The following is a 144,179-nucleotide window of genomic DNA, read 5'->3' on the forward strand; positions in this document are numbered from 1 at the left end:
ACACCTTCATCTGGTCACCAAATGTGTGGAGTTTTTTCCCGACACCAAGCAATTCTCTTGAATTAAGTTGGGTGTCTACAATTCAATTCAGTTCTTACACTATCTACCTGGAGATAACATCCACAAGTTAAGGGTTCAGTCCCACAAGACTGTCCAGTCACAAGTAGTAGGTCCCCAGGTTACCCACAACTTCTGTCCAACTTGGCTATGAACTGGGGGTTCCCACAACCCACTCCTCATGGTTTGATTAATTTGCTAGAGTGGCTCACAGAATTCGGTAATACTTCCTTATGTATACCAGATTATTAAAGGATAGGATAAAGGGCACAGATGAACAGCCAGATGAAGAGATGTTCACAGATGAACACCCAGACTGGGTGAGGTCTGGGAGGGTCCCGAATGCAGGGGCTTCTGTCCCCATGGAGTTGGGGTGTGTCACCCTTCCTTTTTGGATGTGTTCATCCATCTGGAAGCTCTCCAAACCCCATAGTATTGGAATTTTATGGAGGCTTCCTCACATAGGCATGATCAATTATTAACTCCCATTTCCAGCCCTTTTCCTGTCTTAGGATGAGGGCTGGGACTGAAAATTCCAAGTTTCTGATCATGACTTGGTCTTTGTGGTGACCAGCCTCTAACCAGGAGCCCACACCAGAGTCACCTCAATAGATGCTCCTTAGTACTCTTATCACTTAGAAACGGGTTTTAGGAGCCCTGTGTCAGGCAGGGATGGGGTCAAAGACAAATATCAGAGTGAGAGATGCTCCTAGTGTTTTTATCACTTAGGAAATTACTACAAGGGTTTCAGGAGCTCTGTGCCAGGAACTGGAGGCAAGAGACCAATATGTTCTATTATCTCAGAGTGATTATATTTTTTTTAGAGTCTTCACTTTTTGAAAAAGAGATACATGCTGAAATACATAAAATGATGCGATGTCTAGGATTTACTTGAAAATAAGATGAAGTGGGTGGGTGGGGGGTGCTTATAAAATAAAATAAGAATGGCCTAAGTTGGTAAATGTTGAAGCTGGGGTTTTATTAGTCTATGGTTCTACTTCTGAATATATTCAAAACTGTAATAAAAAGTTTTTTAGAAGTCGGTAGAAGAGCTCAAGAAGTAAATTCTAGACTGGGCTCAGGGAATGACTTCCAGAACACTGCAGAATTAACCTCCTGCCACCTCTGCCTTAATTAAAAGGCCACCATGGTACCATTGCCATGCCTGCTCTCAGTGTGCCCAGTACTGGTGACCAGACACCAGAAATCTGTTGCTGAAAACCCTGACGTCTCCATAACTTGACGTTTTATCGGAATGAGACATAGCAGTAGATGGAGGGCCTTCAACTTACTTCTGCCTCCCACATTTCATAAGAGTATATCTAATTGGTGGACGCTATTGCATATCCAGATTTTTACCTGCCAGTGGGGTCTTGGAAATTAGTTCTAAACTTCTCAGTCTCTATAGTACAGAAAGGCTCAGAAGAAAGGAGCAGAGGATGAATTATCAAATGTCCATATTTACAATACTGATGGTCCTTGTCAAATCAGACACTAGAAATGGGTTGATACAGTTATCACAAAAGCTTGTTATGTCAACTGGGGTATGTAGATGTATGCCAGGGGCTGCCATGAGTCTAGGATAAACATAGCAGATCTTTGAGGTGCATTAATTTCACTCAGTGGCAAATAATGGGCATTATTATTTAATGTACCTTATTTGTATATTAAAACAAAAATGGACAAATTGTGGGGAAGAATAGACAATTTTGCCTTCATTTTTAAGGTAAAACAGTAAGGTTCAGAGAGATTAATCTTTGGACTATTTACCTGGACTCCCTTTCCCCAGGACAATGGTTTTCAAACTTTAGTGGACACAAGAATCATCCACAAAAAGCTCAGTTAAAATCCAGATTTCTGCCCTCCTTTAGACTTCCTGAATCAATCTCAGAAGGTAGGGCCCCAAATTTTAAATAAATACCCCAATGATTCTAATGCAGGTGGGGCCACACCTTAAGAAATGCTACCCTAATGGGATAGCCCATCACAAGGACTTAATTCTTTTTTTGGATACTCAAGGTAATGTTCCTTGGCTTCTATCCCAATTCTGGTTTTGCAGGTCCTCAACCATAATCAATTCTGCCATGGGACACAGAAAGAAACCCTGCTTGCTTGCTTTTTCTTTTTCTTTCTTTCTTTCTTTCTTTCTTTCTTTCTTTCTTTCTTTCTTTCTTTCTTTCTTTCTTTCTTTCTTTCTTCCTTCCTTCCTTCCTTCCTTCCTTCCTTCCTTCCTTCCTTCCTTCCTTCCTTCCTTCCTTCCTTCCTTCCTTCCTTCCTTCCTTCGTTTCTTTCTTCTCTCTCTCTTTCTCTTTCTTTCTTTCTTTCTTTCTTTCTTTCTTTCTTTCTTTCTTTCTTTCTTTCTTTTTCTTTCTTCTTTCTTTCTTTTTCTTTCTTCTTTCTTTCTTTTTCTTTTAGTTTACATGCAGCAACTTACTTAATCCTCATGAAAATCCATTGAGGGAAATTGAGGCATAAAGAGGTTAAGCAACTTGCCTAATATTACATAGATAAGAGATGATGGAGCCGATTCAAGTCAAGGCAATCAGGCTCCAAAGCCTGTGTACTTACCCATGATGCATATTACCTCTCAGCAATGGTGAGACTTAAAATTTATGGAGGAGAAAAGCAAGATACATTTTTACTTGGTCTGTCATAGTAAATCCATTACCTTCCTGCCACCCTCACTGGCAGTCTCTTCAAGGCCCTTTAAGTCTTCAGTAATTCTCTCATCAAAGTTCTTCCAGCTTCTGTCCACTGCCAAGTTACAAAGCTACTCTTGCATTTTAAAGTTTTTGTTATAGCAGAACCCCCATTTGGTACCAAAATCTGTATTAGTTATCTATTGCTGTGTAAAAAAATCATTTTAAAACTTAGTGGCTTAAAACAATAAAAGTTATTCTTAGTTTCCCAGAACTCTTGGAGTGGCCTAGCTGGGATCATTTTGGGTTGGAGTCTTCCCATGAGGTTGCAGCCAAGATGTGGCTTGGTGCATCTGTCCATTGAAGGCTTGACTGAGGCTGAGAAATTCACTTCCATGGTGATGGCTCATTCGCATGGCTTATAAATTGATGCTGGTTGTTGGTGGTAATCATTAATTTCTCCCTGTGTGGGCTTCTCCATAGGCTGCTTAAGTGTCCTTACAACATGGCAGCTTTCTCCAGAGTGGGCAACCGAGGGGAGTAAAACAAGCTCCATTGCCTTTTAGGACCTAGTGTTGGAAATTTCACACCATTATTTTTCTCAAATTCTATTTGTTAGAACCCAGTCACTAGGTACAGTCCACATTCAAGGGTAGGGGAATTAGCTCTACTTTTTGAAGGAAAGAATGTTAAAGAATTTGTGGACATCTTTAAAAACCATCCTGTCTACCATGTGCCAGGCATCCCTAGGTACTTTGCAAATGTATCCAGTATAATCTTATAGCCATCTTGTGGAGCAGGTATTATTGCCCAAATGGCAGAGGTTGTTGGCCTACACAATAGATATTCTTATTATCACAGCCTTTTTTGTTTAGGTATCTGGTGGCAATGTGCTTAGGAAAGCTCGACCACTCTCAGGCCCCAGAAAGTGAATTAAGATTGGTTGAAAAGGCAATCATGGTAATCCCATTTCCTTTTGCCAGTGACTGGCTAAAGGGTGGATATTTGGGGCACCTGGGTGACCCAGTCATTAAGCGTCTGCCTTCGGCTCAGGTCATGATCCCAGGGTCCTGGGATTGAGCCCCACATCGGGCTCCCTGCTCGGTGGGAAGCCTGCTTCTCCTTCTCCCATTCCCCCTGCTTGTGTTCCCTCTCTCGCTGTGTCTCTGTCGAACAAATAAATAAGTAAATAAATAAATAAAATAATAAAAAATAAAATAAAGGGTGGATATTTGACCAAGCCAAAGGGACCTAAGGAGAATTCTAGGAAGATTCTAGGAAAGGTTTCCTTCACTAATACAGGGAGACACATGGGAGGAAGCGCACTCTTCTGCAAGACTTGGTGTCTGTATGTGATGCCTGGTACTGCAGTCACCGACGTAGTGACGTAAAGAGATACACCTTAGGCCCAAGTCAATGTGCTGAGGATGGTGGAGCATAAAGAGGAAGAATCTTTGTTCTTCATAACATCACAGAGCCACTGAATTAACCCTGGAACTGATTTTTAACCACTTTATTATGGGAGACAATAAGCTCCTTTTGCCTGGATTTTCTGTTACAGCTGCAAGTATCCTAATGGATAATACCCCATTTTTCGGGTAAGGAAACAGATGTTCAGGGAGATTATGTTGCTTGCCCAACTTTACCAGCTAATAAATAGCAGAACCAGGTTTTGGATTGAGAGCTGTATATCCTCAACACCTGGTACTTGCTTATTGTATCAATTAAGTGATTTTTCTCCCAATTTGTAGAAGGGAGGAGAAACAGACATCAGTTGAGTTAAAAAAGGTTAGTGGTTGTCAAGCAGATTCTAGAGGGGGCTGGTGGAGTGGGGAAATGGAGGTGAGCAGTGAAGGTGTTGTGGAGGTAAAGAACAGGTTCAGAAAGTGTCGAGGAGAGGGAAGGTAGAAGGAGGTTGTAGGAAGGGAGAGAATATCGGAGTTCAAGATATCAGGGCTGTGGATATTTGTTCCCAACATAGTTTGATTTGTGGCTGAGCATAGAGATGATGGTTATCAGAGTGGAGAAGGTCACAGAAGTGGTATCAAACTTCTGGATCATCCATTTTAGGTACATATTGTACAGGAAGGTGACAGGCAATGAAGTGGAGGGGAAGATTGAAAGCCATCTGCCCAAAGTATGGTTGGATGAAAACATGTTTTCTTTATTTGTATGGTCCTCATCCTTCACACTGATAGGATCTGACTCAACACAGCTCCACTTTGAGGAAAGATTTATAAGGATTATTCTGCTTTGATCTCCTGTTTTGCACATACTGGAGGGGTGAGATGGATGGGGTCATAGGGAGGAGCTCAGAGGATTGTGGGAAATGAAAAATTTCCCAGGTCTTTCTGAAACAGTTCTTTGCAGTAGGACTTCATTGTTTTGTTTGCACACTTCTTTGCTGATCATTTATCCATCTGGATGTATAAAAACCAATAAAATATACTTAAAAAATTACCCACTAGTTTGGTTTATCTTGGTTTCTTTGCTTATATAAACAACTGAGAATTGATGGCATTCTCCTGATTCTCTTTGCTAAGATTCTGACGTGGATGGAGCTGCATCGTAAGAAGCTCTCACTGTCTTGTTAAGCTCTGGGCTAAGTTTTTCTTTTCATTGTTTGGTCTTTCCTTAGGTAAAATTAATTTCTTCCCTTCAAAAATAATGTTTGGCATTTGGTTCCTTAGGAATCTGTTTTTAAAGTACCTTATTAATTTGTTATTACATTCATGAAATGAAACTATTAGCTAGAATTTTTGAATGTAGTTTCTCCCTTGGCCCTTTTACTTTTTGGTTCTTGTCCTTGGAGTCATGTTAAAAATTTGCCTATGATGTTATTGTAAACTAACTCAAATCTTTTTAGGAAATAGGCAGGATAGAAATCAATCAATCTATATATTTAAGGGGAAAAGAAGCAAGGTGCAAAAGTGTATTTACACTTTTGTGTTTTTTAAGAAAGGATATATGTAGGGGCGCCTGGCTGGCTCAGTCAGTGGAGCATGTGACTCTTGATCTCGAAGTTGTGAGTTCAAGGCCCACGTTGGGTGTAGAGCTTACTTAAGAAATCATAATAAAAATTTTAAAAAAGGATACACATAGATAAATCTACTTCTATATTGTACATCTTTTTCTAAACACACACAGACATACATATACACATATATACATGAATCCAAACCCACACATAAAATGAGCAGAATAGATCTTGGGCCTCAGAGGGTCTTGGGCTTACAAGATAGTGAAAGTAATTCTAATCTTTGTTTGCATTCCTCAGAAAAATTTATATGAAACACTTGTATTTTTCACAACACAAGTTATATAAAACATAACTTGCATGAACACCTCTTTAAGTCTGCATATCCACATAGTCTTTCTGTCTCTCACTCATATCCAATACACACCCCAAAGCCTCTGTCTCCCCACTTTTGTCAAAATCCTCCCTGATATCTCTGCCAGTACTAATCGTCGTATATCACCCCTCTACCTTTCTTTCCATTTCTTTTTTTTTTTTTTTTCTTCTCCCTGTAGTGAGTAGGCCTGGGCTTTTTGGATATAAATCTCGTATCTCAACTTCTTCGCTTCTTTATTTATAAGTCCCCCACTCTTGTTTGTCCCATCTGCATGATAAGGCAGTGGGAGGTAGGGATGTAGGAGGTGGGAAGGGATGAGGGTGCAAATGTCAAAACATTCTGTTAGTAGGTAGGAGGATGGAAAGAAGCTATGGATCCTTCTATAGTAATAATTTTTGTCCCTGTTACACGTGAAGAATTTCTGAAAGGTTTTGTAAGAAACTATGAAGAGCAGGTTACCTTAGGGGTGGGCCTGGGGAGTCAGGTAGGAGAGGGAGATTTTACTTTCATTATCGGAACAGATTTTTAAAAAAGACTGTGTGTATATTGCTTTAAAAATATTTTAAAAAAAATAGACATAATTAAATTAATAGATGCATATTTTAAAGTATAGTGAAAAAAGCCAACCTTGATAGTGAGTTATCTAGTATGCAAATGAGATGCATATTATTATATTTCACTTTAGGCAACAGTGTAGTACCAAATGATATAGTCAGATAATTTAGCTGATGTTGGTGATGATCCAGTATTATCAGGAAAAGCAGTAATATACTTTTTCAAATCCTAAATGGATACTTTAACTGCTGGAAGAAAGGACAAATCCAGAGAGCTAATGTGTGGGTAATAGGAGTTCCAGAGTGAATTACAAGGGAAAAACCAAATGTAATAGATGCAAATTTTCCTGAGCTGAATGAAAACTTGTATTTGCAGTTGAAAGTGCCCTAAGTCTTAGGCAGAGTTGATTAGAAAAGGCACACACTTTAAACATATTCTGACAGCACTCCTGAATCCCAAGGTTGAAGAGAAAAACCTTGTAAGTTTTTAGACAGAAAGAAGAAATAATTTACAAAGGGAAAAGAACCAGACTGGCGTCAGACAGTGGAATAATGTCTATCCCTATTAAGAGAAAAGGAATGTAACCCAAGAGGTAGGTCTCTTTCTAGCCTAGCACCAGTCACCTGCCAGGGGGAAAGGAATGCAGAAATGTTAGGATTCCAAGAATATATTGCTCATACCCCATCCAAGAAAACTATGAAAAGAGGGCTGTAACTAAACAAATTAATGAGAATAGAGATCTCAAGAAAGGAGAAGGTGAAGTAGAAGGGAAAGAGTGGTGAGTGAATAGTGAGCTTTGTAATTTATGTGGGTAATAATGGAATGACTGGGAATATGTACTATATGTGTTAAATAAAGACTCTTAAGATAGATGTGACTACTAATGAGAGCCTAGAAGTAAAAGTTGCAAAATTGCTCAGCAAAACCCAAAAGGTGGGGTTGGGAGAAGAGGAGTGGAAAGTAAAAGCATTCTAGAAGTGTCATCTTACTGAGGTGGAGGAAAAGTATCAGGAAATAGACTAATATGGTAGGGAAATCACATCTTTTCAGAAAATAAAAAGGAAGATAACCACTAATGGAATGGGAAAGTATATGATTTTGAAATTAATAAGGGGAAAAGGAATAAATTATAACTTAATCATATTAGTAAATATAAATTAAAGGAAATAGGGAAATAAAGTATGTTCAATGGTAAGCAAAAATAAGAGGGAAGGAATAAAATCAAGAATATCAGAGATTATATTAAAGGTAAATGAACTCAGTTTTCCTGTCCAAAGACAGAGATGTCACATTAGATTAAAAACAAGCCCAGCTATACGTTGTCCATAGGAAACACTTAACATAATAAAGAAATATTCTAAAATATAGAGATTGGAAAAGCAATACCAAACAAATGCAAGCAAACAAAACTAGAAGAGGCAGTATTAACATCAGCCAGGAAGAACTCTTCATGAACACGAAGAAGAAGATTTCCTATGAAGGGCATAACATAATGAATATATGCATCAAACAACATAATAGCTAAATATACCAAAATATCATTAGTAATGTAAAGATAATTTCATAAACATGAAATTAGAGTGGATTTGTACTACACTGTTTTTAGAAATAGATGGACCTAGTAGAAAAAAAAAGGAACATCATACCAAGGCATATAATCAACCTGTATACTTTAATAAATACATATGGAATCTTACATTCTTTATTTTTTTCAGAATCTTACATTCTTTAAATAAAGATTACATATATAATTTCCAAATGGTCATTGACTACTTACAAAACTGATCATAAACTTTTCCACAAAAAAAAATAAGAAATTTAAAAGTAGAGACTTTTACAGGTCACATTATCTGATGAAATTAGAAGAAAATTAATGAAATTAGAAATAAATCTTAAAAAGATAGCTTAACCAATTATTTGAAATTTAAGATAGCCTCCTAAATAATTTCTTGGATCAAATTAGAAACTAAAATTGAAATTATAAACTCTTTAAGATAAAAAAGGAAAACCCAGCATAACCAAACCTACAAGACCCAAAGATAGGTATTTGCAGGGGCGCCTGGGTGGCTTAGTCGGTTAAGCGTCTGACTCTTGATCTCAGCTCAGTTCTTGAGCTCAGGGTCATGACTTCAAGCCCTGTGTTGGGCCCCATGCTATGCTAGGTGTGGAGCCTACTTAAAAAAAAAAAAAAGTTGCATGCAGACAAAGATTAAAAATATAAGAACTCAGTATTCATCTTAATAAATTAGAAAAAGAACCATAAAAGATATTAGAAAAGAAAGATAAATCAAAAGCGCCCCCCCCAATAAAATCCTTATGAACCAGAAGGTAAGAAAAGAACTAGTAAAAATCAAAATACACAGCAATAGCAATTCTACTCTACAATTCTCATGGAAATAAAAACATAAATCTCAAGATATATATTCAAGGATATTTATTGCAGTAATGTTTGTAGTGACAAAAACTGGAAACAAAGTGAATACCCTTACAAATGTAATTATCAAACCAGCCGTATTATAGCAAAAGCTGTAAAACACGATACAGCCACTAGAATGGACAAGTCAGTTCTCTTCCAGGAATCTATTGTAACAAAGTTCCCCAAAACTTACTGACTTAAAACAACAATTTTATTATGCTTATGGCTTCTGTGGGTCGGGGATTTGGAAGAGGCATAGTAGAGACTCCAAGCACAATGGAGATGGTTTGTCTGTTCTCCATGGTGTCTGAGGCCTTACGTGGAAAGCAGAGGGGGACTTCATGGAAGGGATCTGGAATTATCCGGAGGCTCATTCACTTCCATATCTGGCTGTCTGGCTTGTTGGCTGAAACCTTAACTAGAGCTGTCTCCTAGAAGTTCGACACATGGGCTCCCAGAGGAAGCTGCATTTCTGCACAACATGGTAGCTGAGGGAGGGAGGGAGGTAGCAGAGGAGGGAGGGGTCACGAAGGAGGAGGAGGAAAAGAGAAAGGGTAAGAAGAAAGGGGAGGGGGAGAGGGAGGAGAAGAAGAAAGAGACAGAAACAGGTTGAAGCTCACTCATCTTTTCTAACCCCAGTATCACTCTGCCACATTCTATTTGTCAAGACAGTCAGACCGCCCGAGGTTCAAGAGGAGGGAAATAGACTCCACATTTTTATTTTATTTCTATTTTTTATTTTTTTGCCTCCACATTTTTTCTAGGAGAGCGGCCAGTTTCTGGAACAGCGTGTGGGACAGGATATATTGTGGCTGTTTTTGGAAAATACAGTTTGCCGCAGATGTATACCAGTTAACTTTGAGGGCGTTCCATGGTGTATTATTGTTAAACAGACAATAAGATCAATATGTATATAAAATTCTGTTTTTGTAACAGTGAATGGTAACTCCGATATATGTGTATATTACGATTATATGAATGGAGAGGAGACCAGGTAGAGATAAACAGCAGGTAGTTAACTTTGGTCGAGGGCCCAGATGGAGGGCGGAGGTAAACCGGAAGATGAAAGTACACATATACCTACCTACCTACATACAAATACAAGAAAGTGCTAGTGGTAGGGATAAAAAAAATGGGGAGTGTGTGTGTGTGGCAATGTTTCATGTGTATGTAGATTCTCAGGGACAAAATTCGGAACAATGGGAAGGGCTGTGATTTGGAGCCCATGTAGAAACCCGCAGCATCTCTTTAGAGAGCTTCTTGTAACTTCCAATTTCAACACCTATATTAGCAGAAACAGACTTTAGTCAAATGATGACCCTATTATCATCAGGAAAAGTAGTTTCGTTTTTCTTGAAAAAGATGTTTTCCATCCAAGTTTGATATTTTTCTGCTATTATTTCAAAAAGAATATCATATTGGCAATCTTTCTCTTTAGTGGTGTAATGTCTGGTTTAAGTCTTACCAGTTATAAATGATAGTGGAAGGATTGCTTTCTAACGTCTGAATTTATATTCCTCTTGGTATATCAGTATTACTTTTTGTTTCTGAAAACACTTTATTATATATGACTAAGTCCTGTGTCTGCACTTATTAGCACTCATATGGGTGCCAATTATCCACACCTTTCTTTTCTCTCCGTGCTTGCTTTCTGGGGCTTTTCCCTAAGCACTAGGACTCTGAAGAGGTTGGGGAGAGGAACAGAAAAGAGTCTGAACACAAGCTGAAGAACTGTTGCTTGTCTGGTGTTCTTGGATAGGCTTGCTTGAAACCAGCATTTAAATGGAAGTCGGCCAAGAGTTCACTAATACCCTAGAACCACCTAGGGTCAGAGAGATCATTGCCCTCTGAAAGTGTGGTTGACTGTCTTCCTTTTAATCCTTTATAGATGGATTCTCTCTCAAATGGTAGCAGTAATTCAGGATGGAGAATAAATTTGAGGACTTTATTACAACTTTACCACTAGAGGTCAGAAATTAGCCCGTGAATCCTTTACAACTTCATCAAGAGAGTGCTGGTAGTTAATGCTTAATGTATTTTTCATTTGGTTCATACTTCTGATGAGGTTCAGGATACTAACCAGATACCTTTGAGGTTTAAAGGGAACTCCTGCATCTTTTTTTATACCAAATTTTAATAACTGGATTACTTGGAGTCTTTAATCCACCCTAACCTTAATTTTTAAATTTTTAAATTTTTTTTATTTTTTACCTACTTACTCACTGAACGCACACACCACACCGACATAAGTGTTCATTGTGGTAATATATTTAAAAAGGTTACAAATGAAACAGAAAATGAACTCGGTAGACTTCTGGTAAGGATACATGCATGAGCTCAGCAGACCTCATCCGTTTTTGTGTTCTATTGGAAATTGTTGATTCTATATATTTTTTTCAGCTGTATCTTTTTGGCCCAGATGCTGCCAAATGAGATAATTTCCTGTTCAATAGCTGTATCAAGTAATGCATTAACTTTAATGATTGAGTTAATGTGTCATGAGCCATTGAAGACAGTGCAACTATATTTAAAGTATCCTCATTTTGTTTAATGATGTCTTTTCTACTTTAGTTCCTCTTTGGTGTATTAGAAAGTGATTGAAACTAGGAAATAAGTGATATAAAATTTGTTTTTTACATGTGTACAATTGAGAAATTTAAATATTTTTTGGAATTTGAGAATTCAGCTTTAGTATTTCAATAAAGCAGATTGACATATTTTATTTAGTGGTGTCCAGCTTAATGACTTTATCAGTTAGGCTGAGGTTTGGGAGAGAGATTTAGATATGTTTAGCCTATCTTTCTGGGTTGCATATTTAAAGGACTGGGCTTCAACTTCTCTCAGCCCATCTTCTGCCCTTTGCGAAGCCCTCCAAAGCGAAGTGCCAGGACAGGCTATCATGAACATTGTTTGCTCTGGGCCTATCCCTGCTGCCAGGAATGAGACAGGAAAATAGGAGCCAAGCTCCAGGAGAAGGCTGCTAACCCCCCTTGGGAGGATGACAGTGCCATCTTGTACCTTACTTATTGCTGCTGTGATTGATGTCTCTGCTACCTTTGCCCCAGGGATAATGCTGGGGGATAGTCCCCATGCCACAGTGGCCAGAGAAGCAGTTGAAGGCTGTCTGATGACATTTAGGTTTAGCTTTGGATTATCTGTTAGATGTGGGTGGGTATTATGGGTTGAGTTGTATCCCCTCAAAATTCATGTGTTGCAGACCTAATCCCCAGTACCTCAGAATGTGATCTTATTTGGAGATACAGTCTTTACAGGGGTAATTAGGTTAAAATGGGGCCATAGGGGTGGGCTCTGACCCAGTACACTGCTGTCCTTACAAAAAAGGGAAATTTGGGCACAGCGATATGCACAGAAGACAATATGAAGAGACGCGGGATGAGGATGGCCATCTGCAAGCCAAGAAGAGAGGGGCCTAGAACTTTCCATTAATTCCATTCAAAACAAAAATCTGCTAGCATTTTGGGGACTTTCCCGTCTTAACCTTTTTGCCACGTATATATATGAAACATTTAAATAGTTGAGATCGTATTTTATATATATCTTTGTATCCTGCATTTTGCAATGAAAGTTAAACCACGCAACTTTTCTCATGTTATTAAAAGTATTAGTTGTAATAGTTATAAATATATTCCATAATGTGAATTACTGTAATGTAATTTATTTCCCTATTGTTGGACATTCATGCTGATCAGTTTTCATCACTAATAATGTGATAAACATCTGTCCTCATTTCTAATTATTTCCAAACTGGATTCCTAGATTCCTTTTCATCTTTTGTTGTCTCTTCTCTTCTTCTTTGATTAGATCATTGTTTATGATTCTAGGAGCAGAGAGTGTATAATTTGAACAAAAAAACTCCCAAGATGATTCCGATAGACATACCCCTGTCCCTCCCAACTTCGGTTAAGAACTGCAGGATTAAGGCGATGAAGTCACTCTGGTGACTGGAAGAAAATATGAGAAGGACAGGAACCATAATAAAGGCCCAAACAATTGTGACGTATCTTTTTTCACTGAGTTAAATTTTAATTATTTAAGCTCCCAGTGCTTGCATCTAAAACTCACAGTCAAAGCAGGTGTCACCAACAGCCAGCCTTATTCTTCTGCCTTCCAGAATTTTCCTCCAGTTTCCAATCTGGGGGAGAGGAGAAGGCCTGGGGCAGTGCCTGGCTGAAGCTCAACTTTGAAAACAGCATTTCCACAGTATTTTGGACATGGGTTGATTATGAAAGGAAAGAGTTAACTAGGTTCTTTGTGGGATAAAAGGTGATCTGGTGTCATGCAGAAGGAAGGAAGGGAGGGAAAGAGGTTGCTTTGCTTTGATTTTTTAAGACTTTTTGCTCAAGGAGAGCACAGACTTAGCATGAGGGTATCCAACTTCAAAAAATATATATTTTATTTATTTATTTGACAGAGAGACACGGCCAGAGAGGGAACACAAGCAGGGGGAGTGGGAGAGGGAGAAGCAGGCTTCCCACTGAGCCAGGAGCCCCATGCGGGGCTTGATCCCAGGACCCTGGGATCATGACCTGAGCCGAAGGCAGACGCTTAACGACTGAGCCACCCAGGCGCCCCGATATCCACCTTTTTAGTATTAGACAAATTATCCCATTGCCGGTGATCAGAAACCCCATTTGTAGGGCATAGGACTTTAGCTCTTCTGGAGGCTGCTCCCAGGTCTAACGTTCTACCATTTTCTCTGCCCTCAACTGGCGCACAGGTCTTTTTTGAGAGAACAACTCTACTTTTATAAATCATTTGTAGCCTAGCTAGATGTCTGTTGGGGTCACTCTGTCCTTCGAAATTCAAATAAAATTGCCACAACGAAATGCTTTTATTAGGAAATGAGGGTGACTGAAAAGAAAGAGACCAAACATTTCACTTGAGAAACCAGAAAAGAAACAACAGAATAAATCAAAGAAAGTAACAGGGAGATGAATTACTTGCTCAGAAATGAGTACAATTCAAAAGCAGTCTTGGGGCGCCTGGATGGCTCAGTCAGTTAAGCGACGGACTCTTGATTTGGGTTCAGGTCATGATCTAAGGGTTGTGAGATGGATCCCCATGCAGGGCTCTGTGCTGGGCATGGAGCCTGCTTGCGATTCTCTCTCTCACTCTCTCTCTGCCCCTCCCCACTGCCCTCAACCTGTGCATGCACATGCTCTCTCCCCCTCTCTCCCTCTACAAAAGAAAAACCAGTCTTTACCTTTCTGATGCCTGTCTGTGTCAGTACAAATGAAACAGATAAAATCAGAAAAAAATAAATTAGAAAATAAAAATATAACAAGAGTTGGTAAGTAAAACCAGAGCTGTTCCTCATGATATATAAATGTTATAGAGAAGATTCTTGCTGACTCATTAAGAAAAATAAAAGAAAAAAACCGTTCAGCTTTGGGCACAAAAAAGGTACCCACAGAGATGGAAGAGATTCAAGAATTAAAAGATGAACTAGCAGTATGTGGGCAACATGTGCCTTTCTGGAGATTCCAGTGATTATTAACAAAAACATGGGCACAGTTTCTCATGGTAAAAACAATGAACCACCTTGGTCTTCCAGCCACAATGCTAACAAGGATAATGATCAGACTGTCTAAATAACAACACAAAGTTGCCCGGGGCTAAACAAAGCTTGGGAAAGGTTTGAACTCGAAGTAGTCCCTGAGATTTCCTAAATGTATAGATTAAATGTGTAGGAAATGAGCTTCCCTTGAATGTGAAGGGCGCATTTGCCGCAGATAAGATGAGACAGGTTTGTGTAACTGCTGTTGGAGAAACCCGTCAGGGCAAGACTCACAGTCAAAACATAATTCCTACCTTACGTCCTTCTATTTCCTTAGAGCTGGTTGAGTTTTCTTGCTGGTGCTTCTGTTTGATTTGTTGTGTGGCGCCTTGCCCTTCTTATTTGCTGTCTTCAGTTTTCTGTCTGTCTGCAGTTGCTGAGTTTCATTTTTCTAATAAAGGCAGGTGGCAGAAAGGTTAAAGACCATTATAAGGATTGGCGGCATTTCTGCAGTGTTTATTTGTGGGCTATTTCAGATATTAAAATACTTTGGGAAACTTCTGTCATCAAGGAATGGCAAAATAATTGTAGCTAATGTTTACTGAAACTTTCCGTATTGCAAAGAGTGTTCTGAGCCCCTAGTAGGTAGGTACTGACTCATTTAATCCTCACAAGTGTCTTATGAGGAAACCAAGGCACTTAGAAGTTAAATTATTTTCCCAAGGTTATACAACATCATTAAGATTTGAACTCGGGCAGTTTGGGGCTAGAGTCTGTACTCTTCATTATTACGTTATTGTCATGTCATTTTGGTAGAATCATAAATCATAAAATAAAGGAAAATCTTGTTTACATTTTGGAGTGGCAAAATCTTTCTAAATCATTTCCAAAATTAAGATCTTGGGCGTGGCAAAAGACACCATAGACAAAATTAAAAGACAAATGACTGACCAAGAGATATTTTTGTTAAATATATATAGACCAATTATTGATATCTTTAACATATAAACATTTTTTCCTAAATCAGTATGAAAAAAGAAACCATTTATTTATTTTTCATTTATTCATTTATTTATTTGTCAGAGAGAGAGTAAGAGAGAGAGAGGCAGAGGGAGAAGCAGGCTCCTTGCTGAGCAGGGAGCCCGAGGCAGGACTTGATCCCAGGACCCGGGGATCATGACCTGAGCCGAAGGCAGACACCTAACCGACTGAGCCACCCAGGCGTCCCCAAAAGAGAAACAATTTAATAGAAAAAATCAGGCACAAGATATAAATATGCATTTCAGAGAAAAAATGTAAATGACCCATAAATATGTGAAAAGATGTTAAGTCGCACTAATTATTTAGCTTGAGACCACTTTAAAGCTGACAAAAAGTAAAAAGATTTATAGCATCTAGTGTGGGGAGAGTACAGGCCAACAGGCCCTCTCGTACAGCAGTGGTAGTCTTCTCTGGAACGGAGTTTTGTAATAGCTTCTACAATAAAGAATATATCTACTCTGAAACCTTGGAAAGTCTCTTACTGTCATTTATTCCAGGAATATTTAATTGTTAATGCACAATTGCACTCAGGTGTTAACAGTATTTTGCACTAGTACTGTTTGTAATAGCAAAAAAGTGAGTTTACATCAATATGGACTAGTTAAATTAATTATGCTGTTTCCATATGATGGAATACTATGCTGTTCTTATCGAATGAGGTTAATTTATTTGGAAAGATGTCCTGGGCATATTGATTCGTTAAAACAAAACAAAAGTAAGTTGCAAAAGAATTATGTCTAACATGACTCTATTTCTGGTATAAAGAAAAATGATATGCAAAACATATATATAAATAGCATTAAAACATGCTAATATATGTACAATATTGGTTCTAAAAATCGTTGCATTTTGGAAATACAGCATTTCCACCCACTTTTCTGGGGACTTGGGGAAGCATTTGCTTGTTATAAGCTCTGTTTTCAGCTTCCCCTGAATGTACAGCCTTTTGGTGTTTCACGTATGCTGTGGTTTTACTCTGCCTTGACCCTTTCTCCTTAGTTTTCCCAAAAACCTGCTCATGCCAGGCTATCGTTTATATTAGATTTTTACCAAGAATTTGCTAACATCAGGAAATTACATTGTAGCCGAGTGCAATAGGTGACTTAATATTTCATACTAGTCCTCTTTATTCTTAAAACTTCTTTGGTCAAATCTTAAGCCCCCATCTCCTCCCTAAATAGCCATTGGTGGCCCTGGCTTCTCACCACATTGCTAGCCCTTTCTCTTCTTCAGCCTTTCTGTTTTCCTTTGCATGCCAGCCCCACACTGCCAACTTTCTGTTCATTTCTTCTGGATAGCAATTCACTGATACTGTGGTCATTCGCCTTCTAAAAGCCATTTTTGTTACTAGCTTAGCTCATAAATTAATACATCAGTTAGCATTCGGTTTAATTGTGTATGACAGGGCCACCTGGGTGGCTCAGTTGGTTGGGTGACTGCCTTTGGCTCTGGTCATGATCCTGGAGTCCCAGGATCGAGTCCCGCATCGGGCGCCCGGCTCCTTGGGGAGTCTGCTTCTCCCTCTGACCTTCTCCCCCTCATGCTCTCTCTCACTCTGTCTCTCAAATAAATAAATGAAATCTTTAAAAAAATTGTTTATGACAGAAAACCCTAAAATGATAGTGGGATGGGCAAGAGAGTTATCCATCTCTCTGTTCTGCGCAGACCAAACCCAGAGATAGATGCTCCAGGGCTGGTGTGGCAGCAACGCAAGCATCAGGGACCCAGCCTCCTTCTAGCTTGTTCCTCCAAGCTCAACTCACGGCTTTCATCTCATGGTCCAAGTTGACTGTTCAAACTTGAGCATCTAAGAAGGAAAGGACAAAGAAGAAAGTACCTGTTCCTAACTAGGGACAATCTGGGAAGTTGCCTGAAGGTTGCCCACACCGCAGTAGCCAGAACAAAGCCATATGACTACATCCAGCCGAAAGGAAGGCTGGGCTATATTGCTGTTATCCTGGGCTGCAGTGTGCTTGGTTGAAAATTATTTTCTATTACTGAGGAAAGGGATTTTGGAGAACAACCATCAGTCTTGGCACAACTAGCAATGCTTATCTTGCACACAAGGAAAGGTCAGGCAGAGGCAGGAACACACACAGAGGACACAGGAATGTTCGCTGTGGCTGGAACGGGACATGTGGTGCGAGGTGGGGCTAGAAGGGTAGGCAGGAGCCATGTTAGGAAGGGCTTTGACAATCAAAGTGGGAAGTTTGAGTCAGCCAGTAGGGAGCCAACTATAGTCTTACATCTGATATTAATTCTTCCAGGGATTTATATTGCCCATCTACATGAGTTACTTTATTTAATATTTTCTAATGTAAAAATTATAACCTGCGAAGTCCAATATTTAGAAAATAGAGGGATGGATAAAAACAATTTATTGTCAATCCTATCCCCCCTAAGACAGTTCTGTTAATGGTTTGGGTTTGTCTCCTCACAGTCTTTGAAAACATTGTTGTAATCATAGTGCATTTATAATCCCAAGTTGTTTTTCTTTTTCCTTTTATTTTCACATAATATTACACTATGAGCATCTCCTCATGTGGCCACACTGTCCTCCTAAATATTATTTTAAAATGACCGTGTAATATCCCAGTAAAGTAATCTAACCATTTCTTTTTATTTTCCAGCTTTATTGAGATATATTTGACATAAAATATTTTATATACCTAACCCTTTCTGTATGACACCCCACACTGGTGGCCATTTAGATTGGATATTGGCTAAATTTTTTTTTTACATTTTGTAAGATGTTGATAGCTTTAACTTCAAATTCTTGTTATGTGTTACTATATCGTTACAGGACATTCAGTTGCAAGTATTAGAATAACAAACTGTGGCTTAGATAATGCAGGCAGATAATTTTCTCACATAATAAAAATTAAGAGGTGGTGAGTGAGTCAATAATGTTCTGGTTCTGTGTCTCTGTAGTTTTCTTGGCTTTCTCACTTGTCCTAATATGGCTGCTGTAGGGCCTGGGTGGCTCAGCTGGTTAAGCAACTGCCTTCTGCACAGGTCATGATCCTGGAGTCCTGGGATTGAGCCCCGCACCGGGGGCCCTGACCCTTCTGACCCTCCCCTGTCTCATCCTCTCTCTCTCAAATAAATAAATAAAATCTTAAAAAAAAAAAAAAAAAAAGAAGGCTGCTGTAGCTCCCAGAGCAAAGCATTCTCCTATGGCAACACCCAAAGCAGAAAAGGAAGGTGCTTTCTGACCATGTCTCCCTGATCTAACTGGTGAGGAACATCTTTCCCAGGAACCCTCAAGAAGACTTTTCCAAATATTTGATTGAGTAGAACTGGGTCACATGGCTACCCGGAGCCACGTGGAAGCTGGGAAGCCAGGAACCAGAAGATTCTCTTTCACTGTCTTGGACTAGACATCATGGTTCATCCCCTGATTTGGGACTGTCTGGCCATCCTGAAATACAGGTTCTGTTAGCAAGGAAGAGGAAATGGCTATGGGGCAGGCAGTCATCCAAATTAACAGTTAACATTGGCACTCATTGTAGAGACAAAACCACAGAAACGTTTTTTTGGTCATAGTCTCAAAAACTAGTCCTGTATTGCTAAACGGGCTACGATAGAGAGCAAGTCCTCAAAATACAGTGCTGTGATTTCTCATTACTTTTTTCTTTTTTTTTTTTACATTGAAACCACATCTGCCTTTTTTTTAAATAAAACATTTGCAGCAAACCAAGAAGATGAAGTGAAACCAATTACATTATAGTACCATTAAAGAGAATAAACTATGTTTATAGTACTTTTTTTATAAAGATTTTTTATTTTTATTATTTGACAGAGAACACAAGCAGGGGGAGTGGCAGGGGGAGAAGGAGAAGCGAGCTCCCTGCAGCCACCCAGGTGTCCTTTTATACTACTTTATTAACAGCAGCTTGTAATGTTTATTTTTCTGATTATAGAATTCATCCTGTTAAAAATTTACAGAGTACAAAAGATTAAAGAAAAATAAGTGAAAAACTTATCTTTAATTTCACCATTCAGAGATCTAGTTTTTTTATAAATTTTTTATTATGTTAATCACCATACATTCCATCATTAGTTTTTGATGTACTGTTCCATGATTCATTGTTTGTGCATAACACCCAGTGCTCCACACAGAACATGCCCTCTTTACTACCCATCACCAGGCTAACCCATCCCCCCACCCCCCTCCCCTCTAGAACCCTCAGTTTGTTTTTGATCTTGTTATTTTTGATCCTTTTAGACATATAAATATATTTTTTCATATATAGGATTTTATTGTACAGATACTTTAGTTTTGTATTTTTCTATATTAATAAATCTATGATCCTTTTAAAAAATAGCAGATTTTCTTGATTTTTTGCACGTTTCTCTCCAATGTGTACCTTATACTGTGTTTATGAATCAGTTGGGAAATGTAATTTGTTTTCTTGTAAGGAAATGCTGTAGAATTTAATTGATCTAGAGAGTTCTCTCACTCACTGGCTGCATGGCCTTATGTAAATTACTTAATCTTTCTGAACTTCAGTTTTCTTATTTATATAATGAGGTTGCTGAGAATAATAATAATACTGGTTTTTGCTATTTTACAGTGATATTGTGAGATCAAATATAATATACATAAAAGTATTTTGTAAATTGTAAATTAATCTGAAGGACAAAAATTCAAAATTAAAAGAGAACTTAGTAACTTAATGTTTTCCTTCCAAAGCATTAAAAAACCTCATTATTTTATATTTAGAAGATTAATTTAAAAGAAAGGAATTACAGAGAACAAAACAATCTTATTTTATACTTCAAATAATAAACACCATAGGAAAAAATATACCAAAAGATAGGTTTGCTCACAATTATAAAAACAGTTTTTAGTCTTTTTTAAAAAGACTTTATTTATTTATATGAGAGAGAGAGAGAGAAAGAAAGTGTGTGCGTGAGCAGTGGGAAGGGCAGAGGGAGAGGGAGAAGCAGACTCCCCACTGAGTGCAGAGCCCCACGTGAAACTCCATCCGAGGACCCTGAGATCACGACTTGAGCTGAAGTCAGACACTCAACTGATTGAGCCACCCAGGTGCCCTGTTTTTTTCACTTTTATAATAATATTTATTTGATTCTTCTTATAATAAAATCAGTAAATATTCTTATGGTAAAACCTTAAAAAAACATGTAGATAGGTAAGTAAAAAAGGAGAAAAAAAAATCCCTTATAATCCAATCATCCAGAAGAAATTATGTTAACATTTTAGTGTAAACCATTTTGTTTTGGGGGCACCTGGGTGGCTCAGTCGGTTGGGCAACCGACTCTTGATTTTGGCTCAGGTCGTGATCTCAGGGTCTTGAGAATGAGCCCAGAGTTGGGCGCCTGGTTTGGCGGGGAGTCTGCTTCTCTCCCTCTCACTCTGCCCACCCCCCCTCCCAACAACCCCCCCCCCCGCACACTCTCTCTAAAATAAATACATCTTTTTAAAAAACCATTTTGTTTTTGATAAACATATGAAAACTCAACATTTTTACTTTGAAAATGTTTTAATAGAAGTTTTGCTTTTTAAAATGTTTATGTGGTTAAAAAAGTAAAAAGAATAGATATTTATGACTAATCTTGAAATTTTATGTATAATTTTCAATATCATTTAACAGAAAGTGCTCATTAAAGAGAATGTTTACAAAAATACTTCCTTTTCTCCTAAGTGCATAAAGAACTGCACAGCTATAATAATTTAGGAAATAGTACTACTAAGAAAGCAACAGGTTTAGTTTGAAACCAAATGTTGCAATCGTTGACTGCACTCGTCACAAACATGTTTTCCTCTAATAAAGCATCAAGCATTTCCCACTACCTCTTTCTTTTTGAGCTCAGACACTGCACAAGTTTCCCGGAAACCCCACTCTTTTATTTCTGAGTAGTCCTTTATCTTTCCCATGAGAAAGATAAAGCTCCTAGATAGCTTAGGATAGCTTTCCCAGCCACGATTTGCATTTTAAAGGAAGTTTAAGACAGGACTTCTAAGAGGTTTAGCACAGAAACCTCTGGAATCCCTTGTTTTTGGAGGCTGCAAGGGAGTGGAATTTGCATCTGGTTGGAATCATCTAAATAAGACCCTGGTAGAGTCTGAGTGATGAGGAAGATGACTTTGCAAGGTTCAGCTGTGGTTCAGTAGTTGTCCTGAGAATCAACTGCTATAAAATCACTGGCTATTATGCAAAACATATTGAGGCTGAGGCAGTGACAAGGGTTTATGGAAAAAACTTAGGTAGACTTGCTCAATGTAGGTGAAAACAACGATTTTTCTATTTGGTTTACATTAATGATAAATGCTTATTATAGAAAATTTGGGATATACAGAAAAGGAAAAAGGAAAACATAAAAAATCACTTGTGTCTTATCACCCAAAGGTTACCTCTAATTAACACTTGCATATGTGCATATCATATGTTGAATTCAAATTCAAGTTTTATATTGTGCTTTTTCTCATTGAACCGCATATTGTGAGCACCTTCCCCTGTCATTAAATATTTTTTGATTTATAATGACCTGAAATTGCCTGCTTCTTCAGACTGAGCTACTAGTAGCAAAGAAATGAAATCAGTACCTTCCGGAAGAAAGTTATTGCCTCTACTACCCACACCTGTCTCTCTTTTATTGTGCCCATGACTATTTTTCCTGACAAGCAATGCCAAATGGTGTCAAGTCTCAGCTCGATGACATGATTTTTTTTTTTTTAAATCTATGGACCTAATTGCACTTTATAAATAAGTACAAACTTTCACACAGATGTTTCAATCTGGTTCTCTCCATGAATGTTGCATCAGTAATAAAGTGAATGGAATTCACATTTTTGCTTAGTTGACTCAACATTTATCATTTGAGCCGTGGCTATTTCTAAGACAAGAAGTTACTTGGTAAGGAAGGAGGACTATGTTAATCTGAATCTGGCTTCCCAAAGCTCTGGCCACATTACTCCAGATTTGCTAACAGATCAAATATAAAATTTTTGACTGAAGTAAATGCCAGCTTAAGGAAGATGCTGCTTTCTGATGAGGTTAAAGAGGTCCCCAAGTGATTTTTTTCAACCATTTTTTTTTTTTTTTAAGATTCTTTATTCATTTGAGGGCGAGAGAGCGCACAAGCAGGGGGAGGTTCAGAGGGAGAGGGAGAAGCAGACTCCCCGCTGAGCAGGGAACCCCCCCCACCCGCCACGTGGGCCTCGATCCCAGGACTCTTGGGATCGTGATCTGAGCCCAAGGCAGACACTTAACCGACTGAGCCACCCAGGTACCCCTCAACCATTCTTAATGAGAAAATGGAATCTTAAAACAAAAAGAAAAACATGAAACTACATTCATCCAAAGTGAGAAATCTACATACAAACTGGGCATTTGTGCAAAAAAATTTTTAAGCTGCTATATGTAATTAAAACCCCATTGGCCATTTTATTTTCAACCCATAACATATCCCGAATTCCTTGTGTTCGTTATTTGTTCCTATAAGATGCATTTTATTCATTTAAGAGAATGACCTTTTCAAATTATGAACTGACAAGCCATATCAATTCTAGTATGTGTGATTTTCAGAAGAAAGTCCCATGCCTCTTCTATAGATCAGTGTGTGTCTGTAACAGCTTCCAGAACTTTATTCAGGAGTGCATGTGAAGCCATTTTTACACTTGTCCTTCACATTGTCAGCACCACAATTCAGTAGTGGCTGAAATTCCTCTGGCCTATTTGTGTAGTGGCAATAGCTAATAAAAATAGTATCTAAAAATAACGTGTCTAAAATTCATGCCTATCCACAGAAGCAGGAAATGAGAGGCATCTTAGAAAAAGACAAAAGAAGCAAAGAACCATTCTTTAAAAGCACAAGGAATAGGGAGAGGGCAAAGGAAAAATTTCTGGTTTTTCGGATGAGAATAATGACAGCTCTTGAAAATCAATCTTCTTTAACAAACCATGTGAAATTCAGGCAAACAGGCTGGGTACCAGCCCGGCCCCCCACCCGATGTGAGAGACCCTCCTAATAACTAACATTGAAGTGATAGAGCTGTACCGTCTAGTGAAGGGTACTGAAGTTTGGCAAAATTCCACAGGCTACCATCACAAAAAATGGTTTATGGAATCAGGTCATGCCATTTATTGCCTGGGCAATATTGAACCAGATACTTAAGTTTTCTGTGCTTCAGTCTCTTCCTTTGCAAATGGAGGTAACAATGGTACTTACCTCATACTGGTTAGGATGATTAAGTTAAAAATGCATATAAAGTGTTTAACTGGAACAAGTTAAATGCTCAATGAATGGTAGGCCAGTGTGACTGATATCATTAAGTTATTATCATGAGCTGGTTAAAAAGAGGATGGGAGCAGAGAATAGCAAGCTGAAGGACAAGGCAAATTTGTGGCACTGTCTTGACAAGCTCCTACCACCCTGGAATTTTCCGCTAGGTATTTAGCTTTGGTCATAGTTCTCTCTAGAGGTCAGCAGTCCATCACGAAATGACTTACAAGGTTTCAGAGAAGAGACTCAGAAAGCGCAGAGAGGTGGAGAAGGAAGCATAGTGGAGGACTGGGGCCGAGAGAGGAGCACCCACAAGACCCCCCCACCTTCTAGTCGGGGAGGGCCGCCTCCCAGAGATGGCAGTCAGCTCCCCTGTCGCACGGAGGGCACACGAGGAAGCAGGGCTTTCAGCACGGAGCAGAAGGCAAATGCTCAGTAAATCTAGGGATGCTGATGTGAAGGACCACTGAACATTAAAATCACTATTGGGTGTTTTATTTTTTATTTTTTTTAAAGATTTTATTTATTTATTTGACACTGAGAGAGAGAGAGAGAGAGAGAGAGAGAGAACATGAGAGGGGGGAGGGTCAGAGGGAGAAGCAGACTCCCTGCCGAGCAGGGGGCCTGATGCGGGACTCGATCCAGGGACTCCAGGATCATGACCTGAGCTGAAGGCAGTTGCTTAACCAACTGAGCCACCCAGGCACCCCGGGTTGTTTTAACAGACTTTAACTCCCTCTTCTTCTCAGTGAGGACTTTCCTGAGTTTCATATGTGCATATGCACCTTGCCCAAGCTTTCTATCCCTCTTTTCTGCTTTATTTTTCTTCTTAGCAATTAGCACACTGTAACATACTCTATTACTAGATTATCATGTTCATTGCATATCTCTCCAGGAGACGCAAACTCACGAGAGAGAGCAGGCTGTTTTATTTTTGTGGTTGTTATTGTTCACTGCTGTCTCTCCAGGGCCTAGCGCGGTGCTTAACAAATATTATAGCAAGTGTTCAATAAATATTTGTGGGATGAGAAGAGAAAGGACAAATTTCACTTATCTTAAGGTGTTTGTAGCGTATGAACAGATGACCTCAGGAGGCATGTCTGAAGATTCTGTGATTGTCTGATTATGCATAAGAAATAAAGTGCCATTAAGAACTTGATTCTAATGAAACAAGACGAAACCAGAGAGGGAGACAAACCATAAGAGACTCTTAATCTCAGGAAACAAACTGAGGGTTGCTGGAGTGGAGGGGGGTGGGAGGGATGGGGTGGCTGGGTGATAGACACTGGGGAGGGTATGTGCTATGGTGAGCGCTGTGAATTGTATAAGACTGATGAATCACAGACCTGTACCCCTGAAACAAATAATACATTATATGTTAATAAAAAAAAGAACTTGATTTTAGGGACACCCGGGTGGCTCAGTCGGTTAAGCATCTGCCTTCAGCTCAGGTCATGTTCCCAGGGTCCTGGGATCAAGTCCTGCATCAGTCCCCACGCTCAGTGGGGAGTCTGCTTCTCACTCTGCCTTCTGCTCCCCCTGCTCATGCTCTCTCTCTGACAAATAAATAAATAAAATCTTTAAAAAAAAAAAAGAGGAACTTGATTTTAAAATTTCTAGATCTTTGGGATGCCTGGCTGGCTCAGTTGGTAGAACATGTGGCTCTTGATCTCGGGGTTGTGGGTTCAAGTAGGGAACTCAAGGGAGTAGACATTACTTTTAAAAAGTTCTAGATCCTTTTCAACTGTTGAGACAATGAACACATGACATTAGAATCCTATGCATGATATGCATATCATGCTTGTATGACTTCATCCAGCCAGAAGTGGGCACTGGCAAAGCTTCTCAAATTATGAAATTTAACACTTGTTAGTCAAAGATAGGATAGTGGTGGAGGAAAAAACTCCAGAAGGCAAAAGTTCAAAACAGGAGTGGCTAGTATTAGCCACCGCGTAATGAGCATCTACTATATTTCAAGGACTTTACAGCTTTTTTATAAAATCCTTCCAAGATAGATAGTATTACACCTATCTTCCAGATGGAAAGATCAGGGCCGCATCCTTGCAATTAAATAGGGATGGGCTTTGAATCTTTCTTTGTCTTAATTCAAATTTACACTTTCTCCAAAATTTCAGATTGCCTTTGGGTACAGGCTTCAACCTGTTCCCTCCAGAACTGTGCCAGAGATCTGTTATTTTGAAGAGATGGCAAGTTAACACTCACCGGTCTCTGCCTTATAACTGAAACGTTTGCAACCCCCGCTCTGAGCAGGTGTGCTGAGTTGCAGTTACCCTGTGATGTTTGCGCCCAAACTGAAGATCCCTATCAATGAGTAAAATATGAATGTGAGAAGAAGCAGTGATGGCCTTCTTCTTCTTCCTTTTTTTAAAACAAACCAGCATTTCTGCATCAGAGTGAATGTTGTGCCCTTTGCAGGGGTCCCCTGGGAGTTTAACACACTTGGCCCAAAGACACTGCTCTGACATCATGTCTCAAGCTCCTCTTCTGGATTTGCTCTGAGCCCGAAGCACGTTCTTTTACATTTCTTCAAATGATAGCAAATCTTTGTCCTTTCCAGGTGGATGTGATTTTGGGAGACAGCCCTTTGGAGCTTCATCCAGTGAATAAGGTGGGTCAACAAGCCAGGTTATATATGGAGTTCAGAACATGTTGTGAACAGAGTGTAGTGATTCTGGTTTTCTTCGGTGGTTTATTAAACCGGCTCAGAAGGATATTGTAAGAAGGCTCTCGAAGTGCTTTGACAAATGCCTGCAGCATAGGAGAAGTGCCCCAGCTCCTGAGCAACCGCTTTGGAGGGTGATGGTCATCTGACCACGTGAGCTCTGTTCCGACAGTAGAAGAAAGAAAAGCACCATTAACTTTAGGGCCAGATCTTGCCTGAGCTTTGGGTGCTGTCACCCTCTGCAAGGGGAGCCTGCATTGTTATGAATGATGGCTCTATAGTAAAAAGAACCTGGGTGTCAATGTCTGCTAGAGTCACACATTTATACTGAGCAAACAAACACGAGTAAAAAGGGCAGGTGAGAATTCGGAGAACCTCATGCTCACTAAAACAAAAGGCAGTGTGCTACCTTAAAACAGTCGGAGGGAAGACAGGATGAGAAGGGCAGCAGGGGAAATGACGGTTCTGGCAATAAGAGGGAAGCGAGGAGATGTCTGAAATGATATTCTTATCTGCGGAGGGTGGCTGTTGTCATAAGGACTTAAAACGCGTCAGGAAGAAATTGTGCACTTGATGTCTAAGCCTGGGGCATTTCTAAGGTATCTTCATATTTAGAATTTTAAAGGGCGTTTTACACGAATGTATTTTGCACTGATGTGTTGTACATCAGAATTCAGCTCTTTCTCTTACAAAGGGCTAACATTTTACATGAAATTTCATTGTCATGAAATCTCTCAATCAGAAGGAATGTGTGTTTTGGCTTAATACAGTTATCACGCAGTGGGGAGCTGGGTAAGAATAATTACAGTATGACTAATGTCCTGGGTTTCGAAGCATTTAGACAAGGTATTAGTACATACTTTCCATCTTCAGAACCCACTGCAGTATTTTATCTTATTAAGTGGCATATCACAGACGAGGGTCTGTGTAAACATTAAAAGCTACCCACTAAATCAAAATCATTTCAGTTACTAAGTTACTAGTAAGAAGAAGGGGGCGGCATCTTACAGACCCAGGGGAGAAATAATTTAGTAAATGACTGATATCGCAAGGTTCCCAAGATTTTACTGTTCATTATGAATACCATTGTCTTAATTAAGAGTTCTCTTTGGAAGAAATGGCACAGCGCCTTTGCAGTGGGCAAGAATACCACTTATGCATGAGTCCAGGGTGCACAGATGGTTGTCTTGTTATTTACATAAAAATCTTCAGTAAAAGAGGTCCTTGTTAAGACTGTAAAAGAGAAAATAAACCGTGCTTCTGCCCTAGCAGAGGGCATTTCAAACAAAGGTATTTTGAGAAAGCAAATCTTGGCCTTGCATTTGGATTGCGTTTGCCTGGGAATCTCAGAGGAGGGGCACCAGGAAGAGAGAAAATGGACTTGTGGCCGTGGGGGGGGGCGGGGCGCTCTGGCTGCCCCTCCCCCTCCACAGTGGCCCAGCTCTCCCTGCTGGGAGATATGACCTGAAGAACCAGGACAGCCGGATGGGGTAAATCTTTGTTCTGCTTTTCATAGGCCATAGAGTTTCATTCAACCAGCTGAGGTCTCCTTGGCTTGTAAACCATATTTTAAAATGTTTACCACATTGAGCTATTGCAAGGCTTAGATGAGAGAACCAATCTATCCTTCAGCAAATGGTTCTTGCGTGACAGACTAGTCAACGCCTGAGAGACGCCAGTGAGCAAGGCCAGGCCGTGGGCCTCGAGGGCCTTGGAACTGGGCTTCACAAGGCTGTTTGGTGGGGGCTCTGGCAGTGTCAACATGCTGGTGTGGGAGCTCATGGGAGGCCGGTTCCCAGAATGTGGCTTATAACAAGGGTCAGTTCCCTTTTAGGTACCCCATAACCATAGCTTCCTTCCCGCCAGCCACTTTGAATTCCCCAGGATTTACCCCCATCTCGGTCCCAAGGCCGGACTCTGTGGCTTCAGAACGACAGCACACTCCCACCCCGTCCCTGAGAGGTGTGTGTGTGTGTGTGTGTGTGTGTGTGTGTGTGTGTGTGTGTGTGGTGTGTACGTGTATTTTAAGTCATTTGCTTCCGCCCCTCAACACGACCCCTGTCTATTAACAGAGTGAGGGGGCAAAAGCGAGACAGAGACAGAGACAGAGACAGAGAGATTGGGAGAGAATCAAAAAGAGAGATTTCCAGAAAAGGAAGAAACTTAGATCGCTGTCCCCAACCCGCTCCCGCCCCCGCCCCGGATTAAACTGTATGTGGAGGTTAGAGGTGTGGAAGAGGCGATAGGAGCAGGAGGAAGCCCAGAGTCCACACGAGAACACCAGAAACGACAATCACGCACACACAGCGGGCCAGTCCACCAGAAGAGGAGGGATCAGCGAGAGCGCCACGAGGCAAAGGGGAGTCTGCAGCTGGACACCACAATGCCCTTCCCAGCACCATCCAGGATGTGCTGGGAATGCTTGGACCTCTGGACACACCCCACCTGGCCTGACCCGGGGAGTATGTGTGCCCTTTTGTGGAGAGAAGGCACAAGGCCTGAGGCCTCCTGCTTGTGGCACCTCTTAACGTTGTGTCTCAAAGGGCAGAGTCTTGTTTCACCTTCTATGGCAGGTGGAGGGGGCTGTCCACGCAGGCCGCTGTCCCTGCCCGGCTCCCCCCGCTGTCTCAAGGGACGCTGGGACACAGAAAACCCCTGGGTCTCTTGCTGGAAGTATGACTGATTTTGAACCCTTTGCTGCCCCCAATTTTTTAGAAGCTTGGATGAGAAAACTCTTCTAGCCCCCATTTTCTGAAGAAAATCTGAAATTGATCTTCATCTCTGCATTAAATTGGCGCCTCACAGCAGCATGAGGGATAGTGCACCCCTTATTAACTACCACCTTCCGGCACACCCTCCCCTCCTCGCGCCCCCGATTGCTTTCAGTCCGCTCTTTTGGGAGATGAAATCAGCCTACCCTGAGAAACAAAGCAAGGAACCACCGCACAAAACTTTTCACTGGTTGGGTTTGGTCTAAGGACAGTGTTTCATTTCAGCCGTGATGTCCTCTCTATGAGAATCCAGGGGCCAAGTTCCTCTCTAGTCTCAGCATCCTGAGCAATAATACAGTTTTTTACTGAGGAAGGCATTCAGTTTTTGATGCGGCAGAATTTGTCATTTCATATGGTGGCTTAAAAGCTTAGAACCACATGGCGCATCTTTTCTGTATCAACCTCACCTCTGGTTTTAGAATTTCTGTCTTCATTTCTCTCAGTGTCATCTTTTCATTTCACATTTTTAATTGGTTTCATCTTGCTAAGGTGTGTGTATCTTTACAAGCTGCCCTAAATCTTTCGATGAACAAAACCAGAGGTAAATAACTAAAGGATCCACAAGCCCTGTGTTTGGCTTACCTAATAATATCATGATGGTAAACTGACAGAGAATTTTCTAGAAGGAGATAACGTACTCATCAGAGAGCTCAAGGATCTCACCTGGCAGATTTGAGTTCTTCCTGCACGTTAACAAATTGACACTTGGCTTCCTGTAAGAGTCTGTTACGGGCTTTGAGAGTGTGTGTCTGTCCCTGAGAACGCTCATCTTGTACCTTTTATGCCAACCGCTGCTGCACTCTAGACAATAGCAATCCTCCTCTACTCCCTTGAGCATGGCAAACACTTTCCTACCTCAGGGACTTTGCACATACAGGTGCCTCTGCTTGGACGGTCCTTCCCCCTGCCCTCTCCAGGCCTCTCTTTCTCATTATTAGAGCAATAGCCGTAGCAGCACATTAGAATGATCGGGATGGAGGGGGAGAGGATATATTAATCCCCGGGCTCCCACGCAGACAAATTAAAATAGAATCTCTAGGGGTGGAGCCTAGCTACTGGCATTTTTTTTTTTTTAAGCTTCCCAGATGCTTGTAATTTTCAGCCAGGGCTGAGAATCACGGCTGCAGTCTCAGCTTAAATATTAGCTTCTTAAAGAGGCCCTCCTGGACCACCTCTAGGACATAGATACTGTCTTGTTGCCTAGCTCAGCTTCTTCTGTGTTTCCTTTGTAATAATTGCTACAATTTGTAATTAGTGTATTTATTTGAATGGTTTTGTTTGCCCTCCCCACCCCCCACCCAACTAGGACATAGGTACTGTGAGGACAGGAAATCTATCTGTCTTGGTCTTTGTGCTTTTCTTCAGTACACAGTGTCAGGCGCATAACAGGATTCTGAGTCTACAGTGATGACGATGGCCCTCAAATGATGCTACTGGCCTGTGGGGCCTTCTGGAAGCCAGTGAGTCTCCCTGGAACATTATGAGAGAATCCATGTCAAGGCTCAGTGGCTATTTTCACTGGTAAAATGGTTGCACACACTTTCCTTTCACCTGACTCCTGTGTCCCAGGATTTTTCAAGGGAAATCTGTAAATAAGTCCTGATTCGGAGCATTTCCTTTATGTGCTGGTCCTTCTCCTTCACTTGATTTTAACCATTCTGAGTGCGAGATTCCATCTTGTTCCTCTTTGTGTTCCCAACCTGCTCCAGCATCCCGCACTGAATCTTACACATAGTAGGGGCTCTATAGATGTTTGTTGACTTGAATGGAGTTTACTTTATCTCTATGGCACATAGATATTTTGACAAAGATTTCACCCTGGGCAGTAGCAGTTGTGATTATTCAGGGACTGGAGGCGTGGGGGATTGTGAGCGTGTCATGAAAGTTAAACTTGTTGGTCTAGGCATCTTCACCATAACTTAGATGCAGATGGTCTCTACACCTGGATTGCACAGAAGAAAAAAAAAAGTAAATTTGTGTTTGGAGGCAAATAATGAAACTGTGAGGAGTCTGAAAACAACTCAGTCACCTACCTCCATAACACAGGTGCTGGTCCAAAAAAGGGTGATTTTATGGTGGGGCAGCTTGAGCTCTCACTCCGGCTGAGTCAGTTCTTTCTAAATTATTATTTGATAGTTATTAATAAATCAAAGGAAAACAAACCGCCCACCTACTGTTTTCCCTCCATGGTTAGTATGTTCACCAAGCTGACCTGTATGTTCTAAGGTGCTTTTTTTCCCCCAAGCTTAAATTAACTAAGACCAGTTAGAGGAGTGGACCTTTCTTTCTTTCTTTCTTTTCTTTCTTTCTTTCTTTCTTTCTTTCTTTCTTTCTTTCTTTCTTTCTTTCTTTCTTTCTTTCTTTCTTTCTTTCTTTCTTTCTTTCTTTCTTTTTCTTTCTTCCTTCCTTCCTTCCTTCCTTCCTTCGTTGGTGGGAAATGGAGAAGCTTCTTATCTGGGGAAGTTTTCATATTGTCATGGAGAGAAATGCACGTGCACACACACACACAGGGGTAAACCCACACAAATGAAATCCCCTCTTCAGAGAAGCCAGCTACAGGAAATTGACTTATGCACAGGAACTTGCTAATCTCTATCGTCACATTCCGATTGTTCCTGCCACCTCAGTCACTACGCACACTACACCCAACCATCTTGGGTTGGATTCTCTACCAGCTCGCCTCTTATATTTTTGGTTCTTCCAATGTGAATCAGTTATATTCTTGGGGAGAAAGGAATCGTTGATCCCAGAAGGAAATCCTAAGAGTGAAAGGGCTCGGGTAGCTTTTGCTTTTACTTACCTGCACTGAACAGATTAACTTCCAGAGTCAGTCATTTTGGTGTCAAGAAATTTCTTCAGCATTCTACAACAGGTAAGACTTTTACTTCTTTAAAAATATTTCCTCAGTGTCAAAAGAAATCTCTCCAGTTTATGTAGCTTTTACTCTAGGCTAAACACAGTAATGATCTTCCTCTACCTGTTGTAAAGTATGAAACCATTTTATGGGGGAAAGGGGAGTTGCTCTGGTATCCAACTCCCCCCGCCATCCTGACAAGATGCATATAGCTTTTGAAACGTTACAGGTTATAATAGTTGGCTTTTGTTTTTTCAGATATTCTCCTAGAGAATTCAAATGCTTGTGACTGACTATGACCGAGTTCAAATATTTGGGTAGTTTAAGTATCACCCTGTGTTTGACAAGTAAATATAAAGATCCTCTCAGTTGTACAAATGAATTTTTTTTTAAAGATTTATTTATTTATTTATTTGTCAGAGAGAGAGAGAGAGGGAGAGAACATGAATAGGAGGAGCGGCAGGCAGAGGGAGAAGCAGACTCCCTGTTGAGCAGGGAGCCTGACGTGAGGCTCAATCCCAGGACCCTGAGATCATGACCTGAGCCGAAGGCAGACGCTTAATGACTGAGCCACCCAGGCGTTCCTGTACAAATAAGAGTTTTAAAATTTTCTAAATCATAAAAGAAACCAACCAAAATTCTGATGATAAGGATTTGGATCTGGAATTCCTAGCTTGTTTGTTGCGCCTATTGCCAGTGCTCAAGTCCTCTTTCCACAAGTGGCATGTGATGCATAAGTATCTATTTTTAAATTGAATTAAATTAAATTTAGTTTTTGAGGTGGTTTGGTTTGGAGACATGCTGTGAAGTACCATCAATAGCTTGGGTTGTACCTAAATAAAGCCAGGGAAATCACTAGTTTTAAGTGCTTCCCTAAATTAAAGCTGCCATTGAAATATTCAGGCAAGCAATAAATAGTCAATAATCACTTAATGATTCCAAGCTGGTGCTGTGGAGGATATAAGAGAAATGTAAGGAATCCTCTACCCAAAGGAATTTATGATCTAGTAGTCATGGTGAGAAGTAAAATTCAGAAAGCAGTGCAAGATGGGAATTGTGTGAATACTGGGGTGATGTGGGCTGTAAGTTACAGGAGTTCCAAGAAGGGGGTTTGAGGGTAAGCTAAAGTGGGTCTGGAAGTCATGGCCTTGGAAAGACGTGAGATTTGAGTAGGTGGAGAAAGGGGAGGTTAATTCGCACTGTGTAGGCAAAGACACAAAGCTGAGACTGATGAGATGAGCGGTCCAGTGGAGGAGACTGGCCCCCCAAAAGAAGAAAGTTTGTTTTATACATTGTCAGGAAACAAGCTTGGAAAATTTGGGTTATAGACAGGTTACAGAGGACCCTGAGAGGCTGCTGAGCAGAACAGATGCCTTTCAGTAGTGTTCTGGTTTTCTTAGGCAATCAGGCTCCTCTTCTCAGCTCTCCCAGAATTCCAAGTGACAGGGAGCCAGAGGTCCCAGCCTCTTCGTGTTGGTGCTACTTTATGCATCTGTGCCTGAGGGTTCCTGTAAGACTCCATTTCTAGTTCTTACATGTTCATCATCCAGTATTAAAGTGGTCTTCCTCTTGGGAAGATGAGCCGGTTGACCGAGTGAGCCTCTAGTCTTCAAAAACCAGTCCGAACATTCCATGAAATCTGTATTGCTTCCTTTGCATATCTGAATGAGATGTTATGTATTAGGTGGTACTTTTCCCCCAGTGATTCAGAGCATTTATTTTTTCTGAACTGTGAAAAATTTGCATCCATCTAATAACAAAAATACAGTATGGTGAACAAGAATCCAGACTTTGGAGCCAGATTACCTTGTGTTGAATCTGGTGCTTTTGCTTCCGAGCTGTGGGAACCTCGGACACACATTCTTCAATCCTCAGATTAAAAACAAGTATCTGTAAAGTAGCTCTAATAACTGAAAATACCTATGTCAGAGAGTTAGGTATAATTCTCTGTAAGGATAAAAATGAGATAAAAATATGTAAAGCATTTAGCCTAGTGCCTGGCACAAAATCAACTGTCAAGAAATGTAGCTATTATGGTTGTTATTAAGAACTTGGTGGGGACATGAGAGTGAAGATGATATGGTCCCCGGCTGGGAACAAGATATCTGTAAGTAGCTCTTTTAATGCCAGTGTTCCTTTCAAAGGAAAAATGGGGCTAATGGGTGAAGGCTGGACATTAATATTTTTTGAACACCAAGTATGGAATAGGCACAGGGTTAGCTATTTTATAGCAATAATATATATATGAAAAAAGGAAAACAAGATTAGAAATGGACTTTTTAAGCCTTTCCATATCTGATTGTCTGACTTAGGAGACAACGCTTTGAGTGACTGCTGTGTTATTTGTGGGCATCTGGGGCTGATGTTGCTCTCTGAATGCTTTGGGTGGAATTTTAGGGGTGTTTTTGGCATTAGAGGCAGAGGTAGAGGGTGACTCTTCTTCCCTGGCCAGCTTAAATTAAATTATTTAATTTTATAGTATTTCAATTTTAGTGCCAGCAAGGCATAACCAAAAATCCATTTCTATTCACTGACCATGTTGACAAGGAGTGCCCAAAGTGCCGATCTGGTTTCTAGATGCTTGGGTCTCAGGTGACCCAAGATTGAAAAGTGTCCTGCTTTCCTGTTCCACTCTCCAGACAAGAGATTTTGGCAGGGGAGGATAGAAAGCACCCTTTTGAAAAAATGCAAATATGGCCAATATGTTCATTATACAGGGATTTCTCAAATATGTGTGCAGATTACCTTGGTCAAATAGTAATATTGTTTCCCTTCTAGAGCCCCACTAATAACAGAAGGGAGGAAAGTTTGGGGCTTTGTGTATGCAAAGGGGTGAGCCCAAGTCAGGCTAGGGTGCCAAAGTGGGGCATGACAGGAGCCAGCAGGACAGTAATGGGTGCTGGGGGGGGCAGTGCAAGAAGGAGGGTGTCCAAGATGGAGAGGGTGAATGGAGGCAGGTGGACAAGCACCAGAAACTAAGTCTCCTCCTATGTGGCTCTTTAGTCATTTGACTCAAGCAGCTGCTTGAAGCCCCAAGCAACCTCTTGGTGCTTTGTGTAAGAAGATGTACTGTTCCCTGGATGTGGACAGTTGTTCAGAGATGATTTGATTTGTTTGGTTTTGGCCCGGAATCGTAATTCTTAAACTTGGCTGGACATCAAAATCACTTAGGGAATTTTTAAAAACTAGCACTTCTCATGTATCATATAGCAGCCCTGGGGTTTGGTGCAGGAATCTCTGTGATAATCAGTACAAACCCTTTCCCCCAGGTGACTTCGAGGCAGCTGTTCTATGGGTGAGCATTTGAGAGCCATTAATCCAGAACTCTTCTAACGGAGCTCCAAGCACCAAGATGGTAAGTTGAGTAAGTGCTGAAATGAGGCCAAACGATCTTCTCTTTGTTGTGATTAATATTGACATACAGAAGTATTTTCCTTTGTTTTGAATTTATTTCTTAGGAGAATTCCTGGGGATGGGATGACTGAGTTAAAGGTGTGGACATGTTTAGAGTTTTCATCAACCATATTTACATTTTAACAATCAAGTGGCAAGGCACCACTCTAAAACTTCTGTTATATACATAGAGAGGCTGTTCATTATTACTCAGGGAAAGCCCAAAGAAAGGAATTTGCTTTCAAGGGAGAAAGTGCCAAATCACCTTTCCATTTCTCTTTTCCAGTAAAACAGAATACTAATGAATTACTTTTGGAAGAAAATGTCAAAACATTACAGAACACTCAGTTGCTTCTTAGAGCCTAAGTTGGAGCTGCCTTATCTCTACGCTTGGTTTCTTTTAATACTGTAGTCAGCAGTGACCTCTTCCCCATTTCGTAGAAAAGAAAACCAAAGAGGAGAGTGGTTAAGTAACAGGCAGTATGGTTCTAATCACATTTGCCGTGAGAACTGTGCATAGTCAGTCACTTAGTCATTGTTTGAGTTAATAAATAATGGAGTAGTTGTTACAGGTGATCCTGTGAAAAAACACTAGTGGGTAAGTGCATGAAGAGAGTATTGTCCAAACTGGGGGAGGGTGGGTGGAATTAATTAACCCAGATAGACCTCCTGCTCTATTTTTTTTTGCATTATGCTTTATTCATTATATATTTGCATAACTTGCTAATCTAAAAGCACGGTCATTGTTTGTTGCAACAGATGGGAATAGGGTGAATTTTCAATGGCTTCGGTAAAAAAAAAAAAAAAAAAAGACATGCTCTTGCAAAATATTCAAGTGAGATATTTATAGTGGTGTGCGGGAGCCTGCCTGTGCTCGTTTGCAAGAGCCGATTGTAATATTTCCAGAAATTTTGCAATTTTGTTAAACACAGCCACCATTAAAAATTAAATTCTATAACTTACAGTTCAAGAAATTATGTTAAAAATAAATGTAGTAAATACTCAAAACACATTACTTCCTAGTTATTTAATACATTTTGCTATTATTGATGCTCTTGAACTTACTTCAAGTTTGATAGGAACATTATGTAATAGTGCGCTACTGAGCATTTCTTTCCAACTCTGCATTCAGGTTCGTAGCTTGAACCTGGACACAGTAGGAGTGTTTACTCCACGGAAATTGGCAAACACCATAAATCAGGCTCCCCGCACTATTTTTGAGGAGACGCGGTTAAACATCTTATCAATATACCATAAAGGAACAATGTAAAATAAAAATATGGCAACTTGGCAATATGTGTTAAGAACCATTAAAATGCTCATACATTTTGATCCCTTAATTTTATCCCTGGGAATTTATTCTAAATAAATAATTCAAAGTAGGAAAAAATAACATGCAGGAACATATTCACTCATAACCTAAAGAATAATGATTCTGGCAACATTAATTCTATGGAGTACTTTGTAGTCATTAAAGGAAATGACTTTATGGTAGCTATGAAAATATATTTGGTATGGTGTTAAATTAGAAAAAACAGGATTAAAATTTTCACTTATATTCTGATCTTATTATGAATGAAGATTAAATGTGAGGGTAAAACACTGTAAGCATTTAGTGGGTTAGTATGGTGAAATAATGGAGTTTTGTTTTTATTTCATTTATTGGAGTAGTGGTGTGTGTGTGTGTGTTTAAAAAAATATGGAGAGGGCCTGTAAATATGTGATCTTAAGCGGTTTTAGCATTTTGTGGTCCAGATGAGGTTTGCCTTTGACATGCAGTTATGACATGCAGGTATGTGACTCTCTGGGCTGGGTATTGTAAAGGGAGTTTGGACCCAGGCAATCTGGAGTGGTAGATGGTAAAAGGGTTTCTTTCTTTTTTTTTTTTTCAAGATTTATTTATTTATTGATTGATTGATTTATTGAGAGAGAGAGCAAGTAAGCGTGCACACCCCTGAGCAGGGAGAGGGGGAGGGTGGGGAGGGGAGGGGGGAGGGGCAGAGTGAGAGGGAGACAAACAGACTCCCTGCTGAGCTGGTAGCCCGATGGGGGGCTCGATCCTAGGACTTTGAGATCCTCACCTGAGCCAAACGAAATCAAGAGTCCGAAGCTTAACTGACTGAGCCATCCAGGTGCTCCATAGGGGGTTTCTTTAGGGCAGCTCAGGAAGGAGGAAGGAGTGACTGACTGGGTATTGAAGACTTGCTAACGTAGACTGCAGAGGCTGAGAAAGAACCCAGAGAAAATCAACTGGCAAAGCCCAGAGAGAGTAGAAAACATTTCTTTGGAAAAGACAGGGAAATGCTGGCCTCAGAGATGAGCAAGATGGATGCGAAAGCAGTTAGATTTAGATCTGAAAACAATAGGACTCAAACCAGAGTGGAAATGATTCTCCTAAATCATGGGTTCTCAAATTTTAGTGCATTTAAGGGTCATCTGGGTGGATGGGGGTCATGTTAACAAATGCAGCCTTCTATGCTCTACCTCTGGATTCTGATTCAGTTGGTCTGGGGGTTGGCAGGAAATGTTCATTTTTCACAAGTCTTCCCACTCCGTAAAGTTTTTTGATACAAATGGTCTGCAGGTCATACTTTGAGAAACACTGCCAGATTAAAGGTAATAGTTTGGATGGGCCGAGGGAATGTATATCAGTGTGTGTGTGTGTGTGTGTGTGTGTGTGTGTGTGTGTGTGTATTGAGTCTGTAGAGACAAACTAAAAACAGGAGGCCGTCCTTATGGCACTCCTTAACTAAATATACTTTGCACCACCAAATTCCCTTCCACCGTGAAACGACTTTTGTGAGGCATTGGACCCACTGGAAGTAGCTGTGAACGAGGGTACTACAAGGAGGTAACACAGACAGGAGGTCAGAGGGAGAGTCTAGGACCTGTCACCATTCTCTTTCAGACCCCTGGGAGGTGGTCATCGAAAATAAACGTGAGTAGAAAAGCAGTGCTATAACCAGAAAACATTTTGGATCTCAGTGTATGAAAGAAGCAAAGAAAGTCTAATTTTTTGATGAAATGTAGTACTTTCTTATAAAGAACTGTAGCACTCAAAATAGTAATAACACCAGACATATGTCATAACAGCAGCACATCACAAAATAAACATATGAAAGTAAATGATATTGCAGCAACAGGAGCCATGATACTGAGGTTATCTGCTTCGCCTGGCTTTAGAAGAGCTTTAGTGATTGTAGTAAGCTCTCAAATAGCCTTTCATATCTTGGGTTCTTCCACCTTTATCCTGAAGATGAATCTTTTACTTTAAAAAAGTTTCACATTCCTTATCATCAGGGCCGCTAGTCTCTAGGGACATGGATGGCATGATAAATCAAGAATAAATCACAATCCTTCTTAGCACTAGAGGCACCACTCAGGGTCTGTTGGGTGTGTAAGGGTGCACCTCCTGACTATCCTATTCATGAAATACCCACTCAAAACGGTTTTTCATGGACAGATTGGCTTACACTTCAGAGCAGTGTTTCCTAATCACTTTTTTTTTTTTTTTGCTCACAAATTCCTTTAAGAATCTGTTGAGAACCAAAGACCTTCTTGAGAAAAAGCCCAGGAATGCAGGAACATGCACATTTGCCATACAATTTTAGGGGACTTTGGGGCCCTCTGAAACCCATCCATGACTTCCCACTAGTCCAGAGTCCTCATATGAAGAACTCCTGCCTCAGAGGTTGTCAATACAAAAAAGTTCTGATTATCGCTGATGCTGGATTTAGCTGCCAAAGAGAAATGCTGACTTCCCAGGTGATGGTTAAAATGAGGACAAGATGGCAGACATACGTATAGTTTTATCGTACTGGATCCTTAACTTGAGTAAATGCGTGGACATGTGGGGCGGAGTTGGTTTTCAGAATATCTGTGACTCATGCTCTAAATCCTTAATTCTGAGATTATAAGATTATAAGAGATTATGTGAAGCCAGAGTTAGTTCCCATTTGGGAAACCAATCTCTCAAAATTCTACTTTTCTACATGGTCATGTGGTTCCTTTTGGAAATATAGGCAGGTTGTAAGTACTGATATGGCCAACTCCAGAGTATAGTGACAGGTGTGGGGCCAACTGTCGCCCCCCGGTGAATACTGGATACTCGGTCAGGCTGCTTTTCTGTTATGTGCTTGGTTCTGAGTGTAAAACATAGGTTTTCCTATCTGAAGCTGAGCATCTGTTTAGGCCGTAAGAACTCTGGAGATAAGTCCTTTCCCTGTGTAGCCTTAAACCACAGAAGCTCAGTTGGTCATCTTTTGTGAGTGGGTACCTGACTTGCAATTTGGAGAACTGGGTGTTTTTGGTAGGAATGTCACATCTTTGTTAATCTCCTATCTGCTTGGACTGTGATAGGAGCTCAGACAAGGTCTGGAGATTTACCTGAAACCCAACAGTTTAAATTAGCCAATTCTGTTAAAAGTGATAAGACCATGTTATTGTGTCATGTTAGTAGAGTGGGCAGATACAGGATGGGGAGTGGAAATGCACCCCATCTTCAACCTTCCATAGAAAAAATATGGGCAATTGGCTAAATGAATTGTGAAATATGAGTCAGGCTTCTCTTGGTCTTGCATAGCATAAGGGTTATACATTTTTTTTAAGATTTTATTTATTTATTGGGGGGGAGAGCACAGAGGGAGAGAGGGAGAAGCAGACTCCCCACTGAGCAGGGGGCCCCATGTGGGGCTCCATTCCAGGACCCCGAGATCATGACCTGAGCCAAAAGCAAAGGCTTAACTGACTGAGCCACCCAGGCACCCCAGGATTATACATCTTTTTCAAGGTAGAAAAAAAGTCTATGACAAATATATTCAAATAATTAGTGCAGCTCAACTTCTACAACCAGTTTAAGTATTGTACACCTATGACTGGGTCTCCTACCAATTTCAATTCAGTGTATTCAGTGTAGTTAATTTATTTTAATTTAATACATTCAATGCATTTTAATAATACTGCATCATAGAATACTCAGTTACAGCCCACAAAACAGAAATAGTCCATGTACACCAAAGGCCAATAGCAAACACTCCACCCCTCTTGTCTCGTGAACATTGCCCTCCCTGCTGCGTCCTTGTGCCTGGCCACCTAGTTGCCAATGCAGGGAACTGACTGCACGTATCTCTTCTTTAATGCCTTTGCATTCTTTCAGAGGATCCTTTCTTTGGGACAGGACCCCTGCTTTTCCTTTCCTTTCCCCACTGCCATTCCAGCTGATGCCTTCTTAAGCTCTCCCGAACAAACAAATCTCAACCTGAACCTTCTTCTCAGTTGCCACAAAATTTTTTTCCTGCATTTGTCCCCATTGAAAATGATCTCAACCATGATTGAGAAGTGTAAGAATGCCTGTGAATGCCAACAGGGAAAAGGAAAGCCATATATTTCAATTCAAATTTAAATGATATGAAGCCACTGCCATCAACTACAAAAACCCTTAAAGGATTTAGAAATCCCCTTTGGTATACTTTCTTTAGATAAAACCTGGTTTTCTTTAAGCTCCAGTATCTTTGGGCAATAACTTGCCAAAATTCATATCAGTAGTCTCTCTCTCTCTCTTCTTCTGGTTGTGATAAGGGAGTACAGAGGGTGTTGGACGTACATACAGGAAATAGGAGGGGAAAAGGCAGAAAAATCTCACTTGTTGACAGTACCACAATTTCCTACATCTGCTAAAATAATATTGTCACTATATTCCTATACACAGACTATCTGGTAATATCAGAGAAATATCTGTAATAATGTGGACTTTCACAATATAATAGTAATACATGTTCATCTTAGCAAATGTGGCGTGTAACCTTTAATTTAAATATAGGTGTATATATTTTATTCGTAAGTATTTAATGAAGTTTTTACACATTTAATACGTCATCATGCTAGTGCTTTCCCTCCAAAATGTGCAGAATGTATAGAAGGAAGCTCAAAGTAAACATTGCTTCCTAATATAATAGGAACACAGCCGATGCTTAAATGGATCACTTGAATTAATGAAGGGCTGGAAACCATGGTATCTTTGCTGAGTCCCATCACTACCTTTTCTTTCTTTTCATCCTCTCTGTCTCAGGAAGAGCAATCTCTAAATGTGGATTGTGGCATTGTTTCTATTCAATTCTAGAGCCATAAGAACACATGGACAGCAGGGGAGTTCTATATAAAACCTGGGTCAAAAGTTCAAAACCCAAACCAATAGTTTTGGATTTCCCCAAGGGCTACCCATTTGACATGTCGCCCAGGAAAGACCCAACACACAGATATGTGGAAGGAAAAATAAAAGTTCTCTTCCAACAGGGGCTAGACTCTTGTGGTTGTCAGTGTAGAAAGTAGATTGTACAATTGTACTCATGAGAAAAAATCACCAGCACTTTCAGCTTCAGCTTATGTTCAATTTTATTTTCGACATGGGACCAGCCAAACTTACGAAGTTACATGATTTTAAAACTTCCCCTGGTTAGCTGGTCCTTTCTTCCGAGGCTGTAATGATCATGATTTAAAAAAATTTTCCTACATTCAATCACGATACTTGGAATTTAAATGTTAGTGTTCCTTCCGTTATATATTTGGTCATGACTGGTTTTATTTCTCAACATGTATGTAGCTCATTATTTTATCTGTCATTTGTAATTACTTTTCTTTCTTCTGCCAATTTTGAGAGTGCTGAACAATTCTTAAATACTAGATTGTTAACAAATAAATTACTGGGGTAAAATGTAGGATAAATAACAAAACAAATTTAGTTGCCTTCAGAATCTTTTAGAGTTTGATCAGGAACTTTCAAATTATTGTCAAGTTTTTCCTTTTCCTATAAAATATTGGCCAAAGTACAATTTATAAACAATGTCACCAGTCAGTCAGGGAAAAACAGTTGAATGATCCTTTCTTCTCACTACTTAGTAGGCTCTGTTCCAAATTATTATTCTGAGTTATTTTAGATGGCTATTAAAAGGCCTCTTTTCAGAAAAAATTGCAAGGAACTGGGCAGTAGGAATGACTAACCTTAAAATGTTTATAACCTTTGACCCCTTCTAAGAGTTATTTGTAAGAAAACAAGAAATATTTAATTATAATATAAAAGCTTTTTAACACAAAATTTTTTTATAATAAAGAAACCTAAAAACCAGCTAAAATGTCCAACAGAAAGGCATGATTAAATAAATTATATTTAAGCCTACTAAATATTTATTAAAATATTTTTTGAGTGATGTTTAATGACAAGTAAAAAGTTAGAGTATAAAATGATATATTTTTGCTTAAAAAGTCCTATCTATGTTTTTTATACACGAATTCAGAATGTGAAAATAAACCAATATATTAAAAATTATCATCTAGTGTGTGGTAAGATTACATATAATTTTAAAATGTTTTTGATTTTTCTTGTATTTCCTGTAATTAGCATGTATTATTTATATAACAAAAAGGCCCAAACTCCTTATTAAAATAAAGTCAATTTGTGGTGTTATGCTAATGAAACTAGTAAAATGATTTTGATATGAAAATTATTTTGACATTGTGAAGGCAACCCAATGCTTTGAGAGCCCTAAACATATAATTAAATTTTACCTTTTAAGATTTTGAGGATCTTTAGCTTTAGAGGGATATCAAGTCTCTTATACCTTGAAACTTGATAAGCCTTCGAAAAATCACTTTTAATGGGAGATGTTGGAGTTATTGAATAGGTTTGTGAGTGGTTTATGTTTTTAAAATAAGAGAGAATTAGCTTTAGCTATAATAAGAATTTAAGCAAAGTATAAAACATGCAATTGATGAATATAGATGACTATTTAAAAATTTTTATGTGACAAGATTCCCAAAGGTATCCTTTAAGAGGCACATTTTCCTGATGCATCTAAATATTTAACTTAGAAATAATTGACTTTTAGATATTTTGAAAGACATACCTACTAGGCAAATCATAAATGTATTCACTCTGGTGTAATGTAAGGAAATCACCTTGTAGCCTTTCATGGCCATTTTTCTACACAATAATAGATCCAAAAGTCTTATTAGTTTTAAGTGCTGAATATTAGTTGGACTTTTTTTAAATTATTTCAAAGTTGATTAGTTTAGCAAAGAAGAGAGTTTTCCTTTTAAACATGAGTGCAATCTCATGTTTGATTTGTGTAATATTCTTGGTTACATGTTTTGTTTTTGTGTGTGATTGTCTCTGGCTTTGGTTTAACAACAACTCATGATCTTGTCAGGACAGCTGTGGTCGGTGAGACATATCATACAGGTTCGTAATGATTTCAGCAGCAAGTTATACCATACCTGGCTAACAGTAACTTACAAAAATCCTGATTAACTTCTCCCGTATAACAAGAAGTCTGGACCTCTCTGTCTCTGTCATGGGCTCAATGGCTCTGTGGTCTTCTCTTTCATCGTGGTTGCAAGATGGCTGCAGCAGCCTGGAGCCCCGTGTATTCATTATCCATCCCGAGGCGTAGGGCTGGGTGGAGACGGAGGGAGGTGAAGTTGGCAGGGGCTCTCTCTTTTTCTAGGAAAGCAAGAAGTTCCCCAGACACCTCTCAAACAGGTAGCAGCTTCCATGTTGCTGCCAGAACTGGGTTACATGGCCAGCCCGGCTTCGAGGCAGGTGGAGGAATAGGAAATAGAATTGTTTTAATTGTCTTAGACCAGGCATTCATAACAGGGAGGGAGGGACAGGGCTGGAGTGGGGCCGGGAGGGGTGGGGGTGGGTGGCATAGCGTGGTGAGTTAGGGATAGGGTGGTGCTTTGATACCATCCCTAACGAAAGATAGAGTTTTTTAGTGGAGAAAAGAGGCAGAAAAAACTCTTACTCTTTTTATATATAAAGATACACAGATATATACAGATATACATATAATACATAAACAGACATATATATGGTATTAATATTTCATGAGTGGGGCGATTAGGAAAAAAGTGTCTAAAAATGCCCTTGGGAATGATCACACACAAAAAAGTTGAGGGATGCCTGGGTGGCTCAGTCAGTTAAGTGTCTGACTTTGGCAAAGGTCATGATCCTAGGTCCTCAGGTCAAACCCTGCAGCGGGCTCCCTGCTCAGAGGGAAGCCTGCTTCTCCTTCTCCCTCTGCCTCTCCACCCCGCTCATGCTCTCTCTCTCTCTCAAATAAATAAATAAAATCTTTAAAAAAAAAAAAAAGGTTGAGAAACACTGGCCTACACCAAGCGCGATCCATTCCTGAGGCTTTGCATATAGTCTTACAAACAAAATTGGATTCTATTACTAATGACAAAGAGACGCACAGATATCGAATAGAAAACTAACAATGCCCGCCACAATGTCATAGATTAAATTAACGAGCAACTTGCATGATCTTGTAGTTGGCGGTCTTCTCTCATTGAACTATGAATTTCTTAAGCATAAGCACTGTGTCTGATTCATCTTTGTATATTAGTATGCCAGGCCCTCCGTATATATATTTTGTAGATTGAATGGAACCTAACATACATTTCACAGCTGGACCAGTTACCAGATATTTGAACATATCTGCCTACCCAAAAGCCTTCTGCAGCTTCCCATTCCTTACAGGCACGAGGTCTGCTTGTCATTCTCGTTTCTTACCACTTCTGCGACTGGTACCTGGGCTCCCCACACACTGATCTGTTTGGTCCCGAAACACATCCTTGGTCTGAATCATCTGTGCTTTTGCACCTGCTGTTCCCTCTCTTGTTAACCATCAGACTCCTTTTCCCTCGAGACTCTATTTGAAGTCCTTTCCTCTGGGAGTCCTGAGGCCGTTCCACTTGCCTGGAAGGCTTTTTCCTTCCTCTCCAACTCTTTCAAACCCTTCCCTGCACAGCCTGGTTTAAGTCCTGCTTCCTCCCCGAGTTCTCGACGGCGCCCCCAGCCCACATGCGTCTCCTTCATCTTTGAATCCTACTGTGTTTCTGCTCTGTGTCATTCTTGGACGTGCCTCATTAAATAACTCGGTGTTTGAAATGTCTCTGCTGGTTGCCCGACTCACGCATCTATCTGTATCTTTTCTCCACACTAGGCTAAATTCCAAGTAAGCAAGGCAACTCCTACAACGTCCGGTGTTGTGCGGCGCATCCAGGAAACAATTAGTCAGACTTGGTTAAATGATAGATATAATTGATAAATAGCAATAAGTAAAATGAAAGCCAATAAGTACTTGGCAATTCTGTTTTCTCCAGTTCTAAAACCCACTGTGTTTGTGTGTGTGTGTGTGTGTGTGTGTGTGTGTGTGTGTTTTAAAGATTTATTTATTTGACAGAGAAAGGGACAGCGAGAGAGGGAACAAAAGCAGGGGGAGCTGGGGTGGGAGAAGCAGGTTTCCCGCTGAGCAGGGAGCCCAATGCGGGGCTCGATCCCAGGACCCCGGGACCACGACCTGAGCCGAAGGCAGATGCTTAACGACTGAGCCACCCAGGTGCCCCTATTTGTGTTTTAACATGAATATACCTGGCATCATTGGGATCCGTTCACAAGAGAGAAATCTAAAGGCCTTACTGAGGAACTAGAAGCTGGTGCTCACTCTGTTCTGCCTTCCAGTTCCTGATGCTCTCTGCATAAGAGAATTGGAGGCATGGAAATGTGGTGTTAAAGCTCAGGGCTTTGAAGTTAACCAGAGACAAGTTATTTAATTTCTCCGGACCTCAGTCATCATATTTGTGAAATGGGGATAGTATGATTTACCATGTGGGATTGTTGTGATGACAAAATGAGGTCATATATGAAAGGGTCTGTTTCAGGATCTGGTTCTCTGTAGGCACTGAGTGAAGGTGTGTGGATAGTTTGGCTTGTCAGCCTAATGTTTTGGGGTGGGGGGCAGTACGTTTTTGCTTTACTGAATTTCCCTCTCAATATTCCCTTGAAAAGAGGAAGTAACTTAGGTGTACTTTTTAAAAGGGTATTTCTATCTGAGGAATTGGCATAAGGGTAGTACCCACATTTCATAGCATTTTGAGCTGGAACGAAATGCTCTTGTGTTATGGATGATGAAAGTAACGCTTCAAGACAGTGAGCAGCTTGCTCCTCCTTCAAGGCCGGTGGCAAAGATGAAATTGAACCCAGATATCCTGACTCATGTTTGGAGATTTTTCTCCTTGTGTAGGGTTGGCAATCAGGCAAATAAAAAAGCCTGGAATGCCAGTTAGATTTTGAATTTCATTTTTTTTAAGATTTTATTTTTATTTATTTGACGGAGAGAGAGTGAGCACAAGCAGGGGGAGTGGCAGGCAGAGGGAGAAGCAGGCTCCCCGCTGAGCAGGGAGCCCAATGCGGGACTTGATCCCAGGACGCTGGGATCATGACCTAAGCCGAAGGCAGTTGCTAAACCAGCTGAGCCACCCAGGTGCCCTAGATTTTGAATTTCAGATAAATAACTTTTTAGGATAAGTTATATTCCATGACCATCAGTTGAAGTTTAAAAAACCACACCTGTTTGGAGAACAAATGAGAAAAGAATAGATGTGCAGGACATATCTGGTAAATAATTATGCTTATTGTCAAATGTTTTAATAAGCATTGAGACTTTGCCTTTCCAAGGAAAAATGGCACTTTGGGGGAAGTGAGAGTGTTGATCTTTTTAAAAAGTTGTTTTATTATAAAAATTCAAATACACCTAGGGCTCCTGGATGGCTCAGTCAGTATGGGTCTGCCTTTGGCTCAGGTCATGATCTCGGGGTCCTGGGATGGAGCCCTGTGTCGGGCTGCCTGCTCAGTGGGGAATCTGCTTCTCCCTCTCTCTCTGCCCCTCCCCACTGCTCGTGCTGTCTCCGTAGCTCTCAAATAAATAAATAAAATCTTAAAAATATTCAAATACATTTAAAATTCCCCATGCCCATCGCCCAAATTCAGCAATTATCAAGATATTGCCATATTTGTTTCATCCTGTTTTACCCTTTTGCCTACATAAAGTAAACCCCAGACATCCATGTCACTTTGCCCACCTATACTATCCATCTCTAAAATCAAGAATATTTTCTTACAATTCCATGCTGTCATTATCCCACTTAACAAAATTAGCAGCGATTTTTTGGAATTTTCTAATACCCAGTTTATAATCATATTTCACTGACTATCTCAAAAATACCTTCTTACAATTAGTTTATTTAATTCAGGATCCAAACAGAGTCCATCCATTATATAGGTGTTATGTCTTTTAAGTATCTTTGATATTCCTTATTTTTAGTGACAAAAATGAACTGATGAAGAAACACACCGGTTGATGTTTTGGGGTAATTTTATTAGGCTCATAGCAAGTTGCTAGATTGCTCTTATGTAGATGTTAAAACCGAAAGAGATTTTGCAAACAGGGATGTCATAAATGATTATGTATAAGGCGATCAATTCCGATGGTTCTGTTGCTTTGTTTACAGTAGATGGAAAGAAAGAAAATGGAGAGAGATTTTGTTTTGTTTTGTCTTTTGGGCTGATTGTTTTTTGTGTGTTGAAGCTGATTCACATATAATATGGGGGAAAATAACATAATAATCCTTCCTTCCTAGATTGCGAAGGTCAGATGAAAAGCCAGCTGTCTGAGGAAGCTGAGCTTGGCTGTGGAGCAGTGTTTCTCCAATCTGACTGCTTCTGTGTCATCTAATGCTTTACAAATCATTTCTCTGGTTCTTCCCAGGCCCACTGAATGAGAATGTCCCCAAGAGGGTCACAGGGAAACATTTAAAACAAATTCTTAGGGTAATTGTGAAGATGATCAAACATGGGGATCACTGACTCTACCCTCCTTGCACCTTGATCGCTTTATCGGTAAATTGTGAATAATTATACTTCTCGGGGCTAATGGTACTTTACCGCGCTGTGGGTGAATGAACACCAAATGCCTCCTTAACACTTTGCCATGATCAGTATTATGTATCCAGGTGATCCTTATCCAGATGTCGGACACTTGACTTTGGGATGGATTAGTATTCTTCAACTTACATTGTTCCCTGCGTACCATCTAGTATGGTGCCCAGCACAAAGCTGGAGTGCAGTATATATTGGAGAAATGAACACATGAATGATATTATTGAGGATTCAGATCAGTGACACTTCAAATTATCCATCCACAGACAATACAAGGATTTGGCAGGCCACCAGTGCTATTCTAACGCAGGAGGGGTCCAGACTTAGATGGGAATGACCTAGAGAATGGGATTAATGCCCAATAATATATGTCTTCCCATGTCTCACCTCTCTTTATATACTGTTTTGTGTTTTGTAAAACTTCCTTCTCTTGCAATCAAAATTGGCTTTGAGGAAATAATGAGACTGGAAACACATTCATATAAATGTGGCAATGGTAAGGGCCTTTACCTTCCAAGGAGACTCACATTTGAAGAAAGCACCAAGCCTCTAGGGGCGCCTGGGTGGCTCAGTCAGTTAAGCGTCTGACTCTGGATTTCTGCTCCGGTCATGGGATCAAGTCCCATATTGGGCTCCCCGCTCACTGGGGAGTCTGCTTGAGATTCTTTCCCTCTCCCTCTGCCCCTCTCCCCATGCACACGCTCTTTCTCTCTAAATAAATGAATCTTTTTAAAGAAGAAAAGCACCAAGCTTCTAGAGAAAAGGCTGCTCCAATGGTGAGAGAGATGTTCAGTAGGGAGGGAACTTCTCATCACCCTTGATGTTGCCCCATGTAGGTGGGTACCTTCTGGTAAGACTGTTCCCTGAAGGAAGCATGCTGGGTGCCTCCCGTGTCAGTTGACTGGAAACCATAAGGGCCAAGAGGTCCAGACTCTTTTTGCAGGGGATTCTTATCAGGAGGGATGAGAGCTGCTGCTGATAGGTTGGGAAGCTACTTCCTTTGCCATCTTCCTGTGGGAAAGATTACCCGGAACTGGGTGTCTTGATTCTCCCAGTTTTGTGCTGTGGGGATCTTACCAGATGCTTCTGCTCTACAGTCCTTCTTCAAAATGAGGAGTCTAGAATACTTGGTTCTATGCATGCGTGGCACTGACACTGGAATTCAGTCAGGAGAATATCATTAAAGACAGAAGATGAGATAACAGACTTTTCATGTGATAGAGAAGGGCTCTAGCTCATAAGCCCCGTGATGCAAAAAGGCGGTTACATAGTTTATCCACTGATAGTTGACTCAATGGTAGTGAAGTTTCTTGGGAACTTATTTTAGAAAAATAGCAAGTGTGAGTCTCATTCTTTTAGTTCCTGATCCTACACACACACACACACACACACACACCTTGGGACAGGCTAGTAAAGCTTCATGGGAAATGGAACACTGAAGAGTTCCGTGGGAGGCTTTCAAATTTACTTTCACTAGGTACACACTTTTAGGGTGATAAAGTGAAGGAAGCAGATGGATGTCTGCATGGTATTTGTGAGTGTTACAAGATATCATATAATGTGCAAGAGAAGAGGTGGTTAGAGGAGGATGGAATGAGGTTAGGGGATTATCTTCTGGTGCATTTCAGTTCACTTTGGGATTGCAGATTTAAGAAGGTTGGCTAATGGTGATGTCTGGAGTGGTTTTTGTCAGAGTCTTAACTATTGTCTTTTGAAAGTAATTTCAGGTGGGTTTGTACCACTAAGACAAGACTATGGTCACCTGGTACATGAAGGTGACTAGGAAATCATCTCCTAAGAAGCTGAATTTATATGAAGAGATATTAATCAGAAAGAAAATGGCTGGTCATCCATGGTAACATAGCAAGTCTGAGAATTGTACTTTGGCAGTGCCCGTACATGCATTGTCAATAGAGAATCTTGGCTAATGGACTTCCTGTATTTTGATCCCATTTACAAGACCATAGGGAGGAAGTGAACTTTAGGCTAAGGCTCTTCTTGACCATTCTGGTACTAAGTGATAAAAGGAAAGAAATTCCCATAAATCCTAACAGTGATACCCAGCTCTATGACAAAAGAAACTTCTTTTCTTAGGATCTTAATTTCCTTAGGAATTTTTCTAGCATGTTGAGCAGGTTGGTCTAGGCACAGTTCAAATCCCTGGATTATTTTGGGTTTGTTTGTTTTAACTTGAGTGATGTTCCAGACTGAGTAAGAAAAGACTTACAGACCCAGAGAGACTTGCTCATCTGACAAGTAAGGTGACTGGGTGGGGGGTGGGGAGAGGGGGTCTGAGAGTTTTCAGGGTCATTTCTTTAGTCCAAGGCTGATCCTGACCTAGGATGCAGGCCTCCTGTGCCACACTTTCTTAAAAGTGACTATCCAGGGATACTAGCAAATGCCACTTCTACCCAGAAAGGAACTGTAGGACATATTTATATTTTCTTTTACAAAGGATCATGAGCTATTTTTGCACCTTTTTCGGGGGCAGTTACAGAGGCAGTATATGCTTATGAAGGAAGTTTGGAAACTAAGCACATAAAAGAAAAAATCTATAATTGTACCAATAAGAACATTGTTAACATCTTGATATGGTTACTTACTCCTCGTTCTATTTTTTTATTGAAAAATCAGGGTCATGTTGCACATAGTGTTTTGAACTTGCTTTTTTTTAAATGTAACAATGTTGCCATACACCATTTTCCACATTATTATGTATTTTTCTAAAATAATAAGGAATTCAATGATAAGAAGGTGTGCCATTTTTCCCCTTTGAAAAGTTATCCTGTATGGCAAGTTGTCTTATATTTAAAGAGTAGAGACAAATGAGGGCAAAAATGAATGGAAATGGCAAGTCAATCCCACAGGGAATGTGGTTTCTGGAAGTCCCTGCTGCTAGAAACAGATTTAGGATTATACCTTCTGGGTGCAAGCATGTTGATGACAGCTGTGTGAAGGTATGAGAGTTGGCATCAAGGATGAACATCACATTCCAGGTAGGAGCTGTGGATAATGTAGAGAGAGCTCCAAGGCCCTTGCCAAGAGCAGATGGTTTTCCAGCATCTCTCTCCCTGCTAGGACCTGTACTAGTTGCTCCTCCATGGACAGCTCGTCCTCAATTTTTGATTGTTTTAAGTTTGTGGGGAATGCTTTTATAAGGCTTGAGAACTTATGCCCTTGATGTGGACATTTGGGAGGCAGTGATATGTTTTGTTTCTGTTTTGTTCAGGAAAGCCCCAAGGATAACTTAGAGAACTGAGGGAGTTGGTGGGGCCTACGTGAGTGATAATCACCTTTGGGCCCTTGGCCACTTAGTTGCTTTGCTGCCGAGGTCTGTAAATGGGCTGGGTGTATTCTCCTATCAGTCTCTGAAAACTCTCTAAGGCACTCAGTATTTGCAAGTTCTCTCTGTCACAGATTAGGCCAGTGAACTCTCCATTGTACTGGGACAGGTTTCCAGGAAAAGAGGTCCAAATTTTGTTTGTATTTTGTGGAAATCCAAGACAGTGGCTGCTGAACACAGTCCTGAAATCAGAGGCCTGGGGGCTTTATGCTTAGCTTGGCTAATGCACCCTTGCTGAGACCTTTTTAACATGCAGGCCTCTGAGTCAAGGTTGTGGAGTGGCGGCGGCGAGGGACAAGCAAGGCAAGGCAAAAGGGAAAATCCTGGCATCAGGGAAAGATCATCACGGCAAGAACTTGGAGCTATGCCCCTTTACCTTCTTCTCTGTTAGCATCTGCTTTCAAAGTAGCATGTGTTATTAGTGCTTTCATAGAGACATGAAATATCAGTACTGGAGAGGCCCTTTTGAGGTCAGGACCTAATTTTACAGATGAAGCAGCTGAAGCCTGGAGAAGCTAACTGCTGTGAGCATGGTCACATGGTTAGCGGTAAGGCCAGGCTTTGAGCCTGACTCACAGTCCGGGGCTCTGTCCACTGCACGCCACCTCTCCCTACAAGACAGTCAGAAATAAGCCTAAAGCACCACACTGAGTCTCCATTTATATTTAGTATCATATTCTCAGATTTATCCATAACTGAGGAGCAGCTCCTTAGTCCTCTACTAAAGGAATTCAGAATCAGGCAACTCAAAATCTACTGAGAAGGAAAACGTTTCATGATATATTATTGGGTGAGAAAAGCAGCAGGGAGTATAGTATAGTAGGCTGGAGTTTGCATATTAAAAAAAAAGAATGTGAGGGGCGCCTGGGTGGCTCAGTTCTTTAAGCGACTGCCTCCGGCTCAGGTCATGGTCCTGGAGTCCCGGGATCGAGTTCCGCATCCGCTCCCTGCTCAGCAGGGAGTCTGCTTCTCCCTCTGACCCCCCCCTCCTGTGCTTTCTGTCTCTGTCTCTCTCTCTCTCTCAAATAAATAAATAAATAAATAAATCTTAAAAAAAAAGGAATGTGTGTGTATAGGATAATTACACATATGCATTCATACATGTATGCCGGTGAGTACATGTTGTAATGTAATAGCTTTGGAAAAATGCATGAGAAACTTAATACACTGGTTGCTTCTGGGAAAATGGCCGCGAGCCATGGAGGGCAGGCATAAGAGGGTGACATATTTTCCATTTTCCACTCCTGTAGTCTTCGGATTTTTGTTTGTTCTTAAGATTTTTCTTTCTTTCTTTCTCTCTTTATTTGAGAGAGAGAGAGACTGAGAGACTGTGTGAGCAGGGGAAGGATCGGGGGAGAGGGACAAGCAGACTCCACGCCAAATGCAGAGCCTGACACTGCGCTCGATCTCACGACCCTGAGATCATGACCTGAGCTGAAATCAAGAGTCAAGACACTCAACTGACAGAGCCACCCAGGTGCCCCACTCTTGTACTCCTTGAATCTTACTATAGGCATATATTAACTATTTAAAAAAAATGTAAACACATTTAAAGATGACATGTGACCTCAGATAAGGGAGAAAATGCTTACCGGGAGTTTCTTAAAGGTCTCATGGAGACGTGGCATTTGAGCTGGACTCTGGGTCAGGTAGAATTTTACCAGGAAAAGTCAGAGCAGGAAAGATCATATTTCAGGAGATGAGAACAGGTTGCTTAAGGTTATCAAAGCAGGAAATGCAGGCGGTTTAGGGGATGCTACGTAGTCTGGAGAAATTGCCGCAATGGCCAGGGGGACCTGGGGACAATGAAAGAAGAAAGGTAATGAAAGAGATGGCTGGATGGAGGTCATTTTATACTCAATGTGGAGTAAATTGGCCCCAGTGTTCCTTTCCCACCTCACCTCCCCCCTGTGCTTCAGCCACAAAAACCAACTCTCTATGCTCCAAATGGGCAGACCTTTCCCACATGCGTACCTTGGCACTGGCCGTTTCCTCTGTGTAGTTGCCGTCTTCCAATCCTATTTTCTTTCCCTCTTCCAAGACCATTTCAAATGTCACTCCTCTCCACTCCCTCCACCCCACTACCCCAGAGGAGGTAAGCCCTCTGTCCTCAGTGTTCTCTTGGCATTTTGAATTTACCTTTATTATTGCACTTGTCCACTTAAATTTTAATTTTTCTGTGGGGTGAAGCTGAGCCTGAGGTCATTGGTATGCAGAACGTTGCTTCTTTTCTCTCTAATTTAGGATTTTATTCTCTAAGGTCCCAGTTTTATGGGACCTTATGATGATGAAGCGGGGTCATAGCTTTCTGTTTTCGCATGGCTATCACATTACCTCTCTTCATGAAGTCATTTCTCCTCTAGAAGAAAAAAAGGTGAGGGTCAGAGACATTATTAACTAAGTAAGAAAAAAGGTTTTTTTAAAAACCTCTAGGCCTCATCTAAACCATATTAACATTTTCTTTATTATCTTTGTCCCCAATAGGCTCTTTTAAAATAGCCTAGTTTAAAACCAATTAAAGGCAGATATCCTGTCATTTTTTTTCAGACTCCTATGAAATTGGAACTTAATGTTAATAGAACATTATATATGCATACGAGATGAATTAAACAGTTAAAAAAGAAGAGAATTTTGCTCTGGAGTATCCTGACAGTTTCAGGGTCATTATAGGCTTGTTTCTCCCAGTCCTTGATCAGAACTTGAGCGTCTAGGGAGATATTGAATCCTGCTATTATGTATTATGTCTGCAATATAATCCGTATAAAAGTACATACATCTATATTCCAAAAGGGGATTTCAAAAACTTAGGAAAAGCTGTACAAACGTGTGTTCTTAGGTTATTCCTCTCTGTTCCTCTTTCTTTTAGACAACTGAAGGAATAGCTGTGGTCCCCCCATGACAGTTTTATCTACAGAGGGACATGTATAAGAGGAGCTGAGAATTCATGGTGAGCCGGGATTTGCTCACCATGAGCAAATAGATACCTAGTCAAGGCATAGATACCTTGACTCTGCCTGGACCAATGCCGTTCTGAGCATTCTGGGCATTCAGGGGCACCAGAACAAGCTTGTACCTTTATTTTTCTGCATAAATGGGATCCTTTACCAAATTGTTCAACTGTTTATTTTTTTCAGTTACTAATGTTTCATGGGCGTCCTTCTTGGGCACTACATAGGGGCTGACCTAATTCTTTTCAATGCTGTACTGGATTGCAGTGCATGGATATGGCAGAATTAATGTAACCACTGCCTTTTGATGGACCATTCAGTTAGTCCCAGTTCTTTTCTTGCTGTTATGAATAGTGCAGCAATGCAAGTTCTTGCACATATGTCTTGGCGACATGTGTAGGTACAGCAGGATAATGTATTTAAAGAGTTGGAATTGCCAGGTTAAAAGGTATATGTATTTACAATTTTGATAGCTAGTGGCAGGGCATATCAAAGGTAGTGTGGTGGAAGGGGTCTACCCTGGGGTCTACCCTGGTCTACCCCGGGGTAACAGGTAATAAGGGAACATGTTGTCTGTAGGGAATTTGGAAACAACAATAAAACCAATGTGGGTCTGATTTTTATTATCACGATGTGCTGGCAGTGTTAAAGATGGAGTAGGTTCTTTGTGTGTTTAGACATTCCATTAGAGCTCACTTCAGAGGCAGACTCTGATTCTCACCCTGATGGCACTCCGTATTCCCGAGTTTTAGTAGTAGATTAGAAATAAAGAGCGATCGCACCATGATTGTAGAGACTATGAAACAACGCTCGATTTACTTCAGTTGTGTCATTCTAGGTGACCTCTTGGAGTTTTGTGTTTAAGTTTAAAACAGTATAGCAGAGCACAAACTGCACAATATAGTATCTTTGATCAATGAATGCAAGTTTTAGTTCCTACATGAAACATTTTGCTGCATTTGAATAATTTAAATTTTAAATAAATAAATTAATAAATTTAATAAATAGAATTTATTTTTATAATTTAATAAAATAATAAATTTTAAATAAATAATTTAAATAATTTAAAAATTGAAATATGTTTTTCTTTGAATTGCTACATGTTTTAAAGCTAAAGAATGGATCAGGAAAATGATTGTTCCTAACTCTTACACATTATTACTGAAACTAATTTTGTCATACAGACTAGAGCAGTTAAAAAGTGCCCAGCGCCAGGTGTTCCCATTCACGAAGTAGGCACTGGATTCCGTCAAGTTGCCCTCTACAAAGATGTCACTCTTTGGCACATCTCCCAATGGTGAGAGTGCCTGCTTAAGGGAGAAAACTTTTGAATGTTGTTAGAAATTAGGAATGTCCTAAGAAAGAAGTCAAGTCACCTACCAGCTGAAAAGTGTCTTTCCAGCTATTCTTCCTTCTCTCCTACCTTTATTTTAGGATTGTGTCTCAGTCTGTTTAGTCGGCTGTAATGAAATACCATAGTATTTTATTTCTCTCAGATCTGGAGGCTGGAAAATCTAAGATCCTGGTGGTGGCAGGTGCCTGGGGGGGTCCTGCTTCCTGGCTCATAGATAGCACCTCCTCACTGCATCCTCACATGGTGGAAGGGGTGAAGGAGCACTCTGGGGTCTCTTTAATAAGGGTACGAATCCCATTCGTGAAGGCCCCACCTTCATGACCTATCACCTCCAAAGGCCCTACTTCCTAAAACCATCACCTTGGGGGTTAGATTTCAATCTATAAATTTTAAGGGGACACAAATATTCAGACCATAGCAGATTGCTTTGTTTCATCAATGTGGCAAAGGTAGATAGGCTTCCCCCAAATGAAGCAGTGGGAGGGGAGGTAGACACAGCACTATAAATGGCCTCAGAGGCTGGACTGCTGGCCACCTGTCTTGGGAAAGTTACTTATTTCTCTGTGCCTTGGTTTCCCCAGCTGTAAAATGTGACAACAGTGGTACTGACCATATAGTGTTGTTTAATGATTGATGGGCTAATTTTCATAAAGCACATCAAACAGTGTCTGGCTGTTAGTAAGTACCATAGTGAGTGTTTATTGGTATGCTTTTCTACAAAGGGTCAGACACCCCACTAAGAACGGGAGATAGATTCTTTTTCATTGCCTTAAAAATCCTACGAACTATGCATCATTATCCACATTTTGTTGTTCTGGTTATATGATTGGCCCAAGGTTATACTACTAATCAGCAATGGGGATGAGAATCTGAGACCTTGACTCCACAATCTCACCTCTTTGCAAACAATCGAAAATTGACCAATTCTTCTGTTGAACCTGCAACTAAATCACCTCACTTCATTCTGTGCTCTTGGTTAAATATCCAGAACAAAATACATTGGCTTCTTTTATAGTCGGAGCAATTTGTACTATAAGGGTTTATCTTAATTCTAGAGAATGTCAAAAAGCTTAATGATTGTCCCTAAAGAGAGAGGATCTATCTCGAAGGAAGTTCATGAGAAAGGGAACATATGTTTGAAAAGTATTTTTATATTAAAACTGGGAGCTCAAAAGATTGAGTAAAAAGCCACCAATTTGGAACATTGATCTATAAGCTATCTATATGTACTTTACATTTAAAATATTAAGAAAATTAAGTATGAGATGTAGCATGTAGACATCATATATATTTGAAAAACTCCTGGGTGGATGGAAAGAGTGCTGACTCAGCTGATCCAGTTTCTGGGCCTCAAGTCAGCCCCCAGTAGCTAAACCACTGTTCTGAGCCTTGGCTTCCTCATGGGGGAAATGAGTGGGTTGAACTAGATGACCTTTCAAGGCATCAAATTGTGCTAAGTTTCTTTACCCATCAGGGAACAAGCTATTTTACAGTTTGTTTAGTGGTTGTTCAATGGTGGGTGAGTACCAGGAATTTGGGGGAATTCCCAGAATACATGGGCAAAAAATATATTTTTAAAGTTTGCAACATATTCATTTAACCAAAAAGGATTAATATATTTAATCTCTAAGGAGATTTTAAGAAATGAAGAAATAATGCTAGAGAAGTTGATAAGACAGATGACTTACAGAAGAAAAATATAACTGGCTAGTAAACAGATGAGAGAATGTTAATTTTTATTAGTCATCAATGAAATGCAAATGAGAACAGATCAAATTGGGAGATACTAAACCCAGTGATTTTGGTAGTGTGATAAGTGAATACTCTCAACACTGCTTATGGAGTAGAAATCAGTCTAATTTTATATCTCGTTTGTTCTAATAATTCCACTCATGTCTATTTTTTTTAAAGATTTTATTTATTTATTTGACAGAGAGAGAGACACAGAGAGAGAGGGAACATAAGCAGGGGGAGTGGGAGAGGGAGAAGCAGGTTTCCCACTGAGCAGGGAGCCCGATGCGGGGCTCGATCCCAGGACCCTGCGATCATGACCTGAGCCGAAGGCAGACGCTTAATGACTGAGCCACCCAGTTGCCCCCTCATGTCTATTTATACTAAAGAAATAATTGTATATTTATACAAATTTAGTTTTAGAATGTTCACCCACTGTTATTACAGTAAAAATCAGAAACAATTTAAATGTCCAGCAATAGGCAACTGATTAAATAAGTAATGCTACATTCATATAATGAAACATTATGATGTCATTAAAACTCTGAAGAATCTTAATGACACAGGAAACATTAATGATGTAGATGTTAAATACAAAAAGCAAGAAGCCAATCTACATATAAAGTATGGTATTAGTTTCAGGAAAAAAAAAGATACACTGAAAAAAAGAAACAGGAAAAGGTACACTAATATTTTATAGCTTTTGGTTCTAGGTGGCAGTTGGTTTTCTTTTTTAGGTCCTTTAGATCATTAAGTATTTTGAAAAGTTGTAGAATGTGTATGTACTACTTTTACAATCTGAAAAAAAAAAAGATATATAAAAACGATCCAGAGAAAATGAGAAGTTAGCCAGTGTGAGGGGGCCATCTCTAGTCTGATTGGATTAGCAAAGAAAAAGGGAACTGCTGGGGCGCCTGGGTGGCTCAGGCACTGAGAGTCCGACTCTTGATTTTGGCTCAGGTCATGATCTCAGGATCGTGGGATTGAGCCCTGCGTAGGCTCCCTGTTCAGCGGGGAGTCTGCTTCCCCTCTCTCTCTGCCTCTCCCCCCACTTGCTTGCACTCTCTCTCTCTCTCTCTCAAATAAATAAATCTTAAAAAAAAAAAAGGGAACTGCTGTTCGCCATCCATGGCTTAGGTATGTGTGTTGAGTGATGGTGGTGATGGTGCGGGCATGGGGGGCTGGGGAAACCCTGGGGTGTGATGGTTTTCTTCATCACAGATGGTGTTTTAGAGCTGGGAGCTGGGCTAGGTGAAGGTCTACACAGATGTCAGGCAGATACCATAGTTTCACAGTAAGTAAACATCATCAAGTAGGGAGCTACTGTAGGTCAAAGGGGAAAACAAAATCCTAAAGCAGAACTTCCTGTTGCCGCCTCACCTTTGCAGAGAGTGAAGACCCCCAGGGCGGAACGTCTCACTCTCAGAGTTACTTTGATTTGGGATCTGCTTTTGTGTGGGTAATAGTTTCACTCTTGAGTTTCCTTCTTTCTCTCTCTCTCTCTCTATTTTTCTTTCTTTCTTTCTTTCTTTCTTGTTATTTTCTTTTTTTTAAAGATTTTATTTATTTATTTGACAGAGAGAGACACAGTGAGAGAGGGAACACAAGCAGGGGGAGTGGGAGAGGGAGAAGCAAGCTTCCCACTGAGCAGGGAGCCCAATGCGGGGCTTGATCCCAGGACCCCGGGATCATGACCTGAGCAGAAGGCAGATGCCTAACAACTGAGCCACCCAGGCGCCCCTCTTTCTTGTTATTTTCATTATGACTTTTTTGCTCTAATTCTGCAGAATTGGGGCAAAGAGGGAGAAGGGGAGTCAGTGAATGTAATTATACTGGTTAGGAAGTAAAGTGTTCAGATAATCTCAAAGTAACTTTGGGTATCCTTTGGCTGGAGTATTTTCTAGAAGTTGCCCTTACTTCTAGGGGGGGACAGATGATAATGTCTTGTTGAGAGGCAGGTAGAGCTTGTACTTGAAGCTCACGTTTCTCTTTTTACAACTTGGCTGGGAATCCTAACCCAGAACCATGACTTTTCCTCCCCCAGATCCATCCCAGTGGGAGGTAGGCTCAAAGCCTTTGCACAATCTCCCCTGTGTCACTTGTTATTCGATACACCAGCATTCTTTCACATACTTGAAAAAGTCATTGTAGCATGAACTATATTTTTTGGTCATCTTTTTTTACGTTTTCTGTGTAACTAAAGATGAGAATAAAACCACAGCTTGCACAAAATGCTATAGAAAACATAAGATCCCACCTTTTAAAACTTCCTTCATAAAAAATTTTGAACATACATAAAAGCAGGGAGAACAGACGACTATACCCCCCATGTAACTGTCATTCAACTGCAACAGTTCTCAACATTTTCCCGCTTTGATTTTGTCATCATCCTTACTTATTGTTGTTGCTGTCTTTTCTGGAATAATCTAAAATCCCAGGCAACATACTCAATTCACCTGTCAGATAGGACTTAAAAATATGTATGACCACAATATGATTATCACCTAACAAAATTAGCAATAGTTCCTTAATGTCATCTAATACCCAACCATATGCAAACTCTCTTGAATATCTAAAAAACAGAAAAAAGGACTTAAAAAACTCTCATGAGTTAAGAGGAGGGATGAGCTTGAGACATCTGTGGGAGGAGGCCGAATTATTCAGCTTTGCTTGTCTTCTCTCCAAAAAGGAACCAGAAGCCAGAGAGAGCGCTTCTAGGAATTTTAAACAATTTCAGCTGTCTAGATCTAGAAAAGTTTTGTCTTTGGACACTGCTGGGGACTCACAGAAATTCTCTATAGCCTCGAAGGAACTCAGATCAGTCTTTTCTTTCCCTTCCATGCAAACTTAAAAAACAAAACGACACATACAGGGGTGCCTGGGTGGCTCAGTTGGTTGAACATCTGATTTCGACTCAGGTCATAATCTCAGGGTCATGAGATCCAGTGCCACGTTGGGCTCCGTGCTCAGTGGGGAGTCTGCTTGAGATTCTCTCTCCCTCTTCCTCTGCCCCTCTGCCCCCTGAGCTCTCTCTCTCTAAACAAATAAATCTTAAAAACAACAACACCACATACAAAGTACTTCAAATTTGCTCAAGTAACACAGGCATACTGTAGAAATACTTTAAAGAGCACATAAACGAGGAGAAGAAAATGAGAATCACCTACAATCCTAGGACTGTAGACAATCCACCTTACCATTGGTATATAGTACTCTGGATTTTTTTCATACGTGTGGAATCATACTGTACATATCATTTTGAAACCTGCTTTTGCCCCGTTCAGCTTAGCGAGACTTTCCCCCGTCAGTTAACGTCCTTGTGCACTGCTATTTTAAAGGATATTGATCAGAGGAATAAACTAATTAATTTATCCAAGAACCACCTATTCTTACATAATTTTCTCCCTGTTATAAACAACGTAGACAAGAACATGCGTGTAACTAAATATTTCGCCTCAAAGTTCATGGAAGAATAAGAACTATCCTTCTGCCACCACATTCTTAGGCCTTGTGATATGGCCACAGTCCCTCCCTTGGCTCTCTGGAAATCTCTCTGGCTCATCAGAGGCATCCCAGTCTAAAATATCAAACTCTGCCTGGTCTCCTTCAGCACTTCCTGTTTGCCAATGGCTTCCTCCCAGGCCACTGGGGCCTCAGCCTCTTCTCACGGAAGGGCTGGGTATTATTCTACCTCAGGGATGTTGCTGGGGTCCCTCTCCTCCTTTCTAGCCCCGTAGCGTGCACTCTAGATAAAGCCCTCCTGCTCCTTGCTCCCACCTCTGTATTATTCCAGGAGCCCCCTCTGATCTTTCTCCCTTGTGATCCCTCCACACATACCACAGGAATGAGCTTTCTGGAGCCCTGCTTTGTCTCCCATTCTGGACTCTACATGTCAGCCCAGTCAAGCTGCTTGCCAGCCTCATTACACGTGCCCCACGTTTCTTTCTTTCACTGGTCGTGTTTCTCTTTCACTTTTATCTCTGTGCTTCTCAAGTGTTTAAAGGATCACGTTCTAATATCCTCATCTCTACAAAGACTTTCTTGATTTTTGCCCATTGCAAGTAGCACTTTTTTCCTTTGTTAGCATTTTGCTTGTTCCTTCTGTAGACATGGTTGAAGTTTATGGCTTGTATCGCCTTTATATCCTAAGTGTCCTGAGGGTGGGGCTGTGTCTCATTTAACCTGGAATCTGCTCCATTGTATGGCACGATGCCTGACACTTAGTAGGTGCTCAAAATGTCTAGGGAATAGGGACTCCTTTGAGTTAAAAGAGAACGGACTGGTAGGAGTCTTTGTGCAAAAGGCCCCGGGGATCTGAGTTGGCTGTGGAGCTCATAGTATATGTTGTCGATGCTGACAGGCCGGAAGCAGTTTTGGATTATATGAAAATAAATACAGGCTCATTTCCCACATTTCTCTCTCCCCACCTAGCAACCCTCTGTGCAGCCTCCCGGAACCACTTTCCACTTCCCAAACCAAACCTGTACTATCATGCTGCTGGGCCTTTGCACATGATTCCCTCCCTCCTCCCCATGCTCTTCTTTTTTGTCGAAATCTTACTCAACCTCCACATCTGATGTCACCTTTTGAATGTAGGTTTTCCTAATTACCAGAGAATTAATTGCTCCCTCTCCTGGGGCTTAAAGGACTGGTTCATACCCACATCATCACAGCAGTCGCTATTGTGTATGCCTATTTTGTTCCAGGCGCTGTTTCTGACTCATGACATATGCTAGTTTATAATAATCTTACATCAACCCTTTTAGGTAAATAATAATAATAGGAGATACTTCTTTTTTTTTAAGATTTTTATTTATTTATTTGAGAGAGTGAGAATGAGAGATAGAGAGCACGAGAGGGAAGAGGGTCAGAGGGAGAAGCAGACTCCCCACTGAGCAGGGAGCCTGATGCGGGACTCTATCCTGGGACTCCAGGATCATGACCTGAGCCGAAGGCAGTCGCTCAACCAACTGAGCCACCCAGGCGCCCAGGAGATACTTCTGTAATACTCACTGTGCCAGGTACCATTTTATATGCTTTGCATTCACTGTCCCATTTAACTCCATACCACAACCCTTGTAAGGGGGGCATGATCCTTGTGGCTTATTTATACTTGAAGAAACTAAGGCTTAGAGGGGTTAAGTACCTTTCATGAGATCACAGAGCCAGTAGTTAGTAGAGCCGGGTGGCAGTATGATTCCTGAATCCGTATTCTTAATCATTAGGCTATATTGCCTCTAGTGACAAAGGAACTGAAGCCCAGAGAGGTTAAGTAACTTGCCTCAGGCCACACAGTAAGTGCCAGATGTTGGAGCCCAGCCCAAGCTTGCCTGAACCCCGAGTCTGTGCTCCCTTTTCTTACTCTGAACCGCCTCTCTTTGTAGCAGGGGTTGTCAAACTTTTTCTGTAAACGGCCAAATAGTGAGTATTTTAGGTTTTGTGAGCGATAAGGCCTCTGTTGCAACTTTGCCTTGTAGCAAGAAAGCAGCCATAGACAATACTAAATGAAAGAGCATGACCCTGTTCTGATAAAATGTTATTAATGGATGCTGACATTTGATTTTCATATAATTTTCACACGTCATGAAGTGATCTTTTGATTTTTTTCAATCATTAGGAAATGTAAAAACCATGCTTAATTCGTGGGCCATACAAAAACAGATGGTGCGTGTGGCCTGTGGGTGAGCCGTAGTTTGACAATCTTGTTTTATAGCAGCATCACGTCATAGAATGGTTAGATATGCATGCATCTGCCTCTTTGCTCTCACTTTCCTTGAACAGTTCAGCTTGGGCCCCAAACATGCATGCCCAACTGAGAAAATATGAGTCCTTTGGTAAATGAAATTCAAGTTCCTCAGAAGAAGTTCAGAGAGCCTATGACCCTCTTTGAGCATGCCCCACATGGACTGCACCCCCAGCTCCACGCAGTTTTTCAGAATATGCCTTCTATTACTCTGGGAAAAGCTGTGGTAGCTACATTTTCCCAGCCACCTTCATTCTGAGATGAGGTTCTTGTCTTCCTTAATGGTGCTCTGGGCATCTGGCTGGCTGGCTGGCCTTGTTCCTTACTTGGATCAAGCTGGGAACTCTAGACCAGTGGCGATGATCTGATTGATTATTGTGCTCCTGGGAGTGGTAGGGACCAGTCTGGGCAGGGTGGCTGGAACAGAGGAGAGGAAGGGTGCCACGCTCCCTGCTTGGCCCGTGGGTCAGAGGAGCAAGGCTCTTGGCTCAGAGGCTTCAAGGCTCAGGGCACTGAGATAATATGAAGTGTCAGTGCTTGGTGGTGCTCCATTTTAACTCAGTTATGACAGGATGAAATAGGGTTTATAATTAGGAATGTAAATATTGCTTTAGAACTTTGATTTTGGAGAACACGTATTTAAAAGTTGTTATATGCAACTAATGAATCATTGAACACTACATCAAAAACTAATGATGTACTATATGCTGGCTAACTGAACATAATAAAAGGGCACCTGGGTGGCCCAAATGGTTAAGCGTCTGCCTTCGGCTCAGGTCATGATCCCAGGGTCCTGGGATCCCAAGTCCCGCATCAGGCTCCCTGCTCCATAATAAAAAAATAAAATCTTAAAAAAAAATAAAACAAAATTTGCAAACCAGCATCTTGCAAGCAAAGTTTCAGAACAAAATCCATTTGAAACAGAGATGATCTTTATATAAAAATAAACTGAGGGGTAATTAGGTGATGGATATTAAGCAGGGACTTGATGTAATGAGCACTGGGTGTTAATATGCAACTGATGAATCACTAAATTCTACCCTTGAAACTAATAATACAGTATATGTTAACTAAATTGGATTTAAATAAAAAAGAAAAAAGAAAAAAGAAAATAAACTGAGGGGTGCCTGGCTGCTTCTGTCAGTGGAGCATGTGATTCTTGATCTCGGGGCTGTGAGTTTGAGCCCCATGTTGGGTGTAGAGAACACTTAAAAAAATAAAATCTTTAAAAAAATGAATTAATTTCCTTCTTTGATTTTGAAGGGGAATTTAATCATTTGAGCAATGAGAAACATGCTAAGGGGAATTACTAAAGTAGGGCTGAGAATGAGTGAAATGAACTCTTGTGAGATGAAACTCAAGATAAAACTGTACTTGAAAAGATGGTGGCTGCAAAGGCAGTAACATCATTTAAAGTGTCTTGAAACTGAGTTTGCATAGGAAGCATGGTTGTATTTGAGATGCATAGACTAGGGCTGGTGGGAATTATAGCCCGAGGGGGACACGTGGGGCTGCTACCGCTCTGGAGCCGGACTAGTTAGGGCTCACTTAGCCCCTGCCATTTGCTTGCTATATGACCATAGGCAAGATTCTCAAACTCCTCGAAGTCTGTACAGCTGTGAAACAGTAATTTCTATGCAGACAGCAACTGTCTTGATTACTAGTACACCCTTAGGACATGTTTTGGTGCCTGCCACACAGGAAGCCCCAAACAAATGTTTTTTAAAATGAATAAAACAACTAATGAATAATACAAAGTACTTGGTACAGTCCCTGAAAGATGCTGAATAATGTGAATAAAAGTCACAAAACAACCATTGACCCAGTAATGCCACATTTGTGAATATAATCCCCAAGAAATCATCCCACATAAAGGTAACATATATATATGCATGGATATATTTTAGATGTGAAACAGCACAGTTGTTAACGATGGAGAAATCCTTAACTCAAAGACTCGGCTAACCATGGAGAATGGCTGGGCACTTATGAATTGTTGAATCAATAAGAAGCTTTTTAGCTAAAACCTGGCAAGTGTGTAGACTGCTGAAAATCAACATTTTTTTAAAAATCTGAGAAAATGTTTAGAAGATCTATATAAGTGTATATTTATTAGAGAATGAAACTGAGTAAGAATTTGGAGTGATAACATTTAGAGATAATTACATTTTTTTTTCTATTAAGTTGCTTAAGAGTGTTTGAATTGTCTCCCCCTGACCCCCATCCACCCAGCCAAGGAAAAGAAAGGAAATGAAGCACCCAACCCCATTGCCAGATGGGGAGCTCTCCATGGGCTCAACCATCCGGGGCAAGGCCTGCTCTCACTGTGGTGTCCCTGCTAAGCTGTGGAGGGGTCACTGACGGAAGGTCCTGATGGGAGATGGGTCGCTGAAGAACATGATGCTTTCTTAATCATCTAAGTGTGTTAGACTCGTGGTAGAATCCATTTCCTTAATGAATGAATTGGCTACTGCTAGAGTAGGTCCTTTGCCCAAAGCCCGTTTGAGGAGGATGACTTTTCGATGTATCCTCTGTAATCGAGAGGCTGTCCTTCATTCATATTTTTCGAGAAAGATAGCTGAGGATTCCATCAGCATTTTGAAATAAGCCACCTTAATCAAAGGCCAGATAACCTAGAACTCGCAATAATAGTTTGTTAATAATGGTCATAATTTCACCTTAGTCTTATATTGTGCTCTATTGTTCTGAAGGGGCTGTCTGTCTCACAGAATAAGCGAGAGAGTGTTGCTAAACGTACAGTTGTGTACAAGCACAATTTGTTGCTGTGTTGGTATAATTTCCACCTGATCCACTTGCTGCAAGGAAGGTAAGGCAGGTCTTATTCCAGGTTTATAGAGGAGGGATTAGCTCAAGAGGGCTAACTACTTTATCGGGATATGATGATGGCTACGTGACGGGTCGGTGGGGACAGATTATGGCAACACAGAGGGGACGGCGCCTGATCTAGCAGCAGCTCAGCTCATCAGAGAAACTTTTCAAGAAGGGGTGGGAGTTGGGGGGTGAGCGGAGGGAAAGGTCTTTGCAGGCAAATAGAGAAGCACAGAGTATGTCCGAAGAAAGATTAGGAGGGAAGAATGGGTATCTGTTAGTTGGGAGGGGACTCGAGGCCAGACTGAATCCTGGATTTCCTACTGGCTAGCCCTCAGCTTTCCGGGAGATGAGGTGGATCAGGGTGTCTCGTCCCTATGCCCTCCCTCTCGCCTGCCTTTGTCCTTCTGCTGCAGTGGACAGAAGCTCCCGCCTTGCACCATTGCCCTTGGGGGATGAAGCCTCGCTCCCATCTTCCCTCTGCGTGAGACCCATCCAGGCCCCTTGAAGGTGTACTTTCTGTGAAAATGGTGAAAAAAAGGAGAAAGGGAGACAGAACTCAAGTTCCTGAGAACTGAGAGCTTCTGAGATTGAAGGTGCATTGATTCCAGTGTGACTGAAGTCCTCATAGGGTCACTTAGTGGCCTCTCTCATGATGCCATTTGAATTCACACTCAGTAACTCTTCTGCATGGAGAGACATAGAACGGGAGCCCCCCTGCCGGTTAGCCACTGGTGCAGCACCACAGAAAAACCGCATCTGTTTTTTTACCGATAGGCCCTTTTAGGGAGAATTTCTCATTTTAGGAAAAATTCCACTGAAAGGAAGCCCATCAACCTTCCAGAATGACGATGGGACTTAGGGAGATTAAGAAACTCTGGTTAAGGTTGTTGCATAGGTGGTTGGTTGGGAGCCAGGATTCAATTCCAGATCTACCCAACTTTAAAGTTGGTGTTCTTGCCTCATCGTCTTTTTGTTGCAGGGACTTACTCAGGATATTTGGCTTTTACTCAATCAATCTATTAGAAAGATTTTATTTAATAACCAAAAGCCTGACACATGCATATTTTTTCCTAGTTCCAGTCCTGCTCCACTGGCATCAAAATAAAACTCAAAAATGTCCTAAAAGGTCTTGGCTCTGAACAAGTAATGAGGGGGTCACAAACGCACATATTTAAGTCATCTGAGATCTAAAGGGCTAAAGTCTGAGACCTGACAGAGCCCCCCAAGGAGACCTTGCTCAAAGGTCTGGTAACAAAGAGGTAGGTATCCAGGACCATGGTGCATGAAAGTGACCCATTGTGAGTCTTAAGAAAGAGTCTAGCCAAACATTTGACATCCCAACCCCCATGCCATGGACATTCAATATAGGGCATTTTATTTTTTTATTTTAAATTTTTTTAGAGAGAGAGCGCACGTGTGAGAGCACGCACACACACACACACACACACACACGTGCGTGAAGAGTGGTGGGGGGAGGGGCAGAGGGAGAGGGAGAGAGAGAATCTTAGGCAGGCTCCCCACTGAGCAGGGAGTCCCACTGGGGGCTCGATTCCAGGACCCTGAGATCACGACCTGAGCCGAAATCCAGAGTCTGATGCTTAACTGACTGAGCCACCTAGGCACCTCAATATTTGGCATTTTAAATAAATAGTAGTGGAAATACATAACATAATGGTTCCCTATAGGTCCCACGTGCCAGGTTCTGTGCTAAGACAGACTCTCCACATGCCGAATACTTAGAATAATTGCATGAAGAGGTACTTTTCTTATTCTCATTTTTATGAAGAAACCAGGGCTCCCAGAGGTTAAGCAACTTGGCCAAGGTCACCCAGCTCACATGTCGTTAAAAAATTAGTATGTGAAAATCATGTGAATTACGCATTTGATTAACTCATTTGCAAAGGCTATTATGTCATTAAACAAACAGAGACTATGGGTTGATAAGAATAAAGATTTCTTGGAAGGGAATGGCAGGATTTAGAGGAGTTATTTTTTTAAAAAATAATGTTTTGAGGTGTGCCTGGGTGGCTCAGTCAGTTAAGCGGCCAGCTCTTGGTTTCGGCTCAGGTCATGATCTCAGGGTCCTGGGATTGAGCCCTGTGCAGGTCTCTGTGCTCAGCAGGGAGTCTGTTTGAGGCTCCTCTCTCTCTCCTTCTCCCTCTGCCCCTACCCGCCCCCTCTAAAATAAATAAATAAATCTTTAAAAAAAATTATGTTTTGAGGCAGACCTATACATTGCTTTACATGTGACAAGTCAGGAATATCGTCAGTGGGGAAGCTTATAAACCCAGATTGTCTTAATAACCTTTATTCTGAATTTTGGTCTGAAAGACCTTTCCTTTATCTGAAGCTGGACTGGCCTGCATGACGTCCCTCGGCAGACAGGACACTGTCTCCAAGGCTGATCTCATCGTCTGGAGCTCTCACACCTGCAGGGAATGAGAATTTATTTGACCCTTTCACGAAATTCAGATGCTGTCATATTTATGCTGCCCTGTTTAAGTGGCAGGCACTGAATAGGGTTGCTTTTAAGCAAGTTATTTTGTATCACCAGGGCCCAGCAGAGTTCCTGATACATAGGCAGCTGTTTCGAACTTTTGGGGAAAAAGCGCTAATTTACTCCCCACAACATCTCAGAGAAGCCGTTCCTGAGTTCATGGCATTCTTGCAGATGTGTACACTGAGGCTTGGAGATGAAATCACGTGCTCAAAGCGAGGTCATCGTATTGGTTATGGAGCTTGATTTCAGGTGCCGAAAATGCCAAGGACGGTGCCGTTTCTATTACATCTGTAGCCAGTTTTTGGCAAAACCTCAAGAGAAAAACCACAGCAAACTTTTAGAGTTCTGGTGATTTCTTTTCTCTGACCTCGGCATGAATTCCCACATAAGCTGAGGACTGGCTGATTGATCACTACATGAAGGGATGTGCTTACATGGTCACTCTAATTTCTGCTTCTCTTTCTTGCAGTTCCCAAAGCAGCTAGGATCCACTAGAACCTGAAGCTGCTGTCTTCTCTTCCCCACCTCGGTGGAGCCGAAGGCAACAGAGAGCTGTTTGAAAGCCAGCATTCAACCCATCAGGTTGCTATTGAGGTCTTTTTCATGTTGATATCAGAGCAGTTGCTGGTGTTTTTATCACTAGGCTGATTTAGAGATAAAACCAGCTTCTGCTTCTTGACTGGGTGGAGTTGTGGGTGTCAGGGCTGGGGTATGTGCACAGCTTTCTTCACCAAAGGGGAGAGTGATTGGACAGTGGGTTGGACGGCTACACCGAGGGGAGCCCCGTGTTTAATCAGCGTGCCAATGAGGAAGCTCCCCGTCTTTAAAAAGGGAAAGGGCGCCTGGGTGGCTCAGTCGGCTGAGCATCCGACTCTTGATTTTGGCTCAGGTCATGATCTCAGGGTTGTGGGATCGAACCCTGCATCAGGCTCTGTGCTGAGCATGGTTCCTGCTTGGGATTCTCTCTCCTCCTCTGTTCCTACCCCCTGCTCCCACTTGCAAGAGCTCTCTCTCTAAAAAAAAAAAAAAAAAAAAAAAAGGAAAAAGAAAGACTCAATCTCCCCCCACCCCCCCTTTCTTTCTGTTGCAGTTGAAGACTGGCTTTTGGAGGTTTTCAATGTAGATTGCGTCTCCCTCGGATGGACAGGGAGAATTGCTGTACGGGGCCCTGAGAACACAACCCCCTCTGGGTTTCATTCCCTGTGGTGAATGGCCTTGGCTTCAGCAGCCCACTGAGGGCCCTTTCACTTGGGATTCTGAACTTGTAACTAGGACTCCAGGCTGGAAAGATGCTGAGTTCCATTAAGTGTGTGTTGGTGGGAGATTCAGCTGTGGGGAAAACCTCTCTGCTGGTGCGCTTCACTTCAGAGACCTTCCCTGAGGCCTACAAGCCCACGGTGTATGAGAACACAGGTGTGGACGTCTTCATGGATGGCGTTCAGATCAGCTTGGGCCTCTGGGACACAGCGGGTAATGACGCCTTCCAAAGTATCCGCCCCTTGTCCTACCAGCAGGCAGACGTGGTGCTGATGTGCTACTCTGTGGCCAACCATAACTCTTTCCTGAACCTGAAGAACAAGTGGATTGCTGAAATCAGGAGCAACTTGCCCTGCACCCCCGTGCTGGTGGTGGCCACCCAGACGGACCAGCGAGAGGTGGGGCCCCACAGGGCCTCCTGCATCAATGCCATGGAAGGGAAAAAACTGGCCCAGGAAGTGAGAGCAAAGGGCTATCTGGAGTGCTCGGCCCTCAGCAACAGGGGGGTTCAGCAGGTGTTCGAGTGTGCTGTTCGGACTGCTGTCAACCAAGCCAGGAGGCGCAACAGAAGGAGGTTCTTCTCCATTAACGAGTGCAAGATTTTCTAGCCTCCCAGAGACTCCACCCACACTCCTTTGCTCCCGCAAAGACTCACGGGGATGGGGAGAGCAGGCAAGCCAGCAAGGGCTGATGATCTTTCTAGGTATGTTCGTCACAGCACTTCCCTTAGGATACCATCGTTGATGAGACTTGGCCACTGGCTGTTTTTATGAAATACACTCTACAAATGAAAACCTCTTGCCCAGTCCGATTAGAAGTTTCTATAATGAAGATTTCCTTCTTTGATTAAAAAAAACAAAGTAGTCTCCATCATTTTGGACAATGAAGTGAGTTTTTCCAAGAATTCCATATTTAAAGACACGTTTTATTTAAATGATAACACAATGTCTAGCTCTTGTATATAATTAGTTTTTACATTTGGAAAGTCTTTCCCTACATGGTCCCAAACACAAACTGCTGTATGAGTGACATAACCCTCTGGGGGCTCTGCCAAAGCCTTGTAGTGTTTTCCCCCATGTAGTGATTTTGTGGAGGCCACTTGCCCACTAGATATTCCTAGGTAATCAAATTTTAAAATGACCATGGCCGGATCCTTGCAATTTCCATCCACCTGTTATTCAGAGTTGTATATAAAATACAGTTCAGTAACATAAGATTCTTTAATGCTGCCTAATTAAAAATTTAAATTTTAAACAGTTGTCATTAGATTTCTCTATAATTATATATATGTTTTTTTAAAAAGCGTTTCTTATTTATGATCTTACCTTTTACCCAAAGAAGTCTAATTGTGCAGTAAGCATTCCTCCCTCATTCACCAAAATAGACAGAAGGGAAACCTTCCAGGTAGGGAATCAGAACAGAACAGAACAGAAGTGAGGAAGTCTCACTTTCATTTCAGGAGCCGGTGCACTTGGCCTGCTTCTTCCAACACCGTGATTCCTAGCTGGTTGTAGATCTTCTGAAGAAGAGCAGGCTCAAATTTCTGTGTGACGGTAATTTAGCAAATTCGCTATTTGAGTGCTAAACTGAGTTGGCATGGTAACATAAGTTATTAATGTTTAGGACCCAATCCAAATCGCCAGGAAGGCATCTACCTATATATGTGTGTGTGTAAGGGAAAAAAAGGTGGGAACTTACAACCTTTACTATTTCATGAATATGAAACACCTGAGTGAAAAAAAATCCACAAATTCCAAGCACAGGGAACAGGCAAACTGTATAGCAATTGTTCAGATAATAAAAAGTTATCAGGAGAAATACTGAATACAGAAGGATGCATCTCTCCCTCCTCCAACCCCATGATATCTAATAGCTTAAAAGGAACGATATTGCTCCGCTGTTAAAGTTGAGAATAGAGGACTATGTAACTGGAGGGAGAAATTGTGAAGGTGGGCACCCAGGTATATCATTTGCTCACCTAATTGAATAAAACTTATAACTACTCAGAACCACATTTGTTGAAGTACGTCATTGTTTCAGCGCAACAAGACCATCGCACACAAATGGTAAGCGAGTGGGCATGAATGACTATGCATAACTTATGTTGACATGGCCAACCGATTTTTTAGTTTCCTCATGTGCTCAGTCCTTTACAGCTATAATCAGTGTCAAGATCAGATTTGTGCTCATCCCCAGACTCTTTTCTCCTTCTCCTCTTCTCTCATTCACATCCAGGGAAAGGCCCCAGACCTGGATCTTAGTCTCTGGGGGCTGGGGTTCTCTTAGTTCCCTGGGACTGACATCTCTGCCTTCACTCAGACATCTCCAGTCCTCCAGTCCTGTGGCTTGTCCTCACCTCTGTGTCAGCCATGTGCCTGGCTTGAGAGCGGCTATATCCAGCTCTCTTCACTGCACGTCCAGAGGGTTGGAGGGCTTGAAAGCCAACCAGGCAGGGGAAGCGAGGATAGCTCATCTCCCCTGATTTCCCTGTCGATCCCGATCCTCTCCTCCAACATAGGAACAGTCTTAAATCACTCAGGTAGGTTTTCCTTCACGGGCCAGTCTTTAGGGTGGAGGGGTATTTAACATGTTAGCAGGAATGAATTTCCACTTACAGAAATAGGCCGTCCCCAGGCTTTTCATTCTTTCTTGCTGAAGGGAGATGGGAGAGGGGGATTGTCTGAACGTGGGAGGGCCCAGGTACCTGATCCTAAGTGAGGGAAGAGGAGGTGATTCCATGGTGGAAGAGGAGGAAGAAGGGCAAGCTGGAGAGGGCCCAGTCAAACAGCTTTGCCTTCCCCCCCGGGCAGACACACAGAGAAGCGCTCTGCCTGTTGGCAGGAACCAAGCTTAAAGGCTCCCCCTGGGTACCCTCACATACGTGAGAACAGGAATCCGTGTATATAAGTCCTCCCCAGGGGCCTGGCAGAACTTGAGGCCAACTGGTGTCTGTCCCCCTTGCTACACCCTGGGTTCTCGAAGGCAGAAGCAACTCCTATGCATCTTAGTGTCCCCAGAGCCCGGCACAGGGAAGGAACCATAGCTCAAAAAGTTGTGTTGAACTGACTCAGAAAGAGAGAGAGGATTTGGGCGGCTAGGCCGCAAAGTGGCTATGAGAAGGAAGCAGACCCCTCCCAGCCTTGCCGGGTAGGAAGTGAAGTCATTTTGTTGGAGTCCACGCAGCGTTATGTTCTACACGAGTGTATACATGTTTTGCCTGCCTAGATCCGGGCACCTGTTTCTTGTACTTCAAACTCACCGTGTTGTAGACTATTATATGCATAGCCTTAACTATTGCAAGTAGCAATGTTAAATATGCTCGTTTACGTTAAAGAATTAATGAGTGCTTGAGTAATTCATCCTATTTGGTTTTACCTTATACTGACTATCTAAACGGCGCAGCAGAGGGGCCTCTGGGTGACTCCATTGGTCGAGTGTCTGACTCTTGATTTCGGCTCAGGTCATAATCTTGGGGTTGTGAGATCAAGCCCTGTGTTGGGCTCCACCTGCTGAGGGTGGAGCCTGCTTAAGATTGTCTCTCTCTCTCTCCTTCTCTCTCTGCCCCTCCCCACCCATGCTCTCTCAATAAATAAATAAATAAATACATACATACATACATAAATGGGGCAGCAGAATCAAGTGTGATGAAATTAGGCTGAGCAATAAGAAAGCCAAAAGCATCCTAATGGTTCAAGTTCACTGAGTGCTTCGGATGTGCCAGGCTCTATGGTAAGCACTTGAGTGTGCGTTATCATACGGTGTATAGGTGGCCACGCTAATAAGTACCATCTTACATGAGGAAACTGAGGCTCGGCGTGTTGATGTGACAAGGTTGAGGCCAGGGAGCAGATGAGTGACAGCACCAGGAGTCTTAAGCAGGTCTGTATGACTACAAAGCTCTGCTCAAAACCACTGCACCCCACTTCCTCCCAGAGCAGCCTGATTGTATGTATGGCTTTGCCACATCCCATCTCATGCACCCGTGTAGACCCCACCCCCACCAGTCAGGTGGCTTATGTTTCAAACATCATTTTTAATAAAATATTCCAATCTGATCTTAGTCCTCTCTTTTTATTTTTCTTTCTGGTAATGAAAGCAAGATCTTCCTTATTAACAGAGCACCATCATTTGCAAAAAGTCCCTGCTGTAAACCCTAACCCTTGGCTTTTAAGTGTAATTTCACAAGTTGATTGTATGTGAAATGGCAGAGATGAAATACCTTATGATATGATGCTATAAAAGCTTGAAAAATATTCTCTTTTTCTTATCTCACTTTTCCATCCCTCGGGCTTCACATATTTCCTCTGAATGAGGGAGTGACAGGGGAGAGAAGAAGCTGGCTCTTTCCTTTTAAAGATTTGGTAGCAAGGAAGGGCACTGACCCAGCATGAGATCTGTAGGGTTATGACAGGCAGGGGACAGGGCATCTGTGAGTGTTCATCCCCAATGCCGAGAAGGCAATCATGTGAACTGAGTCGGATCAGAACAGTTCAAGGGTAGGGCCTTATTTCTGCTCAGGTTGTACCTCTTCTGTTAAAGCAAAACATAATCATTGGCCAAGATCGTGGGCAGTTTTTCACCAGAAAAGATAAAATGAACCCTAGAATTTACTTGTGATGTAAGTTCATAAAGAGTACTTGATTCAACCTAAAGTTCACATTAACTTTTTCGGTTGATTCTATAATATATCCTGACACGGAACTTAATACTTAATGGTGGATAAAGAGCCATCAGGAAGGAGTAAGAGGCTAGATAATTGTGGTTTATTTTGGAGTCAGAAAGTCTGGGTCCTGTGTCTTTCAGCCTCAGACTCCCTGTCTTAAAAAAGGTACTTATTCCTGGGTGATTCTAAGAATTAGTACAATAATGATTGTGGAAGTGCTTTATGTTTGTAAACTATTGTTCAAATGGTGGTGTCATTATGTTTTTGGTGGATTCCTATGCAGAAAGGAAGAGCATGTTGCTTAACTTGAATAAGCAAAAGAATAGTTTTGGGATAGCGATGCTCAAGAATTGTGTGTCCTTTAATGACATATTTATATTTAAGAAGCTCTGCTCTTATCCATAATATATTTAAAAAAACTATGAATCAATAAGAAAAAACAGCCTAATCTAAAAATGGACATGTGTCAGAAGAGGAAATATACATGGCCTGACCAATAAATAATAGAAAAGGCACTCGATTTCATGAGTAGTCAGGGAAATGAAAACAAAATCCACATTTACATATCATTTTCACACCACTATATTGGCAAATAATTAAAAAGTATCACTATCAAGCCTTGGCAAGGATATGAAACAATTGGAAGTCTTATATGATGTTCTTGGGGGTGTCAATTGGTATAATATTTGGCAACACTTAGTAGTGTTGCATAGCCTATATCCTTGACCCGGAAATTCCATGCCCTCGAAATACACTTGCATAGATTTCCTGGGAAGCATGTATGAGAATGTTTTTAGCATCATCGTAGGTAATAACAAAAACTAGAAACAACCCAATGTCATCAACAGAAAGTGGCTAAATAAATTTTGGTATGGGCACTTGGGTGACTCAGTTGGTTAAGCGTCTGCCTTCGGCTCAGGTCACCATCCCAGGGTCCTGGTCCTGCTCAGCGGAGAGTCTGCTTTTCCCTCTCCCTCTGTTCCTCCTCCCAACTTGTACTCTCTCTCTCAAAAATAAATAAATAAAATCTTTAAAAAAAATAAATGTTGGCATATCACAACATTTGGATAGGCGGTGGGTGGATGGGTGATCAGTGCTATAAAGAAAATAAGTTAGGAAAAGGGAGAGAGACTATTCAGTAGTTCATTTTTTTTTTTTTAAGATTTTATTTATTTATTTGACAGAGAGATAGAGAGCACAAGTAGGCAGAGTGGCAGGCAGAGGGAGAGGGAGAAGCAGGCTCTCTGCTGAGCAGGGAGCCGGACATGGGGCTCGATCCCAGGACCCTGGGATCATGACCTGAGCCGAAGGCAGCCGCTTAACCGACTGAGCCACCCAGGCGCCCCAGTAGTTCATTTTTTTTTTTAACTGAGAAGAAGCCTAGATGGTGTAGACATACAGCATCATTTAAAAATAAACCGCGCCTCTGAAAAAGAAAGCAGGCTTAAACTTTTCTCTGCCGTCCTGGAGAGAGGGACGCACATGCTTTACGCAATGATCAGTGTTCAGTCCCCAGTTCCCTTCAGAAGCGACTGACTTCACAGGGGATTCCAGCCCCTCTGCCTGTTGGGTTAGGACTGTTCCATGGGCTGGATGGGCAAACAGGCTGGTGCAGAAAGTGACCTGACTTACAGCAGTAGGGTAGGGCTGGGGCTGACACAGGCAAGTGGTTTCCCCCCTGATTCTGAAAACAAGGAAGGAAATGACTAGAAGGCAGGGTCTAGAGAGGACTCAAAGTAGAGCCCAGAGCTTGCCTGCTGGGCCCCACGGAGCGGTTCCAGGAATCTGCATGGAACCGGTCGCATGTGCCTGAGAGGCAGCAAGTTTCCTGCGCCTGGGGGCCCATCTGCTGACGCCGTTGGCTGTGCTGGCCCTTTTATTTTTATTTTTTTTTCAACAGAGAGAGAGAGAGACACAGCGAGGGAGGGAACACAAGCAGGGGGAGTGGGAGAGGGAGAAACAGGCTTCCCGCGGAGCAGGAGCCCAATGCGGGGCTTGATCCCAGGAGGCTGGGATCATGATCTGAGCCGAAGGCAGACGCTTAATGACTGAGCCACGCAGGCGCCCCCGTGCTGGCCCTTTTAGATAGAACATAAGAAGGTGTCCCACCTGTCTGTGGAGCTTTTACACTGAGGGAAACAGGCAAGGGTACAACTGGCAAGCGAGTCACCGGAGTTAACCCAAGGCAGCTGTTGGAGGGCATTGCTGTGGGCTCAGGGAACGAGATTTCCTGAGGATTTTGACTGAACGTATTTAAAAAAAAAGAAAAGAAAAGAAAAGAAAAGAAAGCTGTCAGAAAGCCCCAATAATCACAGCACAGATGTCCTTCTGAAATCCATCCCCTCTCTCTCCTCTTCCTCTTCATCATTTTCTCTCTGCAGCTAAGTACACGCCCCCCCTCCCTGATTCCTCCCGCGTCTGGGTAGATGCTGAACTCCATTCCTTCCTCACTACCATCATCTCACGTATACATTCATTCATATGGCTCGTGAAAAATGTCCAAGGCGCTTCTCCAGGTCTCACTGTGATAACGGCCAGTATTTACTTAGCGCTCGATTCGTCATCAAGTGCTTCGTGGACGTTGTCTCATGTGGCCTCGAGACAATGCTCATTCTACAGGCAAGGAAGCCAAGGCTCGGGAAGGCTAAGGCCTCATCGACACGCGCAAGAATACAGGAGTGAGAGAGCTGGGGCCCCGGAAGGCGAGGGGATGTGTCTGAGCCGCACACCCAGTTACTGACCGGAAGGGAGGTCTCCATCTCCAAGGCCTAGCTGTCACTGTTTTTTTTTTTTAAAGATTTTATTTATTCATCTGAGACACAGAGGTACAGAGAGAGAGAGAGAGAGAGAGAGCGTGAGCAGGGAGAGAGGGAGAGGGAGAAGCAGGCTCCTTGCTGAGCCAGGAGCCCGATGTGGGACTCGATCCCAGGACTCTGGGATCATGACCTGAGCCGAAGGCAGACGCTTAACCATCGGAGCCACCCAGGCGTCCCCTAGCTGTCACTGTTATCCTCCTTATTATCAGAACACATCTAAAAATAAGAATTGGACCCACCAGTGCGTGATTTTCTGCTAAACACTCATATGTGAGCTAGACAGATTATATCTCTGTTCGACAAATGGAGAAGTCTGAAAGAAGGAAATTATCTGTTAATCCAGGCCCCAAACCATATTTGCATTAATTTTCTGGATACTGCCCACGAACACATTAATTTTCTCCCCTTCTGTTAGTATAGGTTTCCACTGAGGGTCTGATATTTAAATCAACAGGGCTGGAACATTTTCTTCTGTTTCTCTATTATTTTTATTATATTATTACAGTTGTTATACTATATAGTATTACTATTTATGTAATATTTATAACATATTATGTTATATGTGATTACTATTCTTATATTACCAGACTCACACATTTGGAGTTAGAACGGAGGTCAGGAAGGACTGAGCCCAACTTCCTCACTTTACAGGTAAGGGAACTGAGTCTCGTGATTGCCCATGGACACACAGCTGGTTTTAGGCCGAGGTGGGACTCAGTCTTGGGTGCTCTTCCCTCTTCCCTCAGGCCTCTGGTCTTCCAGCCTCTCTACCTTTGAGCTGTGAACTCTATTTGTTTCAGGTTGCAATGATGGACGTTTAAAGGTTTGCCCTTTACTTAAAATGTCAGGGGCGTTGGCAGGTGATTAAAAAAAAAAAAAAGAAAATGTCCGAGACAAAGGCCCCCACATGAAACCAACAACAGTAGAGAAGCAGGAAGACCCAGGACACACGGCCAGACAGCTGCTCTGCCTTGCCTGTTACTAATGAGCTCAACAGCCAGAGCTACGGGCCCAGAACAACTTAGGGCTGAAGGGTCCAGGGCGATCCTGAAGGATGCTCTCCCAACCTTCCACCGATATGCTCAGAAGGGAAATCTGTAAGCCAGCCTGGTTGTGACAGGTTAAAGGAATCATAAAGGAAATAAATTCTTTAGATAGATAGATCTCTCTATATATCTGTTCCCCCACATTATAAAAATGTACGCTTACTGTTGAAAAGATTAGAAAAAACAGCCAAGCAAAAAGACAATAATAAAAATCACTTTGATAATCAGGGTTAGATCATTTTTTTGTATTTATCCTTCCAGAATTTTCTTACACACATATGTGCATATTTTTACAAAAATAGGATTGCCTGGTATAATCTGATTTCCAATCTGCTTTTTTTTTCACTTACTGTATTATGAACAGCTTTCAATGTCAGCATATTAATGAATACACATACTCTTATGCCGTTGTATAAAAAGGCAGGGTGGTAACTAGCCCAGATTTTTCCAAGGAACCTATAACCGCATCTTTGTTCATCGCGTCTATGGCTGTCCATGGAACCTCGTACTGGAAATGTCAGTGTGTGTGTGTGTGTGTGTGTGTGTGTGTGTGTGTGTGTGTGTGTGTGTGTGTGTGGCCTTGCTCAATGCCGTAGGGACGGCCACAGATATATCCAGCCCGATGTGCTTTACATATATTAATTCATTCATTTGTAAGTACCCAAGATAAAGGTACTGAGTGTTATGATCTCTATTGAACAGATAAGGAAACTTACCCAAGGTCAGACCCCTAGCGTGTGTGTGAGCCAGGGTTCAGTCCAGGCAGTCTGGCTCAAGCCCTTGTTACCAACCACCAATCTTCCCACAGTGGATCCTCTTATTTGGTTCCACACTCTAGCTCCTTGGTTACATAACTGGGGGGCGGGGCGCTATGGAAACATCAGACCCAACAAGAAATGTACGACAGATGTGAAGTCCAGAGCTTTCTTTACTTTCCTAGCGAGTCACTTGTAAGTTCATCACAGGCTTTGACAGCCATCCATCCAGTTCTTCTCTCCCTGGTCTTCCCTGCTCATATTTCCCCCTTCTGTCCCCCCATTTTCCCCCATTTCCTCTGCCCTTCCCACAAGGCTGGTCTCCCTGTAGAAGCTCCCTGGAGGAGGCTTAAGGCATTCAGAGGGGAACAGCTGTGAGGCAAACACACCTTTCTTTTGTTACTGTTGCCACCTGTCAGAACTTGTACACATCCGTGGTCACTTCCCTTCATTTTACCAGACTTCCTCCCAGGAAGGGCTGGGAGGGGGACTGGGGAGAAAGGTAAGGAGGGGGTTGTGGGGGGAGAAAACCCCCATCCTGCCACAACAGAGCCTCGGATTCGGCTCTGCTTTGATGCTAACGTCTCTGATTCTCCCTGGTTCGTTCTGAAGTTCGGGGGTAGGGGAGGGAGGAGACCGTGAGAGCTGCCGAGCCTCCAAGCTACGGTATAGCTCTAAGAAGCTGGAGATGAGGAGGTGGACTGGACACTTGTATTTCTCTCGCCTCCAAAAAATGACTAGTCATCTTGGGTAAGGCTGCTGTTAGAGCTCTTTGGCTGGAGCTCTGTGTATGGCAGACTCAGGATCTCTTTCTCTGCCAGGGTGTTTTTTTTTTTTTTTCAGAATGGAACCTCTCATGGGATAGAGTCAGAGTCATCTGGCCTTTCCAATGGGATTGTCTGATTTAACTGCTGTAGTAAAAGTTTTTTTTTTTTTAAAAACTTCCAATCATTGCAGACCAATACTGTTTAAAAGCATCTCGAGGGACGCATGGGAGGCGCAGTCGTTAAGCGTCTACCTTCGCCTCAGGTCTGATCCCAGGGTCCGGGATCGAGTCCTGCATCGGGCTCCCTGCTCAGCGGGGAGCCTGCTTCTCCCTCTGCCTACAGCTCCCTCTGCTTGTGCTCTGTCTCTCTTTCTCTCTCTCTCAAATAAATAAATAAATAAAAACTTTAAAAAAAGCATATCAAATTCCTAGAAGAAAATACGCAGAATTAATGGGAAACATGAAACAAAAAGCACCTGTTATAAACCAGGCAGACAGGTTGATGCTTTCTGAGGATGACTGTGACACCATGATTATGTGTTTTACTATGTAATTAGATTGCACCGGTCATGGACTACATCAGTATAACGTGATGTTCACCAAAATAGCACTGAAAGAAAAATTGTCCCAGAGATGGTCTGGGACAGACCTTTTCTGTGTGTGATATAATTCAAAGCCTCCTCCTGGAAAGAAAATCAGTACTCCTGCTAAAACACTTATGCAATTTTCTGATGGGATTCTAATGGAATTGACTTGTTCTGAGAAACCAGTCACCCTCGCACCACTGCCCCCTCAGCTGACTGTCAGACATCCTCAGCTGACTGTCAGACAATGTCTAGTTGACTTTTAACCAGACATTCTTTTCTTTCTGTGTCTAGTCTAATAATGGTTATCTGGCCATTTTTAGCAAGTGTGGACCTTTGAAATGGACTCTTAGAGGCCGCTTTCCCTGAAGAAAGGCTGCAATAGAGTTTGACAGATGTCCATATCTAAAGAGGAAGGAGGAGGTCCTTTTGCCTGGGTTTGTGGAGTGTGTGGGAGCTGGTGACCCTGGGCAAACTTTACAATATTTCTGAGTCTCAGTTCTCTCATCTATGAAATGGAGGGAATAACTCCTCAGGAGGTGGCCTTAAATTTCGTGAGATATGGAATAGAAAGGGCTTGGTACCTAATAAGTGCACCCAAAAGGCTCGCCATTATTATGATGATGGCTATGGACCCCTGGTCACAGCTTGAAGTAAAAAGCCTTGTAGCACCAGGTTACTGCTTGGCTCCAAATCAAGCTCTGGGCCTTAACTTGCTCTCGTAGGAATGAGACTAGCAGGAGCCGACCCACGTGGGCCTCAGGGAAAGGACCATCCCTGGCAGCAGGAGCCTAGTCCCCTGGGAGGAGGAGGAGACTGCCTGAAGTGGGTAAGTCAGCTGGGCTTACATGTGGGGTAACATTCTCATTTCCCACACTTTCAAAGCTCCTCTTAAGATAGAGGGGGAGGGAATTCAGCTAGATTGAACTTGGGGCTGATTCCAGCCAAAAAACTTAGCCCAGAGCCTGCACCACAGCAGGTGTGTGATCTGGAACCTAGCCAAGCCTGTTCACCCCACAGCAGTGGGGGAATGCATAGCTCTCCTGTGGTTTCGATTCTGTGGCTGTTACTCAGGTACCATTTATGGGCTGCCCTTTTTCACAACTTTTCTTAGCTCGAGGCTTGGGCCAAAGGCAGGAGGGAGGCTGCTATATTCCGTCTGGGTTGATTTTCTTCTTTCTGCTCTTGGTAGAAGCAGTATGCTTGTCGAGTACTGAGTCATTTCCCCCCATCCACCTCAATCTCCTTCCTTGAGCCAGGGAAGTCCACGTGTAAGAGGCTCTGGGAGGAGGGTAAGGGAAGGATGGAGGAGCAGAGTAAGGAGAGGGAGGAGGGAGGAGGGGAGATGGGAGTCTGGTTCATGTTCCCGGCCCACGTTATACTGTGGAGACTTACAAACTAACAGGTGTCTGCCACGGCCCCTGCGGTAAAGGGAAGGGGAGGAGGCAGGGGAACAGAAAGAGTGCTGGTAGCTCGCAGGACGTTTGTGAGAATTCGAACATGGCTCCTGCTCTGGATGCGCATGGTCCCGGGCCAGCCCACAGAGCCCAGGCAAGCCCAGCACAGGCTGAGTTTCAGTCTCCCCCGTCCCTTTGGCCTGCAGCCTTGTTCGGTGAACAGCCTTCACAACTGTGACAAGCGGCCCTGATTGGAGGAAGACCAGTCCCAAATGCTGTGGAAGATGAGGGCTCATAAGGAGCTAAGTGAAGAGGTAACACCTGCACTTGGTTATGGCTACAAGGTCTGGTGGGTATAAAGGTACAGTGTCTTTCCAAAAGAAAGCCTTATTACTAGGCAATCACTCCTACTCATCGAGTATGGCTGTGCACTTTCTCCATGAAAGCATGGGTCAAACCCTGCCTGACCTCATTAGTGCCTCCCCTTCCACTGTGCTTGGACTCAGTCCCTGTCCCCTGCCACCCCTCCCCCATATTGCGTCCTTCGGGCTCCCCAGGAAGAGGCTTCCCAGACTTCAGAATGGAATTTCTACCCCAGCCTCTCTACTGCAGCTATTCACTACCTCTTAGAGGAAAACTCTGGTGCCTTATTCTGTTAAAAAGCATTCTTTTCTTTTTTCTTTTTTTCATTCTTACCAAATGATACCTATTTTTAGAAAGAAAGAGAAAACAAGATAAGAGGGTAAAGAAACATGAGAGTGAAGAAAATCCTGCCTCGTCACACACACAATTTTTTGCTTTATTTCACTGCTCGCTCCCCGCCCTCCTCCTGGGAGAAAATATCTAAAATTTTCATCAGATTTGCAAAAAAAAGTCCATGACTGTAAAATTTCAAGAGCTGCTGTTATAAATGATTCATGAAATCCAAACAAAGAGGGCAGAGGATGTTCAGGGAGGGTTTATTGAGCTTATTCTATCCCACAGTCTGATTTCCAGCGAATTATCTAATTTCTGATAGACTATGGTCATGAACACTGTTGCTTATTTTCCTGCCTGGTTTGGATGGCCCCAGAATCACGTTATTCTAATTGTTGACTAGCAGGCATCCCATTCTCCAGCTCCTCACCCTCCATGATGGTACCAAAGTTGTAATCCTAAAGCCTGACTTGCGTCATCTCTTCACCAGACTCCAAGCAGCAAATTGGGGTTAACCTCCTCCATTGTCTGGCCCACCCAGCCTCTCTAATCTTATCTTGCTCTCTCTTTAGCCAGCACGCCCCACCTCCGCCAACCAGGCTGGTCAAAGTACTGCTTACCACCTGGGCATCATCACCATCTGCTTCCAGATCATCACTCATAATCTAGGTCCTTGGCACTCTTTCCCCTTGGTTTACCAGAACTTTCCCATCATGTAAGGCCAGCTGTTTGAAGTGGGGTGCCCTGCCTCTTTGTTTCCACAGCTCCCTATTTCCCCCATCATAACCCCCTTCCCTGCCCTATCTGTCTCTCCCACTTGTCAGTGAGTCTCTTCAGGACACGGCCTGTGTCTGGCCAATGTTCCCAACATTGCCTGGAACTCGGTGCATGCTGAATAAATGTTTGTTGGATAACTGAAGCCTTTTCTGACAACTGTAGCACAGACTCCCCAAGGGCCTGTGTTTCCCCAAACTTCTATTATGTATATTATTTCTACCAGTGACTGATGATCACAATTACGGAGCCGGGGTGGGGGGGGGGGGGCGGTGTTCTTACAAAATACAGATTCTTAGAGCTCTATCCCAGCTCAGCTGAATCAGAATCTAGGGGAGTGGGGCCCAGAATCTGTATTTTCACAAAGTTCCCCAAGTGATTCTGATCATCTAGTTTGCTTCATTTCGGCAGTTCTCAAACTTTCTGGTCTTGGGACCACTTTATACTCCTAAAAATCATGAAAAAACCTAGAGTTTTTGTTGATATGAGTGGTAGCTATTAATATTAAGCAAATTAAAATTACAATGGGTAAATGACAAAAATATTTATCTAGGAATTCATTTGAAATAACAATAATAATACATTAAGAGTTAACATAAATGACACATTCTTAAATGAAAAATCACTTTTTTCCCCTAAATACAAAATTTTAATGAGGAGTGTACCATTGTTCTGTTTTCAAAATTGCTTTAATGTCTAACTTAACTGGATCTCCTATCTGCTTCTGCATTCAATCTGGTGCAATTTGCAATGTGCGGCTTTGGATGCAATGTATGGAGAAAATTCAGCTTCACAAACAAAGAGAAGTACTCTAATAGCCTTTCCAGATAATTGTGGATAGTTTTCTTTGGCAGTACTCTAAAAATGGATAATTTATAGTTTCTTCAGGGTTAGTTGTAATGTGGAATCTGAAACCATATAGAGAATGAGTGAAGTAGACAAGTAAGGCTTTAGTATTATTATAGAAATAGTTTTGACCTTCTGTTTCCCTGAGTCTTGGAAACCTCCTGGATAAGAAATACTGTTATATTCCACAACATTCAGCACTTACATCTTGTTCTCAGATTGTTTTCTATTCATTCACTCAACAAATATTTCTCGAGTGCTACGTGGCAGGTGGTATTCTAGGCATTGGAGTTCCACATCTAACTGATCTCACAACCAAATTATATTGAAGACAAAGGCCCAATTTCAGAGTTGCCACTAAAAAACCCAGTTTCAGGGCTGGGCTGCTGGGCTATTTGGCAGCTTTGTGCAAATTAGAAAAAAGTCACTTTCTCTGAAAAGACACATCTCTTGGACACACACCTCTCCAAGCAGAGCCCCTTCCTTCAGGCGGACACAACCCTGCACTGGACACAGGGCTCAGTGAGAGGGGCATGGACAGAACGCGGCTACTCCTCCCTCGGCTGAGCACTTTTATGCAGTGATAATCTTATGCATCTGCTTCTGATAGCCGTGAATGTTTTCTATTTCTCTTGTTCTCTAAGCTCGTGAGCCTCAGGGCCAAAATTGGAACCTGGGCAGTGAGGTTCCAGGAGACTCCAGTAAAATCTGTTACCTCAACCACAGGACGATGCAATTCCTGATGCATAGTGGACTCACCAAGTTGTGGGGGTTTGGATAGCAGTTGATAATATTATATCCTCTTAGGGTTAACAGATTTCTAACAAATTTATGCATCTTGATAGATTTGGTACTTCCTAAAGACCATAAAAAAGCTAAGTCGAGGGGCACCTGGCTGGTGCCCCTCGACTGGTAGAGTATGTGACTCTCATTCTCGGGGTTGTGAGCTCGAGGCCCATGTTGGGTGTAGAGCTTACTTAAAAATAAAATCTTAAAAAAAAAAGCTAAATTGAGAAGAACTGAACTTATTTCATAGAGGAACCTATATACAGTTAGCTTGAACACAAATATATATTCAATAGCTACCAAAAATGCTGGTCTACTTTGGTGTTGACTACCAAAACTCTATCACCAGGGCATTGATGAATCTCTCAGATAAGTGACATCATTATCTGGGCACTGATCCTCCTTCAGTTGTGTCCAATGCTGCTGATATTCAGTGGAAGAGAACTGAGAATTGTCCACTGATGTTTTAAATGAAGCAGTGACCTTATCAACCGCAGCTCCATCTCAAAGGGGTTGGCAAAACCTTGATTGGAGTGTGTTCCATAGCTGACTTTCCATTTGGGTCTAGCTGAGATGTTTAAAGAATGGGGCTCTCATCAACTTTATTTCCATAGATCTCATTCTTTTGTTCGGTTATATTTCAGGCCTTTGCTACTGCACGAATCTATGCAAAGGCCGAAGATGCATTCTGTGGACATCAGCTGCAGTTGTCTTCCTATGTGGGCAGCGCTCTGCAGCCGAGTGATAAGACTACCTGGCGTGTGGTGAGCTGAGAATAGCAAGGAGTCTGGGGGGTGTCTCTCACTGTTTAATTAAAGCTCACACCTGCAGTACTTCCTGCACCTGCCTGCAGAGCTCTGTGAAGCAGACAGTCCAGCAAGAACAGACAGTTTGAGATGACCAAAGGCCCAAGGATGTGGTTGATGGGGTGGGTAGGGAGAAAAGTTAGAGAGACTGGGAGGGAGACGGGACAGGTACATTTTTCAGTGCTTCCAAGAACCATCTGAGCAGAGATTAAAGCTCTGTGGAAGGGTCCAGGGGAGAACTAAGTGAGGCCTGGCAAAATTGGGCTTGGACTGGAGCCTCTGTGGCCTTGCCATGAACTCCCCACTCTCCCCGAGGCAGTATCTTCAATTATAAAAGGAAATGACTCATCTCTATGACTACGAAGGTCCCTTCTGGTGCTCTGGGCGGGTATCACACCACTGCAAGGTCCCTGGGTTGAGAACTATTTTGTTAAAAAAATGCCTTTTTTTGTTTTTCTTCTCCACAAGTAGGAAAGAATGTTTCAGAAATGAAGTTTATTTTGGAGCATGATACCACATCCAAAGGATAATAACATGAAACTGTTTTCATGAATCTTGTAATATGTCTCTTTTAGGCTTTTTGAGTATTTAACATGATTTTCTATGATTTTTTAAAATTTACTATTGAAACATAGTTGACGTACAATGTTATATTAGTTTCAGGTGTACAATATTGATTGGATAATTCTATATGTGACTCAAAGCTCACCACAATAAGTGTAGCCACCATCTGTCACCATACGATGTTATTACAATATTATTGACTATATTTTTTGTGCTGGAGTTTCCATGCCCGTGATGGATGTGTTTTATAACTGGAAGTTTATACCTCTTAATCCCCCTCACCTATGTTGCCTGTCCCCCACCCACCACCCCTCTGGCAATCACCGGTTTGTTCTCTATGTTTATGAGTCTGATGTTTTATAAATGTACATCAAGGACATATGGGATGGAGGTTAAAAGCCAGGTTTTAGCATCAGCAGATGGAGCTGTGTGTAAGTTCGTTCATGGCCATTTGTTAGCTGTGTAACCAAAGCCAAATTATGTAGCTTCTCAGAATCCTTGTTTTTTCAAATATAAATTGGAGATAATGCAAATACTTTTCATAGGGGTTTTTGTGGGGGATTAAGTGAGATAAATGCGTGTTAAGAGCTTAGCAGAGGGTCTGGGATGTAGTTGGCATTCGTTAGCAGCTCTCCTCCCCATCACCACCACCACCTGAGCAATAGGAAAGGACAAAAAGAATCAACATATTTTACAGGTAGGGAAACCAGAGTCCACATGCAACTGGCAAGATATAGGAGGAGAACGGAGTCCCACCTTGCTCATCAATGAAGCTGTCTTTAGTCAGTAGCTCCTTTCCTTCACTGTTAATGTCAACCACAAAAGCATTCTAGCCCTCCTTTGGAAGAATTTCAGAGTGGATGGAAGGGCTTCTACTCGGTGGTGGCACCCAGAAAGAGGGAGATCTTCCTTTCCACGTGAGCCAGAGTGGGATATGCTGGAAGCTGGGTGTGATTGAGACACGCTGGTGGGGAATGTTCTATCAGACAACTCAGAACTGGGAGAATGGGGGTCATCCTGCCCTACCTGGTTGGCCTAACACACTGTCCTGCCCTTACTGCAGAGTGTGTGGCGGGGATGACCCCTGGGCTTACTTCCCCATGTACAGTCTGATCTGGAGCTAGAAGTATTTGAATTGTGTTTTGTTCTATTTGGTTTTTCGCGACAAGGAGGGATGAATGTGGATTTGGGTGTGGGAGTGAGGGAAAAACCCTGAGTATAAGCATTCAGATTGCAGGTTTTAAGAAAACAAAATTGGGGCGCCTGGGTAGCTCAGTCGGTTAAGCGTCTGCCTTCGGCTCAGGTCATGATCTCAGGGTCATGGGGTCAAGTCCCGCATTGGGCTTCCTGCTCAGCAGGTAGTCTACTTCTCCCTCTGCCCCCCCACTTGTGCTCTCTCTCTCAAATAAATAAATAAAATCTTAAAAAAAACTAATTGCTTATATAATAGCTTGTTCTTATGTCTACCAATAATCATTTAAATTTATTGATAAGTACTAATATAATAATGTGTTTCATTTTGAGTAATGGCTTACAAATACTTACACTTTTTATGATAGTATAGTATAATGATCTACATTTTCCAATTTAAAATTATAGTATACTTGCTAATTTTTAATAAGTAACTGAAGTTAAAATTATTAACGATTATTAAAATCTTATGAACTTAGGATGGCACGTATATTATCCAATATTCTTTTCCAATCATTATCAATGTGCAGTTATATTTTTGTAGAATTGTAATTAATATGTATATACTGTTTTGTGTACAAATGTTTTTTACCTAACCTTTTTTTCTGCACAAATTTCCGTGTTTTCCCATGGTGATATTTATTCTGTGGCTAAATATTCCATTGCCTAAGTGGATGCTGTAAATATCTAAGTGTTTTTGCCTTTACATTATTTCTCTGGGATGTTTTCAGAAGGCATTTATACTTTGATCAAAAGGTATACATATTTCATAATTCTTATACAAGTTATCTAATACTCAGCAAATTGACATTCTTTTGGTCCCTATCAGTTCTCAGGGTAGTTCTAAAGTAACACTCTTTACAGTTGGTTTTGTTTGACAGGAACTTACTAGAACAGTGTACAGATTAGAAATAATTTTTACAGGGGAAAAGGGCTAAAGTAGCTTTATTATACATCTATCAGAAGCAGTTTGCATCCCTCTGGGCACTATGCAAAGATTTAGTCAGTGGGAAATCTGGGATTTAAACCCTGGCAATCTATTTCCAGAGTTTATGCACTAAACCACTATGCTATTCTGCTAAACAGAAATCAATTCTTAAAGAATCGTCTGAGGCATGTGTTGTCCTTAATACCATTTTACAGAGAACACTGAAGCTGAGAGGGTTAAGTCAAGGGCTCACACTGAGAGGGTCATATACGGAGTTGGTGTAAGAAGATATTTTGTCCTCCATTCTCTCATTTTGCTTAGAATATATAGCTCTCTTAATCTCTATTGATAGTCATGATTATAAGAACTATTTTAGTTTGTTCTTAACACAATGATGAGGAAAACAACCACTCAAGAATGATAATTACTGTCATCTGTCACTCAACTACTGGGTCAAAGAGACAATAGAGGACAGTGGCAAAACAGTGGGGGGCTGCAAAACTCATGCCTCATTCAAGGGGTTGCTCACCCCAGCTAAGTATTGCCATGAAGGACAGCAGGCCCAAAGTGGCCAGGTATACCAGTTAGCTATTACTACGTAACACATTACCCCAGAACTCCGTGGCTTAAAACAATAAGCGTTTATTATTGTCTACAGTCTAGGGATCAGGTGGGTGATTCTTCTAGTCTTGGCTGGAGTCACTCCTGCATGTGCAGTCACCTGGTGGGTTAGCTGTTGCCTGATTTGCTGATCTTGGATAGGTCCTCTCCCATGTGTTGGGCCTTGGCTGGGACAACTGAGACAACTTGTCTTTGTTCAATATGATCTCTCATAGGCCAGTAGGCTATCCAAGCTTGTTCACATGGGGTCTTAGCAGGTTTCCAAGAAAAAGAGAGAAGTAAACAAATCCTCTTAGGTCTAAACTCCGAACTGGTTCACTGTCATTTCTGTCTCATTCTATGACCAAGGTAAGTCACAAGGCTAATTCAGAGAAAAAGTGTGGGGGTACAGACACCAACCCTTAATGGGAAGAACTATAAAGTGACATTGCAAAGTGTGTGGACAAGAGGAGGGGTGAAGAATTGAGGCCATCATTGCAATCAATCTACCACATCAAGTCTTCCAAGTTTTCAGGAGAAGCCAGAAATCCAGATCTTTATATGAAATCTCCTGAGTTTTAAGTATTGTTAGCTGACATACAAACTTTTAAGACACTGGTGGACCAACACTCTCTGGGCCAAACAAATCATGTTTGAACTGAATGTAGTCTGTGGGCTGTTTGCAACTTTTGAGTAAAAAATTTGCTCCATTTTCATAGGAACTGACCAAGAAGGAGATTTGAACATAGGAGATTTGGACTCTAGGTCCATATTCATTCAACAAACATTTGCATGCCTTCTAAGTACAAAGCTTCCACAAAGGAAGATACATAAAACATAATCCCTACCCTCAAGAGGCTTATGGTCATAAGTGGGAGACGATATGTAAACAGACATTTAATTCATGTGATTAAATGCTACAGATGCGTCTTAGTGGGGAACACGTCTTTCCCACTCCTAATGCTCCCTTCTTGTGAAGGAAGCTTGATTACTATAACTCTGGGTCTCTCTCTCTTTCATCAGTAAATTTGGGGAAAACAACTGAGTATGTTCAGCTTGGTTCTTCTCTTTATTCTTTTGGGGCCAGGCCTTGTCAAGGATGGCATGTGTTCTTCTCTGATATTTCATGCTGAAAGTCTTCCCAGAGCAGGTCTATCTGGGCTGCCCTCTCTCACCCCCAGCCCCTGGTGAGCACCATTGAGAATGGTGGAGAAATCTACCTGATTCTGGGGTTCAGGAAGCAAGCTCATTTAGCTCTTACATCAACCTACATCTTCTTATCTAGCTTTATCAGTAATAAAGGTGACATCTTGGCTTCTGGCTTTCTCTTCTATTTTATTTCTTAACTTGTTCAGAACCCAGATAGGGAAGGGAACTGTAATTTACTGGGGGACAGCCTCAGAAGCCTCAACAGCCCTGTGATTATGATTAGAATGTACATATATGCATATATACAGGCTTATACACACATGTACACACATACGTAGACAACATTGTGAGCACCTGACTGCTCATACCCCTTGACATGCTGCTTTCCAGAACTCAACCCCATGTCTGAGCATCCCTAAGCAGGGATGTCAGTCTCATATTCAAGCAGAGGAAACAGGAATGTTCTTAACCCAAATAAAAGCTGGAGTTGGAAACATGGAACAACTCGTCCTACCACATGGCAAAATTACCCACTATATTTTGACATATATGTTTCCTTCTAGGAGTCTCTCTAGATATCACCTGCTCTGATCCCACGGTAGCTCCTGTTCCCACATTGTGGCACCTGTACTTTCCTAAGCGGAGAGCCTATGCTTCCCTGAAGAAAATGGGTCTGATTTCAAAGGACTCTTTCGGCTGCCTTCCGGGTCTTAGAATCTCAAGAATGTATTCATCATAAGGGTCCGAGCACCCACTATGTGGTGGGTGCTGTGCTGGGTGCAGGGGAAGCAAGTGCAGAAAGCTGCAGACCTGCCCTCGGGTGTGGGGAATGGGGAGCTGCCATCTCTGAGAGACATAGGAAGCCAAGAGCGGGAAGTGGGCAGCCTAGGCCCCAAGGCTGAGGAAGGCTCCAGGTCCTGAGGTCCTTAGCGAGAGGCCGAGAAAGCAAACTCAGTGAGTGGTCCTCTCATTTCCTCTGACGAATTTCTTATTTCATAGTGTTTATTTATTTATTTTTTTCTCCCGCTAGGGCTCAGGATCTGTTGTGTTGTGAAGAGAGCTTGAGGGGAACCATTCACCTCATGACATGGTTTCCATCTGTCGAGCGTAAGAGGCAGATTGTCAGGCTGTGCGGGTTGAGGAAGCCCAGCTTCCCTGCGAGCTACGGCTACAAGCTCACCCACTTGCTCTCTTTGATTTTCTTTGCTTTCCCTCCTCCTTATGTGCGGCAGCCAAGACGAGTGGGAATTTAGTCCCAGGGAAGGAATTTTATTTCTCTCTAGCAGTTTGGCAAGATAAGTTTGAGAGGGAAGCCACATCAAAAAAGGAGGCTGCCGCCACCAGTAGGCATCCGCAGTGCGGATGAGTCAGTCAGAACCCTGTTTCCATGAGGCGCCGAGGCAAGCCAAGGGGCAGTTAATACTTTCCATTCACAAAAATCTGTGATCATTTTACAGTATATGCGTAAGAGTCCCCATGACACGCCGTTACCCGTATCATCTCATGTTGACAAATCACTATCAGTTCTAGGCCCAAAGTAAACTTTGGTGTAATCACCATGTCACCGTTTAGCCCCGTCCTTTGACGAGGAGACAATGTCTGGGGAAGTAAAAAACTGTGGAGTCAGATGACCCGTTTAAAACCCGGAGCGACCTCCGGCAAGTAATTAAACTTTCTAAGTATCAGTTTCCTGTTCTGGATGAGATGGTAATAGTGTCCACCTCAGAATGTAATTCAGTTTAAATGAGGTGATGAGGTGATGAGGTGATGCGCCTACCACATGGGCGGGCCATAGGAAGACTCAGTAATAAGTTGCCCTCTGTCCTTTCTGGGGCGCCCTCTGGCTTGCTGGTCACGGTGAAATAAAAGGGGTGGGAAGATGATCCTCTTGGTGTATAATAGGTTGCCCACGGTGCACGGCATGTACTTTGACCCCGCAGGGCACTGGAATGTTCCCCAGTCCAGCAAAGTCTTAGTGAATTGGGTGGAGGGCACAGAACTGCTGATGCCTTTTCTCATCCTGGAGGCAGCAGGTGGAGACACCCGGATGAAGCAGGAAGACTATGTATTCCAAACACTGGAGGCCAAAGCTCCACCCAGAAAGCGATCTCCACAGGCATCAAGAGGGGAAGGCTCTGAGGTCAAGTTGTTGGAGAGGTGGCAGAAGACAGAAAAACAAGAGAGTGAAAACAGAGGAGGTTTGATCCAATCCTCACCCTCTGGCCGATTCTCTCTCTTTCTCTCACCTCCTCGGAACTGGACAGGAGACACTACCTGTCTGAATTTGGGCCGTTTTAGGAAGGTGAATACAGCACAAGCCTGACCTCTTATTTGGACCCTTATCTATTTTGGGAGAGAAACTTCTCTTAGGAAGTGCTCATTGGAGTTTCTGCTCTTACAAAAGGATGGGAGGCCCCCCCACCCCCAAGTGGGCTGGCGGCTCCTCTGCAGGGAGGATGCTTTTAGCACCTCAGGGTGCTGAGGCTGATGGGAGCCAGCGTGCGTAGAGAGAATGGAGCACCTCTCCTCCTTACACTGATTTAGGCTGATTCTCACTGTTAGACTCTTTAATAAAAGCTCTGGAGTGGGGTTGCCATGGTTATGCTGGTTTTAACAGTTAGGAAATTACGGCTAAGTGGCTTCCCTCGGGCCTGGCAGCTTTTAGCTGCTGCATTTGGATTTTTTAATCTCTCCTCCTGGGAGACACTGCTCTCCAAGGGGGAAAGGATCACAGACAAGAGTGTCCTGGGGGCCACCGGAGAGGTGGGTGAACTCAATGTGATGACCTCACGTTTTCTCTGTAGATAAGAGGTAGGAAGAAAGTGTGAGACAGCTTCACCTGAATCCTGGCTTCGTCATAAACCACCTATGTGACCGTAACCAAGTGATCTAACCAACTTCTCAGAGAAATGGGGACCCCAACTGTATGCATTCATAACGTTGAATGAGACAGATGTGGGACCCGTTGGGAAACATCCAGGTTGTGCTGGTCCACCAGGTCCTTGCACTCATGTGGTCGCAGGGCCTCCTAGAATAATCCCCAGACGCTGGTCTCAATGCCATCCTGATTTTTCAAGAGGAGGGAACCAGAGCAGGAGCTCAAGGACTTCTGACTAAGACTGACGTGTGTGCGAGCATCTCTCCGCAGGGCGGGGGTAGGAGGAGGGGGTGCCGGGGGCAGGGGGGCAGGGCTCTCCCTGTCCACTCTCTTTGTGGCACTCTTCACTGCCTTCTCCTCAGATCAGCTCCTTCTCTTCCTTTGGGGTTCAACTGAAAACAAAGCCCTTTTCTGATCACTCTCATCAACCACCATAATTGCTGGTTGATCTCTGTCACGTTATTGATTTTCTTTAAACAATTCATTATAATCTGAAATTATTCTGTTGTCTTTAAACCACTCAATACAATCTGAAGTTATTGTGTTGCTTATCAGGCTCCCCCGACTTGAACATTAAACACCTGTGTTTCCTACTATATTCCCCAGATTTAACCTCAATTTGGGGACCCTCTGGCATCTGTGGCTAGAATTTGGGCTCTAGGAATTGAATAGGGAAAAAATGACATCTTTATTTTTACCAACACCTAACTGGAATTTAGCATTTCCTTACATTGTGAATGGAGGCAACAAACCACAGCGGTATGAACAGTACTTGAGACTTTGTCACGCACTACTGTTTCACGGGTATCTTGAAATATCATTTATGCTGATCACTAATAGGAAGTTACAGTATTATTTAGACCCAATGCTAGATTTTCTTATTTAATGCAGTAGTAAAGTAACCGATATGTTACTATATCACAATTTTAAAAGATTTTGGTAACTGTTTCGGTAGATTTCGTTTCTTTTATAACCCTCCATATTTATTTTATGCACCTAAAAAACATTAGCCTGGGACACAATCCAACCATAACAGCTCTTTCGTCATTACCACCAGCAATGGTGGGTCAGGTCCTCCAAGTTTCAAATCTCTTCTATCTCCATCTTATCTCTTGGACTAACTCTTCTGCCTTCCTTCCTCTTCCACCTTTAAGGGCCCATGTGATTACATTGGACCCACCTGAAAATCCAGGATAATCTTCCTATAGGGATAATCTCCCTATAGGGATAATCTCCCTATATTAAAGTCCTTAAATCTGTTTGTAAAGTCTTTTTGCCATATAACATAGCATATTCACAGGCTGTAGGGGTTAAATCATGGACATCTTATGGGGGAGCATTATTCTGCCTATCTGACCAGTGTTCACTGTAATATTCTTTTCAACCTTGTTTGTAATATGTTGGGGAAAAGAGGGGTACAATTATAGCTACCTTATCTAACCATAGGCTTGTGGTGAGGTGCAAGTGAAATAAGGAACCAATGATGTGAAGTGATATTTAAATAAAATATCGTTATCCTTAAAAAAAACAAACAAAACAGAAAACCATTAGTCTAAGAAAGGGGTCCATAGTTTTCACCAGATTGCCAATAGCGTTCATAGTACAAAAAAGGTTATTTAGCTCTATGGCCTACACAGGGCTTGGCATATAGTAGGAGCTTGATAAAAAGGTTTTTAGATGAATGAATTAGTTAGATGAAGCGAGGCGGAGAAGGAAACTGTTCAGGCAGAGACAGCATTCAGAGGCTGGGAGCTCTGCTCTAGAAGCAGAAAACCTGTCTGGTGGTTTGAGCTTTGAGAGAACTGAGAGGGTGGGGGCAGGCATATTATATGCTGACACGAATGAGGTAGACTGCTTGAACTTCGGGCAGGCATATTGTATGCTGACATGAACGAGGTAGACTGCTTGAACTTCATCCTGGGGCAGTGGGAAGCCAATGGGAAGCAGGGACAAGAGTAATTATATTTGGATTTAAAAAAATCTCTATGGCTGCTGAGAGGAGAGGAAAATGAAGAAAGTTGGTGCGGACAGCAATGAAGAAGCCACGTTAGGTTTTTTGAAGAAGCCTGGGGGAAGAGGCAGTAGAAAGAAGTGGATGGAGTTGAGAGCAATTCCAGAGAATTAGACACCCCATGAAATAGACACCCCGTGAGGACTGATTAAAAGTAGGGGGTGAGGGAAAACATGAAGTACAGGACAACTGAGCTTTCCTGCCTGAGTTCCTGAGTGGCGGTAGGTGGCTTCCTGAAAGGGAGACACAGTGGGAAGGAAGAGGAGGTATAGGGCACGCTCCAGGGCAGCCGAAACTGCAGGAAAAGTATTCTTATTTTCTCAGCCTGGCTCTGCTAAAATGTCTTTGAACTCAAATGAGGCACCTTTCTCAACTTCTCTGATTTCTCATCCGCACAATGGAGTACTGATACTTGGTCCTGCACGCCTCGAATGCTGGAGTGACAGCCTTCACCCACCCACGCTTTCCTCGGGTCAAGTCAGAAACATCTGAGCCTCTGACTTTGCCAAAGGATTCTCAAAGTTAATGTTTTTCCTGTCAGGCGTGAATAATAGTTAGGGTCTCATATTAATATTGTGAAAAAATTAATGATTATTAATAACAAAAGCTAGTATGTATTGACCCTTCATCATATGTCACACGATACAATATTCCTTTCAATTCCCTATGAGAACACTAGGAGGTAGCTATTATTATATCCAACTTCCAGATAAGGAAACTGAGGCTTAGGTTGTAAGTAACTTCCGTTACATAATTGTAGGCGGTAGAATAGAAATTGGAACACATACCATCTGACTCTAGAACCGATACTCTTTTTTTTTCTTTTCTTTTTATTAACATATAATATATTATTTGTTTCAGGGGTACAGGTCTGTGATTCAACAGTCTTGCACAATTCACAGCGCTCACCATAGCACATACCGTCCCCAAGTTCCATCACCCAGCCACCCCATCCCTCCCACTCCCCTCCACTCCAGCAACCCTCAGTTTGTTTCCCGAGATTAAGAGTCTCTTATGGTTTGTCTCCGTCTCTGGTTTCATCTTGTTTCATTTCTCCCTCCCTTCCCCTATGATCCTCTGTCTTGTTTCTCAAATCCCACATATCAGTGAGATCATATGATAATTGTCTTTCTCTGATTGACTTATTTTGCTTAGCATAATACCCTCTAGTTCCATCCACGTTGTTACAAATGGCAAGATTTCATTTTTTTTTTAAGATTTTATTTATTTATTTGATAGAGAGAGACACAGTGAGAGAGGGAACACCAGCAGGGGGAGTGGGAGAGGGAGAAGCAGGCTTCCCGCGGAGCAGGGAGCCCGATGCGGGGCCCGATCCCAGGACCCTGGGATCATGACCTGAGCCGAAGGCAGACGCTTAATGACTGAGCCACCCAGGTGCCCCAAGACTTCGGGTTTTTTTGATGGCTGCGTAATATAGAATTGATATTCTTAATCACTACACATTCCTGCCTTCTTGGATTAATCACTGTTTTGGTCCCGGTGTTCAGTGGAGTTATCTTGACCCCTAAGATCTAGATTGTATTGAAACATCCTTCCATTCCATATCCAGGCCTTCCCTGAGATGTCAGTGAATTCAGGTGAGCTCACATTTTCATGCTGACCTTTGGCTCGGAGCTCCTGCTTCTATGGGGTTATTTCAATCTATGGACCCTCTTGCACACTTTCTCGCTCTTGGCTGTGCTCTGTTGGCCCAGATATGGGACCCAGTTACTCTCCTTGATTTCTACCAGGCCTCTTACTCACACAGGCCTTTTATGTGTGTAACACAGTTTGCCAAAAGCCAAAAGATGGAGGATTTAGAACACAGAAAAAAGTAAATTAAAAAAAAAAACTGAATAATCGTTATCTCTATTTTTCAAAAGTCCCCTAGTGATTTTGCCATTGTATTAGTTAAGATTTAGGCTAAGCTGCTGAAACAATGAGATTCTTCCTTCGGCCCAAAGGAAGAGCAGTCCAGGATGAAGGGCATCTTTGCTCCCTACTGTCACTCCTACCAGAGCTCCTTCTATCTTGTTGCTTTGCCATCCCCTGGGGGTGGCTGTGTCCTCATCTGGGTGGTCAAAGCTGAGTCAGACCATGCCCACAAATAGCCCACTGGAAGTAGAGAAGAAGAGAAAATGGAGGCCAAAGATTTCCTTCTAAGCAAGTAGTGGAGGATGTCATTTCCATTCTCATTCCATTGGTGACACATAGTCATGTGATCACACTGGTTGCAACGGAGCCTGGGAAATGTAGTCTTTAGCAGGCAGTCAAGTGCCCAGCTGGAACTCTATTACTATGCAACAAATAGGGAACAGATTTTTGGAGACTGCAGGTCTGTGCTTCAACCAATCTGGGTTCCAGCCTCTTGATCTTTGCTTAAGCTCCTTCTCTCTCTTCTTTCTCTCTTTCCACTCTCCTTCAATCTCTGCTTTCTCTTTCTGCCTCCCACTTTTGCCCCCATTCTTATCTATTTTTATCTTACTTAGTTTTGCCAGCTCATTTCCCCCCACCTGTTCTCCCATGTCTCAGCGTCCTACTTTCCATCCCAAATGACCTATAAAACTATTGTCCTAAACAAAGACATTTTATATTCAAATTAGGAATTGATGTCCACTGTTGAGATATTTTTTCCTGCCCTGCTACACAATAAGAATAAAACAAGGCATCGTTTTAAGAGATTCCCCCCCCCCCGCAAAATACCGAGTTAAGGTTCAAAGAAATCTATTGGCTTATAATATAAATATCCCAAATCATAAGTGACTTAATAAATCTTCAAGAAACACAGGCTGCTCATTGCTTAAAGTGAAACAATTTCACACTACATCAGAGTAGAAAATCTGGACTTCCAAGAAAGTTTTAGAAAGGACAGCTGTTATTCTTACTTGAAAAGCCAAACTATCTTCGTGAGAGAGTTCTGCACTCTTCTTCCCCAACTTCCTAGGGGCCACCTGCCCTTAGTTCAGCTGAATCACACAAGCATTTCAAGATCCTGCTAGGATGGGTATTTGTTATATCTGATTACATTTCATTGGGCAAAACGAGTTATGTGGACAAGCCCTGAAATTAGTAGAGCAGGAATCTATACTTCTCCTGTGGGGGCTACAAGTCAAAAGGCAAAGATGTGGACGTGTAATCTTATTAGGGGGAAATGAGTGAATTCTGGTGCACAATCATCAATTTATCGGTCGTGAGAGGCAAGACAGAATGGAGATTGAATCCAGGGCACAGAGACTCTAGTTCTTATTACAGAATTATTTTTAAATAAATTGATAAAAATGGAGGTGCCAGGGTGGCTCAGTCAATTAAGCATCTGTCTTCAGCTCAGGTCATGATACCAGGGTCCTGGGATCGAGCCCTGCATCGGGCTCCCTTCTCAGTGGGGAGTCTGCTTCTCCTTCTCCCTCTGCCCCTCCCCCTGCTTGTACGCTTTCTCTCATTCTCTGTCAAATAAATAAATAAATAAATAAAATCTTTAAAAAAATAAATCGATAAGAAATGATCACTGTGGATTGTGAAACTATTTGGTAAGTACCTAACAAAAATTATTATGTATCATGAAAAAAAGTGCTAAACTGTAATAAGAACCAGAAATATGAGTCACTTTATATGTTCCCCCAAGGGAGAAGCAGGTAGGTAGCCTTCTCTTGGAATAAACCTAAGAAGAGACTTTTAGCTCCCTAAGCCATCAAAAGTAGGGAAGGTTTAGAACGAATTGACCCTTGAAACCCTCTTTGAAGGACGACTGAAGCTAACAAAGAAGCTGAGCCCTGATCCCCAGGCAGCCTCAGCATGTCGAGCTGTGAAGCAATAATGCAGAGGTTTTCTGCAAACCATCAGCCAACTGTCAAGTGTTTTCTAGGCCTCTCGATTGTCACCGGGCTTCCTCCTACCATGGCCAATGGGTTTGAAGAGCAAGCATCCCGACAGAGAGCCAGGCCAAAACACCTTTTATAATCCAGCCTGCAAGTCCCACAGTGTCACTAAGTCCAGCCTATATTCAAGGGTAAGGGGAGTAGACGCCACGTCTTGAGGTGAGGGGTGTCAAAGAACTCACAGACGTGTTTTAAAACCCTTATATGTAGAGATTCTGCAAGCGCAATGTTTCTCATCACAGAATGGTCCTTCCTCAGTTCACTCCTCATAGCGAACTCATTCTCTGAAATGTCCTGGGGACACACGTAGATCATGGGCGTCTTGTTTTCAGTGGCCCCCGTTGGGGTACATCACCTCTTGTGACCAACAGCTCTACGGTGCCATCTATCTCCTGGATTTCATCACTGCCTTCAAAAATCCTTGATGGTTCTAGAAGTGCTTGGTGGGCCCGCCATGATCCCAAAGGGGAGAGGCTGTATGAGGAGGATGGAAGATCTCTTGTCTAGTGAGCTTCCCCTCCCCAGATCAGCCTCACTGAGTGACTGAGACAAAAGGGAAGGCTCTGCTTAGGTAAATGGCAGGTGGAAACTGGAAAGAGGATAGCCATCAAAGAAGGAAAGAGGTGGTGGATCAATCCTGAGGGCCACAATTCTGTTGCTATTAATACTCGGCATTTATTGAACTCTTCCTGCATACTAGGCACTATGCAAAGCACATCACTTGAATAACCTCATTTAGCTGCGTTACTTACCAGCCTTAAACGATAATCACAAGGTAAGAGTCTGGATTTGGACTCAGGTGTGTCGGCCTGAAAAGACAGCATAGTGGTTATGGGTTTGGTCACTGGGGTCAGACCATGTGAGCTTGAATTCTTGCCTTGGGTGACCTTTGGCAATTAACCTCTTCTATTTCAAATTTTCTCTTTGGCAGAGAGGAACACACACACACACACACACACACACACACACACACACACACACACACACACACACACCCCAAAGGGGTTTTAGCGTTAAACCAGATGAGGCATTTAAGGTGTTTTGCCTTCAATAAATGTTACTCATTCTCCCTCCTGCGCTTCTTACATCTGCCAGGATGGGGATTAACTCAAAAGAATAATATACTAAAGACCCAGAGGCCTAGAGAGGTACCGAATGAGGAGTCTGCCACAGACCCACTGTCCCACCTCAGCATTCAAGCCACTCATTTCCGTTTCTCCTGACTCTATGTTCCCATCTGCAGAGTGGGCATAAGGCTGGGGTTCTGTGATGATGCACAGAAGGCCTGAAACACTTCTCCACTCTGGCATCCCGGTCTTGTCTCCGCTCCCAGGTCCAACTACATTTGCCAGCCAGTTACCAAACCAAATCCAAATGATACCTAACGAAAATTGATTCAGGAACTCCGAGTCAGAAAGGAGGGCTGATGACAAGCCCTTGCCACCTCCTCGCTGGGTTCAAAGCTCTCTCCCGTTCACAGTGTGGCCAGAGCGGGCTTGCACCACTGTGTGGCCCTGGGGCAGGAGGACTTCAACCCTGAGTGACAGGGGAATGTGGCTGAAAGGCCCAACTCGGAGGTGGTAGGGGTTGTGGGCTGCCCTTTGCTCAGTTCTGGGTCAGTGCTGTTGTTGGTACCCACAGAGGCTGGGAGGTTTTTACACAGGCCCCCCTTCTCGCGGTGTGTGGTTCAGAAACCCCCCAGGCAGGCTGATTTGTGAATGTGTTGAACTCCAGTGCGCTAGGCGTCCTAACCACAGAGCGGTGTTTTGTTTCTCTACCGGATACACCTGCCCAAAAAGCAGGGTTCACTCATGCTGCAGGCTCCGGTTTTGTTTTACTTTTGAAAAATTGCACCCTCCAGATAAACCAGAGGGGACAACTGTGTCACTGAGGACCTGCAGAGGCTGAAAAGTCATGAGATTGAGTTTTCTCTTCTTTTGGGGGCCAGGGACCATGGTATAAAGTTGTTTTTCCAACCAAATGAGCATTCTTCCCATTCCATCAGTCATCATTTCCCAAATCCCACCCCTCCAGAGGATTTTAGGGATACGCAGACGCAGCGTTAAAGAGCATTGAATCACAGACTGGGAAAGCTTATCCCTTCTTAGTGTTTTCGATCTTTCTGGTTTTGTCAAGAAAAAAAATCATGTGATGCTATTACTTCCTTGTCATCTAACACTTACTACTCTACCCTTAAAAAAACCAACAAAATGAGTGCAGACCTCGATTTTGAGTCTTAAGTTAGATATACTGTCTACATAAATGTTATTATTTATATTGCCTAGCTAAAATTTGATACTATTGTTTGCTTTTATTGTGATTATTTTTTGGCAGGAATAGCAGATGACCGTTTATTTTAGGGATATGATGTTTCTTTTTTAAATAAATAGAGTCAGGTTTTAAAAATCAGGTAGAGAAAAATATTAAGTAAATAATTGTGCAGGCGCTATTCATCAATCATGTAAGTCATGAGGGTAGCACGTGGTGATATTTGGATACAGAAGAAATTGGGAGGGGATACACAAATATCTGACTCATGAACAACTGGGATTGATACCCACGTTGGTCTGACTCCAAAGCCCAGACCGTCTACCTCTGATAGGTACATGACCTTAAGCAAGTTATCGAACCTAGTTGCACACCTGTAAAATCAGGAGAATGGCCCTTCACTACCCACCTCAGGATTTTTGTCAAGACAATGCACGTGAGGCTGTAATCCATGGTCTTAGAACATGCTCAATAAAGTCAGCCATCATCATTATTTTTTTTTTCTGGAAGTTTGTACTTCTTACTCCCCTTCCCCTACTTTGCCCATCCCCCCCCCGCCCCGACACACCGCATAAGCGCCATGCCTGGCACCCAGCACACAGTCTCGTAATTGCTCCTGTAATGGCTGTTGCGGTCATTAGCATCGTGGGTTTGTTCACGTCTGCTCTGAAGCCGATGTCAAGGTGGGATTAGATATGCCAGGGATTTCGGAGGGGGAAAAGCTACGAAGGATAAAGGAGGAGGGGGCAGGGGAAAGTGGGGAGAGTTCTGACACCTGTGAAAGCCAGGAGGTTAGGGTTGGAGGACTCTCAGACTACGGTTATAAGAAAGGTTTGGCCAGGGGGTGCCTCCGGGGCTTAGTAGGTAAAGTGCCCCACTCTTGATTTCTGCTCAGGTCATGATCTCAGGGTGATAAGATCAAGCCCATGGCAGAGCTTGCTTGAGATTCTCTCTCCCTCTGCCCCCACCCATGCACACGCACATGTGTGCTTGCTCTCTCTCAAAAAAAAAGAAAGAAAGAAAGGTTTGGCCAGGCCGCTGAGGAATCTGGTAGCCAAAGTCCACCATTGGAGAAGGCCCCCTTCTGTGCTTGGTCACTGGTTGGGAGAAGCTCATGGGAAATGTCTTCACATGAACATGGTGGCAGATCCAGAGTGCAGGCAGCTTTAGGGATGACAGTGATGCTCCCCACAGCAGGAGGTCTGAGCCACACATTCACAGCTGCTGTGCTATCATTTCCATCTTGCACTGAAAAGTGGAGCCTGAGCATTTCTTCCAATTCATTTAGTTACTAGTTAAGTAACTACCTGGTCATTGCAAACCAGAGAGAGAGAGTAAAATTATTTCATACCTAAAAGTGAAATAGGATGCTTGAAGGATGAAAGAAATTCATGGCCAACTCATGATTTTCTTGTTTCAATGCCTGACTCACAAGCCAAGAAATTATTTACTTTAAAGAGTTTGTCTTGATCAACTTTTTTTTTTTTTTTACTAAATCTATTTGCCTTTTAGCTTTTTAGGATTTCTAAAGTTTAGCATTTCAGGCTGAGAGTTAAGCACAGTTGATACTTTCATGCAAATTGAATCTAACACAGGGGCCCAAATGTCAATCTACAGATATGTTCAGCCGGTATAATGTTAAAATATTTTCGAGCCAACTTTTTAAAATTGGGAGATACCATATTTTAAAAAAATCATTTCTGGTTTCTCTTAAAAACCAACAGATCTGGAACACTAGGCCTGATTTTCAGCATGACAGTATTATCTTAGGTGAACAGGGCTGTCCCTCAAAGTGGGGCTCTCCCCTTGCTCCACCTGTAGGCTTCGCTAACCACATAAAATATGCAGATGTCCTTATACCCAGCAGGTTTCACTGATTTATACATCTGTTTGGTCCTTTGGACAGAGTGCTAACTGCAATTATCCCCCATATCATGTTCTATCCTTCTTCTGTAGCGATGTTTTAGCTGGACTCATGCCTGCCCATATAGGACTACATTTCCCAGCCTCCCTTGCAGCTAGTGTGGTCATGTGGCTAAGTTCTGGCCAATGGTATGAAAGTGGAATTGATATTTGGAACTTCCAGACTTCTTCTTTTTTTTTTTTTTAAGATTTATTTATTTATTTGAGAGAGAGAGAGAGAGTGCACGTGTGCATGTGACCAGGGTGGGGTGGGGTGGGGAGAAGCAGAGGGAGAAGGAGAGAGAGAGGGAATCTCAAGCAGACGCCCCATTGAGTGTTGAGCCCTCTGGGGCTCCATTCCACCCCTGAGATCAGGACCTGAGCCAAACTCAAGGGTCCCACACTCCATCGACTGAGCCACCCAGGCGCCCTTGAATTTCCAGACTTCTTGTGAAGAAGAGCAGGATGTCCTTCTTTATTTCTTTTCTTCTTCCTGCCAGCTGGAACACTGATGTGATGGTGGAAGCCCGAGCAGCCATCTGACATCACAAGATGGAAGTTATGTATCGAGAATAGCAGAGCCAAAAGCTAGGAAACTGGGTCTCCAACACCAAAGAGCATGTACCAGCTCTGGAAAACTTAGGCTTCTATTTTTGTGTCTCTTTTACACAGCAGCCTCAACTGTATCTTAATCCCTGTTTGCAATTGAGTCTGGCCTCTGGCTTCATTGGAATGGAGGTGTAAAGGAAAAGAAAATGAATGATTTTGCAAGTTTTTCCTCATAAAAGAAACCTGTGTGAACAGCATCAAATCAAATTTCCCTGAGAGCTGAGATGAGGCGTGATTTCTCTACAGTAAAAGCAATACTGGAAAACCCTGTTCCTGTCTTCCAGGCTCCGTTTGTGGGTGGTTCCGTTTTCCAGTTGTGAACTGGTTTATGCAAATGGCTCCTTACGGGCCACTGTTCCCCACAGCTATGTGTCTTGGGTTCACAGGTTACCGTGCCACATTCTCACCTCTTTTTCATTTCCACCTTGTCTTTGAAGGCCACACTTGAGCAGGCAGCCCTCCCACCTTTTCTCATCAGTGCCCTCTGAGTGGAAGAGAAGTAGAAACTTCTCGGTTGGTACTCTTCTGGCTCCCCAGGGGCCAACAGAGGCTTCCCGGAGCTAGGCATGAAACCACTGAGGATCCTCACAGTTTCAAACTGAGCAGACCCCGCTGTATTCTGTGAAGGTAAAGAGCCAGTTATGAAAATGATCTATGACTAAAAAAAGATGTCACTACCTCCCCAGAGGCAGGTGCCAAAAATGACATGTTATTGTGTTCCTTAGAATGATGAATGAAAACACTGAATGAAATCTGAGTAATAATAATGCCGCACTATTTAGTGTAACTGGTGACAAAGAATTCTTTAAACCAGGACTATCTGGGGGAACGGACGGGGGAGGAAAACAACCCTGCTGTTTAATACCCACTTCATGTGCCATAAACGTTATGTACATTTTCTCATGGAATTGCCTCAAGATTCCTCTGAGGTAGTATTAGAGCTATTTTTCCTAAAGCAGAAATGTTAAGTAATTTGACAGAGATCACACAGCCAGGAAGTAAAAAAGCCAGGATTTTGATGTTCTGGTGACCTCTGTTCGTTCCATGTCGTGTAGCCTCATGGATGCTCTCAGACTGGCCTAATCAGATGGAGGAGGCAAGCGAGATCACAGACAAAACTGCCAGGGATGTAAGTATCCGGGTGAGGAGGGTGGTCTGTAATGGATGCAGGGAAGCAAGAAAAGAAAGTGGGAGAGAGAGACACGTTGAGAAGACAGTGTATCTGCATCAGATCATCGTAGGGCCCTGCCGCTTACAGAAGAAATCAAGAGGAGTGAGGCTCTCTGGTCCCTCAGGGAGAAGGGCTGGTGGAAGGGCAGGTGGCAGATACACATGGGGAGGGCTGACCTGCCAGCAAGGTGAGATAAATCTGAAAAATAAGTTTTACCATACTCTTTACATTGAAGCGTATCGCTGAGTAATTTGGTGGCATGATATGGAGGGGAGCAGAAATTATAACTTATTAGTCAGACAGGAGTCAATGTTTCTGCTTATTTGTATGTGTGGGCTTTTCCCATTCCCGGCCAGTTCTTCCTTCTGCCATGTGTACCCAGGTTATTCTTTTATACACATGGTCTCTGTATCCATTCTTACTGCAAGATCAAAAGGGAAAATTATTCCCAAAGCACTGTTCTTGGACACTGAATGTCATCAAACATCAAACAGAATTGTTTCAACGTTTCTATTTTTTTTTTTATCATCTCTTACCTTTTGCTTGTTCGAAGAGGCAGTTCATCTTTATTTTCATTTAGAGGTAAAATATTTCTAACAGCATCAATGAAACCACGGTCAATGTCAATGACCAGCTTTCTAGACAGAAGACAAATGTGAGTTCTGTTTGGTGCAAAAGTGACTACCAACAAATCTTTTTATGTATTTCTTTCTCTTTCAGCCATTGACGGGTGTCTGACAGCTCCAAACTCCCTCAACACTAAGCCGATTAGACAGATAAAGCCCTCAGAAATAGAGAAGTTGTTTAAGACGTAGCTGTTTATCCATCAGTGGTGGTGGGGGGGAGACAAGCTGGGGGGCCCCAGATATCTACATTTAGGCTGTAATAGGAATGATGTTCTCTCTCCTTGGTCATTCAAGCTCTACAGAACGAGTCTTCAGTGATGGAATACCATTCTCCAGAAGAATCAAGATAGGATATGACAAAGAAACATTGACGAGACAAAGAGAACGGTGCTCCCAAGGCTATCTCCCTTCTGCGGAGCTTAAGTCTGTGCTGGCCATAGAGCAGAGTTGGGTGGAGATGAGGCTTGCAGAGGGCTGTGGGGGATGGCAGTAGTCCTGAGAGGGACAGGGATTTCATCACGCATAAGCTTTCCAGACCTGGTATGTGGTTCCATGATGCTGGGGACCCAGTATCCCTCCATCTTTGTTTCTCTGTTACTGGCAGTATGTAGCTTCCATCTTGTGAGGTCACATGGTAGATAAGTAGTAGACAAAGGTTGCTTCACTCATCCTAGGTGGGAGTAGGTGGCTTTGTTCCTGAGACCACAGATGCCTGCTACATTTGGGTTTAGAGAGGAAGACAAAAAGATGTGATGAGGCACTAGTATCATTGGCAGCTGGGAAATTCATTGCATCACCAAGCTCTCTGACTTAAGTCTTGCCTGCCTTGCACTGAGAAAAACACAAGTGCCCTCAGCGCCACGGAAAACAGTTCTCCATGGCTTGTGACCGTGGCCTGATTGGGAGAAAGGGAAACTAATTTGGGCAAAGTCATGTCCTGTCTGTCCTGCCTGTTCTCTCTGTGGGGCCCTGGGGCAGAGGAAAAACGTCATGTGTCCTCGGCTAGAATTTTCAGGAAAGAGGAAATAATGTCTGAAGTGAGACTTTGGGGTCAGGGGTACTTCAAAATTTAACAATTTTTTTTTTCTGTTTTAGGAAATGTTCTTTCAGCTCACCTTTTCTTTTCTTTCTTTTTTTTTTTTAAAGTGACATTTCCAAGAAGACAAGGCAATATTTCCCAAGTGCTATAATTTACTTTAACTGTGTTCTGAACATGAAAGCCCTTTTAAAAAATTTTTTTTGGAAGATTTTTATTTATTTATTTGTGAGAGAGAGAGAGAGTGAGCGAGTGCACAGGGAGGGTGAGTGGCAGGCAGAGGGAGAAGCAAGCTCCCCACTGAGCAAGGAGCCGGATGTGGGGCTTGATCCCAGGACCTGAGCCCAAGGCAGACGCTTAACCGACTGAGCCACCCAGGCATCCCCATAAAAGCCCTTTTTAACTTTCATGTTAATTTAAAATAATAACAATGATAGTAGTGTTTTGTTTTTTTTTAAAGATTTTATTTATTTATTTGAGAGAGAGAGAATGAGAGACAGAGAGCATGAGAGGGAAGAGGGTCAGAGGGAGAAGCAGACCCTCCACTGAGCAGGGGGGACCCCCCCCAATACAGGACTCGATCCCGGGACTCCAGGATCATGACCTGAGCCGAAGGCAGTTGCTTAACCAACTGAGCCACCCAGGTGCCCATTATAGTAGTGTGTTTTAATACTAACTTATAGGCTCCCCACTTAATGCTATGATAACCCTCTGAGACAGGCATCGTTCTCCTCTCTGAGGGCAAAATTGAAGCTCAGAGAGGATAGTGGCTTGCCCAAGGTCACACAGCTGGTAAGTGGCAGAGTCTGGAGTTTTCTCTTCGACCACGTCTGTCACCATAATTCTTGGGTAAGAGCAGTCACTTTAAATAAATGGAAGGTTCCTCCTCCTGGCAGTCCTCCGGGCTCAGTGTGACAAGTACACGCTCTGCCTCTCACAGGTGTGTGGTGAGACTCCTCCAAAAACTTTAGTTTTTCTTTCCTACCGGTGTATCCAGAACTACAAACAGCCAAATTCCTTTATCACCATTTTAGAAATGATAGAAAATTCCAAAGGACATTTTATTCCTGATGAGGAGTTGGCAGCCTTTATTTATGAGGGAATGCATTCTGGAATGTTCTGTTTTGGTGAGAAGGAGACATTCTTAGAAACTGAGGGCAAAGAAGAAATGGGAGCAAGTGAGGGAGAGCTGAAGGGAGGATTTCAGGTGGGTTTGGGAGTCTTCGCTCTTATTCCTCCTCTTCTTCGGCTTTAGAGGTCTCTGCCTTCCTTCTCCTGGGAGAAAGCAAGGATGGACGAGGCCTTTTAAGTCAAACAGACCTTGGCTCAAATCCCAGCTCTGGTGAAAACTCTTGAGGAAGCTATTTAATCTCACTGAGCTGCAGTTTCCTCATCGGTAAAATGGGGATGATATTATTACCTTCTTTGTTGGGTCATTGGGGGGAATTGATGAAATAATGCAGTGTTTCTCTAAACATACCACTGGTGGTAGCAAGAGGATTTTCTGGTGATACAGACATTTTTTAATGTAATAGTTATGCCACACCAAACCCATTATTTCACAGGTCTTATTGCTTAGGGCAAGACTAAATAAAAAAAAAATGCAGTCCAATGTAAAGTCTATTTTAATAAAATGTTGAATGTGTGATGTAGAGGGAGGGAATGATTATTGACAAAGAGAAGCAGAGAGACCCAGGTTGGAAGGGCAAGCGGGTTCCACCGGGGCCTGGGGTGAGCTGCCCCGTGTGGAGGCCCCTGGAATGTCACCTCCCGCTGCTGCCCTCTAGTGGTCATGTGCTGTCCCAGCATCCCAAAGACAAGTCCAAGTAGACCCACTGCCGAGTAGCAGCCGGCACCCATGCAACTCCCTTCCCGGTCCCCTTTTCACCTCTTCATTGTCCTGCCTCCTGTACGCCCATCCCATCAGTCCCACCTGGCCTACCCTCCCCAAAGTGTCACTTCCTCCGGAAGCCTATATGCAACACCTGTTCCCCAAACTCCTTAGAGATCAGTAGAGGATGTTCTGATTTGCAGGTATGAACAGTTGAGCTTAGCTTTTCCAGGGAACGTCCGTTTTAAAGGAGGAACTGGCTTAAAAATCAAATGAAGTCAAATCAGCAGAGAGTGGCTATATTTTGTCGTGGGATCTTTCCTTGGCTCCCATCTTTCTCTATGAAATAGGCACTTCTCTTTACATAGGCACTAGGTACAGGAAATGAAACTCATATTTCTTTCCAGGAAATTCTGCAAGAAACTGTCGAAATAGTTTTATGGCTGGCGTTAGAGTTACATTATTTTTCTTGAGACTGAAACCCCCAAATGGCAGTGGTTTTAAAACGATTAAAAAGTATTTATCTCTCATATAAGCAGAGGCAACCTAGGGCTGGCGTGGTCGTGCTTTGATCACCTGGTTCCTTCTCTCTTGTTGTTCCATCTTCTTCAACACCCAGCTTCTACCTCATGGCCCAAGATGACTGCTCCAGCTCCAGACCTTGGGTCAGCATTCCAGTCATCAGTCTGGAGGAAAGTGTACACTTTTTTCCTTTAATACACTCACTACTTCCTTTACGTCCTGCTGACCAGGACTCAGACGTGAGTTCATTGTAAGGCATACTAGGAAGTGTAACTTTTTTTTTTTTTCCTGAGCAGCCCTGGGCCCTGCTAACCTTTGGCATTTTATTACTGAAGAATGGGAGAATGGATCTGGACACGATTAGGATCTCCTCCACAAGCCTGTTGCTGGGGTTGTGAGAAATGCTCCGACCCGAGTAGGACTGGATCACAGGACCCCAGGACTAAAATCAGCTCTTGTATCTTTCCCCTGCTGCTGTAAAATTGCCACTGGCATGAGGGTTAATACTTTAGACCCGCAGCCAGGATATTGAGGTTCTAGTTTTGGCTCTACTGCTGGCCACTGTGATGGCCTTGAGAGAGAAGTCTAATGTTCCAGGGTCTCAGTTTCCCTAAAACAGGTTACTTTATTTGATGTCCAGGGTCCCTTCCTGCTCTAACATTATGACTTCTTATTACACGATCTTGGCTTCTATAATCAAGCAGTTAAATAAAAAATGAACAAATTGCTTTTCCTTTCCATTGTGACTACTAAATGCTATGGGTGATCAAAAATAGATAACCAATTGCGGGCCCTCGATGTCCGTTCAACCTTGTCATCCTTTGGCAAGACTCCTTCCCGCAGGAACTGGCCAGAAATGGAGTTGTGGCCTAGGAGATCCACTTTATTTTACCACTGAACTTTGGAGGCAGAAAGGCTGCAGCAACAGACAAGGAAGCTTGTGGTTGCAAAGTCCCTGTTCATATCCAGTAGTCGTGTCTGCAATAGCCCATGTCAAACCCCTGGGACAGGAAGCATACTCAGCCAATTGATAAAGAGGGTATCTGCTGTGAGCACTCTAATCTCAAGGAAATGGGGATCCCAAAGTCACCTGGATTAGCCACAGACCAGAAGGGAGCCCCTTTAGAGTTCCTTTCAGTTGCTAAGGCACACTGTGCTTGAAAAACACCTCCTACTCCCACACAGAGGTGGAAAACGTAAGTCGCCGTTGCTTAACTTCCTTATAAGTAGCCAACGAACTAGCTAGCATCGGGGCCTTAATAAATGGCTAATCTGCAAACAAAAACACTGCCTTGTCTGCTTCTTGGGGCCACATAGTGAATGGTTTGCTGGTTAACCACCAGGGCTATGAGATATCACTTGTCCAGCTCTGTGTGACATAGTGGATGAGCTGCGTGGTGGCAGGAAGAAGACAACCAGGAAATGAGGCAGTGGTCCACACACCTATCAGGCCCTCAGCCCCAGCTGAGCTTCGCTTCTTATTTGACAGTGGCTCCCCAGAGACTGCCAGAGGCAGTGAATGAGGACAGGCCCTCCCAAGTGTAGCATCTAGGATAATACCTTTTTACTAGGATGACTCCTGAGGATCAGGAAGACCAAGCCTAGAATCAAAGGGGAAAGGATCTAGAGAGTTCTAGAGCAAGGCAGAGTATATCGGAAACTTTAGGAAAAAGTATCTGGCTTCAGCTGAATGACAGCAATTTCTTTCCTGGGGCTGGCCAACATTTATTTGACTGCCTGACTAGTGGCTGAGATCCTTTATGTCAGCTTTAATGACTTCCCACTTTGGCATGAGTCCTCCAACACCTTTTTTTTTTAATGCTAGCTGAATGATATTGATAACTAATACTTGTTGGGTTCTTACTATGTGCTAGGCACTGTTCAAACTTGTTTTTTTTTTCTCATTTAATCTCACAACTACTCTTATCCCCACTTTATAGATAAGGTGACTGAAACACAGAGAGTTTAAGTAACTTGCTCAAGGCCACACAGCCAGTTCATGGCATAGCCAAGACTCTAGCCCAATACCATCTAGCTCTGAAGGCCATGCTTCTGCTTCATTCAACAAATATGTATTGAGCACCTACTATGTGTTTGGTGCTGCATATGATCCTGGGTTGGACACCTGGTTTTCCTACTCTGACCTGGACGAGGGCAGATGTGAAGCTTGGATACCAGTTGGGTAGATCCAGAGTCTTGACTATGGACATGTTTATTTTGGACAGAGCATAGGACACAGTGAAAACAGGTACTAACGTAGGTCTTTTGTAAAAGCCAAGTGGTCTAACCTGAACTTTGAAAATGTGGGGGAAACCTGTACGTGATCTCATTTTAAAAGAAGGGCGCAGGGACCCAGGCAGCTTCCCCTGGGTAAATCGAGGACAGTTTGAGCATCAGAGGAATTAAAGACAGCGACGGGTTATCCACTATTGAAAAATCGCAATCCACTCCTCCACGCTGATAATAAATAGATAAGGGGGAAGAAAGGGCTCTTGCTTGGGGTAGAATGGTGCAGGTTGGCTGGTCAGTGTGCTGCATGTGCTGGGGTTTGCAAGTTACCATTTATAGTCATCCAGTAAAAGATCAACTCAGGAAAGAATCATCAATGGTGGCTAAATCTAAGTGGAAATTTTGGTGAGGAACAGAATATTTGCAGGGTCTTAAAGTGCCTACTCAAAGATTGCTTATTCATTGCCAGGGAAAAAATAGTGGAGAAGTCAGACCACACCTTGACTGGCTAATTACCATTTATGCTGCCAGGAAGGGGCAGATGAACTTTGTGTGCTTCCAGATGTGATACCCTGCCAAAGGACCCAGCATCACTGTAATGTTCTGGCCAGGAGTTCATAACCTGAATTTAAAGGTGAGGAAACATCCAAACACCCCAAATGAGAAAATTCTTTTAAAAATCGGGGAGAGAGAACTAGTATTCTTCAAAAATGTCAGTAGCATAAAAGACAAAGACTATGTAAAATGTTCCAAATTAAAGGAAACTCCTGAGCCCCAGCAACTATTATACCTGACCCTGATCTCTGGCTGGGTCCTGTTCTACAGAAAATAAAGTGTCATACAGAACATCAGTGGGTCCATTGACAAGCTAGGAAGACAGATGGTAGGTTCGATAAAATTACTGTATCAATGTTATATTTACTAAGGTCGGTAACTGTCCTATGGTCATGCAAGACAATATAATACACTGAAATGTTTTGGAGTAAATGGCCTACCATATACACCCTTTAGATGGAGAGATAGATGATAGATAGATAGATAGATAGATAGATAGATAGATGATAGATAAACAGATGGGCAAAATACTAAGTATAGAGGACTATGGGGTAAGAACAGTGTTCTTTGTGTTATTCTTTTTCTTGCTTTTCTATAAGTTTGACATTTTTTTCCAACAAACAAACAAACAAACAAAAACTTGTAAAAGGCTCATCCATGCTGCCGCGATGCAGAGATTGTAGAGGGAAAGCACAGAAGTAGGGCAGATGGTTAGGGTGTCATTGCAAGAGCTGTAGGCGAGAGAAGACTGTGGCTTAGCCCAGGACAGTAACTGGAGAAGGGACAGGAAGGGCTCAGGGTCTGGAAATATCCCGAAGGGAGAGCTAATAGGATTTGCTAAGGCATTCCGTGTGTCGTTGAGAGAAGGAAAGGAAGCTGATGGAAAGACACAAGGATTCTGGTCTGAAGGCTAGAGTTGTCAGGAACTGAGACGCGGAAGAGGGGGGCAGAGCAGGTTTGAAGGGGAGGAGCAAGAAGGGTCTGGTTGGGGATCTGTGCCTGGGTAAGTGGATTTATGGAATATAGTACCTAATTTTAGGTAAGCTAAAGCTTATAAAATGGGTGACTCGCTTCAAAAGATTCTTCCAAAGTAGGCATGAATCAAAGATAAACTTACTTATGTGAGCACAAAGTGAATTTTCAAAACAAGTTTGCGTTTTTGGTGGGCAGGACTCCGAGTGGGGCCAGGAATGACAACCCTTAAAAACAACTATTGAAATAAGCTGAACTTTGAATCAGACCCCCAGAATAACTGCAATACAGGAGGATAACCGATATTTTATTTTATTTTATTTTATTTATTTGCGAGAGAGAGAATGAGAGACAGAGAGCACGAGAGGGAGGAGGGTCAGAGGGAGAAGCAGACTCCCTGCTGAGCAGGGAGCCCGATGTGGGACTCGATCCCGGAACTCCGGGATCATGACCTGAGCCAAAGGCAGTTGCTTAACCAACTGAGTCACCCAGGTGCCCGATAAACCGATATTTTAAAGTATAATGAAGCATACGCAATCACATTGCTCTTATCAAAAAGAGTAAAATGGTTTTATTACATAATATAATTTAAATATAATAAAAATATAATTTATTGTTAAATAAATTTAATGTTATCTATTTCACTTTTAATTCAACCCATTAAAATGTCCATCTTTAGTGTGTGTTCTATCATGTAAACAGTAATATATTTATAAAGTAGTATATGTACACAACTTATAAATAAATATACATAAATGGCAGGGGGAACGTGTTCAAAAAATCAACAGGTGTAGAGATCAGAAAGTTTGCAGATGTAAAAACAACAAAAGCAAAAATACACAGGTGGGACCACATCAAACTAAAAAGCTTCTGCACAGCAAAGGAAACCATTAACAAAGTTAAAAGGCCACTATGGAATGGGAGAAAATAGTTGCAAACCACAAATCTGATAAGGGTTCATATCTAAAATGTACAAGGAACTCATACAGCAAAAAGCCAAATAACCCAATTTAAAAAGGATCTGAATAGACATTTTTCCAAAGACATACAGATGGCCAACAGGTATGTGAGAAGGTGCTTGACATAACTAATCAGCAGGGGAAAGCAAATGAAAACCACAAAGAGCTATCACTTCACACCCTGTCAGGATGGTTATGATTAAAAAGACAAGAGACGGCTGCCTGGGTGGCCCAGTTGGTTAAGGGTCTGCCTTTGGCTCAGTTCCTGATCCCCGGGTCCTGGGATCGAGCCTCGCATTGGGCTCCCTGCTCAGTGGGGAGTCTGCTTCTCCCTCTCCCACTCCCCCTGCTTGTGTTCCTGCTCTCGCTGTGTCTCTCTCTGTCAAATAAATAAGTAAAAAATCTTAAAAATAATAATAATAATGTGATGTATATATAATTTTACATATATATACACACACGCAATGCAAGTATAATATATGTTATATATTAAGTGAATGCATTATATATAGTAATTGAATGATATTATTCAGCCTTAAAAAATAAGGAACTCCTGACATTTCCAGATTCATAGGGATGAATGTGGAGGGCATGATGCTCAATGAAATAAGCCAGACAGAGAAAGGCAGATACTGCATGGTATCACTTTCCTAGAGAATCTAAAAATAAATAAATAAATAAATAAATAAATAAATAAATAAATAAATAAATAAGAACGTCAAACTCTTAGAAACAGGGGTAGAATGGTGGTTCTCCGGGGCTGGGTAGCGGGAGGGGAAAGCAGAGGGGGAGGATTAGCAAAAGGGTACAAACTTTTTGTTTGAAAACCACAATAACAAAAGAACAAAAAAAGGAAAAATGTGGAGACCTCTATAGACAATAATGCTAATTGCAGTGGTAAAGTGGTTGCCTGCTCCCTTTTCCGGCAAAGGTACGGTGTGGTTGGAGCGGTGGAGGTTCAGACCCTCTGCTGGGCACCCAGCTCACCAAGTGCAGATCAAGAGCGGTAAGAAGTTCTGCCCAGGACACATAAGTGATAGCATGTCACCTAATAGACTACCTCACATCTTCTAAAAAGAGCTGGTCAATTTGGATTGGTGTAGAAAGATGCCCAAGATGCAGTTCGTGAAAAAAGCTAGTCGTACAAGAAGAGTGTATTGTGTCAAACAAACATAGATATGTGCTTCTATATTCATAGAAAACTTCTGGTAGCAGTGGTTACCTCTAGGAAGTGGTCCTGAACAGAACAGCCCTCTTTTACTTTTACTTTTGAATGTACTGTCTAAATTTTTTAAAAAAATTATAAACATGTATTTGTTCAATTTTTTAAAAAGTTTCTAAAACATTCAGGCTTTTTGAAATTCCTTTTATGATTTTTGAATGAGGAAATACGTAGTATTCTGTACTAAGATGGCCATGACAACATTGATTAAAATGGTATGAGGTTGGAAATAACTTAAATGTGTAGCATTAAGGGAATGGTTAAGTAAATAATGGAAAATTGACTGTAATATAAGGCAGTCTTTTAAAAAGTCAATATTCTGAGAATTTTAGCCAGGTGGGATGGCAATATACTAAGTGAAAAAAGCAAGATCTATGTAAATTCAGTATTAATATCAACAATGTTAAAAATACATAGAAAAAAAAAAGCCTGGAAGAAAATATCCCCAACTGACAACAGGGGTTGCCTCTGATAATGAGATGATGAGGGATTTTTCTCTTTCTGGACCTGTGTATTTTCATCTTCTTTTCCATTTTTGTGCAACAAGCATGCATAGTTTTGTAATATGAAAGAAGAAGAAAGTAAAATACTGAGAAAACCATTACATGCCTTCCTGGCATGAGTCAGGAGCTGAATTTTCATGTTTAAATTAGTTTCAGAAACACAGGAGTGGTTTCTAGGCAACCTGCTTGGGAAATCATGCTCCTCTCCATTGTTGCTGGAGTGTGCGTGAGTGTCTCAAAGAAAATGTAAGAGATGAACCCTTGTGCAAACTGACTCCTGCTAAGGAAAAAAAAAACAAGCTTCGCCGCTTCGTTTTGGTCACAGAGACTTGAGTTATCGTGACCCCAGAGGCACATAGGGACCTGAGTTTTGTGGGGTTTTGTGTGTGTGTGTGTGTGTGTGTGTGTGTGTGTGTGTGTAGTGTGTGTGTTGGCAAATGAGTGATTGATTTTAATGAGGATTGCCATAGGTAGGTAGAGTACAATAGCTATTCAAGTCTCTGCCTGTGGTGTGAGAAACTGGGGTAGGGGGTTGGGGGGAGGCGCAGGCACAAGAATTCAAACCAATAACCCCAGGTTGATGGCTTTCCTGAGAAAACGGGGCTGGGAATTCAAACAGTGGAAAGGCTTTACAAGATGGATGGCAGCTCAAGATGTGAGAAGATTGCCTCATCATTATGTGAACCATTTACTATCATCATAGACAATCCTGCTGAGCCAAAGGGCTTTAATCAGGAGGAAACACTGAAAAATGGAATCAGAGCTAAGAAATCCTTGGCCTAGCCTGATGGGCTGTGGAGGATGGGATGAGTTAAGAATGCTTTTTAGCCTCAAGGGAGCCATATTCTTTACCAAGAGATTGCAGAAGGTACAGAAGGTACTGTTTTCAGCTCACAGTGTGTGTTTTGTGGACCCTGACAAGTTTTTCTGCAAGAATGGCAGGCATTCTGCCTGATAACGAGGGTCCGAGCTCAGCTTCTTGCTCCTAGGCCCCCTAGTGGTTGTCTCTTGCAATTAAAAAATTTAAGTGAGTAGGTAAATAGGCATTTGGGATAATGACAACATTTGACTAAGGATTACTGCCTTTGACCTTGGCAACTCTGAGACTTTGTCAAAGCACAAGGGGTGGGGGAGATGGCTGCAAATCAGGAGCCCTGGCCTCAGGGAGGAAAGACCCACTTCATAATTGAAGGTGGAACAGGAGGGCAGGAATCTTCCAAAGTGGATGGTAATGAGCTAATTCTGTCTCCACACTTTTTTTTTTTTCTGTCTCCACCCTTCTGTACCCGCATCCTGCATTCCACTTAGTAATAGTCCACTGGGTCTGGTCAACCCTCCTGTAAGGGGACAGACCCCTGGAGGGTAAAGGAAGAGGGAGACTAATATTTACTGACCCTCCTCCTGTGGTAGCTCTTGAGGCAAAACCCTTCTCTTTTCATCTTTGTACACAGGCCCTAGCGCGTGTGTTTGTGCTAAACGTTTGCGGTCTCGAATGCTATATGGAGGCCACAAGAAGACTGAGGTGCAGACAGGTTAACGAATGCCTGAGATCTCTAGCTCATAAATAGCAAAACAGAAACTTAAACCCCAAGTTCAGAGAATCTATTCTTTCTACCAAGATGCCCCCCACTCCCACCGCATACCCTCCAGCTCGCTGGGCTTGCTGGTCCAACCTGTTGGGTGAGAGCCTCCTGTCTCCTGCCCTTTGAGTCAGTCCGCCCTGGGCACCAACGTCTTCTCCCTTCTCTGAACTTCTTTGGCAGTGAGTCACCCCTCTGAGGCATATTCTTCTTGTATTACTTGTTTAACTCTTGTTTATTTATTTATTATTCAGCTTTTCTTAGAAGTTTGTCTTTTTTTCTCCATAAACACCTTGAAGGAAGGAACAATGGATTAACTCTTCCATAAACTCTCTGCCCAGCAATTAGTAAATATTTGCAGTGACACTAAATTAAGTAGCAGAGTCCTGGTCAGATCTTACCTCCCCGGGCCTGTTTGCATTAGGAAAGTAGCAAACGGTTTTTATTTTAACAATTTCATTTATTTATTAGAGACCAGGAGAGAGAGAGAGAGAGAACCCATGCGCACATGGGGGGGGGGGTGGGGGCCAGCAGGGAAAGGGCAGAGGGAGAAGCAGACTCCTCGCCCAGCACCCGCCCTATCCAATGGCCTTGGGATCATGACGTGAGCCGAAGGCGGACGCTTTATCGACTGAGCCACCTGGGTGCCCCAGTAGTAAACGATTTTAGTTTTTATCTAAAAATATTTATACTCATCAAAAGTAGTTGAGTGACTTTTCCCCCTTGCCAGGGGGCTTGCTCCCCAAGATAAGTTAAATACAGATATCTTTTTAGGAGCTTAGCATCTTGAGCATATACGTAGCTTTGCGGCAACTGCACTACATTTGGGTCAGAGGTCTAAACTCACTGAGCTCCTTCGGCTCTGACTGGAATCTGCAGGCTCCCAGGCCAAACACAGCAGGCACCTTCGGAAACAGGGTTCGGTTCTGACAAGCTGGGCCACTGCTGGAGCTGGGAACAAGCAGCTGGCTTCTCTGCCCGGTCCATTTACATCCGGGTTTCATCTTGCTCTTAAGGAAGCCTTGCTGGCGCAGGTCCATGAGTGGGAAGGTTATGACACAAGGCACTCAGCTGCCACCATCCTTTAAGAGAGGACACTGGACAGGGCGGTTCCTCGAGGGAGGCTGACCACAGATGCCTGGGGCTGTGTGGCGTGGGAGGAGGAGGTGAGCTGGCCATCAGGAGACCTCCTGACAGGCTCTTGCCACTGGAATCATGTATTTCATGGGCATTTATTGGTCACCCTCTTATGTGCCAGGCACTGGGGATACCAAGACCAATAGAGCTTTTGGGGGGTATTCAGTCTGGTTGGGGGAACAGCCAGGTAAGCAATTAAACAGTAGGGTAGGCATTATCCTAGAAGCATGTATGAGAGACCTCAAGAACACAGAGGAGGAAGTACAGAATTCTTCCCCGAGAGGTGGGAAAAAAGCTTCATGGATTAGGCAACTCTCCAAAGGAGTCTTAAAAGAGAAGCAATTGTTCACTGGTTGGGCAACGCAGGATGAGTACTCCAGGCGGAGGGAATAATGCGTACAACAGCATGGTGGCTTGGGAGGGGGCGGTTGCTGCAAATCCTCCCTAATGCTAAACTCCGTGGGGAAGACGGGGCTGAGAATATGAAGGGCTGTGTCTCAGAGTGGAGCTCCGTCCTAAGGATGTTGGAGGAACATGGAAGGATTTCAAAAGGGGAGCAGGTTGTGTCACGGTCAGATTATCAAAAGATCTATGTAATTACGATGTGAAGGAGGGACTGGAAGAGGAAGTGGTTGATGCACTACCTTGTGTGTCAGGAGAGATGAGCAGAGCAGTATGGCCTTAGGAGATGGGTTCCGATGAAGACTGGTGATAGATGGGGTGTGGTGGTTTGTGAGGGCAGTTCTAAGCCAACTCCCATCTTGGACATGGGGAGATGGGAATGGTGGCTCCGTTCACCAGAAGGAGGAACACGTGGGAGAGTTAGGGGAGGAGGTCAGGGGACAGGTGAGTTAAATTGTGGCCATGTCTACAGTGCATGTGGGACATCCAAGCAGAGCTATCTAGTAAGTGGTTGGTATGTGAGAGTCTGAGCTCAGGGAAGATGCTGGATTCTGATGGAAGAAGGCTGGATCAGGCTTCTCTCTCTAGACATTCAATAAGCATTGTTTTGAGTAGCTAATTAATGATTACAGGGCCCTGGGAAAACAGAATGATGTTGCAGTGTAAATGTGGATGCTCTTACAGTAATGGACTGATGGTTGCGGAAAAGCTCAAGCTAAATAACACTAATTTTTTCCTGCTATAAATAAATCTTCTGCAATCGGGGCTTTCAATTACACAGTGAAAAGAAAGGCAGCAGTGGAAATGAGGAAGGGGGGCATATGGAAGGCGTAGCCTGCCTGCAGAGTGAAAATGTGAGCGAGTTCCAGCCCAAATGCATAAGGTAGTAATCTGATTTGGTGGAGAAGAGATGAGAATCTAATGTCCTGGGTTCGAGTCCTGATTTCTCAACTGACTTGTTAGGTGGCTATAATATTAATAGAGGTGTAGTAAATGTTTGCCACCTCCTTTTAGAGGTACACTCATGTTTTAAGCTCTTTATGGACAGTATTACTTCATTCAATCCCCGGAACAACTTTATGGAAGGTCCTTTATTATGCTTTCTTTGCAAATGAGTCAACCAAGCACAGAGATTTTAAGTGACTTACCCAAGGGCCACTGAGCTGAAAATGGCAGCTCTAAGATTCGAACCCAGACAGTCTGGGCCCAGAATCCTTTTAGAGGCAATTAAACTACTGTGCTAGTCTGCCTCTCCGTGTAAAAAAGTTAGGAAATTTCACTGTGCTGGGCCTTTGATTTCTTATCAGTGCATGGATTTTGTAAAGGGCAAGTAGCATAATTTATATTAAGGCTTAAATTATAGGTTTATATTTTCATTGTGTTCTCCCATAATTAGCCCTTCAAAGAAGCAGGGTTTAAAGATTTGTCCCAAATCTCCTTTTCGGGGAAAGCTCTGGGAGTTCCTGTAATTATGTGATTTTGTGTTTGCAGATCACAGCAGACTACCTGAGCAGCATTAGAGATCCCTGTTTATGGAATTTGGCATAGTAGTACTGATCATGGGCTCACGAGTAGGAGAGACCTTGCTTCTATCCCAGATCTGCCACTTGGATATGTTGCTTAAAACTCTCCATGCTGGGGTGCCTGGGTGGCTCAGTTGCTTGAGGGTCTGACTCTTGATTTGGGCTCAAGTCACTATCTCAGGGTTGTGAGATCGAGCCCCGCATTGAATGCCGCGCTCAGAGATTTTCTCTCGGCCTCTGCCTCTGCCCCTCCCCCTTCTTGCCTGCTCTCTCTCTCTTTAAAATAAATAAATAAAATCTTAAAAAACACACACACAAAACAAAAAACCTCTCCATGCCTGCTTCCTCATCTGTACATGAGATCATACTATGTGAGACTATATTCACAATCCAGGGTAAGAGTCACTGAGTGCACTAAGTTTAATACAAATAGGCATATGAAAATCGGGGGAGGTGCATTCTAGGAAAAAGGAACTGCGGAAGGCTTGTTGGCAGGGAACTTGGAACATGTGATAGACTATAACAAGGTCAATGAGACCATCTCATAAACTTATTAAGCAACTAGCATTTTTTTACATCTTCAGAGTCAGCATTTCTCTATATAGTGCATATATAACTAATAAAGCAAAACTTGGGGCGCCTGGGTGGCTCAGTTCGTTAAGTGTCTGACTCTTGGTTTCGGCTTGGGTCATGATCTCAGGGTCCTGGGATCGAGCCCCGCGTTGGGCTCCATGCTCAGCGTCAGCTTCTCCCTCTCCTTCTGCCCCTCCCCCTGCTTGTGCTCTCTCTCTTTCTCTCTCTCTCTCTTGCTCACTCTCTCTCAAATAAATAAAAATTTAAAAATAAATAAATAAATAAAGCGAAACTTATGATTTTAAGGAAATAATTTTCTCCAAACATTTAAGTGTTGATTGCAAGCCTCAGTTAAGTTCTTCTATCCATTTAACTAAAATCATAACACGAACACACTGGATGTTCTTAAATGCATCCAACGTCTTAAAAACCTGATAATACACACAACTAGTTTTGCAATGATTACAGAAATTATTGTGTAAAATTTATTTTTAAATTGCTAGTGTCATGGATTTAAGGTTGCTTGTTCATCATCTCAATTGTTACCCACATTTTAATTCTTATTTTTATTTTATACTTTCCTGGGATTCCTATTTCTACATCAACTTATGGTTGCAATAATCATACAGATCACACACACACACACACACACACACACACACACACACACACAATTCAGACTAGCCAAAGTTGCAGATTCTGTTATCAAATGATCGATTCTTGGTGGGGATACCCAACCTAGCAATTCAAACCTGCAGTCTTTAGGTTGAGTCTTTTAAAAAATAATCAAGTCTCATTTCTGATGTCACAGAAATTTTAAGTCCCTTTTAAGTTCAAATAGATTCTGAGTTTTAGAAACCAGAAACATATATTCTTTAAAGTTCTCACAATCTCTATTCGCCATCCCACAATTCAGCCATTATTTTATACTGATTTTGTCTGTCAGTTTAACTGGCCATACTTTATCAGTACCTCATTATCATTATAGAGTAATCTAGAGCCTTGCTACTCAAAGTGTGGTCCGGGGACCAACAGCATCAGCACCATGTGGGATGAAGAATCTCAGCTTCACCTCAGACAAGCTAACTCGGAACCTGCATTTTAACAAGACATCCACCCACCCCTGTGATTTGACTGCACTTTAAAGGCAAGAAGCACTAATATAATGAATTCATCTCCCTGAGGATGAGGGGTCAAGCCTGCAGTTGGTACTCCCTTTTCAGTGCGTGCAATTAATTTATCATCTCAGAACCCACTTTTTCTTCTTCTTTTCTTATAGTCTGAGATTGTATTTTAACTGCTAAGATTTTCTGCTACACTGATCAAAAGAAGCGGGCCTGGGACTGAATCTGAGAAATCCAACATTGAAGAAGGGGATAGATGAGGAGGAGCTGTCCAGAAAGCTAGGAGAAAACCAGGTGGGCTTGACTCATGGAAGCCCAGAGCAATGACATTTCAAGGACGTAATATTTGTCAGTTTCTCTTATCGCGCTGACAAGCATGTAGTGAGCACTCCATAAATATTAGCCATTGTTCCTGCCATGGTTAGTAGTGTAATTTAAGTTTTGTTTTCTCTTTAAAGATTTTTTATTTATTTACTTGAGAGAGAGAGAGAAAGAGAACGAGCAGGGGCGAGGGGCAGAGGGAGAGGGAGAAGCAGACTCTCCGCAGAGCAAGGAGTCTGATGCGGGACTCGATCCCAGGACCCCACAATCATGACCTGAGCCGAAGGCAAATGCTTAATTGACTGAGCCACCCAGGTTCCCCTAATAGTAGTAATTTAACAATGAAGAATGGATGCTGTCTTTGACAAGCTGGAAAACTCAAGGAGCATCACCACAGAGGTTTTCCACAAGAGCCATTTTCCCGCTCCTGAATGATGGGCTAATTTGCAGATCGACCTCAGAAGAAAATAAGGTCAGAGGAAATAGCCTATTCGCTGGAGTGTTTACATTTCCTTTGGAGGGCAGGATGGATGATAATGTGAGTAAATAAACTTACTTTTAAAAGAATGCTACAACTTTTCTTCCACTCCGTTTACTGGCCTTTGACCATAGCACTCTATGCATTTACTAATTTTTTTTTTAACATAAGCAAATGGTCTGAATGATGTTTTCAAAATCCCCTGCCCTACAGGAGTGAGAGGTCTAGTCCTAGAAACCCAGGGAAAGAGTTGATTTCTCTGAGACCCTCCTAAAATACTGTTTTGGTCTTGCAGAATTATGCTCTGTTAGACGCTGATCTGACTAAGGGATGAGGAGAGAATAATGCAAAGACATTCTAGAAAGTATATTGATTAGGACAAACTGACTCCAATAATCTATTTTACGGTTTGAATATGTTAGTAGATCGTATTATCATAAGCATTTAGCTATTAGCCAGCAATCCTTTGTATATGAAGCTGTTGCATTTCAAACTGTTCGGTGTGTGTGTGCCATCTCTTTAGAACTGGTTAAAAACCATGGATTTTACTTACGACGTTGTCTTGAGCGCCTTGTGTGGGGACCTGCAGGGAGTTTACAGAGACACCTGGTGGCTGGTAAGTTGAAGTACCCTGGCTTTGTTAGAAAAGAAAGGATTTGAATTGTGTCTAAAATTTGGGTCAATTTTGTGGTTGAGAATTTCATTCTTTCTTCCAAATCTTTTAGTAGGATTGCAGTCACATACTTAAAAAATGGACTTTGATTCTTACAGATGATTTTTATAACCTTTAGCCTCTCTTTCCTTAAAGAAACAATCAACCAAGTGAATGGACCAGCACCATCAGCTGGGCTAAATCTAGCCAAGGCTAGGATGAGGGGGAGGCAAGAGCTAATGTCAGGAGGTGCCGGTCAGTAATGAATATATACAGCATTTTAATGCGATATTTTAGAAAGTGCAAACTAATGCAAAAAAAGTCATTATCAACAAAAAATGTCAAAATTATAAATAGCAGGATCAGTATTGCTGATTTTCTCTTTGCTCTCAGGCTCCAATAGGGCTCTGAAAGGCTTTGAGAAGAGCGAAGGTCTGATGGCCTTCGCTGATGGCCTCTCCCCCACCTGGCTCATTCATGGTCAGTGGATGCATGTCCAGGGTTTCCTTTGTCCTTCCAGTGGCTCTTCAGGTTTCCTCTAATTCAGATCACAGGTAAGGAGCCTGGGTCAATGGCAGTGATAGGCAAGAAGAAGAAATGGAGAATAGAAAATTAACAAATGGCTCCAAGGGGAAACAACTGGGAATTCCATCTTCCAGTTCTCCTGTTTTATTTGTCAGGACCCTCTTTCCTCCGCCTTCCTCCCAAAGATGCTTCTCAGAGGCAGGGACCTAAACCATTCATTCCCACTGAGCTGCTTTTTGCGAGGCATCTGAGCCCAGGAGACTCAGGCACTGAGGGCAGGTGCCCGATGTCGCTAAAATGATGTTTGCTCTGGTGAGAAAGCCCCTTGTCACGCTTTTCTGTTTTAATATGTCCCTTTAGTTCCTGCTGGCCAGGACGAGGGTGGGGGGCGGTGAGTGAGGACCTGGGCCCATGGAGACACGCTGCTTCTCAGGGGGTGCACGTCTGTGTGAGATGCTGGTGGCCAGAAGCTCCCAAAATAGATTGGCCACCCGAAGTGGCAGGCTACAGTTAACAGGAGAAGTGACCCCCTCCCGCCTCCTCCCTGCTTGTCTCTCACCTAACCCTTGCCTTGTCATCAGAGAGATGGTCACTGGAAATAGCAGGGAAATATGGTGTAATTGTAACCACACGAGCTGCTATGAAAGGGGAAGGAAAGCCAGTGGGGTAAGAACATACTGAGGCAGGAAAGGATAAGAACAAAGGAACATTTCAGAAACCCCAAGAAGCAAGTGGCCCAACAGGGAGGCCCAAAGGGTCTCACAGATAGGGGTTCCGCAGCACATGGTGAAGAAAGTCTCCAGCAATAAGAGGAAGCCGAGGGGTACTCATCCTAAACAACTGAGGAAAGTCTTATGGCTTTCAAATATATTCCCTTAGGGGGTTTCAGGGAGAATAGTGTGCGCCCTCTGACAAAGCACCGACACCAGAGCCTGCCATGGTCTCCGGATCGTTCACCCGGACACATCGGATACCCTGTCTCGTGTATCAGCTGTTCTCCTGACCCAGAAAACTGCATATCCCTTATCACCTGCTCATGTCTTTTCATGAACTTGGCTCTTCTGTTGGCAACGTAATGGGTCTCTTTTTACCCATGGAGGTTTTGCTGACTACTGGAGCCCGTGTGGTTCAGCAGGGGAATCATATTAACACTTATGGAGAGCCTGCTCTATGCCAGGTCTGTGCTTGGCACTTTATCTGTTTCCTCTTTAATCCTCAAAATACCCTTTCAAGTAAATATTATAATTATCATTTTTAACAAATGGGAAAACTGAGACTCAAAGAAATTACGTGACTTGCTCAAGCTCATATGACTAGGAAGTGGTGGTCCCAGGACTTGAACCTGGGCCACAGGACTCCTCCTATGTCTTCATGTTTTTTTCTGTTGCGTTAGGTAAGCAGAGATGGGGGAGAGAAGTCTTCCCTCCCACCTCCTGCCTCCATGGCAGATGCCGCTAACTGATCTTGGCGCTTGCTTCCCTTGAGCTAGCACTATGTATAAGGCACAGACTGCATATACAGAAGTAGAAATTATGATCCATATTCTCTCAAGGAGTTTTGCTTTGACCTAGGTTAAAATATTACACAGCACTTAGAGTAGTAGTGTAAGGCTGTAAATAATCCCCTAGCCGTAAGTGCTAAAGAGATTCTGGGAAGCTTATGAATCATAGGATCCACCATCCTTTGTCTGAGAGCTGGCCTTCTCCCCACTTTTTAATTCCTTGGATTTCTTTTCTCAGTTTAGATATTACTCCTCCAATCCATAAATATCTTCTCTGAATCGGAGAGTACAGCACAGAACTGGGCCACATCCCCACTCTCATGGAACTTAATTTCTAGGAGGGAGACAGACCATGAACAAGCAAGTGCACACACACACATGCACGGGCCTTAGCTGGTCATTAAGTGTCGTGAGAAAGTGAAGCAAGGAGGAGATATAGAGAGGGTTGGAGTGTTACTTTGGGGAGGGTCCTCAGGGAAGGACTTTCTGATAGGGTGGCATTTGAGCTGCACCAAGAGGGAAGAGAGAGGAGTTGAGAGGCCATGTCCAAGGGCACCCCCAGGCCGAGGGAGCCAACAGAGCAAAGGCCCAGAGCAGGAGTGGCGTGTTCGTGGAATAGTAAGGAGACCTGTGTGGCTGGGGTGGAGGGAGCAGGGGGGAGTGGGTGTTGGAGATGGGAAATCAGAGACACTGTTCTCACTGGTACGGCTTTGGGCTTTCACTCTGGGCACGATGAGAACCCACTAGAGGGCTGAGCAGAGAGGTGACACGGTCAGACTTATGGTGGCCTTATGTGGAGAATGGAACATGGGGCAAGGTTTGCTGTCAGGAGGCAAGTCCAGCGGAACCGGTGGAACCGGTGGGAGTGAGGGATGGCTTGACCCAGGACCCCAGTGGTGAGGGGAAGAGAGATGGCTGGCTTCCAGAAATGCTGCGAAGGTGGAGCAGCCAGGATTTGTTGACAGATTGGATGTGGGGTGCTAGGGTCTGACTTGTGTCTCCCCCACGTTTGTGTGTTGAAGTCCTAACCCCTGGTACTTCAGAATTTGGAGATAGGATCTTGAAAGAGGTGATTAATGTGAAGTGTGAAGTGAGGTCATTGGGGTGGCTCTTAATCCAGTATGACTGGTGTCTTTAGAAGAAGTGGAGATTAGGACACAGATACACTCAAAGAAGAGACTGTGTGAGGACACAGAGCGAAGGCGGCCGTCTAGAAGCCGAGGAGAGAGGCTTCAGAAGAAACCAACCCTGTCGGCACCCTGATCTTGGACTTCCAGCCTCTAGAACTGTGAGAAAATAAATTTCTGTTGTTTCGGCCACCTAGTCTGAGGTATTTTGTTATGGTAGCCCTAGCTCCTAACATGTGGGAGAGAGAGAGGAGTCACTGATGATGCCCAGGAGTGGGGTCTGTTTCATGTCATGGTTACAAGAGTTTGGGAGCTGGCCATTTTCTTTCTTTCTTTCTTTTTTATTAACATATAATGTATTATTTTGGCCATTTTCTTTACAATGCTCAGAAGCACCAAGAGAGGTTGTCCTGCTGGCTTTTGCTATGAGGACTTTCCAGTCTACTACACATCTCTAGCAGTGCCAGAAGGCCACGGGGCAGGAGGGAGACACAGATGTGTGCCTTTACAAAGGGGGGAAGGACCCCCCACAAGAGCGTGAACACGTTTTGATGCTAGCACCCCGCTGAGATACAGAGCTCACTGTTCCTGTGTTCTAGGAGGTCCTCCTTCCTTCCTTCCCTGAATCCCTTTTGTTGTGAGTTCACCTGCATTTCCCCAAGCCAAATGGAGTTGGGCATGGTCACTGAGGGATAGGGGTCACCATCCTAGAAACAGAACAGTGCTCTGGGACTCCGTGACATCACTACAGCCCTGGCTTCAGACTCCGCCTATCTCGTTCATGGGTATCTGAGAGGGACTCACGTGTAGTTCTGAAACATTCCCCTGGTCTCAGCCCCCGCCCGGCTGTAGCCACAGTTTCCATTATCATGGTATGTCACCCATATTTGGGGATTCTGATTTCCTGCCCATGAGACTCTGATGGACACCATGAGGAAGCCTCCCCAGCCTCCAAACATCAACCAGGACTGCTGTGCGCTCTCTAGTTCTCAAGTGTTTCTGCCTCTTCAGTGGAAAGGCTCATTTTATGCGAGAGCTCCCCCTCTCTAGGAATTTGTACGGGGGCCCTTGGGAGCCTGCCCTGGAAGACGATTTGCATGTCTTTGGATGCGCGGCATTTAGTGTCAGCCCCGGCCTCGTCACACATCTGCTTACAGTGAGCTTGTGCATCATGACACCATTCTCCTTTCAAGCTGTGCTCCTTCTTCATCTGGGCTGCTGGCCCCTATCGCGGTTTGCTTGAGCCTGGGTAAGTGGATTTAAGGATTTGGTGATATATATCCAAGGTCAGCAAATGATGGCCAGCCATCTATTTTTGTAAATAAAGTTTTATTGGAACACAGCCATGCTCATTCTTTGATACCTTGCCTATGGCTGCTTTCAGAGCCCAACTGCAAAGAAGAGTGGTTGCTGCAGAGACCATCTGGCCTGCAAAGCTGAAAATATTTACTATCTGGCTCTTTACCAAAAGAGTTTGCCAGCCTCTGTGATAGATTTAGGTCAGCTAACTTTCACAAAGTGGATATGAGGACTAAAAAGACTACTACAAAAAATAAGTAAGAAAGTAAACAAATAACTCCACCATGGATTGTCAATAATATTAACATTGCTATACAAAAGGACAACAAGAAAAAGGCAGGGCTGTTTTTCTCCTGCCTATACAGCACAGTAAGAATCCTCTAATTAGGTCTGTCAAGAAGTTGGGGGTGGGCAGACATGAAAATGGATGGAAAGAAAGATAGATAAGAGAGAGAGAGGAGAGAGAGGAGAGAGAGAGGAATTGTGGCTACAGGTTACATGTCTAATTCAAAAAAAAAATGCTAGAGTGCATTTCCCCCCTTTCATTATCATGTATTTAGCACTTTTTATGGCCAAACACTGTTCTTAGGGGGCAGGCACTATAAAAACATCCCCATTTTATAGAAGAGGAAACTAAGGCACAGAGAGGCTAAGTAATCTGCCCAAAGTCACACAGCTAGTAGGTGGTGGGCAGGACTTGAATCCAAGCAGTTCGACTCCAGAGTGAATTGTCTTAAACGCTACATGAAATCATTTCTTAATTAGAAAACATAGACAGAAACAAACCCCACAATGTTTGGAAAGCACTACCTTAGTGGGTAGCCCTTTGGGGAAGGCTTGGCATCCCAGCTGGTGGCCCTTATTCCAAACCCTGGTGCACGGTGAAAGAACTTGGAGACCACTCCTTTAAAGGAACTTTGAGTTTTTAATTTTGAGCCTCGTGCCCAGGATGAATCCAGCAAATGTAGAAAGTAGCAGTGAAATAGAAGCTCAGGTGTGGGGGCCCATGGGGCATCTCCTGAGAATTTAGTGACTTGAGAAGGACTGGTTAGCAGGTGTCACAGCCCTGAGCACCCAAGACAGCTGAGAGCTCAGGCCCCTAGGGGAGGGAGGCTAAAGACCACTGGCATGGCTCTCGGTGGAGATTTGGCGTCCTTTCCTGTCTACCCCTCCTTAGGCCTCAGCTTTTTCATCTGTAAAATGAGGGAGCTCAGCTAGATGGTCTGTAGGACCGACTGGACCAACCAGTAGGGTTAAAACTATTCTGATTTCATATTTAATGAAATGGAGAAAATATTAATGTCATATTAATTTATGGGGGAGAAACCCTTTATATGACATTATTTCTGACTTTTGCAATTAAAAAAAAATGTAGCAGAAGGAAGGTATTTGTCCTCCCTCTTCCTTCTTCTGCTCCTGGGGAGGTCTTTTAGCAAAAGAATTTACTAGGATTCTCTGTCAGGCGGGAGCTCTATTCCAAGGGGTGGAAACACTGTCATCATTCTTCTGGAGCCAGGGATACCCCCAGGAGGATGGGCAAAGGGTTCTCAGCAGCTTTAACTGAAAAGGGTTGAGTAGGGACCCTGAGGGTGGAGAGAGAGACAGGAAAGGATACGAGACCATTCAAGGTAGACTGTGTGTGGACTACATCGCAACCCCAAGAGAACAGGAAAAGAGTATTTAGAAGCATCCTCTGCACATAGAAATGTGTTCATGAGCAAGACAGAGTTCTGCTAATGGCCCGTGTCCTTCCAGGTCTCAAAGACATGGCAACATGTTCTATGGCATTTAAAAAGATGGCTGCCACGTGAACCCTATTGGTCTCTGCCTGGTTGGATTCTTCTGGGTGACCTTTCTTTTCCTTCATTGTGCTTTTCTATACTTTCTAATTTTTCTGCAATAGGTATGTATCACTTATGTAATAAGTTATGTTAAGAATATTTTGATCTTATGGAATGTCTTTAATATCTTACTATCATATTTTGGCTATAAATAAGTGCCTCATAATTGGTCCATCAAGGGAGACTGGGCTCCCAGAAACTCTGAAATGGCTGGAATACTTTGTCTGTGAACTTGTGACAAGCAACTGCCACTTCTCAAAAGGAGCAGATGTTGAAAAGATTTTTGTGCTCTCTAGAAATACTTTGAATTGTGGGTCCCCTTTTTCTGGCCAAGAGTATACTCCACTGGGTGATGGTTTTGCACCAACTATGTGAGATGCTGTTCGGAATTAGTAGGCATGAGCTGGGGAAAGGTAGCTGTCGGTATGAAAATCATGAGCTTCCAAACTTAAATATTTGAGTGTTCTGTTAACCTGAATTAATACACCAACAGATATGTTGGGTCCTAAGTTAATGAGGCACTCTGAAAATGGTGTATTCAGGGGGTTCACATTTCTGGTTGGCTAAGTTTTATTCAGATTATTTTCATTGTCTGAGCCCACATTTTAGAAAATCGGTCCAAAGCATATCTGCCTGCTTCTCAGCCTTATTTAGCATTAACCTTAAATAGTGAATTCAACAGATTTCTTCTTCTACTTAGTGCCCTGTAAATTCTGGGACCATTGTATTACTCGTCTCTTCTTTATAGAGTTGGGAGCTGAGTGATTTGGTATAAAAATAAGCAGGTCCCTGGGAGAACACCTAGTGGTTGTTTTTAGAATGAATTTTTAAACATATTTTCCATCTCTGTTGAAATTCTCATTTTGTTCATGCGTTGTTCTTTTAGGATGAATTGGGGTGGAGTTTGCTTTTAGTCATTAGCATCTTTGCCCTAAAGGTAGAATTGACCCCTCGAAAGTACTGATTTCACTTGGATTGTTAACATTGGTAGGTTAGCATCAACTGTTAACTATTTAAAAAAAAAATTATAAGTGACCCAAATGAATGAACTGAGTTAGTCAAAAACAATCAAAGATCACCAGGGATGATCACCTTCCAAGCAGCGGCTGAAGTAGCCAGCACCAAGTGTTCAGACCACCTATCACCAGGGCCTGCTCCGAGTGTCATGAGGAATCAAAGAGACATAGGTAGAGAGTCTCTAACCATGAGAAGGCATCACCCAGTGGCCGTCAAATGCCACGTGGCTGAATGACAAGGAAGAGGGACAGTGTTAGTGTGGGGAGCACACTGGGTTGGGGCAGGTGGCCTGGATTCTCTCTCTGGCCCCGCACTGCTAGAGGCAAGCCACTCACATCTCTAGACCTCAGTTTCCTCATGTGAAAATGAGGTATTCAACTCAATTTCAGAAGGACCTGCAACCTCTGAGACACCAGAGCAGATGGTTTGCTGAAAGAGGGCCCGAGGGTTTGTAGCAGGAACTGTGTCATTTGACGGGTGAGTCAGACTGGGGGCATCGGGAAAATAATGTCTTCCCAATCAACACCAGGGCATAGGCAATTAGGAAACACACTTAGCTGATGGCTTGAGTGTCTGTTCCATTTGGAGGATAGATTCCTGAAGAGGGACAGGGTGACTCATCAGATGGCTGTAACCTGATGAAATACAACTATCCAATTTCCTTGCTCTGATTCCAGGCAAGCAAATGATCTTAATTTGGTTTTCCAAGGCAGTTTCCCCAGGCAAGAAGAGGGATAAGTTATGGCAATTGGAAATTGACATTCTTTTGTGGGAGCAAAATTAGATCACATGTGAGAAATGACTGTGAAATTAAATAAAGTGGCATTCAAATGCAAAGAAACAGCATCCTTATTAATATCACCATTAGTTATGAATCATCTTTGTGCTGATTTGGTTAGCTTTTGAACCATTTTTTTTCCTTTTTTCAGAGCTAGTAAACCCTGGGTGCCTTGGTGATTATAGATAGTCTGGGTTTGCAAAATCAGAGGCAAAATTTACTAACATTTACATGGTGCTTTTTTTTTTAAGATTTTATTTATTTATTCATGAGAGACAGAGAAAGAGAGAGGCAGAGGCAGAGGGATAAGCAGGCTTCCCACGGAGCAGGGAGCCTGATGCGGGGCTCAATCCCAGGACCCTGGGATCATGACCCGAGCCGAAGGCAGACGCTTAACCGACTGAGCCACCCAGGCGCCCCTACATGGTGCTTTTGCATGAAATATCCCAGTAGCTCTGGGAGAGAGAGAATACTATGTTCCTGGTCTCCAGCTCAGGAAGGCTCAGTACTATAGGGCTAGGAAGTGTTCAGGCTTGCAGTTAAACCTAGATCTTGGGACTCCAAATCCTAATCGCAGTATGGCTGCTTCTGAAGGGAGTGAATGTTCTTCTCCCATTGCCTCCCCCCACACTCACACACATTACCACAGGAGATCTGTGCCCGATCTTGAAGGAGTTGAAGCAGAAGGTAATCTGTTCTGGAGATCATGGAATTGCTTCTCTTTCCCTCTTCAAATGCCACTTGAAGCGCATTCATAGAGCCTTTCCAGAGGATGCCCCGTGGCAGAGTCTGCTGGGCTTCCCTTAGTCCTTCGACTCAGGCTCGATCTGCTTGCTGCAGGTGTAGAAAGCGCCTATTTCTTTCTGCAGTCTCGGGGGGAGGGGGGTGTTGGGCTCCTACCTGACTTCCTCTGAAAGTTTGGTCTGGATGTTCCTGCTGAAGGTGGCTAGGGACCCTCGGCTGGGACAGCTTCCCCAGATCAGCACTGCCTGACTTAGCCCACCCAGGTTCCTGCATCTCTGCAGCCAAAGCTGTCTGGCTCAGATTACCAGAGGGGAGGGAGGGCAGGTCTGAATCTCTGGATCTCTGGGCCCTAGGTACACTGCAAGCCCGAGCTCTCCATCTGCTTTGGCAGAGTGGGATCTTTGGACCCAGACCCTTCCCATTCACAGAGAGAAGGGGAAGACCGCTGCCTGCCTGAGAATTTGTAGAAGCTCAGGAAAAAGATGAACTGGCCCTATTCCTGCATCTCCTTTTGCTGGATTTACTTGGCTGTCTCCAGACTGAGAGGTAAGAGGCTGATGGGTGTGTAACCATCTCAGCTCATTTGGGGCCACTTCTTTCGTGGCAGTGGGCCAGCAAACAGAATAAATGCTCTCACTGCGAGGAAATGTTCGTGCCTCTTATTGATGAGCCAGAAAAAAAACTCTCATATACCCAAAGCTTGCCCCTAGCTGATGCTGGGTGGTGCCCAGTTCTAGTCCTCAGTTTGCTGTTCTTTGCTTTGAAATATACATGACATTGCATGTTGATCCAGGTCCCTCTTTTTGAGCAGCTGTAGAAGCAGCAGATGGAAAATATGCTCAGAAGTTGTTTAATGACCTTTTTGAAGATTATTACAATGCTCTTCGTCCAGTGGAAGATACAGATAAAGTCCTGAATGTCACCCTGCAAATTACACTTTCTCAGATTAAGGACATGGTGAGTAACATAAAGTGGTGACTCTTTGAAATGGTGCTTAGGTTGAAACTAACCGTGTTTTCCAAAGAGGTGTCTTACCTGGAATTTGAGAGAAAATGAGAATAGACAGCAACATGTACAAGCTGGTGGGGGAAGGAAATACCAAGGAAGGAAACTCTCTACAAAAGTAATTTCGCTAGATGTTAACCTAATCCTGGCCATTAACAGTAACAGCCTTGATCATCCAAACAGGGATGGTGTCATATATCACATGATTCCCTTTCTATGAAATGTCCAAAATAGGCAGAACCCTGGAGACAGAAAGCAGAGTAGTGGTTGCCAGGGGCTGTGGGAAGAATGGGGGAATAGTGGGTGATGAATTGATGGTCATAAGGTTTCTTTTTTGGGTGGACAAAACTGTTCTGGAATTGGATAGTGGTGATGGTTGCACAATATCATGACTATACTATAAGCCACTGAACCATACACTTTAAAATGGCTAAATGTTGAGTTTTGTGTTATATGAATTTTATTCCTGTTTTTTAAAAAAAGAAAGGTGGTGTTTTAAGATGGCATATCTTATTTAGTGCTTATATGCATTTAGGTCACGAAGTTGTGAAACTTGACTTTCTTCTGTACATTGTAGATATTTCCTGACTTTCTTATTCAAGTGAATCATCAGTGGATCAACTTTCAGAGAAATTTGGGCTGTTGATCGATGCAAAGATCTGATGGCTTAAACACCTGTCCACTTTACATTCAGAACACTAAATCAAGCAGAAAAAAAAATGGCTTTGACAGTCAGTCAAAGGGATAGACTAGAAACGCTCTCATTGATTTAATGAAAGTAGATTTGTGCTCTTGGAATTTCTGTTGTAAAGAACAAGTGCTCTAAAGATGGAAGGCATTTGGTTGAAGTGTCTACTGGAGAGTTATATCATGGTTACTTGTACAGGACGAAAGAAACCAGATTCTGACTGCCTATTTATGGATCCGCCAAATCTGGCATGATGCGTATCTCACGTGGGATCGAGACCAGTATGATGGGCTGGACTCCATCAGGATCCCCAGTGACCTGGTGTGGAGGCCTGATATTGTCCTATACAATAAGTAAGTATGAGTCAGTCCTTTCTCACGAATGAGCTTATTGATTTACAAAGAATTGAAACATAATGAAAAAAGAATGTTTAAAACATGCTTGAAGTTAAGTACCAATTCATCCCAGTGCCTAGGCCCTGGGATGATGATGATAAAATCTTAGATAATAAAATAATAGGTCATAAAAACTTAGAGCTATAGTCCCCTTTTGGATGAGAACCTGCATTTTGGGCTGTACTAGTTTCCTAGGGCAACGGTAACGAAGTACCACAAACTGGGGTGCTCAAACAGCAGAAATGTATTCTCTCCCAGTTCTGGAGGCTAGATATCCAAGGTTGGTTCCTTCTGAGGCTGTAAGGGAGAATGTGTTCCATGCCTCTCCTCTAGCTTCTGGTGGTCGCTGGCAGCCTTTGTTGTCCCTGCGCTTGTAGAAGCATCACCGTGATCTCTGCTTTCCTCTTCACCTGGTGTTCTTCCTGTGTGTTGTCTGTGTCCATTTTTCCCTTTTATAAAAATAAAACTCATGTTGTATTAGGGGCTCACCCTACTCCGGTATGACCTTGTCTTAATTAATTATATCCACAATGACCCTATTCCAAATAAGATTACATTCTGAGGTGCCAGGGGCTAGGATTTCAACGTATAAATTGGGGGAGGGCACAATTCAACTCATAATAGTGGTGGTCCCTTCTCCAAGATCATGTATCAATAACAATGATACTACTAAGATTAAATCAGAATGGGCCAGCTAGCGGCTGGCCTGTGGATTTTGGACACTGGAGTGGAGGATGAACTAGATCATAAAATCTTCAGTTGCCCTTTCTTGGTTTCAGAGCAAGGGGCCTTGAGTAAAGGGTAGAAGGTTTATGTTTCTCAAACTGTAAAGTGCACATGAAGAGCTTTGTTAAAATACAGATTCTGATTCAGTAGGTCTGGGGTAGAGTTTGATGTTCTTCATGTCCACAAGCTCCAGAGGTCTGTGCTGCTGGTTCTTGGACCACACTTTGAGGAGGAACCACATTGCTCTATTACAATTCAGGTTCCGTTGCTCCACCTGTTGTCAAAGGAGCTTCTCTCTTTTTATTCTGGAACCCAAGGTCCTGTGGGTTGGGAATGGTTCCTCTTTGACTCAGAACGGGGTGAATGAGGGGCAGTTCAGAGGGGCTCTCCTGAGAGCTCAGCCTTCTAGTGGGCATGAGTTTCTTTTCAGGAAGAAACACTGGTGGGTTGCAGCCTGGATTTTAGCCTTATTCCTTACTCAGAGAGCTCATCCAAGGGTCATGACCTATTGAATCATAGCACTCATCCTGCTGACCATTTTCCACTCTGTGTGGCGAGAGGGCCCTTCCATATTCCTTTCCAAGCAAGACAACATCCCATGGCTACTGCTTTTATTATTCCAGTTTACTCCCCCCTTCTCTCTCTCTCTCTCTCTCTCTCTCACACACACACACACACACAGAGAAGGCAAGAGAATGAGCCATGTTGTCCATTAGCTCCTCTCACTCACAGGGTGCAGATAATCAGAGAATATAGTTGATATAGATCACTAACAGCATTCTATCAGTTCTAACAGTTCTTCCTGGGAAACAAACAGAATGCTGGTTCTCCTCTTCCTCCTGCTTTGGTTGGCTGAAGCAATGACTAACTCTTACTGACATGCTTCTTTGCAAGCTTGCATGGTCATCTAAGTTGAACCTGCCCCAGTCCCCGCTTATTCCAGAAACCAGTTGTGTGCTCATGAGCTCACACAGACCTACTGTGGCTTTGGTAAATTCTGTCCCTTTCCCCCCCAGATCATTGGCCTTGAGATGTGTGAGTTCTCTTCCCTGTCCCTTTTACACACAGAATCTTTTCATCACACTGAGTAATCAACTCTTCTGTTCCTCTGGGTTGACTCTTTAGTCTTCTCTTCCCTCCTGTCTCAGATAGTTCTGTTTCGGATCCTTTATTCTGCTTTGCATTCTCTTTCTCAGTAATGTCAGAGTTTTATTACTTAGAGGAAACTCTAAATGTGGCTATGGTTGGATATCATTTGCATTCCTATAACCAGCTAAAATGAGACTAGAAGAGAGTTACAGGATCAGGCAAAGAAGGGACCTCGGTCATAACCATTTCCCTGACCCTGATCCGTCTAGCTGAATCCCTGGAACTGTAGACTCTTCTGATCCCAGATATAATATTCTCATTATTTCTCAGAAGGTGGCATTGAACCTTGTAGACCACAAAATGGGCTTTCTGAGTGGCGGTGGGGAGAGGAAAGAGGGCTATGTGGTAGTGATCCAGTCAGGTGTGATAGATAGTTTGGATGGGAAGATGCTTCACATCTAGATTCACCACTGGAACCTGAATCCATGGGCTGGACTTGCTAGGGTGTGATCAGGATGGTGATGGGTCTGGGAGCTACTTCATGTGAGGAGCAGTTGAATTTGTTGATGCTTGGTTTGGAAGCTAGCAGTTCTTGGGAAGACTTGATGGTGATGTTAGGCAATCAAGGAGAAAATAAGGGAGAGAAAAGAGAGAAATTTGCTCTAGAGGACAAAAACCAAGACAATGAAAAGTTAAAGGGAAGATAAACAATTAAAAAAATAATCATAATGAATAACTTGAGAAATCAATATTCTCAAGAAGTAGTGAGCTCTTTAGCAATATAGTTATTCAAGCAGATACTGCCTCTGTTACCAAATCAGTAAAGGAATAAATAAACAGGGGCTCAAAATTCTGGTGAGGTTGTTTAGTCTAAGTATATGGCCAATATAATGGTTAGTGCAAGAGGCTGCAAGGACTCCTGACATTAGATCGGGTAGAGACTAGGTTATAGAAATTCCGAATGTGCATTTATTATGAGAGAGTTCTAATGGTTGGGTTTTCATGGGCCATCTTAACACTTGGATTTTAGAGCTAGTGAGGAATTGGGTACTCTATCATATTCAGAAAGATTTGTCTAGATTTTAGCACTAGGGTTTGTTTAAGTCATCTAGTGGTTGAGAAAATGGCAAACCTGCTAGATGAGATTGTATGTAAAGGAGGGAAAGAGGAACAGGTTTGAGGAAAACAATGATGAGTTTGGTGTGGGACCTGTTCAGTTTGGGGGACCAAAAGGAACATTCACGTGGAGACAACCAATGAAGGGACTGAAAAGGCAATCCTCAAACCTGGAAAGAAGGTTGGGGAAGAGATATCAAAAGCCCTGTGAGCCCTTATAGAACTACTCAAGGAAGGAAAGAAAATGACTACAGATAAAGTTGGTGAAACTCTTCACGGCAGACATTCACAAAAGACACTTGAAAGAAATGGTTAAAGGGGTAGAAGGAGAAATGAGAGAGAGAGTTGTGTCGTAGAAACCACGGGAAGAAAGGATGTCGAGGAACAACCTATACTGTGAAATGCTTGGGAAGAGTTGAATAGATTAGGGACCCAGAACAGGTTTTTAGATTTGTGTGTTTGCAAGTTATGAATGACCTTTGAGAGAGCACATGTTGGGAAGAAGCCAAATTGCAAGAATAAAAACAAAATGGGGAATTGACAGCAGCGTGTATCATTTCCAGTGTGTAGAAAGAGAGGTGGGATGTGGGAAGTGCCTTAGAGGAAGGGAAGTTGGTAGGAGAGACTGGGGAACAGCATTGGGAAGGGTCTCAGTGAGCCAGAGAGAGTAAGAGAAACCAAGAGATGCAAAATCCTGAAGGAGACATGGGAGGAAAGGAATCATAGTACCAAGAGGGAAATTAACCTTCGAAAGAAAGAGGGGGACTTCTTTTTGATATGGAATTGTCCAAATAGATTCTCTCTGATCCTGAGATCTCTCCTCTTACACCAAAGAAGGTAGGATGGGTGAGTGATATTCTCAGTTCATCATAGTGCTCACTTTTCATTCAGCTAACTATATACATTTCTCATCGTTACAGAGGTTAGGTTCAGGGATTTTCAAAAAACTTCATCTTGTTACTTCATCTTTGTCACAAAGACCCTCATTAAAGATACTTCTCTTTAAACCCTCATTAAAGACCCTCATTAAAAATTGAGCACCCACGTTAACTGTAATGGTCTGATTTGGTCCACTTCAATCAGACCATTACAGTTAATGTTGTGGTGCCCAATTTTTAATAAGTGGGAAAAAATAATTTAAAAACATGACAGTTCTTTGATCCAGCACATCTTCTCCTGGCAATTTAATCTAAGGAAAGAGTCAGTGGATAAATGCAAAGATTCGACTATAGCATTGCTTGTAAATGCAAAACCTGGAAACGACAATGTTGAACATTGATGGATTGGTTAAATAAGTATGGCATATCTATATAATAGAATATAAAGGAAACTATTGGCCATGAAAATAATGTTGCAGGAGAATATGAATGAATAACCACATTTTAAATTTTGTATCATCTTTTTTTGGGGGGTAAATTAACTTTTTTATTTCGGGATAATTTTAGATTTCCAGAAAAGTTGCAAAGATGGTACAGAGAGTTCCCATATACCCTTCACCTAGCTTCCCCTAATGTTACATCTAGTGTTACATCAAAATAACATAGTACATTTGTCAAAATGAATACAATATTATTAATTAAACTATAGACTTTATTTGGATTTCATCAGTTTTTCCACTAATGTACATTTTCTGTTCCAGAATCCAATCCAGGATACCGTACATATTACATTTAGCCATAATACATTTTATAGGGAAAAAATGATAAGGAAGATGGGGAAAAATGCATTAAATGTTAATAAGAACTTATCAGTTAGGGTTGTAAGCATTGGAAACTGACTTTGGCTACCTTCTGAAAAAAGGAATTTGTTGAAAGGGTATGGTACAGCTCACTGAATTAAAGGAAAAAAAAAAAAAACAATGACCAGTTCTTAGAAAGGACAGAGTGGATAGACTGGGACTGCTCTAGAGTTTGAGACAGCAGGGATTACTGAGCTGGTTTATTTATTTGTTTTATAAGGAGGCATCACCAGAGTGACTGTTTTTGGTCTTTGGGTCACTCTGCTTAAGATCTAAACTCCAGGGAGAGTGAATCAGTTGGATCTAGCACAGGTCACATGGCCAGCCCCTGGCCAGGGGAGGCTGGAGCACCTTGATCAACATTTCATCTGCCTTGCAATGGTGGTGGAGAAAGTCATTCTCTAAAGGAAAATAGAAATTCTGTACCCAGGCATAAATGTTGATAAAGCAAAAAGAAAATATATCTAGAATAAATTATCTCTTAATTATGGGTCAATGAATTTTTTTTTAAGATTTTATTTATTTGAGAGAGAGGGAGTGAGTGGGAGGGAGAGGGAAAGAGAATCTGAAGCAGACTCCACACTGAGTGCAGAGCCCACCGCAGGGCTGGATCCCAAGACCTCGAGATCATGACCTGAGCTGAAACCAAGAGTTGGATGCTTAACCGACTGAGCCACCCAGGCGCCCTTGGGTAAATGAACTTTTGTCTGCGTTTTTCAAATAAACATATACAACTCTTCCAACAGCAACAAAAGGCTATTTTAATATTCTTGTGCCCAAAGTTAACAAATCAGGTAAGTAGAGCCTCCCTATTAGATTTTAGCCTCCACATATTTACTTTTTATCTAGATGTTTGAATCGTCATACCTGGACTAAGAGAGTGGCTTTGGAAATGAAGAGGAAGGGGCATAGAGCAGAGATGCTTTAAAGGAAGCATCCAAGAGACGTTGGCCCTGAGTAGTTACAGGAGATGGAGGAGAGGGGCAAATTGGAGTTGATTCTGACTTTCAGCTGGGGTGACAGGGAGAATGGTGATCCATTGCCAGAGACACCAAAAGGATGTGCACAGGTCAGTGAGCTATCCAGAGTAAGGAAGTTGATGAGTTGTCTTGACAAGTGGCTTTCATTCTCCTCCTCTGACCTCCAGGGCTGATGATGAATCTTCTGAGCCTGTGAACACCAATGTGGTCTTGCGCTATGATGGGCTGATCACCTGGGATGCACCAGCCATCACCAAAAGCTCCTGTGTGGTGGATGTCACCTATTTCCCTTTTGATAACCAGCAGTGCAACCTGACCTTTGGTTCCTGGACCTACAATGGCAACCAGGTGGACATAGTCAATGCCCTAGACAGTGGCGACCTCTCCGACTTCATCGAAGATGTGGAGTGGGAGGTCCATGGCATGCCCGCTGTGAAGAATGTTATCTCCTATGGCTGCTGTTCTGAGCCTTACCCTGATGTGACATTCACTCTCCTTCTGAAGAGGAGGTCCTCCTTCTATATCGTCAACCTCCTCATCCCATGTGTCCTCATCTCTTTTCTGGCCCCCTTGAGTTTTTATCTCCCAGCAGCATCTGGGGAAAAGGTCTCCTTGGGAGTGACCATCCTGTTGGCCATGACTGTATTTCAGCTTATGGTGGCAGAGATCATGCCGGCCTCAGAAAATGTCCCACTGATAGGTGAGCTCACAGGCCTTACACTTTGAGCCTAGCTTTGTAGTGAGTGGGATTGTATCTGTTCCTTTAAAGTCAGAACCATCAGGTCAATTCCAGACTCAACACAAGCTGTCACATGCTTCATTTAGTGTCTTCAGTTGGCATCTTTGAATACAGAGATATCTGTTCTCCAGAACCGGTCTTACGGTGTCTGGGTTTACGTGAAGGGGGAAAGGAGAGGCAATATAGTTTAGAGCAGTGGTTCTCAAAGTGTGATCCCTGGACCCCCAGTGCAACATCGTTTTGGAAAGGCAGATTCTCAGAGCCTACCCCAGACCTACTGAATTAGAAACTTTGGGGCGAGGCCCGGCCAATCTGTTTTAACAAGACTTCTGGGTGATTTTGATGCACTTTCTGTCCACTGGCTTAGAAGTTAAGGCCCTGATTTTGAAGTTAAATCTGCATTTGAACTTAGATTTCACCACTCATTTCTTAACGATTGATCTTAGGCAAGTTACTTAGTCTTTGTTTCTGCTTCATTGCCTGGAAAGGGTGTGTAATTGCTACTCATTGTGTGGTTGCTTAGTGTAGAAGCTGGTGTATGGTAAGTGCACCCTAAGTAGTGACTATTATTGTCTTTTCACAGCACACAGTATCTCTTCTTGGGAAAGGGCGGCAAACAGGATAGAAATGCTTGACTGGATTTTTCAGCCCATCATCTACCCTTAATAGAATAATCCTTAACCTTTATTGGATATAGTAGATGTGGGAGGGCTTATTAAAATGCAGGTTTCTACACTCAAAGAGTGTAGAACAACTTGACTTGCATGATATGAGTTATCCGTCTTTTAAAAGTGTGGTAAAACTCACCTATAAAACCAACTCTGGAGCTTTTCTACTCCAATGTTCTTTCTTCTTACATTAAATTTGATGTCTTATGTATTTCTAGAAATTTCATCTAGATTTTCAAATATGTTATCATACAGCTAAATATTATTTTATTGCATTCTTAATTTCTATTCTGTTATTTCTTCTTTTACATTCTCCCTCCCTCTCTACCACCCCCCCCACCTTGCTTCTATTCTGTAAGTGGCTTTATCAAAGGTTTATCAATCAATCTTATTCCTTTTTTTCAAATAGCTTTTGCTTTTGTTCATCTTTTTGGTTTTTTGTTCTATATTTTAGAAATCTGTGCCCTTACCTTTATTATTTCTTTCCTTAATTTTCCTTTTTCATGAATATTGCTTTATGCAGTCACACGTTAAAGACTAATAGTGACACAGAGGCTTCTTCCTTACCCAACAGTAATGAGATCTGAAGACAATTCTGAGAGTTGCCCAAAATTGTTGTTTATTGAAAGTGGAATTTTTTCACATCATGATCTCAGCAAACATTTAGAAACCTTTCACTCAGTGAAGGGACAGTGCTGAGAACTTTACATGTACCATCTCAATTAAGCCTCGCCCTATTCCATGAATTAGATCCAATTATTATACTCATTTTACAGAGAAGGAAGCTGAGGCTCAGCAGGAAGATCTAACTTGCCCCAGTCTAGTAAGTGACAGACCTGGGATTTGAATCTAGGAAGTTTGATTCAGAAGCTTATACTGGGAACCATTAGTGTATACAGCTTCCTTAGAAAAGGTGTTTGTATATTTTTGAGGGGAACATGAGGCCAGTTTTAAGCTAATTTGGTTGTGGTTATTTTCCAGGCAAATACTACATAGCCACAATGGCCTTGATCACAGCCTCCACCGCCTTGACCATTATGGTGATGAACATCCACTTCTGCGGGGCTGAGGCCCGGCCGGTGCCACACTGGGCCAGGGTCGTCATCCTGAAATATATGTCCAGGGTCTTGTGTGTCTATGATGTGGGTGAGAGCTGCCTTAGCCCCCGCCACGACAGGGAGCAAACCCACCTCACAAAGGCTTATGGCAAACTTCCAGAGCCAAATCAGCAAACAGACAGAAACAAAGGACTTCCCAGAAAGAAGGAAATAAACAAACTGGTAAAGAATGACTTGGGGTGCCATGGTGAGAACCCACAGGATGCTGACAGTTATTGTGCACAGTACAAGGGGCTGATGAGGAATATCGAGTACATTGCCAAGTGCCTCAAACACCACAAGGCCACCAATTCCAAGGGGAGCGAGTGGAAGAAGGTTGCAAAGGTCATAGACCGATTCTTTATGTGGGTTTTTTTCATTATGGTGTTCGTGATGACTGTTTTGATCATTGTAGGAGCAGATTAGTGGGCATTTGGTGTATGGAGACAAATAAATAAAATTCCCTGTGATCTACTCTAATATTTTTCCAAGTCAGATTTACACAGACACAGACACACACACACACACACACACACACACACACACATGCAAACACATACATATAATTTATATATATAAATAAATATATATCTAAGATTTAGGGGTTATGGTGTGTTTACTTTCCTTTTTTTTATTTTTAAAGTAGGCTCCACACCCAGCATGGAGCCCACCATTGGCCTGAACTCACGATCCCAAGATCAAGACTGGAGCTGAGGTCAAGTGTTGGCCACCCAATGACTGAGCCACCCAGGCGTCCCTGTTGGGCTCACTTTTTATTTTTAATTTCAAATCAATATTATAGCTACCTGTTAAGTTTAGCAGAAAAAAAATTGTTAAGCAAGAGGTCCAAAATTTCAAGGGTAGGAAGATGAAGGAAATAAAAAAGGATCCCTTTGAGAGCCTACCAGAGTGGTAGGTGGCTGGCCTTTAGATCACACAATTAACATGGCAGATAACACAGTACCTTACATTACTGTTTAAAATTTAGAGCAAAACAAAACAAATTTCATTTTCCCCTTCACCCATATTTTTAAAAAGATTTTATTTATTTGAGAGAGAGAGAGAGAGAGCACGCAGAAGCATGTGGGGGTAGGGGCAGAGGGAAAGACTCTCAAGCAGATTCCCTGCTGAGCACAAGCCCCATCTCACAACCCTGAGATCATGACCTGAGCTGAAACCTAGTGGTTGCTTAACCGATTGAGACACCCAGATGCGGCGGCCCCCCTCTGCCACATTAGCCCCTATTAAAACATGCTTTTTAAAAGAAGAAAATAGTCATGGATTCCTTAGTGTGATTTTAGTTGCAATGTTACCTTTCTCAGGACTTGTGCATTTCAAGTCATTTCTCAAATGATGGAATAAAAAGTTTTGTCCCATATAAACAAAGTCTAAGAATCAGCAACTTAATGGGGAAGAGAACTTTCTTCATGATGATGATGTCATATGTAGTGGTTATATTTTATATAAACCCTAAAGATGAAGTTGTTCCTGCATTTAGTCTTTTTTTTTTAAAGATTTTATTTATTTATTTGAGAGAGAGAGTGAGAGAGAGAGAGCCCAAGAGGGGGTAGGGTCAGAGGGAGAAGCAGACTCCCCACTGAGCAGGGAGCCCAGTTGTGGGACTCGATCCCAGGAATCCGGGATCACGACCCGAGCCGAAGGCAGTCACTTAACCAACTGAGCCACCCAGGCACCCCCCTGCATTTAGTCTTTGACTTAAACAAGATAATCAGCAAACTGGGTTCATTCAATTATTCACCAAGCATT

At 42.5% G+C, this 144,179-nt stretch overlaps 2 protein-coding genes and 1 long non-coding RNA gene across 6 annotated transcripts; all 3 read left to right on the forward strand.

The window, feature by feature from the left end:
- Nucleotides 1-26,304: 26,304 nt before the first annotated feature.
- On the forward strand, nucleotides 26,305-73,526 carry RHOH (ras homolog family member H). Of its 4 annotated transcripts, none has more exons than XM_035726051.1 (5): nucleotides 26,305-26,458; nucleotides 35,407-35,492; nucleotides 66,136-66,251; nucleotides 69,226-69,338; nucleotides 69,847-73,526. In XM_035726051.1, the coding sequence occupies exon 5, from the start codon at nucleotides 70,046-70,048 to the stop codon at nucleotides 70,619-70,621; it is 576 nt and encodes a 191-aa protein (XP_035581944.1). In that variant the 5' UTR covers nucleotides 26,305-26,458; nucleotides 35,407-35,492; nucleotides 66,136-66,251; nucleotides 69,226-69,338; nucleotides 69,847-70,045; the 3' UTR covers nucleotides 70,622-73,526. The 4 variants fall into 4 exon arrangements, with proteins under 4 accessions (XP_035581944.1, XP_035581943.1, XP_035581942.1 ...); XM_035726049.1 differs by lacking the exon at nucleotides 26,305-26,458 and adding an exon at nucleotides 31,878-32,155; XM_035726050.1 differs by lacking the exon at nucleotides 66,136-66,251.
- A 5,874-nt stretch (nucleotides 73,527-79,400) lies between these two features.
- On the forward strand, nucleotides 79,401-105,679 carry LOC113924338. Its single transcript, XR_003520636.1, has 5 exons — nucleotides 79,401-79,488; nucleotides 81,369-81,472; nucleotides 82,247-82,354; nucleotides 104,361-104,550; nucleotides 104,979-105,679. It is a non-coding gene; the product is annotated as an uncharacterized LOC113924338 (long non-coding RNA).
- Nucleotides 105,680-132,316: 26,637 nt separating this feature from the next.
- On the forward strand, nucleotides 132,317-142,926 carry CHRNA9 (cholinergic receptor nicotinic alpha 9 subunit). The gene is made up of 5 exons (XM_035726430.1): nucleotides 132,317-132,717; nucleotides 132,983-133,128; nucleotides 134,063-134,217; nucleotides 140,076-140,608; nucleotides 142,297-142,926. The coding sequence occupies exons 1-5, from the start codon at nucleotides 132,654-132,656 to the stop codon at nucleotides 142,836-142,838; spliced, it is 1,440 nt and encodes a 479-aa protein (XP_035582323.1). The 5' UTR covers nucleotides 132,317-132,653; the 3' UTR covers nucleotides 142,839-142,926.
- The last annotated feature ends 1,253 nt before the right edge of the window (nucleotides 142,927-144,179 follow it).

The sequence above is a fragment of the Zalophus californianus genome, chromosome 2 (assembly GCF_009762305.2).
Source record: "Zalophus californianus isolate mZalCal1 chromosome 2, mZalCal1.pri.v2, whole genome shotgun sequence".
Taxonomy (NCBI): Eukaryota; Metazoa; Chordata; class Mammalia; order Carnivora; family Otariidae; genus Zalophus; species Zalophus californianus.

Coding starts and splice junctions, on each gene's coding strand:
- RHOH (XM_035726051.1), top strand. CDS start 70,046: ATGCTGAGTTCCATTAAGTGTGTGTTGGTGGGAGATTCAGCTGTGGGG.
- CHRNA9 (XM_035726430.1), top strand. CDS start 132,654: ATGAACTGGCCCTATTCCTGCATCTCCTTTTGCTGGATTTACTTGGCT. Junction 132,718..132,982: donor GGCTGTCTCCAGACTGAGAG/GTAAGAGGCTGA, acceptor CTTTTTGAGCAG/CTGTAGAAGCAGCAGATGGA. Junction 134,218..140,075: donor GATATTGTCCTATACAATAA/GTAAGTATGAGT, acceptor TCTGACCTCCAG/GGCTGATGATGAATCTTCTG.